Source organism: Pantherophis guttatus, chromosome 4, assembly GCF_059756535.1.
Source record: "Pantherophis guttatus breed Tessera chromosome 4, ASM5975653v1, whole genome shotgun sequence".
NCBI lineage: Eukaryota > Metazoa > Chordata > Lepidosauria > Squamata > Colubridae > Pantherophis > Pantherophis guttatus.
Genome location: NC_142066.1, coordinates 46,968,690 through 47,082,047, shown reverse-complemented (window position 1 = coordinate 47,082,047; position 113,358 = coordinate 46,968,690). Strand labels below are relative to the sequence as shown.

Below are 113,358 nucleotides of genomic sequence, written 5' to 3'. Positions count from 1 at the left end.
GTCGTTATGAGATGCCCAATAATTTGGGAACAGTTTGTCCCTGTTGGACCTAAGGAAGTGGACAGGATCATCTATTTTCTCAACGTAACTACCAGTCAACTAGACCCTTGTCCATCCTGGCTGATGAAAGCCTCCAGGAGGGTGACCAGCAGATGGGTTCATGCATTCATCATTGCAAAAAGATACATTCCTGGGACCTTTTAAGACCCTGGTTTGTCCTCCCTTTAAAAAAGTCACTCAACCCCTTTCATGCAATCTCCCATCTTCCCTTTTTGGGGGGGAAGGTGGTAGAAAAGGTGACTGCTGATAAGCTTCAGGGAGTCCTGGATGAAATAGATTTCCTGGACCCTTTTCAGTCAGAATTCAGACCCAGCTATAGGACAACCCTGGATGTACTAAAGAATGATCTCTGGTGGGAGTGGAATGATAGTGCAACCATTCCTGCTCTCCTAGACCTCTCAGCAGTCTTTGATACTATCGATCCTGGTATCCTTTTAGGCCAGCTACACAAGCTGAAGCTGGGAAGCTCTGTTTTGCGCTGGTTCAGCTCCTCCTTCCAAGGTCAGACTCAATAAGTGTTAATAGGATCCATCCCCCGACTGCTCACTTGTAGCATCCCACAGGACACCATACTCTGTCCTTTTAAAATATCTACATGAAACTATTAGGTGAGATCATCTGTCACCATCGGTTGAGATATCATACTCAGTTCTACACATAGTGACTGCACACATACACAAGTGATGATGTTTCTGCCCACTCATGATGCCTGGAGGCTGTAAAGAGCTGGATAGAGAAGAACAGTCTGACTGAACTCTGGAAAGACTGGGTGGCTTTGGCTGCATGGTTTCAGGATCCAGGTTTTTGTCATCCTTAGTTCTGGACATGGTTACACTACCTCATTTAGACCCAATTTGCAACTTAGGGGTTTTCCTGGACTCATGTCTCCTGCTTGAAGAGCAGGTGGCAGATGTGGCTAGGAGAGCTTTTGCACAACTCTTATTTGTGTACCAGCTGTGAACTTTCCTTGACCATGACTCCGTGTCCATTACTCAAGCCTTAGTCATCTCATCTGGATTAATGCAAAAGCTCTACATGGGACTATCCTTGAAATCTATTTGGAAGCTTCAGCTGGTACAAAGTATGGCAGTAAGAATAGTCTTTGGGGCCTCTAAGATGGGTAGGTGGAGAGCATGGGGACAAAATATATTACATCTCTGCTTCGTGACTTCTCTGGCTACCAGTCTGCTTCCAAGTACAGTTCGCGGTATTGGTTATGACCTTTAAAACCCTTAATGGCCTAGAGGTCCAGGCTACCTGATGAACTGTATCATCCCTTCTCGGACAAGCCAATCCTACTCATGCTGGCAAACAGGGCCTATTGCAGACCCCGTGGTCAAAGAACTCCAACTATTGGGATCCAGAAGAGCCTTCTTTGTGGCTGTGCCTGCCCTTTGGAACATCCAACCCTCTAAGGCAAGATCTGTTCCCACTTTCTACCCTTCTGCAGGAGTCTGAAGACTTAGTTCTGCCAGTTGGCCAGGGGACCAAATGGGGTTCTATGTTGGAAATGGCTGCTGGATTTATGGCACACTCCACCTCCCCGCTTGCCCTCTGCTTTCCATTCATCCATCTTTTTGTTGTTGTTTCTCTATCAGGGTGCAAAGAGAAAATATCTGCTGCAAATTCTGGGTAGGGTCAGGCAGGGCATCTGGCCAGCAAACACTCAGCTCTTCTGTCGCCAACTCCACCCCTAAACAAGTTAGAACCAGACTGATTGGTTCAAAATAGGGAAAATAGTATCACAAGGCTATATTGTCACCCTGCTTATTTAATTTATATGCACAGTATATCAAGCAAAATGTTGAGCTGGATAAATCACAAGCTGGAATTACGATTGCTGGGAGAAATATCAACAACCTCAGATATGCAGACAATATCATTCTAATGGCAGAAAATGAAGAGGAAATAAAGAGCCCTTTGATGAGGGTGAAAGAAGAGTGTGCAAAAGTTGGCTTGAAACTCAAGATTAAAAAAACCAAGATTATGGCATCCAGCCCCATCATTTCCTGACAAATCAAAGGGGAAAGAAATGGAAGCAGTGACAGATTTTATTTTCTTGGACTCCAAGATTACTGCGGATGGTGACTGCAGCCATGAAATTGAGATGCTTGCTCCTTGGGAAGAAAGCTATGGCAAACAGCATATCAAAAAGCAGAGATATCAACTTGCCAACAAAAGTCTGTATAGTCGAAGCTCTGGTTTTCCCAGGAGTAATGTATGGCTGTGAGAGTTGGACCAAAAGGAAGGCTGAGAGCTGAAGAATGGATGCTTTTGAATTGTTGTGTTGGAGAACACTTTTGAGAGTCCCTTGGACTGCAAGATCAAATCAGTCAATCCTAAAGGAAATCAACCCTGATTATTCTTTGGAAGGACAGATACTGAAGCTGAAGCTCAAATACTTGTGCTATCACATGAGAAAAGAGGATTAATTGGAAATTACCCTAATGTTGGGAAAAATTTGAAGGCAAAAGAAGAAAGGAATGGCAGAGAACAAGGTGGTTAGTATCATTGATACGGTGAGCATGGGTTTGGGCAGACTCCAGAAGACAGTGTAAGATAGAAGAGCCTGGTGTGCTGTGGCCCATGGGGTCACAAGGAGTCGGACATGACATAACAAAGGAAGAACAAGAAACCCAGCTAGTTGTCATTTAGTCAGAAAATGGGCTTAGCATGGTGGGTGATCCAACTCAATAATTAATGTCATACAACACATGATATAAAGACACAAACTTTATATCGTATCTTGAATTTTCATATTTCCTGAGAAAATATGCTATTAAAACAGAGTAAAATATTTTATTCAAGCTGCATTATCTAGGAAGGTTTTTAAATTTAAAAACTTTCTTAGCACACAATTGAGCTTGATATTGAGAATATTTCACTTAGATAATTGAAGACATTTTTGCTTATAAAGTATCCTGCAAAGAAGCATATTTTTCTACTTAAAACTTGAATTATACATGCTTAATTTAAGCTAAAACCCACTACATACAACTACTGTGAATCCACATTTCTTTAGCATTTTAATACTTATTTAATCAAATAAGAACATTTATCCTACATAAGCATATTTAAAAGGTGAAATGCAATGAATAATTTCCATTCAAAAACATTTTGTACTATAACAAAAATTATGTATCTTTTTCTATGTTCTTTCTTATATATTCAAGATGCTCATGTCAAAAAGGTTTTCTCATTTAGCAATCTATTTCAACATTAAAAAAAAATTCTAACTCTATTTTCTAATTCTAACTACACTACACAATTTAATGGAACCTAACAGTTAGTATCCCAAAAAAGATAACTAAACTCTGAAAGTGATATAAAACAACCTATTTCTCATTAGAACTATTGTAATTTCTATTCATTTATCATATTAATAGTGGACCATAAGTGGGAAAGACATCTGTCCTTTTAAGAACAGCTGGTTGTCATCACAGAATAAATTAATTTATTATTTATCCTAGGTTCTTAAAAACACTGATAAAATTATATACTGTTTAGTGCCAGAGTAAATATTTTGTTGTTATTTTACATGTTTTCAATATGATTTCATCTTGGATCTGTCTGAAATTTGTTCTTATTTTGTTGTTAATTCAGTTTTTAAAATTTGACTTACTTTGTCAAACCAATCTATTTTGATAAGTTATGATATATACAGTCTAAAATAAATACAAACATTCCTATTAAAGACTGTTTCTTGCCCAACCTAAAGCAGAAAATTATGCAAATTATTAATGTAATTTTATTCATATTTAAACAATGTACCGCACCTGAACATATTTAAATGATAACACCATGGTCCTCCACATATAGTAAAATTCTACAAATATGCAGTATCATAGAAGCACAGTCAATAAGATTCCTTGTTCATAGTCTAGTTCTGCAGCATTTTTTTCTCCATGTGGTCTGATAGCCAGAACTTTATCAATCATACTAATTAACCTCTCCCACTAACCCATGGGGATGCAACAAAGTAAACATGACAATTTTACACTGAAGAATTAAATTGCTTCCAGTTTAGCTGATGTTCCTATCTGCTTTTCCTTCAACTTTTTCATTTTCCTGTTGAACATATTGGTCCAGCAATGAACTGAGGTGAACAGAGCCACGATGCAGAAGTCTGCTAGTGTGGGATGTCATGAGTGAGAATACACCTGCAGTTTCTCCCTGGGCAGTTACTATAGATGGTAGCTTAGAATAATTTACAAAGCCTTGCTTGCTTAGGATGACATTGTCGATGCAAGCTCCTGGAAAAAAAAATGAAACAAAAACATTCAAGTTAGTATAGAAATCTATATATTACTAAAATTCTCTTTCCTGTAATCGTTAATTGGGCAAAGCAGAACACTATACCGCAAAATGTTTTGAACCAAGGTATTTTAAATGGTCTAACTTACAAAAATGTCCAAAATTCAGGATCCATGGAATTGAAATTTGGCAAATTTTATAACATATTTTTCATGTAAATTGCAACCTCCCCATGTAAATGTTCATGTAATTGTTCATAAAACAATTTATACTGATGTTTCACTGTATCATACAATGCAACATGGGCTAACTTCAAGGCAGATGCAGAATGTATCTCAACTTTTCCAGTGAAGACTGTACATTACAAGCTATGTCTGTCAATCAATCAATCAATCAATCAATCAATCAATCAGAACAGAGCTGGAAAGGACCTTCCAACTCCCTGCTCAAGCAGGAGACCCTATACCATCTCAGACAAGTGACTGTCCGGTCTCTTCTTAAAAACTTTCAGTGATGAAGCACCCACAACTTTTTATGGCAAGCTGTCATGGTTGAAGAAATTGAAAAAATCTGGTAAGGAAATATTTCTGAAAGAATGACACAAGAGATCACAAAAGACTGTTTGCTTTAAATATTGTAGAATTTAAATTTAACATTTCCCCCCCAAACAGATGGTAAGTTATAAAAAGACAGACCGAGGTGGTGACTGAATGTGATCAGAAGAAAACAGATTGCACCAAAAGTTTTATCTAAAAAATAGTCTAGTAACATATTAAATAAATAAAATTGGTCACACAATCACATTTGCCTAAAATAGGCAATTAGTTTTCCACTGCGCAGCACTATGTACATCCACATACTCAGTAGTAAAAAGGTATTCTATTACAGTTTTCAAATACTTGAAAGGTCCCATTGGAACCTCAGTTCCATAGGATTAAGAGAACAAACAACAAAACCCCTCTTCACAAGAGACCAAAGTGGGGAAAAGTCTGTAAGTAAGGAATGAATACCCTGTTTCCTCCAAAATAAGACATCCCCTGATAATAAACCCAATTGGGCTTTTGAGCACATGGCAATAAGGCCAAGTGCTTATTTCAGGGTTCAAAAAAAATATAAGACAGGGTCTTATTTTCGGGGAAACACAGTATTTTCTCCCTAATTCCTTGTGAGATTATACTACAGAGACCTAAGGAGAATTTTTCAGCTTTAGTCTCTTGCATTTAACTTTCTCTTAGAAACTAAGGGGGGGGGAGGTTTAGTCCCTCGTGGGCAGGTTATTTTCCCCCTAGTCATTAAGATGCACAAGAAAAGGTAGGGTTTCTCAACAACCTCCACTCTTCTACATCAGGAGTTCTGCAGATTTTTTTTTTAATAAGCAGCTTCCATTACCTCAATTTTTTTAAAAGAAATACCCTGTCCTATGGCTATAAAGTAAGTTGTGAACCATGTCTCTTCCAGGTACTTCAACTGTATTTAACTAATCTGCCTCTTCTACAATTTCTTTTCCAGTTAGTTATCTAACTCCATCATAGGAACTTTCTCCACTTTGGATACTTCCAGACACCTACATTGCAAACATTGGTGAGAACTCTGAGAGTTAAAATCCATAAACATGAGAAATGTCTAGATTGGAGAAGGGTGCTTATCCTACCCATCCCCCTATTGATTCCTAATCTAAACAATCTGACTTTGATTTTTTGTTAATCAAAAAATGTTTTAAGACCTCTCAGTAAAAAATGAAGCATCCAATATCGCTGCAGACCTCATCCCTTACCTAACATATTAATCTGTGGCACACGCTTCAGGACTTGAAGTGTTTCCCGAGCCTTTGTTTCCATACTGACAAGTAGAAGGTTGCGTTCCACAAAAAGAGGGAGGAGATTCTTGTATTTCGATTCCGAAAGAAAGGGAATCATGATCTGGAAAAGTGGAGAAAAGGATAATATTAGAGTTGGCCTTACATTGAAAAATATCATAATTACAGAGGTTACAACAAAACAGGGAAGGGGTCATATTTCCCACAGAGATCCCCAAATAGGTTTACCGGTTATATTAAAGTATTCTACTTTGTGGAGGAGATTGGGGGAGAGTTGAAGGAACAAAGAAAAACAAGCAAAGCCTCTCTCTGTTCCACTCTAGCAAATCAGTGCTGGATCAAACATCACCACATAAAATGGTATCACAATGCTATAACAAAACTCTACTTTTCATTCACAGAAGTAAAATATGCTGAAACTATAACCCTTCTGTCTTTACATGTGAACTTTTAAATGGCAAATAGGACCTCTTACCAATAAAATCATACTAACTTCAAGAGAAAGAAAAACTTAGTCAAGATGAGGAAGGCACCAAGAACAACAAAGTATCAAGAATTGAGATATAAAATTGTACAACCATATAATCTGACTGTGCTAGCTATTGATCAGTTAAATTATTACCTGATAAGTCATGGACAATGTATTAGGCAAAGAAGAGGATAAGTTCTCTTTGGACATTGTTTCTTTAAAAATTAGAATTCATTGGCTGATCCTTCTAGGAAGGCAAAATAAGTCTAAGCACAGATTTTATTTTAAAAAATCAAAGGAAGCAGAAGAAAAAAAAACCTTTATTACACACCACTATTAAATAACTACATTTCTGAAAGTCTATTAATACAGAAAACTGTACCTCATTGGGAAAAAATTTGACATGGATATTATACTTTCGCAGCCGATGCCTGAATAATACCATATCATTTCCAGGAATATAATTATATTGGCACACAATAATCATTTTATTCTCAAGAAATGTTTGTTTCACTTGACGCAATAACAGTCTTTCATAGCCAGTCTCCTGTAAGAGAAAAATGGATTTGCAATCTTGAAAATACAGACAATAAAAACTCTAAAAAATTATATTCCATAGCTACAAAATACCAATGGATTTCAGAAATATAAATTCTGATATTTTTTTTTTTTAATTTGATTCATATGCCGCCCTTCTCTGGAGACTCAGGGAGGCTTACAATGTGTTCAGCAATATTTATTCACCAAGGTAAAATGGTTACTCTCTCTCAGCCCAACTCATCTCACAGGGTTGTTGTTGTGGAGAAAATTAGAGGAGGAATTTGTGTTGAATGGTTTTGCTAACTTGAGTTATTTGTAAAAATAATAAAGGCAGGATATTCATAAAGATAAAATAAAATGTTCCTCTAATTATAACAACCATTCATACTTTTTCAGAAGCAAATTAAAATCTTTATTTTATACTTAATTAGCTTTTTCTCTCTGTGATATCAGTTAAATTAAACCTATCAATCTAGTTAGGTGTATGTTACTTCAAATTCTGTCCAAACTTAAGCAAGGCCCACAAGCTTGATTTAAACAAGTTCCATTAGAGTTATTGCTATTTGAAAATTAAATAAATAACATATCCAAGAACATTCTACCACTATTTTGGAGGTATGAAAATTCAAACTTTGTGTAATTACGTAAGATTAAACGAAATAAATACAAATCAAGTTGCAGAAATTCATCTGTCATTCCATCACAAAGGAAAGCAAAATTTCTATCTGGATGGTAATATGATAAGTGGATGCTTTTGTTGTTGAGCAAAAACAAATTCAGTCTTTCTTCCAAAATCAAAATACAAATAAAATTGAGATGTTCAGTTTACTGAATCCTGCTTTACAATATTACCGTGTTTTCCCGAAAACATGACATGTCCCGAAAATAAGGGCAAGGCTGATTTTTGGGCTGGGCATAAATATACGCCCTTCCCTGAATATAAGCCTTAGTGAAGGGGTGAGCATGGCCAGCACAGGAGGCAGCCCTTCCCTTCCCTGATCACCTCCTGGAGGTTCAACCCCATAATTGCTGCCTACTGATCAGCTGAGCCAGCGAGGGCTGTGCAACTCGACCCAGATCTCCAGAGCACTTCCCCAGCTGCCAGCCTCCTTCCCCTTTTCCTGCCGATCTTTTTTTCTTTGGGATCGCAGCACAGACGCCCATGACAGGATTGCAAGGCTGAAAGCTTCGGATGGAGCAGTTTGGCCATGTGTGTCTGTGCTGTGATCCCAAAGAAAGGATAGGCTGCAGGAAAATCCCTTTTTTCCTGCCGATTGTTTTTTACTTGGAATCGCAGAGAGAGGGATCCCAAGGCAGCCACATCCCTTCACTAACCTGCTTTCCAGCTCCGTTCTCCAATGTCACATGCAGGGCAAGAAAAGTAGTCTGTGGGACTATGGTAAAAACACATTCCAACTTTTTTTTTTCCTTCATGAGAAGTTGGAAGTTCTGAACCAGCGGTATTTTTTTTTTTTTTTTTTTTACCAACAGACTATTTTTCTTGTCCTGAACGCGCAGCGGAGAACAGAGCTGGAAAGCAGATTAGTGAAGGGATGTGGCTGCCCTGGGGGGAAGGGGGAGGGTTTAGCATGGGTGGCCTGGCTGAAGGGCCTTTAGGTAAGCCGATGTGGGGCCTTGGGGCAGCTCCGCAGCCCCTGCCTTGCTTTGTCCTCCACCCTCCCATCTCCTTGCTTCGTTCTTTGCAGGCTACATCGTTACTGTGAAAGGCTGCACGTTGCTTCTGGGCAGGAGAGGCTTAGTTTTCTTCCCTCCACTGTTTCTCTTTTTCTCTCTCTCTGTTGCTTACACACACACACAGAGAGAGAGAGAGAGAGAGAGAGAGAGAGAGAGAGAGAGAGAGAGAGAGAGAGAGAGAGATTTGATCTCTTGAACTGCCGCACACTTTTCACCCAGAGGGAGACGAAGCGGGTGAAAAGTGTTTGGGGGCCCAATAGGTGTTGGCCTGCATTGTCAAATGTTTGGGCTGCTGAGCGCCAGCCTGTATGCCTATTCAGTGCTGCAGGGGCTGAGCTACAGCTACAGGGAAGCTTTTCGGGCTCTACCCCTGGTGGCTGCTGCAACTCCAGCTCTGCCCACAGGTGGTCTGAGACTTGCAGCACCCACCAGACCCAGGTTTGTAGCCTGGCAGCTGCAGCACCAAGTACGCATGCAGGCTGGCGCTCAGTAGCCCAAAGGACACGCCTTCCTGCCGGAGTTCCGTGTCCAGCCAGGGAGCGGTTCCCAGGACTGCCCAATTCTCAATCAGCCAGCTGCATGGTAGGAGGGGCTTCCTGCCCACCTGAAAGAAAGGCTGGGTTGCATAAAGGGGTTTTCCCCCCCAAGACCCTCTCAAGCACTGGGCTGCGGGCTCCACCCCAGGGAGCCTCAATCGGGCCCAAGCTCTTGGTAACCGATTGAGGTAAGACTGTTCTTGAAGGAGGCATGAGACGCATGGGGCCTCCTGTTGCTTTTGCAGCCTCAAAATCGGCTGCAAAAGCAGCCGTGATTCTTGCCGTCTCTTTCCTCCCACCCCTCGCTGGGCATGTCAGGGCTTCCTGCCCCTCCCTTCTCCCCCTCCCCACCTGCCACCCCCAAATTTTGCCCCAAAATAATAAGATACCCCACCCTCCGAAAATAAGTCCAAGCCTTTATTTTGGGGTTCAAAAAATATAACACAGGTCTTATTTTCAGGGAAACATGGTAATATAATTTAGCTATTAGCCAAGGCAATTGTATAACTTTATAATTGTTCAAAAATGGGTATCTTTGATGAGTCATCAGTGCAAGTTAGCTTCAGCAAATTATCTGAATGCCAATAGTGCTCCTGGCTTTATAGGGTTTCTATCATTCATCTCTGATCCACAATTCTAAATGATAAAACCATGTATGACAAGATCCAATTTTATATACATGAAAAATTCCATAAAACAAATTGAATAAACACAGAGAAAGCCAACAGTGATCTATTCAATTAATTCTTATCTGAGTCAAGCAAATGCTTTCCTGAACATAATAAGAAAGATAGCTAAAATATAGATGATCTAGGATGAGGAAAATATTTAAATTCAGATAATTGAGTAGAATAGCCACTGATTTTAGTGGAGCATAACCAAGGATATGAAGGGAAGTTCTTTATGGCTTTACAGTTGAAGAGCAGCACAAATTAACTATCTCCCAAAGGTCAGGAGGGAGCATAGCACCAAATACTTAAGTCATTATTAGAATAATGTGGCTATCTATTAAAGAACAGAAATGATATGAATCCTTCCACAATTGGCAGAACTATGAAGGGCAAAGTATAAAAGGCATTTCAAGAATTTTAATCACAAATGAGTATTTATATCATTCCAACCATCCCAAAATAGAACAATGTTATTACTTCTTTAGGAAGAATGACACGGGGTTTCATACAGGTCTCTGAATCCAGAGGTTTTGGTGGGATATACTCAGTCACTGCCATCAGCTTTTGCCTCATAATGTGCATCGGTTTCCAGTGACGTGTGACAGATTTGGAGCCATGACGAATAAGCTGCAAGGTAGGCAGCCAGCCTAGACCTAAAGAGCAACAGGAGAATTAGACTACAGTACAAATTCCAAATATAGGCAAGTGGGCTCTTATGTGACCACTATTTTCAAGACAACAACTTCATAAGAATCAAAGGATCCTAGTATTACAGAAAACTAAAGAGTCCAGCAATGTACAGATCAATTTATATAAATAATTAAGAACATTTTTTAATCATAAAGCCATCAAGAATACTCTTGAAAATAATAACTCCTCACACTGAAGCCTTCTGTAAGATATTTAGGCTTAGTAATGAGTAAGTATCATGGGTATTAAATTTTGGACTGATTAATAGTACTGGTTAGAATTTGCCTATAAAATCCATCTAAAAGATTTGGCTTCTATTATCCTGAAGTTTCCTCAATAAAGGAAGCTTTCAGGAATTATTTATAGAAAGAATAACAAGTATCATACCACTTTTAAATAAATCCATCATGATTTTAGCTATATCATTTGTACTTCCCTTTTAAGGTATATAATCTCTTAGAAAATAAATACAGGTAATTCTCAACTTATCACAATTGTGCTCAAAATTTCTGTTGTTGAACAAGACATATGTTAAGTGAATTTTGCCCCAATTTACAATCTTTCTTGCCAGTTTTTAAATAAACATGCAAATGTTAAATTAACAACACAGTTAAGTGAATCTGGCTTCCCTGTTGACTTTGCTTGTCAGAAGGTCACAAAAAGTGGTCACATGACCCTGGGGCACTGCAAGTCATAAATATGAGTCAGTTGACAAGTATCTGAATTTTGATCACATGACCATGGGGATGCTGCAAAGATCATAAGTGTCAAAAGTGGTCGTAAGTCACATTTTTCAGTGCTGCTGTAACTTTGAACAGTCACTAAACAAAGTGTTGTACATTGAAGACTACTGGTACATAAAAGGCATAAAACATGAGAAAAACTCTCTTAAATCTAAACAGATATTTATACAATATTTATACAATTTAGATTGCTTAGCTTAGAAGGTAAATAGGAAAAGAGAATATAAGAAATATTTATAAAGTTCTATATGGGAATAAAACAAAGTTTTTTAAAAACCAACTCCCGGTTATACCAAAGAAACTGCTTTGAATGCCTTCATCCATTGAAACTCCCACAAATTTCATTTCCAGTAGGACAATTAAATAAAAACTACTTTTTTATAATAATTAAATACTTTTTTATACTAATTAAAGAAATCATTGGAGAACAATGGTTGTTTTATGTTTGGGGGAAGAGAATAGTAATCATTGTTTGTATACAGATAAAATATTAAAAGTCTGGAATCTATAAATCAATGGACAATTTATTGAAAGGACCAAAACTCATAACAATTGCTTACATTAGGTATCATAAAAGAAAATTCAAAGCACTTTTTACGATTAAAAAAAAAACTTTATTTTGGATACTTTGCCATAACTAGTGCACCGTACAGCATTATACATAATATCATCTACGTAATTGTATAAGTATTTCCCAATATTAAAACCTGCTTGGAAAACAAAAACCCGATTCCCCCACCCACCCAAAGACTCCTATCAATTACAGGAGACAGGCCAATGTCGAAAGCTCCTTGTTACCCCTGCTTTGCCGAGGTGTGAATAGTTGAATAGGCCAAAACTGCGTCAGCCCAAAATTTACAAAAAGTTCGAATTTTTGCGACGTGGGCGAAAGATCGGCAAAGAAACTCAAGCTGAATTTCAACAGTGTCTCTTGCCGCCACAGAAGAAGATGAGAATTCATCGCATACCAGATAAAGTGATTTTCAAGCCACAATAACCCATAATAATTTCTCTGGAGGCGGAAAAGCCCTCCGATTTTTCATTTTCCCTTACCGGTTTTACAGATCCTTTTACCCCAACCGCCAACGGCAGCCATTTCCTAAAAACGTGGGATGTCAGAATAGAGCATCACGGGAGTGGAGATTTAAAGGGGAAGGGAGCCCTTTTCTCTCAGCCCTGCCTACCCTTCAACAGAAAGACTCTTGTCTCCTAGCAACGAAGGAGGCTCGAGACGACGTCTCGTGATCAACCCTCCCTCAGGCTTCTCTCGCTCTCCGAGTCCTTGATGACTGGGGAAGAGATACAGAAAAACCTTTGCTTTCTGCACATATGGTAGCCCTAACGATTGCTAGTGGCACCCGTAGAAAGAGGCAGAGGTGCCACACTTCAGTTTTACAACAGTTTATTTGTTAAAAAAAAAAAAAAGATGAATAAACCCGTTTCACCCTAGATCGGTATTTTTTTTTAACCTCAGCCACGTTAAGATGTGTGGACTTCAACTCCCAGAGTACCTCAGTCACAGAATGGCTGGTTGAGGAATTCTGGGAGCTGAAGTCCATACATCTTAAAAGTGGCTGCGGTTGAGAAATACTGCCATAGATGTTGCCAAGGTCCACACCACTAAGTCCTTGGGTGGATATCCACCCCCGTAAGGTACCTTTACAAATTGTCCTTCCAAGCTGCTGCTACCATATAAGCAACTGAATCTCCCAGGCTAAGTTTGTTTTTTGTTTGTTTGTTTTTTTAGTGGGGGGACACACAAAGACTTTTGAACGTTGCCTATGGCTGTTTTCTTTGGTTGCTAAGTAAATACAAGGGATTGTTGTGGTAATTCTTGCCCCCTCCCTCCGCTAGCTGCAGACCGTTTCCATGAAGATTCTGAATCTGAAACTATAGCTGTTGCAGACAAGCTTCCCGTCTCTTTTCTAGGAGACAGATATTCATTTTTGGGCATCAGGAGGATTCATCAGTCATGCCAGGAGGTAAGTCCTCCACCTTGAAGGTATCTTCAAAATTCAAGGTAATGAAAATTTAAAGAACTGAACTATTGTATTGCCATTTTTGAAAATTCATTTAGTTATCAATCCAATTCACATGGCCACCCATCTCACAGAAAATGACTCGAGTGGCAAGAGCAATCCAATAAAAGAGTAAAATAAATAAAAGTTAACATTTCACGGCTATAGAGGAGCAAAAAGGGTCACTTTTAGGCAAGAAAGGAATGAGAAGCAAGGGAGATAAGGTGTGCCAATTAGAAAGTGGAAAATCAGGCTATGTCTTATTAAGAAAATAAAAATAGAGACTGTTAGAATTAGTCATGTGCAAACTAATTGTTTATATCTATAGTGACCGTATTTTCTTGGGGGGAAAAATAAACTTGAAAAGGGAACAAATTCTTTTCTAAATCTCAAGGATAAAAAAATTAACTGTGTATAACTTTGCTTTACAAAAGAAAATTCAAGAGCAAAACCAAGAAAATAAATAAATCTAAAGATCAGTTTTCTGAAATGAAGTACTGCCTTTATAATAACTTATGGTCACTATATTGATATCTGACTGTAAAAAGTGTGTTGCACTTCCAGCATGGGACTAAAAGCTCTTGACTTGTGCATTAAATAAACCTTTCAACACTGAATTACAATGTGTGTTGTCTTGATCTGAATAAGGAACAAATCATAGGGGATTTGTTACAAGAAGGGGAGTCCTTTGCTAATGCCTGGATTCAAGAGGGGAAAAAACAAGAAGACACGCAGAAGTCTGGGTTTTCTATAATATGTAGTATTCGTGAAAGATCCAAGATCTTGAGTAGTTGCTAGATTGCTAGCATATTGTATTGTAATGGAAATGACAATTGTTGATCTGTTTAGTATGGCAGGAGAGTGGAGAGATAAGGAATAGTTAATGTCCTTAAAAGACTACATCTGTGAACAATGCCATCTAATCACATTGTGATCTTACTACACAACAGACTTCATGAGAGGACACACAAAAATCCCATGTAGCTAAAAGCCTGAGATTCTACTGAGAGGGGTCTTGCTAAGATTCAAGAATAAAAGAGATTGTCCAATTCAGATTTTGACTGGATTTATAAGGCTGTCAAACTCAAACTGGGTGGTCTACAAGAAAAATCACCATAACCATATTACCATATTTTCATTGAACAATACATGTATGGCTGCAAACTTCATTCACCAGTCAGAAATCTGAATGGTTCACATTTGATTCAAAGTAAGAAAAGAAGGTTCAGATCTTTCAACATTTTTAAATGAATAGACTCCTGGCTTTGATTAGGAAATTATGCAAATGCAAGTCATATGAGTTCCAGGACCCTTTTCTGTACCAATTCCCACTAAGAAACAAAATCAAGGCTACACAGTGTCTCTGCTCAAATTAAATATCCACATTCATTAAATCTAAAAGCTGACCTAACTAGTTCAATGTAGAACTGAAACAATAAGCAATATCAACCTTCATAGTAATCAAAACACTATTTCCAACTAAATGAGGGATAGTTCCTATATATATTTATTTCCCTTATGGCATGGATAAAACTAAACAAATTAAACATTACTCATAAATAAATGCAAATATACATGTCCCAGGATAATGTTGCAGAATCCAATCTGAGTCAGTCACCAGGACTAGAGGTTTGTTCTTCCAAGCTTTTGAATTTGCACAGAAGCCTATCCTCAGAGACTTCTCAATCTCCAGGATGTGTGCACTGGAGTGTTCTATGTAGTAAATATGTGGTACCTGTGGCTATGTGGCTTTTAGTTGTTGATTGGACCATTGATGACTGGCTATTAAGTCATTGATTGTTGTTCCCTTGTGTTGCTGCACCCTCAGCTCCTAAGTACAATACCTGGTAAGCTGGTGGTAAATCAGCACATTACTGCCATTTTTTATTCTTTATTATTGTTTTCACTTTTCTGTATTTTTTTTTTTTTGGAAGTACATTTACATGTAGTCCTTGAGTTACAACCACAATTGAACCCAAACTTTATTGCTAAGTGAGACAGTTGTTAATTGACCTTTGCCCCATTTTACGACCTTTCTTGCCACAGTTGTTAAGTGAATCCCTGTAGTTGTTAAGATAGTAACATTCACAAAGTATATCTGGCTTCCCCAGTCGCAAGAGGCTAACACGACACTGCAACTGTCATAAATATGAGTCAGTTGCATCTGAATTTTTATCATGTGACCATTTTTTAAAGTGCAACTTCAAACAGTCACTAAATGAACTATAAGTTGAGGACTACCTAATGACTTTTGAAAATCATTTTGTTGTTGTTTGGTAGATAAATTACTCATCCATTATATACTTCCTGTAAGATTTATTCTCTTAATATGGACTGATTGAAATCAGTGGGATTTACAGATTAATTTGTGCCATTCATTTCAATGGGTTTACTTTAAGTATGATTAAATCTGATTAACTCTTATTAAAAGTAATCATGTCTCAGGTAGTTTTTTCCAGCAGTAATAATAACAAAATTTTGGCAAATAAAACTATGCAATACAATCTATAAGTAGAGATGTAGAATCTTTCTTATGAACCCTCACAATAACAAGGTTTGCTTTTATCATGACACGGTTGTGTAGCTGGTATGCTGATTTAAACCTAGATAAACCAGAACCCTTTGTTTACTTGTTTTCAGCAAATTTACAACCTTCTACTGAAGGAGTGTGCTTGACAAAATCTCTTATTGTCCAGAGGAACATGCCACTACCAGTGAAGAAAGAGGACCCAGAGAAGATGTGAGTATTCCAGCTATTGTTTAAATTGATACAGAACTTTCTTTCAGGTGTTGGTAATACTTTGGCAGGGGGGAGGATGGTGGAAAAGAGAAGAGGTATGTTTGTGGCTGACAAACATATTTCCAATTTCAGATCTGAAGCCTTGACTTCTGTACAAGTCCTACGGCTAGATAGGGAGAGAATTAGCTGCATTGCCAACCTGCCAGAATTAAAACATGTCCACAGCATCTATTTACAACAGGTAACATACTCTGCTACATTCTTTGCTACTGAATGCAATACTATCTTTGAAAGGCAATATTTTCTTTTTCTTTCTTTTTTCTTTCTTTCTTTCTTTCTTTCTTTCTTTCTTTCTTTCTTTCTTTCTTTCTTTCCTTTCCTTTCCTTTCCTTTCCTTTCCTTTCCTTTCCTTTCCTTTCCTTTCCTTTTTCTTTCTTGGCATTTGAAGCATGTGCCAATAGCTGCATCCCAACTCCCTTTGAAAAAAGTTGGGAATGATAGCAACATTCTATCATAATTGGAGTACTAGGTTAGAGAAGCCTGCTTTAAAAATATTTCAGATTTCAAGATTTCAGGGTCTGAAAGTATCACTACAAATACACACAGAAAAAAATCCTAGAAGTAGTGACAGATCACTGTTTTAATATGATTTATGTGCTCGGTGTCTTGCCTATTTTCTTTGTTGTTGGGCTACTGAAGATGTACACAAAAATAATATTTAGCAGAATTCATAAAGGAGATATCTTAACAGGGTGAATTAGAATTTGGTTTGGTGGTAATCTTATTTTTATTTTTAAAGCAAATACTAAATCCGATATTTATCTATTGCCATAAAGGGCAAAATATTTTCCTTGGATTCAGATTGGGTGTGGTCTTTCCAAAATAAAGATAATCTGCCATTCTTAATAGTATTTTTTACAATGCTTTATAAGGATACAGCAGGAAAATGCATCAGGAAAATAGGCAGCAGAGATATCCACAAATAGATATACATGTCCAACTTTCTTCAGACGTTTAGGATGACAGCCCTGTTGCTTTTATAGATAAAACAGTACTACCCAGAAGGTGTCTCAAGGACTTCAGCGACCTAATAGCTAGAAGACTCATTTTCAAAGTCCACACACACATATTTATATACAGTGAATTAATCTTTCCCAATGCCCTTCCTGCATTTAATAACATGCTGAGACTTGTGCTATTTTCATTTTTAGAATCAAATAAAGAAAATTGAAAACTTAAACTGCTTTCCAAACTTGAAGTAAGTATATTTTTAATTTACATGATTTAAATCATTAAAAAGGGAAGCTGGAAATATCTTCCTTAGTTTATATGGAAATAAAACAATTCAATGTGCATTTAGTCCAAGTGGCTGTGATAAAATAAATTATGGTAAAATATATACATCAAATGATAACAATGGATGAAATACCAGTACTTCAAACCAATCACGTTGTTTATCATTAATTTTGGATGGGGTTTCATTACCCCAGGCAGACCTGGGGCACAACTTGGGGATCTTCCTAGTCTCATGACTCCTGCTCAAAGAGCAGGCAGCAATCATAGCTAGGAAGGCCTTTGCACAATTTTGCATTGTGTACCAGTTCCCTTACCTGGATTATGAGGCCCTGTGCATAATCAGTTATTCCCTAGTCATTTCACAGCTGGATTACTGCAACATGGGGCTTAAGAAATTGCAGCAGGAGCAAAAGGTGCAGAAAGTAGTGGCGCCTGGAAACTTCTGGGCCTCACATATAATACAATTATTGTGCGAACTGCATTAATTACCAGTTTCCAGAATATTTGAGGAGCCATCTCTCCCAATGGGACTAGCCTGCCCCACTTGCACTAATGGAAGAAGCCTGCTATGGATCCCATCTGCTAAGAAATTCCAGCAGGCAGATTTAAGTAGAATAGTCTTTTCTATCATGGCCTAATTTCTATGGAAGACTCTACTATCAGAGGCGAGAACGCTCTCAGCCTTTTGGCTTTCTGGAAAGGTATTAAATTGACATTGCTGGTTGACCTGAGCCCTAAGGGGGATGCTCATTGCTGGAGATGGTTGACAGAGTAAGACCTCAACCCATCCTGTCTTTCCCTTAGTTCTGGTTTCATTATAGGTTTTTAAAATTTTAATTTGTATAATTATTTTTCTACTTGATTTATAATCTATAAGCCATCCAGAGTCACCTTGCAGGGGAAATGGGTGTCATAAAATTTTAATAATCATGTATAAATGAAGGTATAACTATGTCCACATATTATATAGTCCCACCTGCTTTTTCGGTCAATTAAATCAGGTAATCCATTTTTTGTGTAAGTTTTAGAGAAATAACCTGCAGCTTAAACACTGAGAAAGTTGTGTGTGTTGCGAGTGTGTAATAACTTAAGTAGAATAAGCTTCAGTACCCAAAAAACCACCCACTCTTCTCTAGGCTTGTTTATGTCAAGAATAAAAGGCCTATGTCTGATGTGTAATATTATATCTACAGATGGGATCATCCCTAAATTAAAAAGTATTCAGCATAGAACACTAACATGGTTATACCTTATTTTGGCTTGCTAATTTTTTACATGATTGAAATATACTTATCACTTCATTGAGAACTAGACCAATTTTAAAATCAGACGGATTCAGAAATGAGAATAAAAAACTTGTAGTTGATTTCTAGCCCTGACAGGTAATGAAACACTCACTTGGCTTTAAGAGTTGGATTATAACTCTCTCTGGTGGTGAGAAATAGATTGCATGTTTTATGACGTCATCACCCATTAGTGCATCATAGCTTCAGTATATTTCCCTTTTTCTGAAAGGCAGTGTCTTACTATTGTTTGGCTTAAGGATTTTACAACTTCAGTGTCTTGCCTTTTCACATGCTTCCAGGTTTCTGTCATTATCTGGGAATTACATCAACAAAGTAGAGAACCTCCAACCTCTCCTCAAGTTGAAATTTCTGGATCTTTCACAGAATTGCATTGATACTTTAGACATAGGTTAGTCTATGTCTATTCCTCTGTTCATCTTTGCCATCTACACCTGCCATCCTCAAACTTGTGTTTTCCTGGTATGTTGGAAATATAACTCTCAATAACCATTAATTATCAACCATCTGAATTATGAGCGATTTAACATCTACTAAAGGGGTGGGCAATTAATATTCCCAAAGGGGGTCACACGAGAAACTGAGGCTACTGTGGAGAGCTGAACCAACAGGCTGAATCTAATTCTGCTCGCTTGTGTGCATATTGCACACTTACTGACATTTGATTTCTAATTTTCAACTAATCTCACATAGGCTGGATAGGGATAGTCAAAGGGTTGAATGTTGCTCAGGGGCTGTAAAATGCCTAGGTTTGCTCTACAACTAGAAAAATTGGATTAAACGATGTGGATCAGTACTTATATTCCTCCATGGGTTGTGAAAATATTGTATGAACCTATACTATAGAACACTATATTGTTGAAATTCAGCCTTTCACTTTGTAATATTAAACCAGATATGTGAGGTATTTATTTAGCAATTTAATAAAATAATAGTTGCATTTTGAGTTTGATCATACTTCATGAAAACATGAACCAGTCCCCTGCATCTCCAAAAAATTCTGTATCAATCTGTATTCATTTGCACTCCCACCAGCTTCCTTATTTATACCTTCTGGTTTATATAGATGAGCTGCCCCTGAACCTTGCAATCCTTGACCTGACTGGAAATAAATGCATGAATCAAAAAGGCTACAGGTAAAACCAGGAAAACAATCATACTGATTCATAATAACTCATCCTGTAATTACTTTTTCTAATTTCTTGTCCTTCAAGCTGAATTTGGAACTTTCTTTATCCCAGCCAGCATCTACTATCTACTATCTGGAAGGTATTAAGTTCAGGAAGGTAGCACCCCATCACTAAGGCCACTGCAGTATCATAGAATAAGGCAAACAGGGTGTTCTGAATCCATTAAGAACATGGGAAAGGAGGTAGGATAGTTGGCTGAGTAACTCTGGGAGTTGAAATCCACACTTTGCCAATGTTCAGAAACACTGTGTAACTTATAGCATCACTTTAATTTAAATCAAAACAAAAAAATGAATAATTAAATATAAAAGATCTTGCCTCCCATTTTCATTAATTACCAAAGAACAGAGCACAGAGATGAACTTTTATTTTCAACTTCATCAGCCTTGTATTTCCATTTCTAGAGACTGTGTGTTGGCAGCTCTGCCCCATCTGATAGAACTGGACCACAAAGGCATCCCAAAGCAGAAAGACATACTCCAAAATAATGAAGAGGAGGAAAATAGCTCAGAAGAGAGTGACTATGAGGACTGTCCAGAACTCTTTCAGCCGCTGAGCACAGAAAAAGGTATTCCAATTGCAGGGGCAGATTTCAGGTGTTACATCAATGTGAAAGCAAAGATTTTCAGTTCTGCAATAAAAAAATACTTCTGAAGATAAGTGATAGTGAATATTGTTACTATTGAAGGCATCAAGAAATACAGATTCCCTTGATGTTTCCTAATCTTAGGGTCATTCATTTTCAACCTAACTTACCTCACAAGAACAATGGAAAAATAAAACAAAGGGGGAAATCATGCTGGTTAAAAGCAAAAATACACAGGGAATAAATATTATGCACAGTAAAGAAGTATAACCATTACAAATATAGTCCTTGTTATTATCAATTGTTGTGACATTTACCTTCACCAAGAACCTCTTTTATTCCCAAAGTAGAGATGAAAAAAAATAGATCTGGTAGATATTAATCTTTGTTTAAAAACTAGTAAGATTAGATGTATTTTAATTATATTTATATTACATTTAATATTTTGATTAAAACTGTTATTTTTAAGAGACAATGGAGACTTTGAACAACTTCTTGGCTGAGCTGATATTTATTCAAACTGCCGTGATTTCTTTAATAGATGCCGCAGTTATAACCCAAAACTGAACAAGTCAGCACTCAATGAAGAAACTTTCTGTACTTTTAGCTTCTTACTTTTAGCTTTTAGCTTTATCTTGAGCCTGACCCTTTGGCTTATTTGTATCCATGTTAACAAAAGTGATTTGTATTCCCAATTCTGCAACTTCTATGCAAATTTTCTGAAAACAGTTAATTTTTTTATGAATGGATTGTGGCGATTGCAACTTTATTATAATTCTCTTTTTTTGCTAGACTTTTTTGTCGATCTCCATAATGAATTCAGTAGCCGCTCAGCCCAGCGGAAAGAGACAGCAGTGAGGGAACACAAAGACCGTCTGGAAGAGTTGAGGCAACGACAGAATCTGAGGCAGCTTGTGTTCAACACCAGTGAAGATAGAACTGAACCCCTAAGTTTACCAGAATCAAGATCTCCAGTTCTAAATGATTTACCTCAAACTGCGAACCATATGGTTTTGAATCCACCACAAAGAACAGCGAATCCAGCAGTTGATGCAGGACTGAATATTCCAAAGGAAAAAAATGAAGGAACAACTCAGACCCAGCAGAAAATATCAAAAGGAAAAATATCTAGTGCAGCTAAAGCTGCAAACAAGAACATAAGAAAATGATATTTTGTTGAAATATTATTTTACTTATGTAATTATTTTATTTAATCAAACAAATATATTTCCTTTCACTTGTGAAGCATTGTTCTTTTTTTTTTTAAAAAAACAAGCTATTATGAACTGTTAAAGGAGGTGGGAATATGATTGCCAGTCAGAAAACAAGAAAAATGTGTGGTCTACATAGTAAATTGCAAGAAACACTTCTACTGATGAAAAAGGGAGGGGCAGGGAAATTAATAGCAGGTATACTCATCCCTCTGAAATTTTCTTTCTAGTGAAATATAATGACTTTTCTGTGCTTCTTAATATTTGTACAATGATGAATACTAATTTATCTTTGAGACATCAAAAGTCCCAAGAAAAATACTGAATTATAAAATTGCACCTAGAAATCTTCAGGAAATTCTAAATCTACTAGCAAAACATGATTAGGAACTAAAATTGTTTACATATATCTGAACCCAAATGTTTGTATGGGAATTTGTCTCTTTCTTTCCAAATTAGTCAAGTTTCATGTGTATACTAGAGACAAATTAGAGTGCACCTAAACCTACAGACAGCCATAAATTCTCTGCATTTAACCCTGAAATGTCTGGTATGAGATAATACTTAATTGAGAAACTAACTCTGCTCCAAAGTTTCTTTTCAGGAAAATGAGTTTGTAAGTCAAACCAGCAAAAAACTTTGCAGGTTTTTGTGAAACCTGGAAAGTTTTATAACAGTTCTAAACTATTTCACATTTATCGCTAAATTAGGATGTCTTTATAATGGTTTATTGAATACACTACCATTAATCCTATAGAAAGGCATATATAGTAGTGTACTATGCTAATAAAGCAGTTCGTGTCATTTTGGCATAAATGTTATGTGATCACTGTGGTTTAACATACTGTATATTATAATTAACATGTATGTGCAAATAAGACCAAAACATTATTTTGACATTTAATGAATAACTATTGGGGGGGGGGTGTTGATTTTTTTTTAAAGGGGATTTTAGGTTTTTTCCCTAGTCCTATTCCTTTGCAACATGATCCCATCTCCTGCCACATCAGTTGTAAGACCCACAGTGACATCACATGCACTTTGATGTCATTACACACAAGACAAATAATTCATTTAATGTACACATTTATGTTGTAATGCATACAATGCCATTCCTCTGCTTGTCTCCTAAAGATTCCAATGACCTTAACCTCCCAAAACTGATACTGTAAATGCTATTCCCGTTCTTGATATTTATAAGTCCCCAGATGTCATAGATTATTCATAGGAATTCAAAAGGGTACTCAGTTTAGTGGACAAACCCCAAGGAAGTCTTACATAACTAGAGCTAAATGCTTCTATTGGTTTATCTCCAGAGATGTTCTGTTTTTAGTTATATTATATCTCTTTTAATTTTTTCTACCCTAACCCACTTTTTAATTATGACACAAACCCAAAATGAGAATACAAAAAAACACCACTACTTTGTAAAAAATTAATAAAACATATGTTGCAATAAAAGTGTCCTTAAAATTCCCAAAGAGTTAAAACCAATAGTACCAGACAGAAATCTTGTACTCATGCCAATGGCTGTAATTTCCAGAACTTAGTATATAATTGCAATCTAAGAGCATTACCATTACAGTTTTCATTCTTTCATTCCCCAGCAACATAAAGGCAATAAGTAACTTTTTCCTTAAATCAACCACATGGCCAAAGGACTGGAAGGTAATCTAATGTGATGCTAATCTTTAAAAGGAACCCAGGGAGATCCCATAAATTATATGTTTGTCACATAACATCTGTTCCAGGCAAATTGGTAGACATGTAATTAAAGAAAAACAATTAAGCAATAAATAATTTGACATAGAGAAAAAAATCTTGCTGAAGGAAAATCTGCAGAGATTCCACAGATAAAACCTGTTTCACGAACCTTCTAAAGTTGACAGTTTCAACAACACTTATGAAAAGCTGAGTAAATTTAGCAGACGTAAAGTAAGAGGATCTGCCCTTTTATGGACTGCAAACTAAAGGCAGAAAGAAATGAGTAGGAATGAATGGGAGGTGAAGTTCTTCAAGGATTTGTGTTGGGGCTAGTGCTTTTTAATTTGTTTATAAATGAAATACCTTTGAGATGGGGTAAACATAAACAGTATATTTAAATAAATGTAAATAAATGTAAGCTTATTTGAAATGCTGAGAACAGGAACAGAAGTCAGCTAAAGCTCAAGAGCTGAGAGTCACCTGAAAACAAATATTTCTTTCAGTAAGGAAACAAATTCATAAAATAAAGAAATCCTAGCTTTTCTCCAGTTTCATCTATACAACAACTAAGAGAAGAAATAATTCAGCTCTTCACTATTACTGACATGACACCCAGAGATTATGATCTACTATTAGAGTGGCTCAGAACCCTTTATAGAAACCCTAAAAAGAAGAAAAATTCAGACAATCTGTCAGTAGCACAAGGATTAAGACTCAACCCACCTGGCCATTAAGTCTACATCACCTATACAGTTTGAGTTCTGCATCCACATAATTACAAAAGAGTCCAGCCAGTTCCTGGGGTTTCACAGTGACAGAGCCTGTTGATACATTTTTCACACTTTCCAGAACTTGCTGCTGAAATGTTTTCATAGCCTCCTGCAGTTTCTGCTGTTCAAGCTGGGAATGAAGGAGAGAAAGGATAGTATATGAACAGAGACTCATAAGATGCTGTTTTTAATTACAGCATTGCTTTGCCTGATGAAAATTGGAGCAGATGAACTCCAAAAGCAAATCCAAAAGCTGGCAAAAAATGCTAGGAGATTGCAATGTGCTACAGGGAGTGGGGCCAAATCCTCACCCATGCTAATTTAAAATCTCAAGTAAAACAGAACGGAAGGTGAACAAACTAAAAATAATAGACAATACAGGATATGGAAAAGCAATACTAAGCAAATTACAAGACTTTAATTCATCATCATCTCTACTTCTAAGTTGCTCATGTATTCTGCAGATCTAATGTCCAGAACTTTACCAAGAGGGAAAAAAAACTTACTTAGCTCTAATTCTGATCTGTTTTAACTGATGGTACTTCCTAATGGAAACATTAAGGGTTTTTTAGGGTTTTTTTTTTAAAGAGCAATTTTAGAGATGGTTCCTGTTAAGTTTCTCAGTAGTGCCTAAAGCCATTTGGGCAGCTTCAGCTGCAAATGAACAATGAGATAGAGGCAGTTCTCTAGGAATAGCTAGCACGTTATCCTAACCAGGCCAGAAGGCTTTGTGTCTATGGATTGGCTATTGCAACTAAAATATCCGACTGATTAAATTTGTAAGGCAACTACAAAGAGGCCCACACATGTTCCATCAGGACCTCCATCTCAATTCTCCAAGCTATTTGAAGCAAATTATCAAAAACATAGATGGGATTGTGAAAGATCATTTGGTCAAAGATCAATGCTAGTTCTACAAAGCATAATGCAATTAACAAAATGCTAACCCAGTCTCTGCTTAAATGCACCCAATAGAGAGGAGCATTCTGGGGCCCTCTGTTTCACAACCCATCAGCTCTTACCTTTTCTTTCTAGCTAATATTTGAATTCCTGCCAATTCCATCCACAGTGCCTTCTAGGAGAGGTAAAGCCTGACAGTTTAAAGTTGTGAGGGCTGCATGAAATAAGTGGAAGTTCACCTGATTACAATCCGTGACTTCCAAGGCTAGCTGATGTTGCTTGTAGAGATTGTGTCGACGGTCCACTTGACTTTGAAATCTCGGAGTCTCCCTAATGGGGTCTTTTTCACCAAAACTTGGTGACTTCACCTGAGGGAAGGGAGTAACATTGGGAACAAAGACAAATGGTTTGAAGATAGACCTGCCAAGAAGAGAAAAAGGAAGCCATTAGTGTGATATTAAAAAATCAGGCTCTCCTATTAATTTAATTTAAAATTTTACAATTGCTAAAGCATGAACATAGAGCAAGAGGAGGGGGGAAAGACTAACACAGCAGTACAATCCAGGCAGTCCTTGGGTTACAGTGCAGGACTAGAGGTATGTAACCGAAACTTCACATGAAAGATTGCTCTTTTTCACACATGTGTAGCATGCAATCTGAAGTACAGAAAAATGGCTTAAGGCTAGAAAAGATGAACAGCATCTGCTCCTACATTTGCCTGATTCCTTTCAACTGCAGCCAGAAGCAATGATGAACATGCTGCTCAAACGTGTTCAGATATATTTTGCATCTATTGAAACTTCAAGGGGAGCATTATGAAATGCTGAGGTTGGCAAGAAGAGGCTTAGATTCATTCTCATGTTACTGGGAAAACTGTTTTACACAGTGATAAGAAGGTTAACAAAATTTTCAAAACTATCCATGGGTGCATCAAAAGAGGCTGGCACCTCTTCACTGAGTCAAAAAGAAAATCAGAGACTAGCTGCTTTAAATTGCCTTTGGAAATATGTCTCATTTGAAAGTAAAAATACTTGCTCAAGTTCGTGTGATGTCACATTTTTTTCCTAAGAAATCTTACAAATCTGAGCTCAGAGATATTCATTTCTTCGATGCATTGTTTCCAGTCCTAATTGCTATGAGATGCCTGACATTAACAAAGTCACAAACATGTCCCAGTAACTAGTTTTATATAACATGCTGACACTGTGTCATCTTCAGCCCACCATGGAGGCAGATAAATGTTGTCCCAATTATAAAGTAGCAATCTCCTCTTCTCCTGGCATAATTTTGCACATTTCATTGACAGTGTGATTCCTGATAGGAGATTGGGATCTGCCCACCTTCTTCTGGCCACTTCAGATTATTGGGGAAATAACTCTTACCCTCTCCAGTTTTGGGGCACTGCCTTCTATGAATCACAGGATTTGCCTATGTATTTTCTGACCAGCACTTTCTAAAACAGTTTCTGGGCTTTATGTAACCTCATAATATACACAAGTTTAACACTATTAAGAACTGTTTTTAAAACATGGATTTAAAAAACGGAGGGCTAGCTCTCTTAAGAGAGAATGCAAGTCTTGTGCTGCCTAGAAGAATAATATAAACTGGGGTAAAAAAAAATACAAAAAATACAGTACAAAAACACAACCTGGGGTCTTCCAGCTGTGCATTGTTAGTTTTGTTATGCATTGTTGGTTTTGTTACCAATGAGTCCATTATAGGATTTTAGCTGCCTCTATCAATAAAGTGCTGCTTATTCCTGCCACATCTGGTGTTCATGGATGAAATCTGTCAGCCAGCTATTTTTGGACACAGGCTTAATGCTCATTCAGAAGAGTATAAGCCTAACACTACAAATAGCCAGATAAATAATAGGCACAGTAGAACCTCCATTCCTACAATTTCTAAGTTGGGCAAATCGACTGGTTGCCACACTAGCTATTCTAAGTACATGGCTATGCTCACCCATCTCCAGCTTACCCCATGTTAAACTGTTGTTTCCACTAGTTGGTGAGATGAAGTGGAAGGGAACAAAGGCTGCAGAATCCACCAATCACTTTCCTTAATTTGCACCACATTAAAACAGAAGGAAAAGCCTCACTTGTTAGCTTTCTTACCAAGACAGAAAATTAATCTGCGGTAATGGCAACAGAATTTATGGTGGCCTACTGTTTTAGATCTTGTGAATGGGAGGAAAGTCGGGCTTTGCCCTATATGTGCAGTTGAAGACTCATTAAACAAAACTGCTGCTCACCTAGAAGGGTCAGGGGTGGCAGTGAAAAAATGGACACAAGGTAGAAGGGGATCTTGAGGTAGGATGGATACCATACTTCCTGTGGTACAGAAACCTTCAGAATCAACACAGATCCCACTGGCTTTGTCACTTAAAATGGATATAATTGTCTCAGCAGTAATCTGTCCTACAATGATAAAGAATGTTACATGAAAACGAAAGGAGAAAGAACATCAAATGTCCCATCATTTTAATTTTTAAAGTATTTTTTTATATTTGTTAGAATTCATAGATACTCTGAAAAGAAGGTACCACTTGTAAAGGCACCATGATAGATTTGGAGAACAATTGCAAAATTGCAAAAAAAAAAAAAAACCCTCCTCCAACTGCAATGGACTTCAAATGATGTCCAAACAGGAAAGACTTCAACTCCCAGGATTACCATTCACAGTAGCCAATATTGAAAAGGGAAGCTGGTACAAATTAGAAAAAATGTTCTGCACTATCCCACTATTTTGCTGAACTGGGATTGAGTGAATTAAATGTTGCTGAAGCGCCTTTCCATGAATGTGGTGTCCATCAGATGTGTTGTACATCAACTCCCAGAATTGGTTATGCTGGGAATTCTTTGAATTGAAATTTCACACACATGGAGAGTACTAGAATCTGCCTTCGAACCATCTAGACCGATTCAATCAGCATTCTAGGAATTGAATTGAAGGACAAGCTTAGGAGAGGTTGCTTGAAGGAATCCTAAGCAGCATGACACAATTCCTTCAGATCCCCATTTCCATATGAGTTAGACCTCCAATGTCCTTCTCTTCATATATTTTGAAAGCCCACCTGAGTGTTGATGCAGCAGCTTCTGGCCAGCACAATACCGAGCTTTGGCTGCCTCCATGCGGACAGGCTGATGGATGAGCGAAAATACTTCTGTGAAATTGAACTCTCCTTGACCATTCCACCATCCTTGCTCTTGAGCATGTTGCCTTAGACCCATATGTTCACTGGTAATGTCAGTACCAATAGTTAGCTGGTTTGAAATGTTCCGAGCACCTTCTGTGTGGTTGGAGGAAAGGTAACACTGTTTACTAAAATGTTAGAATTTTCTCTATTGCTGGCAGACTTTTTTTATAAGATAAGTTCTGATAGTCTTTTTTAGAAAAGGCAATCTCTTTTCCCCTCATCTCACACAGAAGAAATAGAAATAGCACTTATATACCACTATAATGCTTTACAGCCCACTCTAAGCGTCTTACAGCATATTGCCCCCAACAATCTGAGTCCTCATTTTACCGACCTCGGAAGGATGGAAGGGTGAATCAACCTTGAGCCTGGTGAGATTCGAATTGCTAGCATTCAGCAGAATTAGCCTGCAAACTGCATTCTAATTACTGCGCCACTACAGCTCTCTCTCAGCTAGAAATACCTCTTCTACAGTGGGTCTCTGACATTTGAAGTTTTATAAGTATTGGGAAGAAAGAATAAATAACTCTTTAAAATATGCTTACATTACTTCATTAGTTAAGCTGGTTTTAGATGATAGCAATAGAATTTAGCATTTAGGCTTATATACTGCCCCATAATGCTTTGCAGCACTGTCTGGGTGGTGTACAATATAAGCATTATTTGTATATTGCCCCCAACAATCTGAGTTCTCATTTTATAACCATGGAAGACTGAGTCAACCTTGAGCCCTGTCAGGACCAAACTCCAGGCTGTGGGGAGAGTCAGCCTGCAATACTGATCTTTAACCACTGCACCACTATGGCTCAGTGGCATAATTGCCATTATGCATTTGTCAATAGCCTCACTTGGAATACATGTAGTCTCAATTTACAACCACGATTGGGACTGGAATTACAATTGCTAAGTGATGAAGTTCTTGAGCAAGTCATCACGTGACCGGACCTAATTTTACAACATTTGTACCATGGACATTAAACAAATTAGGTTTCCCCTAATTGATTTTGCTTGTCAGAACCCAGCATCAAGTTTTTAAAATCAAGAAAAACATGCTGAGTTTCTTCTAAGCAGTTCCCTTTTACTGTTCCTCAACTATAGACAGAAATCTTGCCAAATTAAAGCAAAGAACTAGAATCATTAAAGATGCTAGATCTCCCTGAAAATTTCTAGGGAGCTGTTTTGACCCTCCCAACTATCTAAACAAGGGGTGTCAAACTGGTGGCCCACGGGTCAGATGCGTCATGCTTAGGCCACGCCCACCCCAGCTCCGCAAATGGGGAAAATGTCGCAAAATGTCACATGACCTAGTGACCGTGGAGGATGGGATCTGACAGTCATAATTTTGAGGTCAGATTGTAACTCACTTTTTGTGAGACCATTGTAACTTCAAACTGTTTTAAACAAATGATCATAGGTCAAGGACTACCTATAAATGCCATTCGTTGATCTTCCAGATCAGCAATCTGTAAAACTAATGAGAGCTGGACTCCAATAACATTTTAGCTTAAGCCTGAAGAAATGTCTAAGCAGCTTATATGGATAGGAAGAGTTGTTTTCTCTTATATTCTACCAGAAATCCATATTGAAATCTCAAGTTCAAGTAGCAGAAAAGCGCAAAAGAGAGCAGAAAAATATTTATGAAGGATATAAATCAATCAATGCTAATTCTTGAAAGAGCATTCTTACAAAATATTGGAATCTCCCAGGGAAGATCCAACATACGGCATCTTTTATAATCAAAGCAGGAGGTAACTGACAAAAGAGACAGGGATCTTAATTTATCTTTATGGTAGCTTGCCAGGAAGCTCATACAAACATGTTTTCAACTGAGGAGGTTAACATTTTGCTGGTGGGATACAGAAGTAAACCTTGGAGGGGATCAAAGTAGAACAAGGATAAGAAATAGATAGATGACATATCATATATGGGAAAAGAAGAATTTTTTGTTTTCCTCTCTGTGTGAAGGGGTATTTGGATTTTCCCTCAAGTTTTAAATCTTAATAATTTTCCTTCTTGAAATGCAGGAAGTCACAGTACAAATTTGGCAATTATGCTGAGGAATGTTTGTAATTCTGTCAGACTGAGGCTTGGGACTGCATAAACCGGATTCTGCATAATTCTCAATTTTCAACCAGTTTGCTTAGGATTTAAAAAGAATCCTGGCCCAGGAAGAACTTTTTAACCTAGGAAATGAATGTCAAATTGCAGCTGAAAAAGCCTGTTTTGGCAAAGAGCAGGCAAAAATTTTACAACCTAAATTTATGCATGGTTACTTAGAAATAAGGCCACCGAATGAAGTGGAACTTCTCTCACATAAGCAAGAAGTTTAGAATCAAAATAGTTTTTCTTTGATATCATTATTAAATTTATATTTGTTTCATGTCAAATAAGGTGGTGGATGGGGTTTGCACATCTCTGCTTTCTAACCTTACTGGAAATGTTCTACACTTAAAACAGCTATAATTCAAGGTTAAACCAACTCAAAGTGGAGTGGTTTGGCATTCAGATCACTACTAGCAAGCTTAGAACAAAATTAGGATACATCTGATGAGATTGAAATATCGTATTTTAACCTCAAAATCCTTTGCACCCTTCTAATATGTCATAGCACATTCTTTATTTAAAAAAACAAGTAAACTAAATGCCCACCTTGGATCCTCTGGGCCACCCAAAACCGTCCCGCTGTTTCCAACACCCAGGCTTCAGTGCGGTCCGCCAGGAGGAAGGTATTATGGTAGACAAAAGGAGTTGGCACCTCCTTGCAGCTGCCCCCTTGACCATAGCTTTCCAGAAGAGCTGTTATGACTCGGACTGCTTCACTGGCACTACTGCCCCTCTCCAGACCCAGTCTGAAATATAGTGTTTAGCAACTGCTTAATTAATGTATTAATTGTTATTTCTAAAAAGCAATCTATTATTTCATTGTCGATGGTAAAGGGTCTTTTGGGGGAAGGAAGAAGATAGGATCAGGATAGAATGTCAGTGGGATATAAATTTGATCAATAAATTAAGACAGCAACAGTATTTTAATCTTTTCTTAGTTCCCATTGTTGAGGAATAGAGATTTTCCTGCATTTTGTAGCAGCCCACATCATCTTCCAAAACCCATGTGGCTTTAGTCAGACTAGAGACATTTTCAAATTGGAATTAGCTGTTGGTGACCTCATGAATACAGTCATAGGGCTTCTTGTCAAATTTACTCTGCCTTGTTTCTTGATTTTTTTTAAAAAAATATCTCAGCCTACAGCTTTCGGATTTCTTAGTGGCCTTTCATCTAAGTACAAATCAGAGCTGTTTCTACTTTGGTTCAGAAAAAGCTAAGTTTGGCTAGTGGCTAGTCTGAAATCAATTAAATTAAATTAAAATTAATTAAGGAAATGTGTATGGGTGCAAATTGATGCATTCTGAACAATTATAGTTACAATTAAAATCATAATATTTAATGGAGAGCTGGCTTAGTGTAGTTGTTAAGGTGCTGGTTTAGAAACCTGGAGACTGTAGGAAGAAATGGCAGACAGAGGACAGGTCTGCAAAAGGCTGACAGAACTGACAACTGCAGCTAAGAATAAGAAGTGATATGTAGATCGACATTTTCAACCCTCAAGGGAGGGGAGGGGAGAGGGGAGGGGAGGGGGAGAGGAAAGGACTCCATATATTTACTTCTCATGAGGAGGCTGCAAAGGACACTAATTTTTTTTTTTAATTTGATTTATATGCCGCCCTTCTCCGGAGACTCAGGGCGGCTTACAATGCGTTAAGCAATAGCCTTCATACTTTTGTATATTTATACAAAGTCAGCTTATTGCCCCCACAAACTGGGTCCTCAATTTACCTACCTTAGAAAGGATGGAAGGCTGAGTCAACCTTGAGCCTGGTGAGATTCGAATTTACAGTAATTGCAGACAGCTGGTGTTAATCACAATGCTATCAGTCTGCTGAGCCACCAGGCCCATTGCACTTCCTTTGCTAGCCATCTTTGGAAAGTGCCAATTAACTGCTTTACAGAAGCTAAGCACCATCAAACAACAAGGCTGGAAATACTGAGTGCCTTCAATCCTTAATAATCCTTTGAAATCAATTTTAAAGAATAAATGCAATATTTTCAATATTGGAAACATAATAAGATAAAACAACTTATAATGGCACATTATAATTGTTGAAGGACTTCGATCTGACTTCGACATATCAATATGTAGAATATGTATTTTATGAATACCCTGTTCCCAGAAGAAACTGTAATACTAGTAGATGCTATTACGTAAAAATATTTGGGACAGAACTTATCTGAATAATTATGGAGAGCAAAGTAAGCAAGAATCCTTCACTGGATATAGAAAAGAAATTGAATGAGGCTCTAAAAATTAAGAAGGAAATAAAAATGCTAATTCAAGAGAGTAATTTGAATGTCTTGCTTGTGAACTTCTTAAAGGGGTTTGTTAAAGTTTTGAAGGAATTCAAGATAAAGGTCAATAATCATTTGAATAAATTAAGGAACATAAGTTTTATGAAAAAGGAATGAACATAATGTTGTTTTATTTGATCAGAGTTAAAATAGGACATGGTAATTTAGGGGGTTCTTTCTGGATTTCTGACATCTAAATTGGTATAGATGTTGGGTTTTGGATTTGCTTACAATTAAGAGTATGGAATGATGAGTCTTATATTTGTTAAATAATGTGATTATTTCAGAGTTCTCTTTCAACTTTTGTTGATATCTAGTTTGGAAAAGATGTTGTTATTTGACCTGCCTATAGTTAAGAGTTGCGTTATGGGATGAAGACTTTTATATCTGTTAACTAAAATGTGGAGAGATAGTAAAATTGCCTACATTTGACTTGATGAGAATAGTAAGTCGCTTTATCGTGGTTTTCCTTTCCTTTTTTTTCTTTCTTGCACTTTTTTTTCTTTTTTCCTATTTCTTTTTAGTTTGCACTATTTTTTATTATTGTAATTAAATTTTTTAATAAAAATATTAAAATATAGAAACCAGGAGATTCTAAGTTCTAAACTTCCTTAGACATGAAAGCTGGCTAAATGACTTCGAGCAGGTCACTTTTTCTCAGCCCAATTCACCTCACAAAGTTGTTGAGGAAAACAGGAGGCAGGAGTACAGGTAGTCCTCAACTTACAACCATAATTGAGCTCAAAATTTCTGTTGCCAAGCAAGACAATTAAGTGTGTTTGCCCTATTTTATGACCCATCTTGCCAAATTGTTAAGTAAATCACTGCAATTAAGTTAGTAATACACTGCAGTAATATTTGTAGTAACACTGCAAATAAGTTAGTTGTTAAGTGAATCTGGCTTTCCCACTGACTTTGTCATAAGGCTGCAAAAGGTGAGCACATGATTCTGGGACACAACTGTCATAAATATATGCCAGTTGCCAAGCAACCAAATTTTGATCACATGACCATGGGGATGCTACAATGATTTTAAGTATGAAAAATGGTCATAACTCACTTTTTTCAGTGCTGTTGTAACTTTGAATGGTCATCGAACAAATGGTTGTAAGTTGAGGACTACCCAGTGGTGGAATTCAATTTTTTTTTACTACTGGTTGTTTGGGCGTGGCTTGGTGGGCGTGGTGTGGCTTGGTGGGCGTGGCTTGGTGGGCATGGCACAGGAAAGATACGGCAAAATCTCCATTCCCATCCCATTCCAGGGGAAGGATACTGCAAAATCTCCATTTCCACCCCACTTTGGAGCCAGCCAGGGGTGGTATTTGCCAGTTCTCCGAACTACTCAAAATTTCCACTACCGGTTCTCCAGAACCTGTCAGAACCTGCTGAATAGCATCCCTGGGACTACCTGATTAGGCATGTCACTGCCCTGAGTTTTATTTATACATGAAAAGATGGGATCAAAATATCAACATCATCATCACAACCACACGTGATGATTAGGACTTCTCAATATACACCACACCCAAGAAGACAGGATCACCTATCATCCTGGCTTTTCTAAAAGTTAACAGGTTGGGGAGATCATTTCAGAGGGCGTTTCAACCAAAAAAGAAAAGGCACACCTCCTTATCAGGTGACATTGCTTCAAGGGAAGGACCTGAAGTGTGCCTATCCTATTAAATATGTGGGATGGTGTCAGCAAAAATAATTGAAGAAAGGTAACCCTGCAAATAACCTGATTTTGTGCCATGTAAGTTTTATAGATGAAACTCCACACCTTGAATTGCACCTGGAAACTTACAAAAAAGCAGCTGACAAATAGTGATATTATATGGATATACTCAACTGCATCCACAACTATCTACACTCTGCATTCTGGGCCTAGTGCAGTTTCCAGATGATCTTCAAGGAGATGTTGCAACACCAACCAGGGGGTGACTAAAGCATGAGTGATGTCAAACAAAGCCTCTTAATCCAGGAAGACATGGAGATGCTTATATGGGGCATAAAGTTAAAGAAAATTCATATATTTTAAAATCAAATTTAGGGAAGGGAAGGAATCAGTCAAAGGTTATAGTCTGTTCCTGATGCTTTGAAAAATATCTCAATTCTTAAAGAAGCAAAAGGCATACCTTGAAGTATGCAGGAATGTACTTGACGATCATAGATTCACTGCTAGCCTATCACTCCTCCATACCTCAATCTTTTATGGGTAGTGTACACATTTCAAATTCTGAGAAAATTTCACAATATGGCTGTTAAGAGCAGCTAGTTGAAAATATTTATTCTAATGAAAGGCCAATTGGCAAGACTAGAAAATAATTTGCCTGAAGGAGAAGCAAAGATGGGACCCCAAAATACAAACTTACTCTTCTGAATTCAAAGTCTTTATTCAGATATCATGGTTAATATATGAATGTGGCCTTTGCCTGAGCCTGTCTCCCTATCAGATCTGTAATAAAGCAGTTCAAGTTCTGATGTTGACTTGATAGGAGGACAGAAGCAAAGGCAACATTACTACATAATGTTCAGGGACAATGCAGCATTGTAGCGAAGAGCCTAAATGTCAGAGTTATAGAGAGGCAGAGAATATGCAGGTGTTGGGTGTGGGTTCTACAAGTTACACAATACATCACACTGCTTCCTACCTGACAAGATCCATACCCAGCAAGGCTTCCTCCTCCCCAACTGGCTCTCGACTCCACACACCTTCATTGCCAATGCAGACACCATGTTCATTGGCACCCATTTCAGCTCCCCACAGCCAGGCAGGGCGACTTAGGATCACTGCATGTGTCTTTTCTACCTGGTCCACTTCAATATATGTGCACTGTGGAGAAAGACATCAGAACTTTAGAGGTTTAATTCTTGCTCTATCTCCAAGCCTGATTTACCACTTTGTAAATTTAGACTTTGTTTACACGCATTGCATTCATTGACGGTTCCTGAGCGTGCTTGCTTCAGTTCTACCCAGGTCTGGCCTTGGACCTTTGAAACACACTTGGAATGTGCTATATTTTACCTCATCTTGGAGATTTCATGCATCAAACTTGACAAGTATGTCAATCTATGATGAATGAAGTAATTCAGAAGATAGTAACCTGTGCTTTTATTTGGATTCCTGTACTTAAAAGCCAATGAGGCCTAAACAACCCTTCTAACCAGCCTTCTCCCCAATGACTGACTTCAACTCACCTGAACCTTTGTCCCTTTGACATGACATTCAGCTGGAAAATAGACAACCTCCTGAACTTCATATTTTGGCCGATCTGAATTCTTGCCAAAAATGACTTCTTTGGCAAAAGAGGCTGGGGGAAGTGAGACAAAGCAATCGCAGGAGGATGGTACAGGGGGGTGAAAGCTGGCCATTGTATCTGCATAAAGTTAGAGAGAAAATTGAATATTGCAATCTTCATTTAGTTTTTTTTTTAAATAAAAATCCTTTTTTCCCTACATGACAGGAGGACCAACTCTTTTTCCACAACCAGTAAAAATTTACTCAAAACTAATTAATTAATTAATTAATTAATTAAATATTTTTATATCACAGTAGGGAGAACATCAGGATGAGCCTCTGGCTAGCTTATTGCAACTCATTCTACACTTAGAACAGTTACATATCCATCCAGGGCCTTTTCAATAGTGATTCAATTCTTCTTGAACTTCTTGAAGTCATGAATTAATTGGCCACAATTGTCTTTAACCTAACATGTTCCAGACTGCATTGTGGGGAAAGTTTTCTATATGAAAGGATTTTTAAAATAGCCATTACTGGGTTGTGTTATCTGTACCAAATTGTTTTCATTACATTCCTAGAGCTTTAAACTGAAAGATATAGGCACAGAAATTATATAAATACATTAGGCAGTATTTCCTTTCAAACACTCTTCAAAACCACCTTTCTAAATAGGGTTTGGCACAATTTCTTCCTTTAGTACCAGGAATAAATTATATATTTGTCTCTAGGCTCAATCTTTCTTCTTAACCTTTCTTCATTCTCCTGCCAAGACCTCCTGTCCTGTTTCTTGGGCAGTTTAAGACTTTGTGCATTGCATCAAATAGCAATAATCGCTTTGAGGTGCTTAAACCCTTCAGCCACTGTTTGCATTGTTTCCCCTCTTTCTATTGTTTATCCTTTCCATGTGGAGAATATGACTAGATATTCCTTTGCAATGCGACGCGCCTGCTTTGTTCAGCAGATCTAAGGTCTTTCCTTAAAAGTCATCTTGCAACGATAATCTAGCCCCTCCTGTGATATTTTGCGGCTGTCAAGTTACTTTAACACCATAAACCAAGCTACTGACGAGCCAACCAGAGTTTTAGCCTACTGTCTTGCGCGAACTCAGGTCACATGGTTATTTTACGGCCAGGAGTCCCGCGAGAACAGAGTGAATTGGAATATAGGTGGTTTACCGTAATTAATCTCAGGTGTGCCTATTCTGCAAGCATACTTTTTGGACTTTCAAGTTCCCTTCCTTTTTTTGCAACTAATGAAAAATCCGTTCATTCATCTATTTTTGAAATAACTGTCCTTGTTTATTAGGAGGCACCCCCCCACACACACACACCCTCCATTCCACCCTCATATCAGTGCAAACTGCTGGGATAAAGCAAGCAAACATTACAAAAGTTGTTTCACGTCTGCGTGTCCTCACGCCCTTTCCACAGCACCCACGGCTTTTCGATTGCATTTACTCCCAGCCCCAATCCCTCTCTAGCGCTTTCAACTCACCGAAGGTCCCTTCAACTCTGGGACTCTTATACTTTCTTCGGGCTTTCTGGGTCTATCAAGGTCACGGCAACAGGTGAAGGAAATACTTGGCTACGTTGACCATCAAACTGAATTGCCCTGGGATCTGCCCGGAAGTTGCAAAAGTTTTTTTTTTTGTTTTTTTGTTTTAATGAGATAGTCGGTGAGAGCGACAGCAGGTGGCGCCGGCAGACTATATTCAGTACCGAGTCTTCCCAAACTGGTCAGGCGATACGTGCTGCTAAGTGCTCTGGTTTTTTGTTTTTTTTTTTTTTGATTAAAAGAAAAATTATTAATGAAAGAAAATTATGCTTGCAGATATCCTAAACTACAGTCACCCATCAGGCTCAGAGTCTGGCGCTGCAGCTTAAATTGTTCTTGATGTTTGAGAAGGCAAATATCTTAAGCAGCTCCGCGGCAAACGAAGTTTTCTTTGGATTTGACTCCCGTTCCGATCTATGGGCAAGAGAACTTGCGCTCCGTGTAGCAAATGGGCCACCGTGTTGTGCCCCCTCACATCCTTCTCTATCGCTTCAAGGAGATATTGCTTAGCAATTTGAAAATAGCTGGCTGCATTGCCGGCCTCTGTTTTTCCTTGGGGATGAAACAGAGTAAGGGCTCTATCTATCTTGGAAAATAGGAGGAGGAGAAAGATTCCACAGTGTGAATGTCAAGCTACGTGAACTCCTGAAAGTATAGTTACAGGGCAGTGTTTCTCAGCCATGGCCCCTTCAAGATTTGGGCTGGGGAATTCTGAGAGTTGAAGCCCACATATTCAAGCAGATCAGATTGAGGAATACTATTATAAGGACTCATAACAGAATGTTGAAAGCCTGACACAGTTTTTCTCTCTCCCTCTGATTTACTCCAAAGAGTCCCCATGGGGGTTTTTTGCACTCTGTTTTTCTGGGCTAAACTGAAAGCTGCCATATACAAGTAATCTTAGATATAAAAACCATTTGTTTAATAACCGAAGTTACGATGGCACTGAAAAAAATGGCTTATGATCAGTTTTCGCACTTAGGACCATTGCAGTTTCCCTGAGGTCATGTGATCAAAAATTTGCCCTTGGAAACTAGCTTATATTTATGACAGTTGCACTGTCCTGGAATCATATGATCACCATTTGTAATCTTCCCAGTCAGCTTCTGACAAGCGAAGTCAATGGGAGAAAGCAGATTTGCTTAGAAACCATATGATTCACTTAACAACTGTTGGGAAGGGGAAGTTATAACATGGGGCAAAACTCAGTTAATAACTGTCTTGCTTAGGAATGGAAAGTTTGGGCTCAATTGTGGTTTTAAGTCAAGGACTACCTGTAATATACAAAGATTAACTTCAAACTCTCTTATCGCGGCAGCTGAAAAGCTGCTTTCAAACCAGCTCCTCTATAGTAAAACTGCCATGACTTCATCACCGGGCTTAAATGCTGCAATGACTCAGCCACAAGTGCCTTGTATCTTGTAACCATGTCTGCAAGTCTTTTGGAAGGCTCTCAAGAGTGCCAAAGCTATGAAGGGCTGTTGTACAGCAAGGATGCTACTTTTCTGTACAATATTGCTGACCTCTGCTCTTTTGATATCAGGTTAAATTGACCCAGCAATCTTCTGGTAGATTTCTGAAGTCATGTTTAAAATACCCCTCTGGCTTTGGCGCTGCAGTCTCAAAGCTGCAAGGGGTTGTTTGTGATACATGATTACAAAGTTTCCAAGAAGAGCACCTGACAGGTGTTAAAGTGACAGGTGTTCAGTGCAGTGGTGGGTTGCTACCAGTTCGCCCCAGATCGGGCGAACCGGTAGCAGCAGGAGGCTCCACCCACCTGCTCGGACGCTTCTGCGCATGCACAGAAGCATTGCGCGCAAGAGAGAGGGAGAGAGCGCCCACGAGCGAACCAGTAGCGACGGGATTTGCAACCCACTACTAGTCCAGTAGTCTTCAAAAGAACACTGGGCATATGTTTAAATCACACAATGCCTTAACTGTGGGGTATTGCTCAGTGCATACAGAAAGAAAAGTAGAGAAAATGGTTCTTTAGTCTTTCTGTCTGTGAATTAGATCTTGGGGGAGCAGGGCAACAGGGACCCCAAAGCCCCATTCCCCTGGTCTCCCCACTTCTACCATTTAAAAGTTCATCAGAGAAATAAGAGAAAGAGTTTGGACAGAGCAAGAGAATACAGTGCAAAAGGGAAAAAGCCTGAAAATGAAGGGCCAGGCACTGTCAGAAGGCCCCAATTCTACAGGGGCCACAATTGAGAATATCTGCATCAATATCCTCCACAAAAATAGTGGCATAACTCATTTAGATAGGCTAAAAGGGAGATAGGTAGTTAGATAGGATAAAGGGGAGTTGAATAGTTTGGGATGTTTAATATTGAAGGAATGTAGCCCCTTTCTTAGCATATTGTGAGAATCAAGTTATCACAATAAATCATAACTTGGTTTATTTGGGCATTGCATGTTAACACAGAAAATATGTTTTGTTAATCTGGGCTTGGCATTTTGTGTACAACCACAGAATCTATCCATAGCAGTGACAAGTAGCAAGCAACAATTATATTAACGTGATGATGCATATGTCCTGACATCATTCCACAAATGATTGATATCATAATGTCTGATGTAAGTTCATATGTCATTTACGTAATAATATCAAGACACGCCTTTGTCATCTGCTTGCCCCCATGGATGCCCCCTGGTCTCAGTCTGGTGCTCTAACCATTACTTTGCACTAATTTGTTCAAACCACCCATGTCTCAACTAGTGAGCTTCAGATATGTTGGATGAATTATGCCAATTTTAGGAGCTGAAGCCCAATCCAACTGAAAAGCATGAAGTTAGAAAAAGTTACTTCAAGATATCCCTTCTCATTTGCCCATCAGATTCTGGGGGGTGGGGGGGGATTAGTTTCAACAACGGTAGTCATTGGATCATGGAATTTGGTAGGTGATTTTTTTCATCACTTTTCAGCCTAATTATCCAGAGTTAGTGTTGTAAGGATGAAAAGTCATATGTTCAGAAACATTGCTTTAAGTCATAGAAAAAAGTAGTACTGATAGATAGATCAATAAAATAATGATTACATTTTCCCAAGCTTTTTTCCCATTCTGTCCTATTTCTGTTTCATGGTTTTGAAGCAATAGTGGTATTCAAATCCCAGGGCTACTGGTAGCGCACGGGCGCGTGTGCTCGCTCTGCGAGCACGCAGCGCTTCTGCGCATGCGCAGAGCATTTTTGGTGACGCCTGGGCGGGTAGGTGGAGCCTCCTGCCACCACCACTACCGGTTTGCCTGAACCAGGGCGAACTAGGAGCATCCCACTACTGGTTTGAAGCAAACCTCAAAGTCACTAACATGGTGTGCAAATTCACTAACATGGTGTGCAAACTGCACAGCAGTCTTATTCAACATGGTCTTTAGAATGCTAGTTAAGAAATCTGGAAGTTGTGATTCCAACATACCACAAAGCACCGGGATAGTGACACCTGTGCCATGTCATTTTTGGTAATTTGTTTCAGTCAGGTTTACAAAGAAGGATAGCCCCATGGTTAGATCTTGGTTTTTGTCCTCTTTTTATCACAGTTTATCCTCATAACAGGATCTTGGTTTAGTGCTTCATATGTGCCATCCAGAGAGAACTCTGAAGCAAAGGTTCTGGTCCTCACTCAGCAGAGTAGGAGGATCCTGAAAGGAAATGGGGCTGCTTTGTATTTTGAAATAGGAGTTTTAAGTTGCTGTGATTGTCTAAAGTAGAACATGTAAAACATTTCTAATTCAAACTGTTTTAAGACCAAAGCATCCCGTTTTGAATAGGAAACATCTGTTTTACATTTGATATGTACTGCTTGTCATTTTGGAAGTGTTGACAGGTAAACAATGTTTTTAAGCTTGAAATCTTCAAAATGGGATTGAACCAGTTTGTTTTCCTGTCTCATACTTGAAAACAATTATTTGGATATTTTTTGTGTCTATTGTTTCAAATACCACTTTCTGCTGCTTTATTGGAAGCCTCAACATTTAGAAAGAGCTGAAAAAATCCAGGATGTTGCTAATCATCATGGGAAAAAGAAGAAGGAGACATGGTACACATTCTGCAATGGGGGTAGACACAATTCCACAAAGTCGATAGCTAGCTAACAAGCAAGCAGCTGACTCCTGTAAATATTCCTATTCCTTCAAATTCCTCTGTTGTATGTGATGCTTTAGAATAGATTTACAAGCAGAGATTGAAAATCAAGAGATTATAGATCTCTTCTTCAGTGGAAAAGAACTCCTACACACACACACACACACATTGACGCAATCTGCTCTGCAGCTGCACAGTTAATACAGGATGAGGGTGTGAATACTAACCTGATAAACTTAAAGAATGAAAATGCAACTGACTTTCTAACTAGGCAAAATCTGCTGACAGAACGAACTATTCTACCTTTGACTTGTTGCCCATAGTTAAGATCAAAGTGAGCTCCTTAAATATTGAGAACCAGCCACATGATAACTCTGCTAAAACACAGGTCTTCTATATAAAGTTTGCCACAAAAGCAGCCAGTAGGGAAACCATGGGCAACCTTACCTTTACACCTAGGAAAAGAAAGAACAACAATCCAAGGAAGCTGAACACGCTCCTGAGAAAGGATGAGAAACAAATCTCCAGTGGGCATGTAACTAAAGGAGAGAGACATTTAAATTGTAAGTACTATCTATAGTTTAAACCAATCATTTAAAAAATATTAAATAATAGAGTAAATAAGAGGCTGATGGAGAACAAAAAGAACAATCTTATCTTAAAGCCAATTGTTACACTGATGAGAAGCAGCTGATTGATTTACAGCAGGCTGCATGGCTTCCATCTAGCACTCGCTGTCAAACTAGCTGCATCATGTTGCCATCACCTGATCTTTTGCAGTGTTTTTTCCCTTCGTTGAGCTAGGGTGGACGTGGCCTGCACATGATGCATCTGGCCCGTGGGCCGCCAGTTTGATACCCCTGAATTCTAGCAGAAGCTGAGAACAAATTTTATTTACAATTCCTAGTATGTTAAATAAGGCATTTTCTGCTTCATTTCCAATCTTCTAAAACATGTGTTACAGTGGTGGGTTGCCCCTGGTTCGTACCCGTGTGCAAGAACCGGTAGTAAAACCGGCGGGAGGCTCCGCCCACTGCCCCAGATATCATCATCGGCAATCTGCACATGTGCAGAAGCAGGGCGCGTGAGCGAGCAAAGCAAGCGTGCACACAATCCTGTTGCGAACCGATAGTAAAGGTAAGTAGAACCCACCCCTGATGCGTTCTGCTCAGATACTCAGCCCATACCTAAATCAATCTGGCCAAGAGAGTACTACCACTTTAAAGAATAAATGTGAACCACTCCAAGGACAGTTCATCAATTCTGAACCTGAGAGATAACACACCCATGCTCTCTTCCCAGCAACACAGTATAGAGATGACCCTCTGGGGGAAAAAATCTGATTAACTCTTTTAGTGCCCTGCCAAATTCAGAACAAGCTAATATTAAAAGTCTGGATGATTTGAGAGAAACTCCAATGGCAATACACAAAGTAGCCAGATCTTTTGTTGATCTGGTTTTACCAACTACCCAAGACAGTTGCCATCACTATGAGAGAAGACCTGTTGGTCCCCTCCTCTGTCCTATGGAATCTAGATAGGCAGATATCGATATAGCAGGTTCAAATCCCTCCACCCTGCCCCCTATTGAAGTAGCATAACATCTAGAAACTTCAAAGAATAAAAAGCTGGATGCTGCTGACAGTTAACAGGAAGGTTTTGATTGCCTAAAACTCTGGGAACTACAACCTGAGTCAGATTGTACCAAAAACATGAGATGGGTATTTGTCAGTGGTGGATTGCCCCTGATTCGCACCAGTTTGCAAGAACCGGTAGTAAAACCGGCGGGAGGCTCCGCCCACTGACCCAGATGTCATCATAGGTGATCTGCGCGGGCGAACCGGTAATAAAGGTAAGTAGAACACACCCCAAATATTTGTAGCTTAACATACCCAGTAACTGCCACATACTCTAGTCTTCCAGGCCCCAAGAATCACATGAAATCATGACAATGGTAGCCCTGGAGGGAAGAAGAACATCACTGAGGCAGAACCAACCACTCCAATAATTCCAATGAATTATACTGACATGAAACAATAATTTGCTAATGATTACCAAGTGCAACACCACCACAAATTTATTTGACTCTATACAGCAGCATTACAATGGAAAAAGCAGCCCAAATTACAACCAATGTGTCTGAAGGAACACATATTGAAGGAATTTTGGGTTTCATTTCATCTTCAGAGTGACTGCATGAGCCGTATCATTCATTCATAGACCTCAGTACATTCCCAGTCACCCCCTATGACAGCAAGCAAGGAAGTTCTGCACCAGAAACGCTATCCTTGCTCTCTTGGAACAGTGCTGGATGGGAAGCCAGAAATAAGAGACCTAGCTTTTATAAGCTATGTATGCCAATTCAACATCTTTATGTTCCAAGAGATGTGGTTAACAAATGTTCTCTTTTTTTGAGGGATATAAATCATGATCCCTCTCAGCAGTTCCTGGCATCAGAGGAGGGAAATTCCTTGCCGGTCTAAGCATCCATATCTCAACACTTGAGCTTGTTATCTTAGACTCATTTGAGAGCCATGCACAAAAGCTAATGAGAAATTACCTCTCATTCATTTCTATATATCTCCCAACATCTCTCAACCATGAATTGTGGAAATTTGGGGAAAAGTGGAACATTACATCAATGCTCTTCAGTTATACTTCCCCACTGCCCATATGGTCATTGCAAGGGATTTCAATGTCAGACTAGATCCAAATGATAATCAGTTGTTTGCCAAATTTTCCAAAATTCCAAATTTTGCAGACTGTACCCCTGCTCCTAATTAGAATATCTAAAGACCACATTGGAAATTTCAGGAATTTACAGATGCTGCATACATTTTATAAATTGGATCTGCACATTTTTAATAGGATGCCTTTCCAATTTGAAATATTGTTGATCATGGGTTCCCAACCTTCAGGCTGTGGCCCACAGCTGGCCCTTGAGCCTTTTGGAACAGGGTCACAGAAGTGGCATGCATGTGTGTGTGCATCCCCACTCACGTGAGCAGTGGATAAACACATGCACACAGACTCCATTTGCATGAACAGAGTGCAAGCATGCCCACTGCTTGCACAAAACCATCCCCTCTCTCCCTTTCCCCACCACCTGGTCTGCAAGGCCGGAAAGGTTGGGGAACTCTACTGTAGATTGATTCTGAAATGTTTACATGCCATTTGTTTGGAGTCAAAATTACCAATCAGCATCACAGTCCACCTAATGACAGAGACAGTAATTTCAAGATAAATGAAATTGATAAAATGAAATGAAAACCACTGTGAAAATTTTAAAAAGATGGTTCACAGAAACCAAGGTTTAATAAACCACAATGCCCTGATTCATACAACAGGCCAAGCCATTTAATCAAATTGTATAATTCCATAGGCATGATATATGAACCATATCAGTAAACTGACTAGCAAGGAAAGTATGATTACTCAATAATAAACCTTATTTGGAAGTATCTTGATACAGAAGACACTCTGTATTTTACAGAAGCTCCCAAACAAAGATTTTATTGGGCAATTCTCTTCCTCATCATAGATTGACGCAGAGTCTAGATACCATCATATTCCATTTATAACCATTTATCTTTTCCAATTTCCCTTCTCTCCTGGAAACAAAATGTTTTATTAGAGAATGATGGAATAATTGTACAATATTTTTGGATTAGTAAAATTCAAATCTTCTGTATAGACAGATAAATATGGACAAGTCATTGCATATTTTAATATATTATAAAATGGATCTGATTGATCCATTAGTCATGCTAATATTCCAAAACACATTTTCCTAATTGATCACAGGTTTGGCTACCTGTATTCCCCCATAAATCTGTTCATCTCCCTGCATCAGTGGGAGATGCCTTTCTAAAGGTGCCTGCACCACCAGAAGCTCTGCCCTCCAATATATGAGATAATAGCAACACTATCTCCATTGCTAAGTCTTTTTATTTTTAATTATTTTAATGAGATTGGTTTCAATCATGATTTTAATAGTATTATTTTTATGTGTGTGCTTTTTTTAAATATTGAACACTGCTTTGAGAAATTGATTGAAACTGAAATAAATAAATAGGCAAACTAACAGGAAAGATAAGAAGGAGGGAAGGAAGGAAGGGAGAGAGGGAAGGAAGGAAGGGAGAGAGGGAGGGAGAGAGGGAGGGAGGAAGGGAAGGAAGGAAGGAAGGAAGGAAGGAAGGAAGGAAGGAAGGAAGGAAGGAAGGAAGGAAGGAAGGATTCAATTCCTAAATAATTTCAAATTATACATGAAGTTATTCCTAATGTTTATACATAAACAATCTTGGGTAATTTTCATTAATCTGCAAGGAGTGGGGATGTGTTAAAAAAATTCAAGGCAGCATAGCAACCATACAAAGTTTTTTTTTGTTTCTGGTCTGTTGTTGTGTTCAACTTAACCCTTTCCAACAACTTAATATGCAGTTTGATACTAAAATTTGGCAGTATTTTGACAATAAATGAGGAAGGGGCTGCAAAAACTAAGTTTCAAGGAGCACTGTGTGAGTTGTTCCTCCTTATGTTAAGGCAACCAGTAATTGTGCTGTTCTTTCCTCTACTGTCAGATTTCCTGCAGCTGAAAACAGGTGAAGGACAAATGGTGGGGGGGGGGGGGAAGAAACCTTGTAAGAACAATATTTGTTAACAAAATCATGCCATATAGAAAATCAGTGAGCCAAAGTTGGTCCATCCCAGAAGCAACATAACCATGGAGCAACAGGCTTCTGCCTTGCTCCTGGGCGTCTGAATTCCAAGCTCCTGGCTCATGCCCTCTGAGTGCTGCCAGGTGGCTGCGAGTGATTTTCCTGGTTGACACACACCCATTTCTCAACTGGCCTATAATTGACATTCTCTTTCAGATGTTGCTGTGATTTTGCCTTGGAGACTGGACAGAGGACTGCACCCATTTGAATCAAGTTTGAACAAGTTGTTTGGCAGCAGAGAAAGTGTCCACTTGATTATTTTTTTTAAAAAAAATACACCATGGAAGAGGGTGGAGGATGCGAGATATAGTGAGCAACACTCCCCCATTCCAGTAGCCTCCTCCCTCTGATTGTACCCAAGGCATATGGATGGTGTTACACCCTGTTGCTTCATCTACAGGTTTCCCTCCTTTGCAACCGGTTGGTTGAGGCCGGAACTCACTCCACCATTAGCTTTCTGGGCCATGCTTTGAAACCTCCACCTTTAGCTGTTATAGATGATGAAAGGCTTGCCTTTTGAGAAAATTCTGCCCATTTTTTTTTTATTCCAAGGGGAATGTTTTGGTAGACCTTGGACAGTCATTAACTGGTGCAACTTTCAAATCTTGATGATTTGGGGCATGGGCGAATCTTCTTAGTCCTCAAGCAATTGGAATAAAAATAAGTTTAAAGGCTGAGATGCAGATGGCTCAGGAATGAGTTTCAGGACAGCCAAAGCTGAATAAGTAGGGTATTTGGTTTCAGACCTTGCAGCAAACCAATGTTAGCTGGGAATGGAGTGGACAGCTTTTTAGATATGGTACCAATTTGATGGAAGAGTCTCTTCAGGCTCTTCCAGTATACCTGCTAAAACTCTATATATTATTTTCTTCTGCCTGATCTTGATAACTTGTTTTACTCGTAAATATGTTTTATTTTTATTTCACGGCTGTTCTTTTAGCCGGATGTTTTAGTTTTATTTATGTATTTGATACAACACCAGACCAACTCTGGACTTCTTTTGTGGAGTTTATTTTTACTTAACATTTTATGCCTTTTAATATTGTTTTTATCTTTTCAAAGAACAAGTTTACAGACTAGCAGAAATGAAGGCATTAAATATAAAACATTGATTTTACCATTTAAATTCCCAGTTGGCTTTCTAGTTGCTGTGTGATATTAGAGCAGAGGTCTTCAAACTTGACAGCTTTAAGACTTGTGGACTTCAACTTCCAGAATTCTCCAGTGACATTTTAAATTGGAGAGTCAGAGATGACTGCAAAAGTGGCCCAAAGAGCTACAATGGTGGCTGTGCCCATGTGGTAAAAGTTTTGCCCTCTTTCTATGTGGTTCACATGCACGAAACAAGCAAAAACAGTAGAGTTCAGTCACAAGATGGCAGCTGCCATCTTAACTTTTTATGACATCGACATCCATGTTTAAATTTTATTTATTTATTTAATGATATTTGTACACCAGCCTGTTGATTGTGAATATGCCAATGCTCTGATTAAACGCATATGGGATGGAGAGCTTTTTGGTTGAGGGCTTTTTAACCATAATTTTTGTCATTTTTCAGGGAAAGGTGATTTAATTAAAATAAGGGTGGGAGAAGTACATTTCAGTATTAGCCGGTCCTTCTTCAGGAAATTCAGGCATTGGGACATGCCAATATATTGTTAAATGAATTAAAAGAAACACACAAAGACACTTTTCTCAATCAGTCAGGCTTATTTTATGCAAGTTAAAGTTCAAGATAGTACCGGTTAGTCTGATGGAGTTGTTTGATTTTGAAATGAATGAGCTAAAGATGTGAGGAAGGATTTCAAGTCACTACTTTAATGTTTTCCCCCTCCATTAAGTCTATAAAAAAAGCCTAGGAGAAGAATGCAGGCCAACAGTGAGCATAGGCTCTAGGTCGGAAGTATTTTGGTCCTGCCCAACCGGCTGATCAAGGGAGTTACTTTGATTCCTCCCTGTATTTGTTTTGAAATAACAAGCTAGAGGGGAAAAAAGATCTTCCACACATACATTGGGCAATGGAGATTGTATCTCCAGTTACACTTCAACGGAATTATACAGAGCTTGGAAAAGGGTGTGATAATAGATGATTCTCAAGGTCAGAAGAGACTTTCCAAATGATAACTTTAAAGATGATTTGTATGGTAAATCCTGTGAATGGATTTTCTTTTGGAAAGAAATGACGTTTTTTCTTTGTGTTCTTGAACAAACATGATTTGCACATCCTCGCTTGATAGTGATCATGAGATGGAATGTAGCTTCAAGTTGCAAGCACCTATTGACTAATCCCTAGGAAATCTCTAGTGAGAAGCAGGTCATCACTTTCACTATCTTTGTTTCACTATCCCCTTTTTAAAGTAACAAATAGGGATTTTCCCTTCAAAATGATTTACGTCCCTTCAAAATGATTTATGTCAAAGTGAATACAGCTATCTTATCTTTTACCCCTTCCTTCATCAAATTAGAATTCAGGCTAGCTATGAGACATCACAGTACTATGTCTGCTAGATTCCATTGCATTCAGTAGGCTTACTTCCAAGTTAGTAAGCATACAGTGAACCAGTTCAATATTGCATGCTGGTTTGTAATAAATTTATGGTAGCCTGAAGGGACCATTCCCTTATATAATTTGAGTTCAGTACCACAATATATGATAATGAGATGATTAAAAGGTATGAAATACAGCCAATATATTAACATTTATGGTTTGGTTGAAGTACTGTTTGCAGAGCTTTGAATATACATATTAGCCTCCAGAAGTTTCTGTCTACTTGCAAAGGAGCACTAAATGCTAAAGTAAATAGTTTAATTCAGCACCCTGAACCAATCATCTCAGCCACAAGTACACACAATAATTGATTGTCAAGATCTTTGTCAATTTCATTTTTCTTTTCATGTGAAATTGACATTTTTTTAATGAAAATATGATGATTAACTGGGATAGCCAGATGCAAGAAAGGACAAGCTCTACCAAATTTAAGAGTTGCAGACAAGAAATTAAAATCACATTTAGTTGAATGACAAGCTTTACCTGCTGAAATTCCCTCTAATGATGATTCAAGGTTACAGAAACACTCAGTTCTTGCCTTTTTTTTTTTTTTTTTTTTGCAGTCTACTGATCATTCCCTCCTTAGGCTTAACTTTCCTACTGTCATCCCCCGTCACAGGGGTGCGGAACCGGTAAGATGGTTCCGCCCCAGGCGCCTGATGGAACCCGAAAGGTTCCTGATGGAGCTTGAGTCATTTCCCGCCTCCTTAGCCCACGATTCATCCAAGGCCCTTGTCGCGGCCTGGGAACAGGCTGCGGTGGGGGCCCTGGATCGAATCGCGCCTTTGCGGCCTCTGATCCAACACAGATCCCGGGCGGCTCCTTGGTTCACCGCAGAGCTCAGGGAAATGAAGCATCGGAAAAGATGCCTGGCGGGTGGTTGGAGATCCTCCCGATCCGAGTCCAACCAAACAGAACTAAGAACCCATTTAGGTCTTATCTTGTGGCGATGGAAGTGGCGAAATGTAACTATTTCGCCACTCTCATTGCATCTGCAGAAAACCGCACAGCAGCCCTGTTTAGAGTGACCCGCTCCCTCCTTAATCAGGGAGTGAGGGAGGACCCCTTGCAGGGCTGTGCTGAGGATTTTGCACAGTTTCTGCAAGATAAAATCACTCAGATTCTGACCGGGTTGGACTCCGACTGGACAGAGTCCGTTGAGGTGACGGGGGCTAGTCTTGGTGGAAACATCTGGGTTGAGTTTGAGCCTGTTTCGCTGGATGAAGTGGACAGGATTATGGGTAGGCTGGGGTCCTCCACATGTTTATTGGACCCTTGTCCCTCCTGGCTAGTTTTGGCAGCCAGAGAGGTGACTAGAGACTGGATCCAGGCTGTTGTCAACGCTTTGTTAAAGGAAGGGGTCTTCCCTGCTGCACTCAAAGAGGCGGTGGTTCGACCCCTCCTTAAGAAGCCTAACCTGAACCCTGACGTTCTTAACAACTACCGTCCAGTCTCCAACCTTCGCTTTTTAGCGAAGGTTGTTGAGTCCATGGTGGCACAGCAATTCCCTCAATTCCTGGACGAAACAGGTTTTGGGGTGAGGTATCATCAATATGCTGATGATACCCAGCTTTACATCTCCACCCCTGACCACCCTAAGGATGCCCTTTCCGTGATGTCCCACTGCCTGGAAGCGGTGCGGGTTTGGATGGGGAGGAACAGACTTAGACTCAACCCTTCCAAGACTGAGTGGCTGTGGATGCCGGCATCCTGGGATCTAGAGGTTCCATCTTTAATGATCGGGGGAGAACCTCTTGCTTCTTCTGATAGGGTCCGCAAATTGGGTGTCCTCCTGGATTCTTGGCTGTCCTTAGAAGACCATCTGATGGCCGTAACCAGGGGGGCCTTCGCACAGGTGTGTCTTGTGTGCCAGTTGCGCCCTTTTCTAGACCAGGATGCCCTCGCCGCGGTCACTCATGCCCTTGTTACCTCTAGGTTGGACTACTGTAACACCCTCTACATGGGGCTGCCCTTGGGATGCGTCCGGAGGCTCCAGCTAGTCCAGAACGCAGCCGCGCGGGTAGTTACAGGGGCGTCTAGATACTCCCGTGTAACATCTCTCCTGCGTGAGCTGCCCTGGCTGCCGGTGGCGCTCCGGATACATTTCAAGGTGCTGGTCCTTATCTATAAAGCCCTTCATGGCTTAGGCCCGGGGTACTTGCAGGACCATCTCCAGCTGCTCTCCCACCGTCCTGTGCGCTCTCACAGAGTCAGCCTCCTCAGGGTGGCATCGGCCAAACAATGTTGGCTGATGGCCCCCAGGAGGAGAGCGTTCTCTGTGGGAGCCCTGACCCTCTGGAATGGATTGCCCACTGAGCTTAGGACAGCCCCCGACCTTCTTTCCTTCCGTCGTGAGCTGAAGACGTGGCTCTTCCATCAACTCAACTGATCCGTTTGGGAGTACACTGTCATAATTTTAAACTGTTTTAATAGGGTTGCTGATTTTAATTTTATTTCATTGTGATTTGTTTTGGAATTTGTCATTTTGTAAGCCGCCTTGAGTCCCCAGGGAGGAAGGCGGCATATAAATCGCAATAATAAATAAATAAATAATACTAGTGTTAAAATCTCATGCCCACAAAGATTTTGCCTGCTATGAATATAATTGATTGGTGTGGTATCCTTATGATTATTGTATAACTATATAAGTTCACTGAGGTACAGTAACTGAACCATTATCAATTACCCTAAACCAGGGGTCAGCAATCTGTGGCTCTGGAGCAGCATGTGACTCTTTCATTCCTCTGCTGCGGCTCCCTGTCACTCAAAATATGCCGCCAATATGTGATACCTGCCAGCGCGCAATTTATTGAGCTTTCCAACCCCGATAGGCCAACCACGGATAAATCCAAGAAAAGAAAAGTTTCAGAAGAAAACAGAATGTTTAATTCAACTACATATGCTAGTTTTGTGGCCGCTCAAGAAATACTCAAGCACGAGAAGGGTTTTGTGGCTCCCGGTGTTTTCTTTTCTGTGGGAAACGGGTCCAAATGGCTCTTTGAGTGTTTAAGGTTGCAGATCCTTGCCCTAAACCTAACCTATTTGATGAGGGAGAAAGTATGAAAGATCCACAATAAATGGATGTAATGATTGAATTTTCATTATTAAGCAAGAAGATTGTTAAATTAGTCATACCCAAATTTCTGCCTTTTTTGCCACAGTTGTCAAGCAATTAGTTGCAGTTGTTAAGTGAATCTGGCTTCTCTTGTTGGCTTTGCTTATTGGAAACTGGCTGGGAAACTCATAAATGGCAATCACATAACCCTTGAAAACTGTAACCATCTTAAATACATGCTAATTGCCAAGTATCGGAATTTTGATAATGGAACTGGGGATGCTGTGACAGTCATAAGTGTGAGAACCAGTCATAAGTCACTTTTTCAGTGTCACCTAACTTTAAACTGTTGCTGATCAAGTGGTTGTAAGTCAAGGACAACCTATATATCAGTGATGGTGAACCTTTTTGGCACTGAGTGCCAAAAAGGTCGCACGGAAACATCACTCACGTGTGTGGGATTGTCGGGGCCATGCTCTGGGAAAACTGAATTTCTGGATTCTAGCACGCATGCGCACAATCAGCTGCAGGGGTGGGTTCTACTTACCTTTACTACCGGTTTGCAACAGGGCGCTTCGCTCGTGCACGCGCACACTCTTCTGCACATGCGCGGAAGCATTTTGATGATATCAGGGTTGGTGGGCGGAGCCTCCCAACAGTTTTACTACCGGTTCTATAGAACCGGTGCAAACCGGGGGCAACCCACCACTGATCAGCTGGCTGGTGTGCATGCGCAGGCCAGTTTTTGGCACTGCCACACACGCAAAGGGATCACACTCACAAGCCCTATGGCTCTATGGCTCTGGGCCAGGCTATCTTCGAGACCGCCTTCTACCACATAGCTCCCAGCGACTGGTAAGATCCCACAGAGTCGGTCTCCTCCAGGTCCCATCAGCTAAACAATGTCGGCTGGCCGGCCCGCGGGGGAGGGGCTTCTCTGTGGCTGCCCCGGCTCTCTGGAACCAATTACCTCCAATTACCGCCCCCACCCTATTGGCCTTCCACAAAGCGGTGAAGACCTGGCTCTTCCGGCAGGCCTGGGGCCGTTGATCTCATTATAATGATCTTGCAAGACCAGGCCACAAATTGGAGTACATGTGTTTTAACGTTTTTAAAGTTTTTAATGTTTTTCTTTTTAACATTTTTTATGGGATTGTTCGCATTGTTTTTTTCTTTGTTGTAAGCCGCCCAGAGTCCCTTGGGAATTAGGCGGCAAAGAAATGCGACAAAATAAATAAATAAATAAATAAACACTCTGGAAAAGCTGAGCTTCTGGGTTTTGGCGCGCATGCGCACCTAACAATCAGTTGGGCAGTGCACATGTGCACACTGGCTTTTGGCACTGCCGTGCGTGCAGACAGCTGATTGTTGCATGCACATGCAAACCAGAATCCCGGAACATAAACAGGCAAGGCCGCATGTGCCGGGTGACATGGCTCCGCGTGCCACTTTGGGCACTCGTGCCATAGGTTCGCCATTACGGCTATATATCATCCAAAGACCGTCTAAGGCTACAAGATCTGGGTATTAAAGCTCTCATAACCCATTAGTTTGCTAACACCTAAGTCATCATCTAAATGTTTGCTGTCCAGGTATAATATTCCTACCCATCCTATGCAAATTTTCAAAGTACTTTTAGGTATTTTCCCTGAGAAGCTTGAGAAAATCATTAGTAGAAAGGTTTTTTTGTCGGGGTGAAGGAAGTTGGGAAAGATGATTTGCCCATCATAGTCAATTATTTGGGTTCCATTGTAACCAAATAGTTACAGTGGAACCCATAGGTTTCTAGTATCCTTTCCTGAACTTGATCCTCACTTAATCATCTTTGAAATAGACCTAAGGATGGAGGGGTTCAAAGTGACTTGTGACTTATGCCTTTGGTGGGTTGACATTAAGTCTGGATGATATTTTATTGGCTGGATTTACTCAAGATGCTCAACTAAAATATCATTCACTAGTTCATTGCTCAATATAATTAGCAAGCCTAACCAATGTCCTCAAGTTTTTACTAATATTCCATGAGAATTCAAGCAACTGAATTAGTTTAATAAATACTGATTAGTTAACAATGGGCTACATTGTTCATACACAGCCATTGGTTGTATTTATGTATCATATCAAGTAGTTGAATGCTTAACTATTATTTGTTTGATTAACCTACAGTCATCTAGGATCCTTCAGGTTATACCATAGCCATATTGTATAATCAATAGTGACTCAGTTTACATAATATCCTAAATCTCAAACAAGTAACCACATTTTGATTTAGCATATTATGTGAACTCATACTTTCACATAGATTAATAAGGAACAATGGTGCGTTCCAAAAAGTCCTATAATCAAGAATGTCTTGTAATAGAAGGAATTTTCAAAAAGATTTGCAAATGTTTTTTAGTATTTTTCAACTAAAAAAACAAAAATTCCTTCCTTCTTTGGAAAAACGTGTTATCGAGTGTAATTTTGTGCATATACAGTGTATTTTGGAGCCATCTCCACCAATAGCCACCCATCCCACTTCTATAATTAAAAGAAAGTGCTCTTGCATGGCATAGTCTCCTATTTTAGCACCATTTATAGCTTTAGAGTGCTGCATTAAAATTGTTTTTCTGAGTATTCATTTTTCCCTATTATGAAGACCTTTTTTGGGGGGAGGGATGAATTAGCATGTTAAAGTCATCATGATCATCATATCCCATACAACAAAACTTCTATCTTTTAACACTTTGCCATAGTGGTATGACACCAGACCAGTTTGACCATTCTCCATTGGTTCAAGTTGGATGACAAGTTAAATATTCATACTGAGCTTTGAAGTTGGGCATGAAACAAAGCTTGCATCTGAGGATCCCAAAAGTATCAAGAAAATGTTGAAAACCCTTGTAATTCTAGTTCCACAGAAACTAATTCAAAAACACTGTCCCCTTGTTCCCAAATATTCTTGGAAACCATGAAAAAAATTGCTTGAGTTTATATTTTGCGAGCCATCATGAAGTTTATTTGATTTTGGCTTTGTGTAATTGTGTCCCAAAACCACAGTGCATAAATTTTGGTTCCTGGCTCAGTGTGTTGTGTGGATTAGCCCTTATACAGGTAATCCTTGAGTTACAACCACAATTGAACCCAAAATTTCTGTTGCTACATGAGATAGTTGTTAAGTGTGTTTTGCCCCATTTTATGAACTTTCTTGCCACAGTTGTTAAGTGAATCATTGCAGTTGTTAGTTGCGTGGTTGTTAAATAAATCCAGCTTCCTCATTGACTTTGTCAGATGTTCTCAAGAGATGATCACATGACCCAGGGACACTGCTACCGTCATATATATGAACCAGTTGCCAAGCATCCGAATTTGGATCACATGGCTATGGAGATGCACTATGGTCATAACTTTTTTCAGTGCCATTATAACTTTCAACAATCACAAAATGAATGGTTGTAAGGTGAAGACTACCTGTATTGCAAGGCCATTCATTGTAATTTCTTAAGTAACATTAATAATCCAGTTGTATAGGAATTGCTGGTTTGGCATATGTGAAAATCAATATAATGGTTAGTTTATGTATGAGTGAATGTAGCCACTAACATAAATTTCAATTTTGCAGAAATGGAATTCCAAGCAAATCTTCTACTATTAACTCAATTTTATGCCAATAAATTGATAATGACAGTATCAACTTTTAGCATTTGCATATATAGGTTTTCTTCATGATGAGCTAGCCCTGACTTTTTCTGTCCAGTGCACTCATCCCCACGTAACTGAGTTCATCCACCTTATTTGGTCATCCTCTTCTATTTTTTCCTTCCACCTTTCTCAGCATTAAAATCATCTCCTGGACTCAATTCTTCACATAATGTATATGAATTAGGTTAATTGGATCTATCATTTGTGGCACATGTGAGAATTCTGGGTTGATTTGTTTAATAATCCATTTCTTTGATTGCTTGGCTATCTATGGTATTCTCAGGAATCTTCTCCAAAATTTAACTGCATGAATACAGATAGTCCTTGAGTTACAATAGTTCATTTAGTGATTGTTCAAAGTTACAATGGCACTGAAAAAAGAGACTTGTGACCGTTTTTCACAGTTACCATCTTTGTAGCATCCCCATGATCATGTGATCAAAATTCAGATGCTTGCAACAGATTCATATTTATGATGGTTATGGTGTCCCAAGGTCATGTGATCCCATTTTGCAACCTTTTGACAAGCGAAGTCAATGAGGAAGACTGATTCACTTAACAACTGTGCTACTAACTTATCAATCACAGTGATTCACTTAACAACTGTGGCAAGAAAGGTCATAAAATGAGGCAAAACGCACTTAACAAATGTTTTCATTAACAATAAATTTTGGGATCATTTATAGTCGTAAGTCGAAGACTACCTGTACTCTTTCTATCCTATTTCTTTAGAGTCCAATTTTGCTTACATAAACTGTCAAGGGAAACCTTTGCTTGCACTGTTCTGATCTTTGTAGATATTGATACATCATGACAGCTGAATATCTTTTAGCAATGTGAAGTTATGTAAAAAATATAATTGTGGCTAAAAAGAATTGTTTGGCTTAGAATTGATATTATGTCTATGGGACTTCATGGATGAATGTGTATTTATTTTTAAATATTTTTTGAGGATTGTACACATATACCCACCCACCCTCATGTATATATTTATGTAATTATTTGGTGACTTTTAAATGTCATATTAGCCAGTTTATATACAATATTTACTCTATGTTTAAAATATCAGAAGTATTGTTAAAAGAAAACTATGTTTTTAAGGACATGCAAAGTAACTTTTCCTTTGTCACTGAAGCATAGGCGTCCTTTCTTAACCACAAAGATGCCCAGATGACGAAACATGTAATGTTGGAAAACAAGCTTTTCATTTTTATACTTTCAATCACAATGTTGCTTGTACGTATTTAAGTCCTGGCCTTTTGAGGTAGATCAAACTTAGGAAACCAAAATTATGAATATTAAAACTATTTTTATTACAGGGTTACAGTAACAGAATCTTATAAGTCTGAAAACTCCTCCCCACTCCCTACCTTTATCTATAAGCGAACTAGGGAGGACCATATCTGAGATGTTTTTTTCAGATTACATTTCTGCTTTGGACATGTGTAGTTTATCTGATCATTGTCCTGCTTGTGTTCCTCTTGTTCTTCAAGATTATTCTCACAACCTATTAGACTAAGGGATGGAATTGGCATTGCAGCGCCTTGGCATACATCACTTGTGGACACAGTGATGCTCTCAGGAAGCTATTCTTGTCTTTGCAATGTTGCAGCTCTGCCGAATTTGTTGTCAGTGTCCTTCCACTGGTAGGAACACTTGTCTCACCCATCTCTGGACACCTATCTAATGTACTCTACTCTCTCTGCAGAGAATTTAAGTCCTGGTAATTGCATATTGACTTTTTAATAAAATATACCTCCCCCCTCTCTGCCACCATATGTAACTATTGTTATAGCTACTGACAAAAGGGCCTGGCTGCAAAGATGCGTACATTTTACTCTTTTAATATCACAGTTTATACAGAGTGTTGAAAATTAAAAGGAAAAGATGGCTTGGCAACTCTCCTTTTATTAGCAATCACTCAGATTTTCTATAAAACAGAGAAATGCTCAAATAGGTAAATGTCTTTGGATATTCTCAGTCATCCATTCAGTCAAAACTGAAAAAGCTTCTTGGATGAGAAGCTAAATGTCTTCAAGGAAAAACAAAGAAAGTCCAGCTGCCTTTTGAAAAAGCACTTTTGGAAAGACTTGCAATAGATACATTCCTAATGTGTATAGGGAAAAGGAAGCATGCATTCATTTTTTAATGGAATACAGATGACAGGATTTTTATATTTGTAGAAGTTACAGTGACTCCAGACATGGGGTTTGACTGAATGTTGACCAATTCTCCTATTGGTCTGCTGGAGGGAATACCAAATGACTCATGGAGGTCCCTGCATGATCTTGGGAATTTTGAGATCAGCAGAAGAAGAAAAAAAGATTGAACTGGATTTCAAGACTGCTTTGAAACCTGAAGAAGGTGGTGAAATCACAGTATGAAAAGACTCTACGTTACCTTGGAGAGCTTCTTCACAGCTTAGAAAATGATTTCACTCATAGGATGTTCTCCTCTCCATCCTTTCCAGATGTACTTTTTTTAGTTTAAACTTGGAAAACAATGTGTTTAGTTTTGGTTCCTACCTATGGGTCTCTTCCCCACTTTTTAAATGCTTATTCACACATTACACATTACCACCCAACTAGACAAGTTTTAAAGCAGAACTGCATGATGTGTATTTTCAGTCACTCTCAATAAATAGTTTTCTCCATTAAGCCTGGATAATACACCTTTTACTGCATGAGATGAAGTCACCATCAAAATCAACCAGCTCAATCAAGAGAATGATCTCTTTGCTTTGGGTAGTCTTCCAAAGCTTGGTGGGAAATATTGGAGGAAAAAAATATTTAACAAAGCCTTCCCAGTATTTGCATATTATAATCAAATCCTATATTTAGAACCTTGCATGGATTTGAGACTGTAATTCTGTGATTTGACTTGAAAGTGATAAATCTAATGTATTGTACTTTAAACTTTGTGTGTGTATTATTTGGTGGAGGGGGGGAAGTGTAGTAGTCTTCGTTCAGTTTAGCCCTTTTCACCCATAAATTGCAATGGGGAAATTCCCCAACTCTTCCATCATTTTTATACCATTTCGAATGGCAAGAATATATAGTCTTACTCTGAGTCTAGGTAAAACCAATTGCCATTTTTCAAATTAATTACATGATATGTTAAGATTGTATGTATGTATACAATATACTGTATGTCTAAGTTAGCAATTTCCTTTATCTCCCTTCCCACACATTGAAAAACCTGAAATGTTTTTTTCAAATTCTTCTGTCATGCTAAATTAAAGCTTCTCTTTGTTCAGTACCATCATCCTGCTTTTTTCACAGAATTTCACATAGGGTTCAAATCTTAACCCTAATCCTATTTATTTTTCAATTTTCTATGAAATACTTAAAGATGGATAGATTTGGATGTTAAACAATGGGGGGGGGAAGCAAGAACTAGAGTCATTGATTTCCCCCTCAATGCCAAAATAATAACAATATGATTTTGATTTCTAAGTTAATAAGTAACCCTAAGTTAAGTTTCTAAGTAACCCCAGAATTCTTGAGATTAATTCAGAAGGAACATCTTTTCCAATATTCAGCTTTAGAGCATTCAGTGATTTTCAGTATAACAACAAATACAAAACAGGACTAAAACTATGTGCCAAATAGTGAGCTGTTCTGAAGTTACTAATTGAATGCTTTGTTGTTTATTGTTTACTCATTTATTAGATTTTTATCCCACATTTTGTACAAGGCTCAGAGACATACATATTGCTCTTTCCTTGCAAAATATGTTGGTGAGAGAATGACTAGCTCAAAGTCAACTACCCTGAGGATTGACAGGAATTTAACAGACCAGGGGACCCAACCATTAAAGTCAGAAGATATAAGATATCCCTCCTTTCTTTTAATAATTAGATATTTTTTCATAAAATAAAAATGGAAGGTCATCTGTGTTTGCAAATCCAGGTAGTTTGCAAATGAGACACATAGTTCTTCCAAACAAACTGTTTTTCTGCCCCTAGATTTCGAGCAGTATTGTGAAAACGAAGCAAATCTTAACTGTTCCAAGTACAGTTGTTAAAACAATGATGCTACAACTAGAACTGGTGTCTTCACTTGAACCTACAGTGCTCATGGTGACCTGATAGGGAATTGGAGCTTGTGCTTTCTGGCCAGACATGCAGGTGGACAAGTATTTCTGGCTTCACCTTTTGGTTTTTTGCTCAAGCCCTGACTCTATCTCAGAATAAGGATTTGGTGTGTTCATCAAGATACCAAATGGATAAACACTTGATCCCCTTGTAATTGTGATTCCCTTGCCCATTACTGATTTTCTATCACTTGGATATTAGCAATTGTAAGGTAAGGCATGCCAGGTATCCCCTCCAATGATAGCCTAGATGGTCCAACATTCTTCTGTAACAACACTCCTTTGCAACAAATTTTATAGCTGTAGCCACAGCATCCAAACACAAAGGAAGCCACCGCATCTGATGTCAATTATAAGATGGGAATTAATTTCATTTAATGGGGTTACTGCATCTCTCTTTGGAAGAACTTGGTAAGGTGCATCCAATCCAAAAGTGTTTATATGGCCTGAAACATTAACAGGGAAACGCCTTGTTTTTATCAGTTCCATTCTAAATGAAATGAATGGTCAAAACACAAAATTCATGCGTCTTAACATCTTTTACTATGCTTTTAATGGTAACCCTCATGGAACAAATGATGCAGCCACCATAGGAGGCAATTTCAAGGGCCCCACTTTTACCTTTCTTGCTCTATTAATACATACATCTAAAACATTATTTTATTATTTGTTTGTTAAATTTAACTCACTTGTGATAACCCTGGGTGGCTTACAAGAATAAAATCCCAAATACAAATCCAACATACACACACTACCTGGCCTCCCTCTCTGGTGGGTGTGTAGATACAATTAGGAAAAGAGTCCAAAGATGATCTTATTTATATTTATGGAATTTCAACTCTGAGGATAAATTTGGGGACATCTGTTGAGGCCACTAAGTAGTCTTTTTCCTTTCCCTTACACATGTCTATTCCTATGCCCCCTTTTCTACATATTATCATGGGATTTTGGCAAGACTTCACTTTGCAATTCGTTAATTTGGGGGAAGGTGACCATCTATAGTGAGAAAGACCATGATGTAAAATGTCAGAAAAAAAAAGAAAAACACAAAATATTTAGAAACACAGGAGGAGATTTAAACATTAAAACATGCACTTTATTCAACTTACATTTCAGTATTTTCAAGTCATGACATTTTAGAAGAAAATATTAATAGTTGTAATAAGTGAGCTAAAGGATTGCTTGTGGGAAAAAAGCTATAAGTATCCGATAGCAAATTTTTTTGAAAAGAAAACTATTTGCACACCAGAGTTTACTCTATTCTCAGACCTAATTAGCAAGAACCTTTATTCCCTTTATTTTCACTGACTTCAGATGTTTTGTAATCAATCCTTATTTGTAAAATTTTCTTATTCTATGCTTTCAAGTCAGGCTCTGCACATAGGATCTGCGTAAGGAAGGGTGGGGGGATGCTTTTAAATATTTGTTAAATAAACAAAATCGGATCAGCCGCCTAGAGTGGGACTACTTTAGGCAGTTTACAGTAATAAAAAGGAGGAAAAATGAAAAGGCACATAAACAGAATGATAGAACAATGAAGTAAACAATGAGACAGAAACACAAATGAGAATAAATACATAAAATATGATAACTAAAAAGATGGATGGTGGAGAGCAGAGAGCAAGGGGGAGGAGGGGGAGTCTGCCATCAATCTAGCAGCCACCTCCACCACAAGGATGTCCACTGTTTGCTCTACATCCTTCTGGTGTTGTTTCCAGTCTCCATTTTCATTGCTGCTGGTTGACACCTAAGAGTCTTCCATAAAATAAAACTGAAATAGATAGTGGATAATGAAAAAGGGGGCAAAACACTGTAATCAAGAAAACTAAACAGACAGTTTATGAAGTCTCCAGACGAGAACTTCGTTCCAAAGAGACTACTTTTAAAGCAATTCCTAACCTTCTTTATACAGTGTAGATGTTACTGTTTCATTCAGAAGTGTTTGGATATGACACCACCTTGCAAGAAAGCTTGAGAAAAACTCCTGCATCGAGATCTACTTCAGTCTTTTTTCAGTAAGAGCACTGGCAAACAACAACACTATTTGGCAGGAGACAAAAGAATTTCCTCTTGGCTTCAATAAGGCTTGAAGAAGCTGTGATTACTAGTTTGGTCTATGTTAACTCTATTGAACACTTCCCCAGAGAGATAAGTAAGGCTCCTCTGCCTATATTTTACTGCCTGGAAGTATTCCAAACAGAAATTACTTTTGGAAAATACGCAATACCTCTCACCTGATCCCTGTTCTTTTCAGCAACTTGGGAAGAATTCACTGAAGGCAGAGGAAAAATATCAAAAGCCTCTATTCTGTCCTGTAAATGAATAAACTATAAAGCAGGAATACACTTCTTCTTTTGGGTTCAGTGCTGCTGAGTCTTTGTCACGTTGTTCAAAATGTAATGAAATGCATTTAACACAGTTATTCTCCATGCATTCAATGTTTTTCCTCTACACCACATTAAACATTATAATTCAGGAACAGCTTCTGAAACGACCATGAGGAAAAGCATCCAAGGCTCTTACAGCTGCATGGAATTCAGGTTTGGCATTTCTGAGCTATACAGATAGTCCTCAACTTATGATCATATTTAACCCTCATAATTACAGTTAAGTTGGGATGGTTGTAAAGCAAATCATCATGTGACTGACCTGATTTTACAATCTTTATGGTGCTTGTTAAGCAAATGTGGTGGTGGTGAAGTGAATCTGTTGTTCTCTATGGGCCATGGTTTTGTCAGAAACGAAGAAAATGCTGATTTCCAGAAGAAAAGGCTTAAATCATGATTGTCTGACAGCAGGAAGTTGCCAAAGACTGTAAATGCAGTTCACTTGCTGAGCACCAAAATATGGTCACATGACCTCAGGGGGAGGCATCCTTTGGAAATAAGTCATAACTATTGGGGGAATTGTTGTAACTTCAAATGGCTCCTAGGCAATTAATTGTAAATTGAGGACTACCTGTATTTCAGGTGCCATATTTTAACTGCCAATAATCCCTGCTGCTGTTTGTTCATTCACCTTTTCCTTTCATTGTTTTTAACAATAAATGATAAGGCAAGTCTTGGAAAATTAGATCCATAAAATATCGCTCAGATCTAACAAGCAAGAAATGGGATAAAAAGAGCCAAACCAGGAGAATCTGTAATATTTTATGAATAGACTTTTACTGCACTGGAATGAGTTAATTTTTTTCCCCCCTTTTTTCCATTTTTCTTTTTTCCGGATTTCATCTGCTAGTTCTTTCCATGTTTTAAGCTACAGTTCATCCCTTCCTTGGAAGGGATTTCAAAAATATGTGTAAAACTGGCTCTGTGTATATTACAGCCCAAAAACTAGATCAAGGTAATTTTTACAGGTAATGTTTTTGAGCTCAGCTGAAAGGATTGCAGTTACTTGGTTGTGTATCTTGGAGATTCCATTCAGTTGTAAGACGCATTCATTATCTATTTGTGCCAAGGAGAATTACAGGTACATTTTTTTTTACAGAGCTTTACTCCATTAGATCAAAGCATACATAAAACCTTGGGATAAAATATGTCAAGCAGGATATTATAGTTGTCAGATATTGTTCTAGAATTGAATATCCTAGAGTTCGATACTTTTTAAAAGATAATTTCCAGATCTCATTAATAGTATTTCCTCTAATTATAATTTAAAAGAAAACATTCATCATCTATTATATACAGCATTTTTATTGACTCCTCCACTTATTGCTCCATATTTGGCCCCTGTCAAATATTTATGTACATAAAAACTGGACTGGAGAAAGTCATAAAGGAAACTATTGCTACTGTAATAATGAGTTCTTCTGAATTTGGAGACTTTGGATTTTGAAGGAAAAAGAAATCCTGTTAGCATTTAAAATCCACACTTGTTAATGTAAACGATTCTGTGCTTCAGTGCTTAGAGGGCCTAGATATTGGTGTTTGAACATAGATCTTTTTAAAATTTATATTTTACTATGTTTTACTAATCTAGGTGAAATATTAATGTATTAATATATATTGCTAGTCCATATATGATATGCCACACGATAAAGCCACACCTAAAATAAGATCCAAATCTTATTTTATCACACATTTTCACTATTATTCTAGAACTACTAATTGTGGTAACTGAAGTTGCAAAACCCTCTCCTTCAACACAGAACCCAGATACGTGTCCTTCAATGAGTTGTACTACAGCCCAGAAATTGTAGATGGGATTATTTTAAATAAAAAAGCCATTTAGGATAATTCTGGTATGGTTAGAACAATGACTAAGTATTACATGTTACAATGCCAAGGACTAAAAATGTACCTTTATGAAAAAAAATAAAGTTTGGAGTAAACAGCAGATCTTGTCAGCACCAACTCAAAGGCTTTAACTTCCACTCAGAGCAGAAGCAAGGTTTTGAAAATTTTGGTATTCTGTGATTATTTTGTATTTACTTTCTTCCTTCATCCCCCCTTTTAATTTCTTTGCAGACATACAGCTAGCATTTGAAGTATTGTTATTTACTCAAATGTTTAGTGATGTTTGGACTTGGATGGAGTGGGTTTATAATAGCAATAACATTTACTACATAATGCACCCTATTTTGTATTAAAATAGAGCTTTTAGGTGGGAAGGACTAAGAAAACAAAAAAGCAATCTTTTGGTTTGTAATTGTCACATTCTTGCAAGAAGCAATGTGTCTCATCTTCTGAAAGTGGAGGGGACAAGAAATTCAGATAAAATCCCTTAAATTAGGGAAGAAGTCTCAATATCAAATGAATATAATACTCTCAAACCATCCTTACAAGACAGTAGCTGAAGTACCTCATATCGAGCTTGCTCATGCAGCTTTATTTTTAACATAAAAGTTAAATTAAAATGTAAGGCCCGATTTGTACAGGAGACAGGTGCTGCAACACACCCTTTTTTGCCCCACACAATTGGGCCATCTCATTGGAATCCTTGCTGGGCCTGCTTCTCTGGCTTTTGGGAACTCTTCCCACCTCCCCCTCGCCTACATCAGCTCTCCCTGGGGCAAAGAGAGTGGCAGGCGAGAGAGAAGTGGGTGTGGGAAAGGAGCAGGTGTCTTAGGCATTTGGCAGGCACTCAATGGACAGCAAGTTGCACAAAATGCACCCGGCAGATTCAGCCATTGCTTGTGGAATTTCCACACAGGAATGAAGTTTCTCCTGCAGACACACAACCCTGCATATCCTAAGAGACATGTAGGCCTACTAATCTTTAGTACATAAGTGTCTGTCTTTTCCAGAAAACGAAACATCATTTTCTAGCCACTTAGAAACAAAAAATGAGGCAAGAGACACTTTTTTTTGCATTATTAGGCCTTTCTCACAGATATGCTATGTTGCATGTGTATATTCAAAATTTAAAATAAAAACAATCATGTTATTTTGCCATAATGAAGAAGCCTTTGACCAAGGGACCAATTTGTTAGTCGATATGCTTAGATGAAGGGCAGATAAATCTTTTCTGCTGTTATTTTTGTTTAACCAGATTTGAACAGGAATAATCCTTTGAATACAGGATAGGAATCTATAAAGACAGAGGCAATTTATTTCTGGAGCCAGACAAGCAATAATGTATTTTGAAGTGGAGAGTCTGGACTTGTTTTTTCTATATACACAGCAGGTGAGGATTTTTTTTTCTAACCAAGTTTGTGTCCAACAGGAAGAGAAGGAAGAGGTATTTTCAAATGTTAAGTGGCACATGAGGATTGTCTACAATTCACAGATTATGCCATAATTTGAATAAGCACACAAGCACCTTAGATGGTCACTCTAGTGTGAGTGTCGCTATATGTTTCCTTCAGAAATGCTTTTCACTAGAAATTCTTTCAGAAAAAAACTATCAGCAAAGTTTAGGTTTATAAGATCTTTGTTGTGGGATATTGTCCTGGAAGTAATCCGTCTGAGAAAGAGAAAGGCAATAATAAGGAGGGCATGTTGTCCCTCTCATCTCAGAGGATCTCTAGCTTAATTTCATGCATTTTGAGTAACAGAGGAGTATAAATTCATTGATTTCCAATATCTGAATTCTGTCACAAGCAAGGAGGAAAATTATGGAGCCTTTCAACTCATGCATAATGTCATTTCCTTGTTATAGAACTTCCACACATAGGCATATAAAATTAGGAAAAATTTCCTCATAAAAGTTTAATAGCTAATGCATTGCTTGAGTTTACAGCATTTCATCTGATATTAATTTTTGAAGTGTCGTTAAACTGAAATTCAGTATTCAAATTAATCACTTTATTTACTCTCTTCCTCCCACTACCCTCTCTGCAAACATACTCTGTTGGTGAAATCGGTTGTCACTAGTTGCCTTGGTTAATAGGAAGAAAGTTGTCTAACCCCATGCAAAGAATCTTCTTTAAGGATCACTAACCTGCTCATCTCTAGCTAGTGTGTAATGGATCTAAACTTGTAAATGTTAGAACTGCAACTGCTTGTAAATGTTATAACTGCAGCCAGAAACTTTGCTGCTAATGCTGGGAGGACTGATAGAACACATTAAAAGAGCCAATATTTCCCCCCCTTAGAAAAAAAATAGAAGGATTCTTCCTTTGGGCGGAGTTAAATTTTTAATGAGCATTTCCCAAGCAATTGTTGTTAGATATTGCCTTCCTCCCTTGTTTTCTGGCCTGGACATGTCTGGACACCTTCATGTTATGAGGCTGCATGAGATCCCACGTGATTTTGCTCTTTCCTTAAAAGTCGTCCCTTCTGCCAATAGTATGAAGTGCACAGCATACTGTGCAGGAAGGAAGGGCAGGAACAGCCAAGAACATTGCCATCAGCCAGAAAGTGCATGAGTTAAATCCCCACTAGGTAACAGGCGGTGTGGTTGAACTTCCCAGGTGGGGTCATTAATGAGGAAGGAAAATGCTAAGATTGTGGGGTGTAGGAAGTTGCTTTGAAGAACCGAAACAAATTGGGGGTGGGTTGAAGGAGATTCTTGAGTAAATTATCCTAAATCTGATTTGCCTATAAAATTTCACTATCATATAGAATATAATTAGCAGAGGATTATAATATCAGTTGGAACAGTATTGAACTGGTTAAGTTTTAGAAAGAGAAATTACAAAACTTTGGGGTAAATGTTTTGCTTTTTGTGGACAGTTAATGCAATTGTTTTAGTGAAGACAATTGTGTTCAAAGTAAACTACCAAATTTTGATCTTAAAAAATATTTTAAACATCAACCAGTGTTACTTTTTATGGTAAACTCAAGTAGTCTGCTGAGAGATTAAGAGATGGGCATAAGGACATTACTGTTTTTTGTGCAAAATATACCTCTGGTCACTGGGACCAGAGTTTTAATTTTCTGAGCTTTTGGACTAGTGCTGGAGCCCCTCTTCTCTCCCACCAGAATGTGTGCTTTGGGCTATTTATGTGATGCCTGGTTGTGTGTGTGTTTTTTTTAAATTGTCGATTGAGGTGTTGATGACCAGTTATTAAGTCATTGGCTATTATGTACTTGTGCTGCCAAGTCCTTGGCTCCTAAGTACTTGATAAGATGGTGGTAAATCAGCACTCCTGTTGACAACAGAGGCCTGTTTTCCAGGCTCAACCATTTCCCTGGCTACCTTTGGACCTGCTTAGCCAACAAACTTTGTAGCTGTGAAATTGAATTATGTCCTGGTTCATTGCATTGTAAGGCTACCAATGAGTTTGGCTCTCCTCGTCTTATAGTTCCCTTGTGTTCTTGCAATCTGATGCTTAGCTTCCTCCTCATCTAGAAGCAATCCATGCAGGTCACAAGGGCAATCATAGTCACAGAGGCAATTCATACAATGCCTCCATGACTATATAGGACAGACAGGGAGAAAGCTAACCACCAGATTGCAAGAACACAAGGAAGCAGTCAGACGAGGAAACCCCAACTCATTGGTAGCCTTACATTGCAATGAACAAGGGCGTACATTCAATTTCACAGCTACTAAGACTGTTGGCCAAGCAAATACAAAAATAGTCAGGGAAATGACTGAAGCCTGGAAAAAACATCCCCTTGTCAGTCTACAGAAGTGTTTATTTACTACCAACTTATCAGGTATTCAGGAGCTAAGGATTTAGCAATACAAGTAAACAACAGCCAATCCGGCCATCAACACCCCAATCAACAACTAAAAAGCTACACACAATCTGGCATCACATAAATACTATGCATAGAATAGCCCAAAGCACACATGGTGAGAGAGAAGTTCTCTGAGGATGGGCTCCAGCATAAAGTCTGAAAACTTGGAAGACTAAACCTCTGGTGCCAGTGACCGACCCAGATTGAATCCTGCAACATTATCCTGGGACATGTATATTTGCCTTCATTCGTGAAAATATACCTCAAACACTTACCTGGCTCAAAAAGAATTACTAGCAATCCAGAGTATACAGTATGGTGCAGCCCTTCCACATTCAGTTTCTGAGCAGAAATCTGCATATTTCTATCCAAATTAAAAAAACAAGTACAAATAAGATTTTTTTAAATGCTTATATTATTTTCCTTGCACAACATGTACTGTAATTGCAATTTGCAAACAATTGCACATGATGTCTGACAGACAGGTCACATCTGAAACAAAAATTGTTCTAGGATCAGATCTTAAATCAAATCTGATTTAATGTAGAACCTGGTTAAATTTGTGAGTCAGTACTGTGAGCAAAAGTTAAATCACTTTTTACACAGCTGGAAATCAAGACTGGTATTAACATAAGTGAAAGATAACCTCAATTTACCAATCATGTGCTTGAACTAGTTTGCCATCTGCTGTGGTAAGAATACAAAAAACAAAACAAAACACATCCTTAATTGCTGAATTTGCCCTGGGGCAATCAGAAACTAAGTCCTACAACTTTAGTACATACATCCCTTGCAATGAAACTTTAAGGGCATAGTGAAGTAGGGAAAAAGGTTTGGAGGACTGAGAGAACATACATTTTTTAAAGTGTGTGTACAGAAAAAGTACTAGCCATTTCTACTCAATCAACACAAAACGGATTTTCTCCCTTGTACTAAGGAAATCCTCTCATTTCTGTAGAATTAAAGAAACATCCAACAATAAGAAAGTGTTCTAGATATTAACAGAACAGCATACTAATTATGAGAAAATATGGTATTTCCATCCTGCCCTACACCTAAAAATATTCAGTTGTCTTTTTTCAGCGGCAGGAAAAAAATTTTCCCAGTTCCTTCAATTTTCTCTATCTTCTTATTTTTTTTTCTCCTAAGAAAAGGAAATGGTCATACCTCCTGGAGAGACCAGTTGCTTTGTGTTTGGTTGAAAATATAAACAATTTTAGAAAACCTATTTTTAATAGATAATCTAAGCAAAACACTAGCACCAAAGGTATATAGAAATTTATGTTTCAGTTGGGACTTCAGGAAACTTTAAAACTTGAATTATGTTATTCCATATTATAGTAATCTACAAGTGCCACCAACTGCCATAAAAAAAAGCTAAACTACTTTTAGAGCCACCTGTATCCATAATTAAGGATATGGTCTAAGATCTCTGCTTTGGGAATAGAGTGAGGTAGCTGTCTGAAATCCAAGCCAAGAATTCTACTCATGATCCTCCCAAAAAATCTCCCATGGAAACTGAAGTGTGGTTGGCATTTTGCATTAAACTGGATTTTCCATGTTACCTACTAAACTGGAACCAAACGTGGGATGGTTAATATCCAAACCCCAAAATCTCTAAGAGCTTAAACTAAAAAATGAGGTTCCACTATAATCCTTTGTATGTTTCTGTGATTTTTGTATATAGCAAAAATATGAAACCTAACATTCAAATGGAAGGAGGCAAAGACTACATCCCTCCATTTGTAACTGTCTCAAGATGCCACTGAACCAACCCATCTCCTTAACCATTCTTATAACAGTATCTTCCTATATTCCCTAAACGAAAGTACAATATGAAGTCCCACCCCAAAGCTGCTAAAGGCCTGGACTTTCCAAATTGTCCCAACAATATTGCCCTTTCCTCCTAACAAAATAAATAACATTGCATTTAAGGACAGACTGATGTTCATGCCAGAGGATGGATTGATCCTATAACCATGAGTAAGAAGTTACAGACCCAGGATTGACCATTATAGAGAGATGGGAAGGGCTGGACATCCTTGGGAAAAGATGAAAAGAAAAAGGCTCAATTAGACTGAGAAGTAGCACTTGAAGTGCTTCCCTCAGGTTCCCGTTTGATTTTAGCAGGAAGCTCTGTTCCAGTTTTAGCTTCTCCTTCTGCTTCTTCCTTGGCACCATCGTGTGTCTTCATATGCTTGCTTAGATGGTCACTTCTCATGAAGACTCGGTTGCAAACAGGGCAGGTGAATTTTTTGGTTCCTGTATGGGTCTGAAGGTGCCTCTGCAATTCATCAGAGCGGGTGAAGCGCTTTCCACAGAACAACCAATTGCAGACAAAGGGACGGTCACCACTATGCCATCTCAAGTGAGCCTTCAAATGAGATGTCTTGGCATATGCCTTGCCACAACCAGGAATATGACAGTTGTGGAGATGCTTCTTTTTGGAATTGTCAGGGCACTGGCCCACCCTTTCAGCTTCTTGACAGTTAGGACATCGACAAGCAGCTTGGCCAGAGCTCCGGGTCACTGAACGCCTTGAGCTTTTTGGCCTTACACTACTATCCCCTGCTTGCTCCATTGGGTGGGGCTCTTGAGTCGAATCCAGGGATTTAATAACTTCTTGGTTCATGAGGTGTGATGCTGAAGGCAGCAGATGATGAGGTGGACCACAGAGTTGATGTTCTGCAGAACCATAGCCACCCAATGCTGGCTGAAGCCCACTTGTGTGGCCTGGTGGTTGGAGACCACTTTGAAGATCCATCCAGCTAGATCCAGCATGGAGATCCCACCATGGATTGACATTATTGTCATCAGTGGCATTGCCTGAATGTGTAGGTCTAAACCAAGGTTCATAATGCTGAGACATATCCGGTGTTGCTTGTAAAAGCTTAGAATATGACCCAGGTGGCAGCTGGCTTTCGCTGTCCAGATCTACCCTTGAAGACCCATGCAGATCGTAGCCACTGTTACCCGAGTATTCCGTGTTAGGTGCAGTCAGAGGCAAGTGCTGGAGTTCTGTGTGTTGCAGAGGGGATTGGAAATCTCCCCCACTTTCTGGGCTGGTATGAGGTTGATATGTCTGCAACGGCTGCAGCTCCAAGTGGCTTGGAGAAGAACAAGGTGTCTCTGAGCACTGGTTGCCAAGAGAACCACAGACGGCTGTGAGCATTGCAGAACTCCCGTAGTGAGTAGGTTCTCAGACACACCTAAACATAAAAGAGGAAAGAGGGAAGAAAGAGAAGTAAGACATCACTACTCACAGTACCCATGCATTAAAATTAACTCTCATTTAGTTAGCACAACCCCAACTTTCTGATTTGGGCTCCAACCCAAGTGTTTTTGACAAAACGGAAAAAAATATGCCTAAAATGTGATGGAAACTCCTTGTCCTAATGAATTTCAAGTTCATGGGAGTAATTTTGTGACCAAATTGTTTTAGCTAATAATTATTTTCCTAAGGAAAAGCTCTGAATTCAAAACACATTGGGAGTTTGAGGGGTTTCTAATAAAAACTGGTTTGTATTATTGGGTTTAAAAGCTTGACCTATGTTCATTGTTCTGATGCATCTTTGAAAGTAGACCTCTTATGCTGTCTGACAATTACTAAATAATAGTTTGAGGTTTTCATCTGCAATGTTTGGAGAATTTGTACAAAGAAATAAATAACAGTTGAGCCAAGAATTTTTTTATTTAAATCTCCTCCAGTATTAACTCGCTAGACAAATAGATGCAATGTTTAAAAACTTTCCTCTTACATAAAAAAACAAATACATTGGTGAACAAGATAAGTCTTTAAACAAAGTCCACTGACATTATAAAAGAACTTGCTGTTTACAATTACTGCTGAAAACTAGAGACATTAAGCAAGAAGAAAGCCAGTTTTTAAATATACAATTTAAATATGTCATTCGAAGAACATATGGAAGAAATTCCAAATCCAAAGATCAATATCCTATAATGTTGAAATCTGTTGAGTACATATACTGTAAAGAATATGTAGGCTGTCCACTGAGAAATATGTCCGTCTTTCCCAATATTTGCTGCACTCACATAGATTAAGTTACCTGGTTTTCTCACTCCAGTCGTTCAAAGCCAGCAATGCCAAACTAGTAATTTCCTTCAAATAACTCTGATATGAACACCTGCCGTAATATCCAAGATCCCTTGAAAGAACAATGGTTCGTAAGAGGTACTTCATACCATGATACTTCTAATCAAGTTAGATATATATTTTCATGGTAGTTATCTTATATTTATCTTTAAAGGGGAAAAAACAAGCACTGTGGTAGAGGTTGTTGCAGTGGGAGTATGGGGTGGAGAAAAGACTTAAACATAGTTTACTCCCTTTTCCTTCTTTAAAAGCCTCTCTTAGAGACAGACCCTCTAATCGTCAGCTGCTGAGAACAGATAACAGTAATTATATCATCTATATACAGTTGAGCTGCACAACTCTCACTTCAGCCCAGAGGAAGGAGAAGGCTTGCCAAATACCTAGAATACAAAATACTCAGCCTGTATTTCTCGGGAGGGAGGGAGGGAGGGAGGGAGGGAGGAGGAAGGACCAATATGGATCTGAATTGCTGAATTATCTTTGTCTTTCAAATGTGTTTCAAATGTAAATATAGAAGATGGACTTAAAAAGAATGCAATCTCGCAATCTCTCTCTCTCTCTCTCTCTCTCTCTCTCTCTCTCTCTCACACACACACACACACACACACACTGACTGTTCCATATAGAAAGTTTACTATCAGGTTTCAACCAATTACTCTGGATAGTCCAGAAGACAGATAAAATCAGAGTTGATGGAACATCCCAAAGAATGCCTATCCCTTTCTCCAGAATACCATGCTCTGACTCACTGTATGTCTGTGTGAGAGAATTATGCTTCCTGTATTTGCACACACCTCAGAAATCTCTTACTTCTATCTATGCCAGATCAGCTTTTCCCAACTTGGTGCCCTCCAGATGTATTGGTTTACAACTTTTATGGAGAATGATGGGATTAGTAGTTAGGACTTCCCTCAGGTTGGGAAGGTCTAATCAGAGGAGAAATTGTTCCGATTCAACACTCTTCCACGCCTTCCTTTTTAGAGCAAATGAAGTTGTTACCATAACTGGCTAATCTTCCTCCTGAATTATTCCTTGTGCAAACAACTTGCTTGTGCAAGCAATGAACAATCACATCCTTTTTGATGCTCAGAAATATCAATGCTGTACCTTTCTTCTTGTCTCAATCAAGGAGACAATACAGACAACAACAGAAGGGAAAGTAAAATGTTTCAATAGTTTATTCCAGAGTCCTAATATTACATGGCTATTGGAAACACTAATTTGATTTGCTTTTATTGTAAATCTTAACACTTTTGCATTTTAAAATCAATATAGAAATATTCAAAATTTGTATTCCTGCAAATTTTATTTCTAATATGAATATCTGTAAAAATAATTATTACAGTATTGACAAAAGCATGTATACTCAGCAAAGCACATATGAATATAAATGTATCAGGAGAAATGTGCACATATTAATTTTTGTAGGAATTTTTAAAAGTTCATAAGATTTAATTTAATAGGAGAAATAGAATTTAATAGGAGAAACAATTTAAAAATGGATAGAAAAAATAATCAATTCCTCTATGTCAGCTTCAAATTTTAAACAGAACCAGAATATGTTGTTTATGAGAAACATTACCTTTTATTTACTTGGAAGGAGAAACTATCACTTTTCTTTCTTATTTTACCTTTTAAGATCCTATTCTGAAAATACAATTACAGCAGAAGAAACTGGGACTACTATTAAGTTTGATAGTTTGTCAGTAAACTGTTGAAGATTGTTTTTTCCCTAGTTACTAATCATGACTGGGATTGCAAGATTGCATTAATGATTAGTATCTCATTTGCATTATTCTTTTCCCATTTATTTTTATTTATTAAATTCATATGCTACCCGTTTCAATATCTAACTCTGAGCAGTGACTCAGGTCAACTTACAATACAATATTTTCTTTGTTTATTCAGAAATTGCCCCTTTCCTCCAGTTATTCATGGGTGCATATTCCAAAGCTACTGTAGCAACTGATAATAATTTTATTTTATTTTTATTTTATTTTCCGCATGAAATTCTGGAAATGTACTTGATGTAATGATTCTATTAAAAATTATCATCATGACAAATAGAAAACTTAAAATATAAAAGAGTTGATTTGCTGAAGAAGGCAAACAATCAGTCTTCCTTTTGCTTTTCAGAAATGCCTTATAAATATTTGATTAGTGTAAGCTGACATTCTCCAGTGGACTTCTAAGATAATTTAGAGCTGGGAAGAAACCAGACCAATAACAGGACTACTCTGGTTTTTTAAAGCTCATATCTGCTTAAAATTTGCATGCTCTTATTTTACATATGTACATGCACCTAGGAAGCTATTTAATAGACATCTCTTTAACGTTGTGACTTGTGCATCTTTTTAGTCTGCTACTAAAGTCTTATCGTGTTGACACACAATTTAAAGTTTCTTCTTTTCCTTTTTATAATTAGTTTTTAAACTGATCTGACACTGGGAAATCCTTCTAAAAAGGATATATGGTCACCCCACACTATTAATGCATCACCATCAAACGAGAGTAGTCATACATGTCACACTCTGCAATTGCTCTAATATAACTGGAAATGTAGGGTGAGATATGACATAACACCATAGGTTTGAAACCATTATGCAGTAAGAGAAGTGGAGGCTTCTGCAATGTGAGACTGAAAACTGAAAAATAATCATCCTTTGTTGGAAAAATTCAGAATACAGAAGAATAAATTCTTTATCAATTAAATACTAAGGATATTGTATTCTGTTTGACGTAAATATGGCACTATCATACATAAGTATAACTTGAACTATAAGACTATCCTGTAAAGATTAATTTAGATATGTGAGTCCTTTCAACCAATCATCTGGAGAAGCCTTACAATGACAAATTCTAACTTCCTGAAAAGTGGGTGAAATCATCCTAGATTTATATCACTGATAGAAAGATCAGCTTTGTGCAATACAGCTTTTCCCAGCTTCAGCAGCTTTATGATGCGTGAACTTGAACTCCCAGAATTCCCCATCCAATATGCTGGTTGGGAAGTTTGGGTGGAATGGGACAACTTGCTGCAGCCAACTCACCACAGCCATTTTGCTACGGTCAATTCATTGCTGCCAACTCACCAAGGCCAACTCACTGATTTGATTTTGAGCATCTTTTATGCCACTAAGAGAAATATCCATTTAATGGAAAGAGAACAGAGCTTATCCATACAAGCATTTTATCCTGATTATATAGTATTGCTTCTCTTGGGTGTCACCCAAAATAGTCCTTCATCTAATCTTTTCATTTTTCCTTTCAATACTTTTTTTCTTCTGATTTTTTTTTCTTTCTCCAAACCACTTTTATGATAGTCTTGTTTTGTTGCCCACTCAATCAAACTTTCTTGGTGTTACTGACTAATGTGCATTACAATGTTGCACCGTTATTGAACAACTAGTTGGAGGGCTGCTAGCATTAGCAATGAAAAGATATTGTACAATTACTGTATTTTCCTCTTTTGGCAGATTTAATCAGAAAAAAAAGAGGAAGTTATACAGAATTGGGAAAAGATGGGTGAATTACAAAGGGAGAGTAATATGATATTGGAAATTTTTCTGAATATTAGGTCATTTTTTAAAAAAAATTGCTTTGAAGCATCTTTGACTTTTAATGGGGACACTGTGGCTTAGTGGCTAAGATGCTGAGCTTGTCAATCAGAAAGGTCGGCAGTTCGGCGGTTCGAATCCCTAGTGCCGCATAACCGGGTGAGCTCCAGTTATTTGCCCCAGCTTCTGCCAACCTAGCAGTTCAAAAGCATGTAAAAATGCAAGTAGAAAAATAGGGACCACCCTGGGGGAAGGTAACAGCATTCCGTGCACCTTCGGCATTTAGTCAAGCCGGCCACATGACCACAGAGACGTCTTCGGACAGCACTGGTTCTTCAGCTTAGAAACTGAGATGAGCACTGCCCCCTTGAGTTGGGAAAAACTAGCATGTATGTGCGAGGGGAACCTTTACCTTTACCTTATGACTCTTAATGGTGAAATTCATTTTGAAGCAATCAAAACCTGTTTCACAGTATTTTCCCTACTTTCTGTTTGACCTCCTGCAAATGGGAGAAAATAGAAAATTAATGGCTATATTCTTTTTTTTTTTTTTTTGCCAAGCCCACAAAACTGCACAATTTTGAATAACTGGACAATATTTTGTACTGCTCTAGATATAGATATACTGTACATTCAACAGAATTTAAAGAAGCTATCTGAAACAATGAGGGAGTAGAAGTATGAATAAAATTGAACTTTACTAAAAAGTGAACTGCTCAGGAATCCAATCTGCATTCCCGCAAAGCTGCCAAAGGACAGCTGCCATTTAAGGACAAATTATTTTGTATGATTTTAAGCAAAAAACATTTTTAAAAAGTTTAATATTTCTAGAATATTATTGAAGTAGACCCTTGCAAATTCAATTATCATGTGAAAGATAATTCATAGAATTAATATGTTCTTATTAGCAATGATTTTTTTAGTCTAGAAGAGTTGCCTGTTCTATCACAAACTGGAAGATGCAGCTGCAGATTACTAGAAGTATTTCTGATTGAAGGTAGTCTGATTCTTTTTTTTCTTCGATTGATTGTGTTGAGGATTACTTTTCTGATTTAATAGTTATGCTTTTGTTTTGTTTTTTTATTTTGAAGTCTCTAATTTTGTTTATGACTATGGTCTCCCCTATGGACAGAAAATGTTCCAATGACTAATTTACTGCAATCAAAGTACCTTTCACAGTGAATAGAAAATGCATTAAATTTTAAGCATTAATATAAATCATCAACAAAACATCAGCATATTTTCTCAGATGGTATTACTAAGATGTTATTTCATCAATATAACAGTTCTTTGAAAAAAACATATTTATTTGAGATGTATATGATAGTATGCTATCATCATTGCTAAGTTCTTCGTGTTGATCACTTTATTTCAAAAACATTACCCACCATACCCAAAAGTTCAATTTGGGTTATATAATTTATTCTTGTTATGTTTGTTTATAATCAAGAAAAGCATATAAAATATAACTATTAGGGATTTGCTTTTTATGAGTTTTTACTGCAGTGTTTCAAGTGGTTCTGTTTACGAAGTTTATGTTTTCTTTTAATTATGTTGCAACCTGCCCACAGCCTTCAAGCTAGGGTGTGATAAAATTCTCTAAAATCTCTTCTATGTCCTGTTGTAAATTAAGGTTAGTCTGCTTAGAAAAGATAACCTCTATGAAGATTGGCTTGATGGCTATTCTATGCTTGTGCTCCTTCCATTAGCTCCAAATCCCCAAATTATGAATACTTTCTATACTGGGTGGCCAACAGCATTTGGAACAAAACAAATCTACTAAGAAACAAGTCTTATTTTGCTCTCTGGGCTTACTGCCAGGTTCATTTGCATCAGATTACAGTCTGAACAAGACTATGGTCTTAATTTATTATTTTTATTAATTTTAATCAACTAAAACCAATTAAACAAGCAATATATGAATTCTCCTAATTTTTCACATAGGTGGGAAAACTTCTTCAAAAGCAATGCCTTTTATAAAACATAAATTCATCTTGAAAATGTTTATTTTCCATTCTAGGTAAGTGAGTTTAGTTTTAGTTGATCATCTGAAGTTAGATCTAATACCTAATATTCAATTATTTCAGTGATCCTGGATATAATACCTAAATTTTATTTGTGTTGTATCTTTTGTTCCAGTATTCATTTTGAAAGCAAGGGAAGACTAGTATGCATACAATCAGTGGCCATTTTACTGCAAAAAATGCTAGTTAAAGTTCAAAATAAATAAAAAAATTATGACAACAGTTTATTTATTTATTTATTGTTTGTTTGTTTATTTATTATCCCAATATGTTAAGTCTGGTTAAGAAAGTACATATAAAATATTGTTTTACTGTCATGCATATTAACTGGTGTGTACTTTATATTTACTTAAACTCATTGTAAGCACAACAAAAACTCATATTTAGCCACTTATGCACCATTAATTTTTACATTGCAAAACAGACATTTACTATGATATCTTTAATTAGCTTGAAGGAAAATAATAAACAGGTTTTATGATCTCTAAATCTGAATTCCACCTGACATCCTCTGTTGGATCAAAAGTCCCATTATCAAAAATGTGCAGTAACAGTAACCCCATATATATGTAGGATGCCTAGCTCAGTACAACTGCTTTAAAAGAAGGTGTATGTTACGGTAAATAACATTTTTAAATTGGTTTAAGATAGTGTTATTTCACCTCAAAAAACCCCAAGATAATCTCTTCTGAGAAATATCTGAATTAAAATTTTAGCATTCTCTAATTAACAAGCAAATGAAATTAATTTAATTAAAAAATTAGCATTATTTTCTTTAATTATCAAAACATATCCAATCTGAAATACCTTCTTCAGAATTATTTCCTGAACTTTATGTTCTATTAAAGACCAATGCAAAACTTGTATATTAGATGAGTACATTTAATTCCACTCCCAACAAATATTAAGGCAAAACCAAATAAAATTTAACGTGGGAAGGCACCTCAAATGGGAATTAGCAATTCTGTACTACAAAAATCAAAGCACCTTCACTTAGTTACAAATTTCTGGGATTCTTTGGAGGAACGGCGATTCTTTTAGTGAATATATTTCTTTACCTGGCTTTATTTAGTTTTAACTTACTTATTTTTATTGAATGAAGGCAAGTTTATGAGAATGAGATCTTGAATTATTAACAGTTCAAGGCATCTGTTGTAGTCCAATATAATTAAATTGCAAGAAGGAATCTGTGATGCATTTGAGGGAGATATTTTTAGCCTCCCTGACAAAATGTTCCCTCTCTCCCTTCTCTCTCTCTCTTTCTTTTCTTCCTTCTCCTTCCTTTTTCTTTCTTTCCTTTTCTTTCTTTCTCTTTTCTTTTCATTCATTCATTCATTCATTCATTCATTCATTCATTCATTCATTCATTCAATTTACGGCTTGAGCAATTTCAACCAAAAGTGCTACACAGATGACTTACCCTCTGGAAACAAATACTGTAGGGGTTAGATACCCCTGGTGTGTGTGTGTGTGTGTGTGTGTGTGTGTGTGTGTGTGTGTGTGTTCCAGCATAACTCTGGAACGCCTCTAGCAATTTTAACCAAACTTGCTACATAGGTGACTTACTCTTTGGAAAAAAATAGTGTGGGGGTAACATACCCCTAATACCCCTCGGAATGTGGATATGGGTATGTGTCCCAGCATAACTCTGGAATGGCTTGAGCAATTTCAACCAATGGTACACAGATGACTTACCCTCTGGAAACAAATACTGTGGGGGTAAGACACCCCTGGTGTGTGTGTGTATGCGTGTGTGTGTGTGTGTGTGTGTTCCAGCATAACTCTGGAATGCCTCAAGCAATTTTAACCAAATATGTTACACAGACGACTTATCCTCTGTAAACTAATACTGTGGGGGTAAGACACCCCTGGTGTGTGTGTGTCTGTGTGTTCCAGCATAACTGGAACGCTCGAGAAATTTTTACCAAGCTTGGTATACAGATGACTTATTCATTGGAAAAAATACTGTGGGGATAAGACACCCCTAACACTCCATGGGTTGTATGTGTCTGTGTGTCTCTCTGTGTGTGTATGTGTGTTCCAGCATATCTCTGGAATGCCTGGGCTGCTAAAATGAAAAGGAATGAATTGTATCTATAGTGTCTAATCCAGTACTTTTGACAGCGATAGTGTGCATTTTGTATTCAAGTTCTGTTAAAATACAGCCTGTTATGCCTTAAAATGACTTCTAATGTACATCACAATGGAGTTGACATGGTAACGGCTTCACAGTACTCCACAAGGGGGCTCCCTCTGGTAAGGGGGATTGGTTCTTAAACCAACAAAAAACAAACAAAAAATAAGCCCCCTAGGCCCTCAGCCTAGGGCAAGTTGTCGGGAAGGTGCCTGCTAATGCAGATAATCACCTCAAAGGCTGTTCCCTGTATAATTTTTCCCAGCCTGTTGGCCAGGGCAATTGGGTCTCTAATTCTCACCACAGTGGACAATGGCTTTTGCTGTGTAATACAGGATTGGGATAAATAAATATCTGGGCAACCCCGGGTTATCAGCTAGTAACTTTATAAATAACTCAAAGCAATGAAGCACCTAATACTATTTCCTCCTATTTCCCCCACATCAACACTATGAGGTAAATTGGATTGAGAGACAGTGACTGGCCCAATATCATCCAGCTGGTTTTCATGCCCAGAACTCATAGTTTCTATGACAGCACCATAACAACTACATCAAACTGCCTCTTTTTCTTAGCTATGTAAATAAATTAAATTTATTTACAAAACCATTATTATTATTATTATTATATTAACAATCATACACTTCAATGGTTAGATGGCTTATACATTGGTATTTGAACATAGATCTTATTAACATTTATATTTTATTGTGTTCTACTAATCTAGATGCTATTGCTTAACGCATTGTAAGCCGCCCTGATGGCAAATTTAGCCAAGGAAGTTTCATTTTCATTTAAGTAATATTTCTAGGGAAAAACTGGTAGGGACAGGATTACTTTCCCTTTGGGCACCTCAGTTGCAAATTTAATTCACATAAAACTACATACTTTCATCCTCTATTTAACCCCTATATCATCTGCCTCTCTGATATCTTGTTCTTGATATTTTATCATAACCCTAAGGCTCAATTTCAGTATGATATTTACAGATAAAGTACTTACTTGGTTAAATTGTTCATGCTGCTCCCTTTCCATTCAGAGGCATGCATCAATTGTGCACACAGTATTCATATTCCAGATATTTGGGTGGATATGTTGTCTGGTGTCGGAGATGGGTTTCAGCAGGTTCTGGAGAACCGGTAGCGGAAATTTTGAGTTGTTCAGAGAACCGGTAATAAAAATTCTGACTGGCCTTGCCCCCATCTATTTTCTGCCTCCTAAGTCCCAGCTGATTGGGAGGAAATGGGAATTTTGCAGGAACTTTCCGCTGGATTGGGGAGGGAATGAAGATTTTACAGTATCCTTCCCCTGGAGTGGGCTGGGAATGGAGATTTTATAGTATCCTTTCCCTGCCATGCCCACCAAGCTATGCCTACCAAGCCATGCCATGCCCACCAAGCCACACCCACAGAACCGGTGGTAAAATTTTTTGAAACCCACCACTCTCTGGTGTGCCAAAATTGTATACCGGAATAGCAAGTGTAATAAACACATTTAAAGCAAGAGTTGCATGAAACAGTTTATAAATCAGTGCTTTATTTTTATTTAACATATTTATATGGCTGCCGATTTCATGAAATATGATAGTACTTGAACAGTATACAACCAAATATTAAAATAAAGTCAAAACTGTTGTGATATTTTCTTAAATGCCACTATGTTATACTTCCAATTCAGTAAATAGTTTATTTATCTTCCAGGAACTTCCTTTCCACATTGTATGTGCTGTTTAACCATATCACCATATAATCTTCCCCTATATCACTTCAGTATTTAAGTTTTTTCTCCATCATCTTGGCTAGATTTCTGTTGTTTGTCTTGAATATTAAAATGATTTTATTCTTGTTGGTCTTTCCTTGACAGACTTTACTCTTTCTTAGATTTCATTACCAAAATCATTTAGCTTGCTGCCATTTAATCTATATCAGAGATCAATAGTACAGTCCTCTATAGATTTTCTTTAACTGGATAGGTCAAATGTCAAAAGTTCAAGCCTTAGTTAGCCATTTTTGAACTACATTATAGTTTCTTCAATTTCCTCTTACATTGTCTTCTTGCTCTTTTATTTTCTCTTTTTAAAATTCTACTGCTCTCAAGCCATCCATTAAGCAGTGTTATATGTTCTTACTACTGGTCATTAGGATTACCTGTGGATGTTTTACTGACTTGAAGGACAAGATGGTGCTTGTTTCTCATTCTTTGAAGAAAGGATAACAATACTGAATTGGTGAATTTTATAATACCAGCGATGGGGAAAACAAGGCTCAGAAAATTTAGAGAATAAAAAGGAAGTTAGGACAACACTCTGAAATCTCTTCCAAAACCCCTCTTACCTGACCAATAAAATAGATTCCTACTGTATATCTTTTGTGCTTCAGAATTTGTTTTGTTGGCAATTCAGTTTTAATGTGACTGCTTATTAGATTCAAGATACTGAATCTGTTTGTGTGTGTCTGTATCCCGCATGGTGTCCTGTCTCACAGATTTAGCAGAAGTGTAAAAGCCAAGGAGGCTGCATTTAGTTGGAGAGATATTTGTATTTAAGATATGCTGTTTTTGAATGGAAGTCAAATATTCAATTTTCTAAGGTGTTAAAAGTTGAATTGAAAATATCAGTTATACATCTCATCCATAGAAGGAAGAACTGAGTTATCCAGTTTTGGAAACTCAATGGATCTAAGCATTAAAAATATGAAATCTAACTTCTTTGATTTAAGATTCTAATTCATTCACCAAAAACTATTTTATTTGACCCTTTAAATAAAATTTTAAAAAGGATGGACATTAGAGTTCTTTAAAGTCCTTTTAATTATAATCAACAGCTTTCAGTCTTTTTAGTGAGAGGCAATACATGCTAAACTGCAACTTTATGGCTTTTCATGGCTAATTATCACTTTGATGGGCTACGGATATGAACTTAGCTAGCTGATCTCAAACAGTGAGTTATTGGTTTAGATTTGCAAAAAGACTTTCTAATTCTACCAAGAGACACTTTCTTGAGCCATTCAGCAACCTTCTCCAATCAGTCATGTACCTTAGCTGCATAATGATCCCAAAACTCAGAAGGGCTTTATCTTTAACTGGATTCAATGCCATCCCAAAGGCCCTTATTGAAGGGAGATACTTCCCATTGAACAGAGACCGTGTACATGCAGTGAAGGAATCACTGAAACTATGGAAAATACTATTCTATACTACCTGCTTTTCACAGATGTTTACCAGGAATATCAACTAAACATCTTGGGTGTTCTGATTTGTTTCATCTTGAGTTATTATTGCATTAATCTGATTTTATTTTCATGACCACAGTTAAGTACTGTTCTATAGATGGTGTTGTATGCTGTAGTGTTTTTAGATATTTTAGAACAATTATATTTTTCCTTCTTTATCCCAATTGTGATTATTGGGTTTAATTTACTGGTCTAATCTGGTTTATTTAATTTAAAACTTATATAAAGTTGCCCAACCTCTATCCAATTCTGAGTGACTTCCAGTCAAATGACCTAATAAAGATTGATTAGCAATTTAAGAAATTTGAAGGTTGTTTATTTACATGATTTGATCTTGTTCTGTTGCATTTGTTTGCTGCATTTATATAGTTGCCAATCTCACTTGATATGACTCTGGGCAGTCTACAGAATTAAATCAAAAGCTAAAGAACCAGTATAATTTATCAATTAAAACAGTTAAAAATAATTATAGGGGTTTCAAATCAGTACAATTTAATATAGAAAGAACATTTATTTTACCGTTTTAATATGTTGTTGAATTATATTCCTAAAACATACAATTTGTCATCTCTGAAGAGCTTTGACTGACGATTTGGAAGTATAACAAAGAAGATAATTCTATGTCATTGAAAATTAAATCACTCTCATTTTAAGAAATGGATTCGGGATATGTGTTCGTTAACAATTTCTGAAAACTTTTATGTTCTAAAAATAAGAAGATAACACAGTACACTGCTACATGGCCTAGATGTAATATAAATAATTGAATTAATTCCATATAGGTATTTATACTTATTATATAGATTTTCCTTTGTTAATTAAAGTTTTTTATTATATTTAGTTCATTTAATTATTGCAATATATTTATTAAATTTATATGCCATCCATTTCACTATCAGGGGACTCTAGGCAGGCTTACAATATTATAAAACAATAATATAAAATAATTAGAACATAGGACACTAAAACATAAAGCATTATTTAGTTTTTTCCTTCACTGAATAATCACTAATTAATATATATTGGAGGGAAGGTTGTATTTCACAATTTTAACAAATAAAATTAATGATTAAAATTGGAGATATTAATTGTACATTCATGTCTTGTGCTACACTATAAGCAAAGTTTCACATATTAATCCAACAACACAAAAAAATTGGAAGAATGAAAGAACATTCTTTTTATCAAATTGAATGAGACTACTTTAAAATATGTAAAGAAAAAATTGCTTTAAAAAAGACAATCATTAGTAGGCTTCAGGAGAGCTTAAATTTTTTTTTAATGCATGCCTCTGTATTTTAGACAGTGCTTAAATGATAAATATTGTTCCCTTCCTTTCCTGACCCTTCCCAACTGTCACTTGGTTTGCATCAAATATACGTTTGTACTGTTAGCACCTGTCTCCATCAATGTGCTGAAATAAAATTGTAACAGCATAAAATAAATGGAAAGCTTTACTTTCAAGTAAACATATCTGTCAATCTTGTCTTTCTATGTCACTTCCACAACCCAGGAAGAAAATGTCTTGAATTTTCTCATTAGATTCTAACCTGAAGCTGTTTTCCTTTCAGTTTTAATATCAATTTGAAAAACTGCACCGGTGTATTAAATCCATTTTATGATATCATTGTATCAGTTTCATTCATTTATCTCATTTTTAAAAAAGCTTCTTTTGCAAACTTCATCTCATTTGGAAACCTAAATGTTAGGGTACTATATTTTGTATGTATGTATGTCATTATTTCATTCAGCAGAAACCCTTAGTCAACCGTTTACTTGTATCTGTTCTAACACCCAATTTCATCATCAGGAAAATAATATGAAGCCTGTAAATAATCCTCTGTAGGTTGACTAAAATCACTTTTGAAGGGGGGCGGGGGAGGATGTTTGTCCACAGACTCCTTTTATTGAGTTAGATGACTCTTTAAAATCTTAAATAAACATGTAAACAAACCAAATTTTTATGGGGTGACACTGCATTTGGTTCTTTAGCAACATTATGAAGGCTGAACTATGAATTAATAAATTTGTTTGCCGCCCATCTTGCCACAAGGCACACAGGATGTATACAGATAATCCTTGATTTACTATCACAATTGAGCCCAAACTTTCTGTTGCTAAGAAACACAGTTAAGAGAGATTTGTCCCATTTTATGACGTATTTTGCCACAGTTGTTAAGTGAATTGGAGTTGTTAAGCTAGTAACACAATTGTTAAGTGAATCTGGCTTCCCCATTGATTTTGCTTGTTAGAAGGTGATGATATGACTGCAGGACACTTCAACTCTCATAGATATGAGCCAGTTGCCAAGTGTCTGGATTTTGAACATGTGGTCATGGGGACACTGCAAGGATTGTAAGTGTGAAAAATGATCATAGGTCACTTTTTTCAGTGCTGTAACTTCGAACAGTCACTAAATGAATGGTTACGAGTTGAGGTCTACTTGTATATGCAGAATAAAAATTATATCTGACTTCATTAAGATAAATGTAAATGCTGGAATTCTTAAACAGGCATTTAAAGACTGTTTTGATCTGAATGAGTGAAAATAGGCTGAAAATAGATTATTTGGAAACTGCAACTGGTATAAAATGCAGTAGCTTGTAAGAGCTGTGGTGGTACAGTGGTTAGAATGCAGTATCGCAGCCAAACTCTGCCCACTACCAGAAATTCAATCCTGATGGGGCTCAAGGTTGGCTCAGCCCTCCATTCTTTTGAGGTCGGTAAAAGAAGGACTCAGATTGCTAGGGCCAATATGCTGACATTGTAAACTGCTCAGAAACTGCTATAAAGCACTATGCAGGGGTATATAAGTAAGTGCTTACTATTTTTCACTATTAAATCCAGGTTGCTATAATCAAAGAAAATCTGTTTTACATACACTTAGTGTACTGGTTTCAAGCCAATTCAAAATCCTATTATTAGTCTACGGCAGTTAGTTGGTAGTTGCTATGGGTTTATTTATAGTTTTTAATATCTTGGATTATAATCTATTGGTTTTATGGATGGATTTTACTATTTCATGAATGTTTTATTTCATTTTCCATAAGCTGTCTAGAGTCAGAAGACTAAGCAGCATATAAATATGGGTGAATAATTAATGACAGAGCTAGTCTAAATAGACTTTGCAGAACAAAGGGTCATTATGTATACTGTACAATGGTAGAGTTTCATTTTTATTCTCATTTGAGGTTTTTACTATGCTTCCTGCTTTTATGATATGACCTACTGAGGCACAATTTTGAAACCATATGATTTTTTTTTCTTTAACATTAAAAGTAACAATTTGATAACTTTTGGAGGTCCTCTGAAGTCACATTCAAGACTTTAAGATCACATTCAACCTTGCAACCTCTTTCTTAAACCCAGTTTAACTTCTTCTCTTGCCCATATGAAAAGCAATGCCCAAGCATTTATAACTGCATTTACTTATATCCATCACAGTTACCTTATCTATTATAGCTGTCAAATTTTAGACTAATATTTCCTAAATTGATTTGATTGGTCATGATGTTTTGGGAGAAAGATGTTTGATAATGAATACAAGTAATAACCTCATATATTTTGTTCTCTCACCCTCCCACACATACATTTAAATAAGGGCTGCAGTGCATTGATCTGTGCCGCTGACTAAAGTTTTAATTGCAGATTAACTTTTGCTTCTCATATAATTTGTATGGCTGCCAGTATGTAAACAGTAGTGGCTTTCCCATTAAGTAGTTATGGCCACACACTTCAAAGAAAAAGTATCCCAGCCCATCAGGAATCTCAAAAACAGCATCTGAAGTTTGTAGCATATAGATTTCATCAATTAATTAAGCTTATTAAAAACTATGATGTTAATTTTTTAAAACAAATCCCATATACCTTTGTTCATAACTCTAGTTGAAAAAGCACTTGAGTAAAAACTGAACCACAGTACTTATTCAATGCTAAACTGCCTCCAGATATTTGTTGAAATCAACATAAAATTCTATTCTATGATAGTAATCACACAAAAAAGTATTTTCTTTGTTAACTAAAACTCTTGGAATTATGTTCAAACTTTTCAAATCTACTTGTAATCCCATTTATACTTCCTAATCTGCAGAACATAAAGATCATTTTGTTGCAGGTATTTTTGTAGCAAAAGTATTTAGATATTTAGCCAAATATTTGCCCTTATAACACAAAATCAAAATGTTTGAAATTTCTATCAAAATAATCCACAGCATTTAATTCTTGGAAATCAAATGAAATAATAGATCCATCTGACAACTGTAGCCTTTGGAGGTAAGAAATTGTATGTGTCTAGATCAATCTCCGCTTCAGAACAGATATGAGGTGGTATAGAACAAAGTGGGCAAAAAGCCAAAATCTGCTGGCAAATGCTTATACAGTAATTTATTACAAATTTCCAATTTCTGTTAACATATTTTAAAAAATTGAGTAGTGTTTTAAAGGCGTCCAAGCATCTTCATCTTCCCTTTGTGACCTCCTAGATATCCATCCTCCCCAGAAATCCACCAAAAAGAAATGTGCAACTTGAAATTAAAATTTATCTGCTACTTTCGCCTCTTCATTGCCATAATGGAGAATAGTTGGTATAAACTAAAAGACTCATTGTGCACAAGCACTATAACCTTTATTCATGGATTCAGAAAAATTCCTGCGCTCAAATTCTTCAATTCTAGATGTGTGTTTCCTACTCATATTTTGAGGTTCAAATAAAAAAACATACTAGATTAAAATCTACTTGGCCCTGATTAAAATAGAGAAAATATGACTTTGCCACAAAATAAGATTAGAACTCTGTTCGGAGGATAAATCCGAAGTGATACTAACAGAGAAAAATTGAAAAATGTTGGCCAGATCTATTCAAATAAACAGGATTGGAACCCTATCCACATCTATTTAAAAAAGGAGTATTTTTTAAACTTCTAGATTCAAATGGATCATTTATATAAACATAGATACAGCTTCTTGTTTCCTGTTTTATAAGTACTTGGGTGGTTCGTTGTTGTTGGTTCAGAGTTTCTCTGTTTTCATTTCACTGCAATTACCTTGCACCAAGTTACCTGCTTTGAAGACAGCAATTTGTCTCTTTCTTAAAGCATCCACACTTATAGAGTTATAAAAATAACTGTAAAAGCATCCAAAGCACTATCCATATGACCAAACTGATACATACAAAAGTCTATATAGCCAAAGACTTGTGTATGTAGCAATTGGCATTGCAATCTCCATTTAAAATGTTCAGTTCAGTTTTAGAATCGTGCCAAAGCAATACATTTAGAGTACATAGTAACATGTCACTGTAATGGGCCAAACTCTACATAATCTAGACTCTATATGGAATGCTTTTTCAACATTGTTTGATGAGTGAATCAACCTGAAACTTTTGTCCATCATACACGTATCTTGACTTTGCTAAATTTCACCCAATTTTTATTACATAGTTTCAAAATAAAACTTTGGACAATTCATTTTAAATGGGCATTATTGAATAAAAACATATGAAGCATACGAAAGATGGAAGCTATATAGCAACGGCAACTATGATTCTTAAGGCTTAGAAAGTAATGATAAGGTTTTATCATTAATGGAAATGAATAATGGAAATGAATGAGCCTCGGTGGCACAATGGTTAGAGTGCAGTACTGCAGGCTACTTCTGCTGACTTCCGTCTGACTACAATTTGGCAATTCAAATCTCACCAGGCTCAAGGTTGACTCATCCTTCCAAGGTGGGTAAAATGAGGACCCAAATTTTGGGGGGCAATATACTGACTATGTAAACTGCTTAGAGAGAACTGTAAAGCTATGTGAAGCGGTATATAAGTCTAAGTGCTATTGCTAATAGATCATTGCTTTCGAATGGGAAAAAAAATACTTTTTAAAAAGTGGGTCATTTCTGAATTATTAAATATGCATAAAAATAATAGAAATATTTCTTGACTTCAACATTATGCATTAAATTGTTCTTTATGCAGGTTTAAAATGTTTGGAAATATATTACAAAAATTTCAAAAAAAAAAAAACAAAAAAAAAATATTGTAGGCCATAGCATTGTGAGCCTTAAACTGGTCTGTCAAAGAGAAAAACTCCTTTCCTTTTATATCCTTTTGAATTTTATACTGGAATAGGTAATAGAAGGCACCCACATATACATGCTTCGTTTTCACTCAAGGTTTATCCAGAAGTGCATAATATTATATGTGGAATTATAACATATGTGAAAATGCCTAATGTGGGTTGTACATGTAGCAGAGTCTTATTTTGGCTGTAAAAATGGCCCAATGATGAAAATGTTTTTCCTTCCAAATATCTGAATAAATTTGCTTCTATGGCTAAATATATATTCTCTGTGTGTGTGTATGTGTGCGTGCGTGCATGAAAGAGGCTAATCAGAATTTTCTTGTATCATAGACAGCTTTGCTTTACAAATCAATTACTTCTGAATGCAATAATGCAATGTTACACTTAAGGAAATTTCACTAATTAAACAACTCACCTTTCAATTTTAGTTTCGCTTCTCCAACACAATGATAATGCCACTGGACTGTGAATCTGCAACTTGTTGTGCTAATACCATATTGTAATTCTGATTAGAGCACAATACCAACTGGAGAAGTACAAAATTTATGTGATAGCAATATGTTTCAATATACTAAACTAATTTTTCTATTTTTGAAGTTCAACTATTCTTAGAGATTGCTCAGAAAATGTGACTTGCTAAAGATTAGAAAGTAAATCCCTAGAGGATCTATACATAAAATCCAACAGCCTATTTCATATCTTAGCTCTAATCGCTGGGACTCTCATACAATTCAGCTGTAAACTTTTTCTCAGAAGTTAAGATCAATAGGATTATTTCCTATTCTTAAAAGTTTAAGAAAGGGGGACATTATTCATTACCAAGGTGAACATTGTTCCACACCAACAGAGTTATTGCTGGTTTAATGTTAGCATGAAGAAAAATATGCATTTGGTAGAACTTCTTACCAAGTTTGCTAAAGAATCATCAGGATTTGAGAAATCCAAGTTTTTTCCTTAGTTAGTTCAATGTTAGTATGGGGGCTGGTTTGTTACTCTAATACAATTAATAGATAAAGTTCAAGAAAAACTTTTATTCAAAGGAAATTGGCGTACTTTGCTATTTAAAAAGTGAACAGTGAGTCAGGAAATATCTAGTTCACCTTCTTTGCCAAAAGTAACAGTAACAGAGTTGGAAGGGACCTTGGAGGTTATCTAGTCCAACCCCCTGCTCACACAGGACATCTGTATTAGGGATTCAAACCACCGAACTGCCAACCTTTCTGATTGACAAGCTCAGAGAATGCTCTGATAGATAAATACTGCTGGTCTGATTAAACATTAGAATATGCTTGATTTAATTAATAAATAACAAATACTGTATACAAAGCATCCTTGATGGGGTCATATATGATTTCTGAGAAGTAACAAATGTTTTTTTTTTTTAAAGGGGGATATAAAATTAAAAATAGAAGACGATAGGCCTTCACTCATGGCATGACTATCTGAAGGTTTGCTTCACTCACTACACAGAAGCATGTCTGCCATTTAGATATACAATAATTACTTAGACGTAGCCAATGGCTTCTCCCCCACAAACCATTTCATAGGTAGTCCACAATTCTACACTGATCAGTCGTAATGTAAGTAAATATTTTATAGGTAGCCATTGAGAATTGAACATGCACAATGATTCTCAATTTTCTTTATTTCTCTTGTTCACTCCAGCAGCGGTACCACAATGCAAAGAAAGCAAAGAGGACACTCGAGGCAGCCTTATACTGAGCTCCATGAAGGAAACGTCAGGACAACAAACAGGATAAATGCATGGGCATATCTGCTAGGACGTTTTTAGCCAAAGATAGATGGGAAACAATGGAAATTTTGCATCGAAGCATTACAGCAATGGAGGTTTTACAAACCACCACAAAAACATGCAAATTTCTGAGACTGCTTCATGACCCAAGATAGTGAAATGATTACAAAAAGAAAATGGAAAAGAAACTTTCTCCTTTTTTAATGAATTGTTAATAATTCATTTAAAAATGTATGATAAGGAATCTTGGGGAAACTGGAAATCTACATACTTAGTAGCATGTTAGCTTTCAGTTGATCTAATATATTGCCTGAATGTATAGATTCCCCCTCCCCTTTCATTGCCCATTGCTTTTGCCTGAGGTAAATGGAAGTTGCATAACAGTACAAACTGTATTATCCATGAGTACTCAATATTAACTGTATCTAGGATTTTTTTTTTTATTGTTCTGATATATCTTTGACCTAACTATGTGGTGCGGTGGTGCAAATCACTCAAGATGGATTTCCATAATTCAAAGGGAAAAAAACCGTCCATATTTCTCATCATTCTGTCCTTATGAAAAAAATTGCACCTTTTTGGTATCTCTCCCTCACACCTGAATGGTAATTGTTTATGGAGATTCTCAATCATCCAGGTCATTGTTGTTCCATTGTTCCAAAAGGCAACTGGACTTTCTTAGTTTTTTTTCCTTGAAAACATTTTGCTAAACATTTTCAAAGGAAAAAAGTCCAGCACCTTTGAATGATAATTGCTTATCAATCACTCAGTCATAATTAGCTTAGCCCCAATGCAGAGAATTAATAAAAGGCTTTCCGCAGTGCATTTATTATGTAAAGAAGTGCCTCACGATTATTTTATACAATACAAAATATTAACCTTTTGTTGTTCATTGCGTGCACATTGAATTGAGAACCATAATGAATCCTCATTCCATAATGACAATATAATATACATATTTTCAAATATCAGTTGGGGGTATATCACCAAGTATTTTTAAAGGGTGCTCCGTTTAATATAATTTGTGATATTGTAAGATTATTAGGATATAAATCTTGGTAATGCGAACACAATCCTAATGCTAGATGTTAGGCATTCTCCCAATTCCAAAGCCAGACACTATGTCAGAAACCAGCTCCTAAGATCAGAATGCTTTAAATAATACAATGAAAATCACCAATAATATCAGCATAAAAACCACCTGCAGCCTAGTTCCATTCTTATAATGAAAGACTGCATGTACTAGACAACAGCTGCCAACTTCTCCAGTTTGAGATTATGTTTTATCATTGGCCTTGAGCTAGGGACAGTAATTAAATCAAGCCATAGATCAAATCTAATTCCCTCTCCTTTTAAATGTAATTTTTAACATGGATTTATTTTAAAGGAACAGCCCAAACTAATTCATAAGATCTACAATACATCATTCTGAATCAAGTTCCATCTATATCTATAGATAATAATATCAATATTTCTATATCAGTATCAATATAATTCTGAAATATGATTATTTTTCAAAGTAAGGATTTTGTTGCATCTGCCTGCTAGACTGGTACTTGCACTAATCCACTTTTATCACTTTAGTGATGCTTTAAAGGTTATTAACTTTGAAACATATTCACACCTAGTCAAGTCCTACCCAGATCTTTTCTGAGTTTGAAATGCAAGGTTTAAAACAAGATTAATCATCTCCTTACATTATAGTAGTATGTTATTGGTCCTTGTCTTTTTTCAGCAATATTTAATATTTTAAATCTGACCTATATTCTTAGATCATACACATATAGAGCCACAATTCTTAAATTACTTTTATGCAACAAAATGTATAATAAGAGTGCAATTCCATATGTATTTACTTAGAGAATATTAAATTCAAATAGATAAAAATTATACTTTCATACTCAAATATAAAGAAAAGTGATTGTATTAATTTCCTAATAGAGCTGATTCTAATTATACAAAGCCTGCTTTCTCTATAATCATTATTCCTTTCAGTTATTTTAATTGGAAAAGGTATCTATGCTTTCTCTGCGCGTAAATTTAATTTGCTCCGTTGTTCTGAGTATCTCACGAAGTAGGAAAAAAAAATTTTTGAAGTCTTTTTTTTAATAAAAGGAATAAAGGACACGACAAGGAACTCCAAACTGAAGTATCTGCCAAAAGTTTGAGCAGTTTATAACGAAAGAGTAGAGGCCAAAATGAAAGTTTCTCATCGTTTTATCCACCTGTAATCTTCGTTGTGTACGTCCCTGTCTTTTACTTATAAGAAAGCTTTACTCTTCCGTAAATTCAGCATCTTTGAACGCGGACTTGTTTTCTAGCACGAAAGAAAAGGCAAGGGAAAGAAACCGAGAAGAAAAGAAATTGAGTTACATACTGGTTTAAACTTGCTGGTGAAAGCAGCGGTCCTCCAGCAGGTTTTTCCACATTGGTTTGTCAGGAAAACGTGTTGCGGTCTCCAAAGCAAAATCCAGAATCCGAAGAAGTGAGGCAGTCTTCGGAGAACCCAGAGCAAGGGAAGCTAGACAGGTATATGCAAGTTAAGAGCTACTCTAGGAGTGACTGGTTCAAGCTTTCACAGCTGGGAAGGATGGAGTAAATTGAAGTCACGCCCCTCAGCCCCACCCCGTACCTGATGGCTTTAACCCTTTCACGTATGGACAAGTGCTTTGGCAGCGGGCCCCACCTAGAGAAACAAAACGCGCGCACTCCTCTCTCGGAAGGCTAGCCTAACTACACAACGTGTTAGTGTACAGACTCTCGGCTGGGAAGCCAGAAAAACCCCTTAAAAGACCCGCATCTTTAACTCAACTCGGCTCACCTGGCCCCTGATCCCGGGAAATAACTCTTGGCTGTAAATACTGTATCCTACCCCACCCCGTTTTGCTTTTGGGAGCCCGATCGTTGCGCGCGTACAATTTTCATACTCACCTAACGCGCGCTTGGTTTTTCCGTTGCAGTTACGCGTTCGTATTCACTAGGTTGTAGTCCAGTTGTCGTTTGCCTAAACCCTACATAATTGAGAACTAAGTTAGATTCGTGTTTTAACTCTCCTGTCCCCAAACGGACATATTTGCCAAAAAAGTAAAGCTTAACTTTTGTCCCAGGAGAATATAATCTTACCCGAACAGCAACTGGTAAAATGTTCCCATTGAAGTGTTTGCACAACCCTCACAAAAAGGAAAATTAAATGTATGCTCCCATCACACACATACCTTAACGTAACACCATCTATAATGTGTGCTTTAAGATTTTAACTAAAGAGTCAAGTGTAAAGAATAAGTCAGTTAACTATATGATTGCACTGTATATTATACTAACACAGTACTAAACTAGAGCTGAAATCCAAGATCTCTCAACCAAGATATTATCTGCTGATTTGTAGTTTAGCATGAACCTAACCAATTATAGTTTATTCAATAAACCATAGTTAAGCAAAACCTGCCTCAGAAGATTTGTGTGAATGTAGAAAGAGTATCACTAGCCAGATCCATATATCATATGACAAGTCAGTGCAAAAGTATAAATGAAGATAAATGCACAACAAGAAAATTACTTAAACATATATAGGGTGGTTAAATTAAGTGAATTCACTCCCAACTGCAAAAATGCATCTTTCCTACCTGTGAGTGTGATATTTTGATTCCTTTCCTTGACAAAGTAGACATCTGTTTATTTTTTCATTTTAGTCTGGGCATGTACATAAAAATACACGAACACATAACTCAAAAGCTCCCATAAGTTTTTTAAACTGAATATGAGAGCTTGTCAGAAAAGAAAGAACTACATCAGACTTAGAAAAAAAATAAGGTATTGTACAATATGGATTGTGAAATGTATATATATTTATTTGTAGTGTTGGGACAAGAAATAAGACAAGTGCATCAGCTAACACAACTACATTAATATATAGATTAGATTTGGTTATAATTTGCTAATCATTATGAGATAAATGCCAGTTTTATGTAGTGGTTATTGTAGACACTGGGCTAGAAACTAAAAAACTAGTTCTGTCTTAGGCACAAAGCCAGTTGAGTGACATTGGGTCAGTCAGGCGCTCCCTCTCCCTCAGTCAGCCCTAAGAAGAAAAGAGTGGTGAACTACCTTGAAAACTCTTGCCAAGAAAATTGCAGCAACTTGTCCTCACAGCTGCCAAGAGTCAAGAATGTTCAATTTTTTTAAAAAAATCTTTATGGTAGAGTTATCAGCATTGTTCTATATCCTCTTCCTAAAATTAAACAATATGCTCTGTTGCTTAAGATACGTGCCAAAGTCAATTTGTATTATTTAACTTTGTATATTGCGCAGAGTTATGTAGATGAAATGGGTAGCTATATAAATTTACCAAATAATTAGATAAATTGATAGCATAATTCTAATTCTTCTCAAATTCTGATTTTGAAGTCAACAAAACAGGAATTGGGTAGCGCCTTTTCTGACTATCAAATGTTATTAAAAGGCATAAGATTTCATGAGCCGCCATTCTTTTCATCAGATGCATAGAGTAGCTAGACTGATAATGGGATTTAAATGGGATGAGAGGGATTAAAAAGTGTCATATGACTTTTAAGAATAATATGTAAAAATTTGTTATTGAATAATAAACTGAGGCTAATATTAAAGTAAGAAAAAGGAAAAATTGGTTAATTTGAATAATTTCCTTAGAGACAAAATGTAGCTACTTTTGGTTAAAAACCATTGAGAGCAATCAACATTCCAAAGGGAAAAAAAACATCAGGCAAAATAAGCAGATTTTGAAAACTGACCAACTGACTGGCTGTGGAAGATCATGGAAAAGTAATGTAAAAAGTCTATTCTAATTCTATTCTATTCTATCCTTCAACTCTGGTTTAATTAAACTCAATTCATACACTATCCATTTATCTTTATAGAACATGAAACAGAGGCATCCATGAGTACTAAAACCCATTACATCGTTCCAGAAACTTGGAAGTACAAGCTTTTGGCATTTGCGGAGGCTGAGTTTATTCATTCAAATGTGAAATAGTTTTATTTTCCAGCTATAAAATATAGATTATGTCTCTCTGAATCAAATGATTTTTTTTTTGCAAAGATCTCCATTTTCTTCATTAGTGTCATTAAGAGTGGTAGATGCATAAGCATTTTATGTTCACAACTGATACACGAAGGTTTAAAGCAGAATGTGAATTTTACTTTCCTGAATACAGGTAGTGCTCAAGGTATGACCAGGTATTAATGGCCATTCAAAGTTAAGACAGACCTCTCTCCCCAATAGTTACATATGACCCCATTTCAAAGTTATGGTGGCTGAAGTGCCCACAGTCATTCGCCTTTATGACCAACCATAAAGACCCCTCGCTTCTGTCCCCCTTATTCTGCCCCACCAAAACTCTGCAGTCCTTGAAGGGAGGCTGGGGAGGTGGTCCTGGGCCTGTATTACACCTCTCCCATCCCTGAGGCAGCCTATACTTTGTTTAATGACCTGCACATTTGTTTAATAACTGCATTAGAAAGAGTAGGGATGGGGGTTGTGAAGGGAAGCCATATTGCTTAATGGCTCTCACGACATGTGCTCTAATGAGCAGGCTACATTAGAGTCGTATCTCAAGGACTGCCTGTACATCCCAGTGATGTTATAAAATGATGTGAGCTTTAGTTATGGGGTAGATCTTTGGACATTCTGTACATATATATACACAATATTGTATATACACAATATACAATATGTATAATCTGTACATATATAAACACCTGCTATCTATACCTGAAATAAATAATGTAAATTAATAATGTCTCTTATGCCTGTTTATTGTTCTGCTTCAGCTAATTATGAGAAGCATGGAACTATACAAATCCTTTTGTGCTAGAAGCCAAATATCTTGGAATACTAATTCCAACTAATACTCTTGGTAGTAAATTTCTTATTTATGAAATATGATTTTTGAATACACAGATATTTGGCCTTGCAGGTCATTTGGAAACTGCTCTTAGTCCTATTGACAATAGCACCACCTACTGACACCCCAGTATCACTTGCCAAAAGGACTGTGGGAGATTCCAGTTCTAGTTGGCTTTGCATATGAAAAGCTGTGGATTTTTTCATGTATGATCCTATCTACCAAATATTAGGAATCCCATCCTCCCTTGCAGATTGCATCAGTCTCATCATGGCAACTCCAGTATTTCCCTTTGGACATATGACATTGACTTTTTAATGGTTTCTCCAATAAATATACAAAACATTTTGGTTTCTGAAACCAGTTGTTTTTTCCTGCTAGAAATGTCAGAAATGTATGAAAAAACAAAGTGCTTATTACATTTTTTGGAGAAATTAAGAACATGAATCTTGCAATGTGTGGCCAGAAATATATCTTGGGAAGGAAGAAGCTGTGGCCAAATCTTCTCTCTTAAATTACTGGTTGACAAAAGTATTGGTCTTGCCATTGATTAGATATCGACCAATCAATTATCTGAAAACACTGGTACAGTGCTACTTATGAGGACAAAAGGTTTCATTAAAAAGGTACTATGAATACAAGTTGAACGCTCATAGAGGGGTTTCCACATATCTTGTATCTCTTTTCACCTATTCATCAAGATACAAGTGTCACGTTAAAATTCTAATTAGAGAAAGGCCAGGCACAGTTTTCATTTCTATAAACACAATGAAAAAGTACATCATAGAAAAATAGCCACAAGTAATACCATATCTGGCAAAAAGTATGCCAATGCAACAAATCTAAAACTGTTCTCAAAGTAAACAGGCTTTCACATTGTGGACTAACCTGGACTGTCATATCAGAGAATATATGCATACATGTTATTGATTTTACATTTCTGATGGGCCACGTTACATTGATTAATCACAACCTGAGGATACTGCTTTATATACAATGTGATTGATCCCTAATAAACTTCACTTCTTCCAACATCGAAATGCAAAGAACAATGCTATGATAGATAGAGAAAGGAAAGAGCTGAACAGAAGGATGAAATAGGAATTTGGGAAGAATAGACTGTCCATAGTTGGTTGCTCCAAAGTTGCAACACCCACACTATGAACAGTCTATTCTCTATTAATACAAAAGGCCAGTTGCACTGTTATTTTACATACTCAACACAAGACAACAATAAATTGACTTGTGTTCTAGATACAGCCAATCTCATTTTGCCATGATTGTTAAGTGGATATGGCTTCCCCAAATAACTTTGCTTGTCAAAAGCCACCTGAAATGGTGATTACATGACCTTTGAATGCCACATATCAGTTACCAAGTGCTCAAATCACATTGTGACCATGGGAATGGGGCATCAGTCGTAAGTGTGAGGCTCCACTTTTCAGTGCCATTGTAATAGTGAATAATGGCAAAATATCTATATTTTGATAATAAGCGATGTTTGCTCATCAACAGACTTGAATAGTTAGCAATTTGTCCAAGTACAGTCACAATAGAATATTTTGCAGTGATTATGTATTATTTAATATATATGTTAAGCCTCAGAGTTGCTAAACAGCCACAACTTCTATCTAAAGCACCTTTATTTAGAATTATTGAGAAAAGAAAGGAAGAACTCACTATACATCTATCAATAAATGTAGTTTTTCATCCTAAGGACCAGTGTAAAACATGAATGGTTTTTTTTAGGCAGAAGCAATTTTTTTTTCAAGGCCATGGTTCCCTGGGGACAGGTAGGGGCTTGCCCCCAGCTTAGGATCATCTTCAGGAAGAGAGCCGGCATCATCTCTTTACTCAGGCCTCACTAGCACAGAGACCACACAGGTGGAGTAAATAAAGTTAATGCTGTAGAATTACCGTCGGGGCATTTCCTTGCTGAGGAGCGTTTGAAGCACTGTGCCATGCCTTGAAATTACAGCTAATTATAGAGGCCATTTGCATAAATTACAAGGAGCGAGGCAGTTGTCGCCAATCCTTTCCATGCACTTAGGAAGAAAGTTCCGCTTGCTGGATGGCAATAAACTGAAGAGGGGGGGCTGGGCTGGAAAAGAGACCCACCTCTGAAGATGATGGAGATGGATTTGGAAGGCAGAGGATGGTGGGGGAATCCGTTTACAGAAATGCAAGCTCCTAAAGATACACTGGAGCCAAAATTGCTTTTGGATGGAGGCCTAAATGTGCAAAATGAATTGGGGAAACTTCACTTCGCAAATTGGAAATTTAGAAGTTGGTTTGTCATCATTCAAAATATGATTCTTTAGTGAAAATTATTTTTGGTGTGCAAGAGTAGTCACATTTCTACTGCAGTGAGTGGGTTTTTCCTATAAATTTATGAATGATAGCAATCTACCTTACAAAATTTGTTGTTAGCAGTGCTAACATAACATATGTGGAGTGATGGACCACTGCTATAATTAGTCTTTTATAGTTTCACAATCCTCTACTATACTCTTCTTGTGGAAAACATATTATATTAGGTAAGATAAAGATGTCTCCATGGGTTTTTAGTGGATGGTGCTTATCTTCATTTCTTAAGCCAAAGAGCCAGTGTTGTCCGGAAAGATTTCTGTAGTCATGTAACCAGCATGACATCACACCAAAACACAGAGCATACAGGGAACATGGAACATCAGGACAAAGTCTTGGTAGTACAGTGGTCTAAGGCACCCTGTTATTAAGCTGGTTATTAAGACCAGATGCCTGCAATTACTGCAGGTTCGAATCTCGCCAAGGCTCCAGGTGACTCAGCCTTCCATCCTTTCTAAGGTAGGTAAATTGAGGACCCAGTTGTGGGGGCAATAAGCTGACTTTGTATAAATATACAAAAGGATGAAGGCTATTGCTGAGCACATTGTAAGCTGCCCTGAGTCTCCGGAGAAGGGCGGCATATAAATCAAATTTTAAAAAAAAAAGTAAAAAAATATGGATATTTAAACAAATTGTAGCTCAAATTCCAGATTTTCACTATTCCCAAGAGATTTGTCCCCTGCTCATAAACCAATATGCCACAAATCTTCATAGTGATTCAGTCTGATAACATATCTCCATTGTTCTTCATCATCAGCTGTATTTGGATACGAGATGTGCTTTTCTATGTTAATTAGAACATTGGGAATTCTCCAGGTTCAATCTCTCAGCATAGATTCTAAATACAGGAACAATTATGGGATGTATTATGAGACAGATACTTTTTATTGTATTGTACATTATGTGCTTTGCTTTCTTCGAATCACACAAGCTGTTTTGTTTCATCAATGACCTTTTTGGTGCTAATTCTGGAAGTAAAAGTCCTCACATCTGGAAGATCTTAGAACATAGAACAAAAGAGTTGGAAGGGAGCTTGGAGATCCCCTCAGGGGCGGGTTTCAAAACCCATCGCTACCAGTTTGCTTGTGGGCGCTCATGTGTTCATCCGCATGATGCTTTTGCACATGCACAGAAGCATTCAGGTGGGTGGGCGGAGCCTTCCACCGCCGCTGCTACCGGGATGCCCAATCCAGGGCGAACTGGTAGCAACTCACCACTGAATCCCCTACTCAAGCAGGAGACCCTACTATTTCAGACAAATGGTTATCCAGTCTCTTTTTGAATGCTTGCAGTGATGGAGCACCACAACTTCTGAAGGCAAGCTATTCCATTGGTTGATTGTTCTAACTATTAGGAATTTTCTCCTTAGTTTTAGTTTGCTTCTCCCCTTGGTTAGTTTCCATCTTTTGTTTCTTGTCTTATCTTTTGGTGTTTTTGACACCAAAGGTCTTTGACCACCTCGTCTTTGTAGGAGCTCCTCAAATATTGGTACACTGCTATCATGTCTCCCCTAGTCCTTTTTTTTCATTAGACCAGACATACCCAATTCCTGTAACTGTTCTTCACATGTTTTAGTAAAGGTAAAGGTTCCCCTCACACATACGTGCTAGTCGTTCCCAACTCTAGGGGGCAGTGCTCATCTTTGTTTCAAAGCCGAAGAGCCAGTGCTGTCTGAAGATGTCTCCGTGGTCATGTGGCTGGCATGACTAAATGCCAAAGATGCGTGGAACTTCCAAAGGTGGACCCTATTTTTTCTACTTGCATTTTCTATGTGCTTTCAAACTGCTAGGTTGGCAAAAGTTGGGATAAGTAACAGGAGCTCACCCTGTTACACAGCACTAGGGATTCGAACCGCTGAACTGCCGACCTTTCAATCAACAAGCTCAGTGTCTTAGCCATTGAGCCACTGTGTCCCTTTCATATGTTTTAGCTTCCCCTTAATCATTCTTGTTGCTCTTCTCTGTATTTTATCCAGAGTGTCAACATCTTTTTTATACTGTGATGACCTGAACTGAATGCAGTATTCCAAGTATGGTCTTACTAAGGCTTTGTAAAGTGGTACTAGAGTACCTTCAAGTTGAGAAGTACCATTGACAAGAATGAGAAGGATGTGAAGCTCAATATATCTAGTGCTATCTTCCCAAAGCTTTCATTTGACTGTGTCCTTTTCCTGTGTCAACTCTTTACCTGCCCCCACTCCCTCAGTCTTTAATGGAGAAATATCAGGCCAAGCACTGACATTCTTGATATGAATGGCGGTAACTACAATGAACAGAGCTCTTTTATGATGACATTGAAAAAAAATCAATGCTTTTAATTATTCAAGGACACTAAAAGTTGGTATAAATAACTGGAAATACATCAGCAGTGTGTTGTTCCAGGGCCCTGCAAAAAAAGATCTTTCCTATAAGTGGTGTATCTTGTCTTAGAAATAACTTGCACAGGTCTTTTCAGTTGGGGTATCCCAAAGTGGCCAGACTTGATGAGTATCAACTCTAGCTTTGGGAAGACTCTAGGAAAGCAGCTTTCAAGCAAATTGTTTTCTACACTAATAGATTTATCTGGTCAACTAAAGTTCTTCCTTTCCAGATGGTACAACCCTGGAAAAAGCTTCCTGCAGTACCAAAACTTTAAAACAGTTTCTACTGACAATGAGGAAGGATATTTTATAACTTTGTGGGAACTGGGGGAAATAATTTATCCAGTCATCTGTGGATTGAAAATAGGAACTTTTCCCTTGGAATAGAAGGAGCTAGCCATGAAAAAGGACAGTTCATTAGAGAGACAATAGGCTTGAAAAGGAGCATGCAGAGAAGATCAAGATACTCTATAAATAAGCATGCCATAGATTTTCAATGCTTGTATTCCTATATCCTCCAAAACCCATAAATAAAATATCCGTTGCATTGAATGTCTATGCATATCCTTGCAGCTTCTTTTTTCTGCATTGTCCTCATGATACTGCCTTCACCTGATCTCTAGCCCATACCTGAGGAAGCCAAAAGGTGCTCCTAGCTGCTAAATCCACATTCTCTTTCATATATCAGAACAGGTTTTACCATGGAAACAATCTCATGTGCTTCAGAAACCATTCTGTTGGAGGCACACTCATGTGACTGCCTAGAGAGTGGAATCAGACTGGCACCTATTAACCACTTTAGGCTGATGCAGATATGCTCAGTCTTTTGCTCCCTGGGCACTATCTTCAAAGCCACTCTGTTTGGGACAATGGAAGAACCTGCTTCTTTTACACCAGGCTGTCTCTGCATATCTAAGCCAATCCACAGCTCCAAGAACTGGATCTGACTGAAGACTGGAACTGGGAGTGAAGTAGGAAAGGGGCTGCACAGTGGAGCAGGAGATAGTGAGAAAGAGGTCTCTGCTCTTTCAGGCTCCATTTCCACCTGTCAGCTGTTGTCTGGGCTGCTTTCATATATAGGTTTAGGATTATTCTAAAAGAGCATTATATTTCTGCTTGAAAGGAGTGAAATTTTCACCTGGTATCAACTGATTGTCAGGGTCCCTTTGAACACACCCATACAAAGCACAGCCAGACAGAGTTTTGACAGATGACTAAACCCACTAGTCAAGCCATCTGTCAATACTACTGTCCTGCCCCAGCCCATATTAAGGAGGATGATTGGTGAATGTTTTCCTGGTGATGTTTAATGAGACAGGGAAAGAAATAAAGCCTGAGCAACTCATCAATCTCTATCCTTAACATGTTCTGTACATCTTCAAATGAACCCTATTGTATGTCAACAACCTATAGCTACAGTGCAGGCAGCAAACATTTTGGTAGTGTAATTTTCTGCTACCTCAAGGAATGAATAGCACTTTTTATATATTTTTATTTATGTTTCATGTTTCTAAACTGGCCAGATTCCTCAAAAAGGAGGTCTTTAACCTAGTTTAATTTTAACTTAGCTATGAGCAAGAATTCTGCATCAGAGACGTTGTCATAATGATGACTTGCAAACTCAGACAAGTGCACAAGTTTTAACACAGATATACCCTACATTACAGGGGTGTCCAGCTCACGTCGTCACGTTGTCATCATGTGACGTAGCACAACTTTTTCCTCCTTTGCTAAAATGGGTGGGCATGGCCAGTATGTGATGCATCTGGGCTATGGGTCCCAAGTTTGACACCCCTGCTATATGAGACACCAGCAGCCAAATAATAGGATTTTTATTACTATAGATATGCATCTTCTGTGTAGATCATTATTTATATTCTGCCTTATAATACTATTTAAACTTTCTCTTTATTTTTTCCCTTTAATTAAACAGAACTGAAAAAAGAAACAAGGAAAGGAAATAAGAAACAAAACATCAAAAATATACATAAAATAACTTATGTAAAGTTTTACATAGCAGTTTCAGTAAAAGAGTACTGTATCTCATTCTAATTTTCTATACAAAATCCATCTCTGTTAATTTTCACCCTTGCTGCTACTTTGGTCTAGTGGTTAAGGCAGCTGGCTAGAGAGTAGGAGACCATGAATTCAAGTCCCACCGTGAAAGCCAGCTGGCTGACTTTGGGGCAATTGCTTTCTCTCAGCCCAACTTACCTCACAGGGTTGTTTTTGTAGAGAAAATAGGAGAAAGGGGGGTTGCATATGTTCACAAGGTTGAGGTATTGGTGCAAATAATAATAAAGGTGAGATACAGATAAATAATAATAATTTTATGTAGCTATTAATTACTTTTACTGTTTTACCCCCTTTTAAGACCTAAAAGTCCAACATTAATTTATGTATGATCTGTGAATATTATAATGTTAGTAGAGTGCAGTGAATATAAAGTTTTGCAGGGCTCTTCTTTGAAATTTTTGCCTAATTTAACAGATTTTCCAGATTCACTATTTGCAGTTTCAAACTTCTTTTCCTTTTAGTAATACCTCTTTGCAGTCCTTTTTGTCAGGAATTTCCTCATCATTTGGAAAAAAAATCTTGCATCCTCAATTCTTAATCATTTAAAGAATAACAGGGAAGTTTGGGCTTTTCTAGGTCACTCTCCCTTTTATTTTTCTTTAGTCACCCCCTTCTACTAGGTTGTGTGCTTTCATTTTTCTTTTCTTTTTTTACCTGATAACAGGAAAGACCTGCACTCAGCGCACAGCAAGGGCTTTTTGTCCTGGAGACGGCGCGTCCGTCGGTGGGTTTTTGATGTCTGCAGTTCAGAAGCTGCCCTTCCAGGTGGCTCAAAAGCATCTCTGTGGCTCAGACACATAGACTCGTGTCTGCATCTCCCACCCCTACCTCAAATCCCTTCTTCCTCCTCCTCTGCCGCTGCCTTAAGACTTTGCTTCCTTCCTCTCAGGGATCTGTAATTTGTTCTCCCTCCCCCCCCTGCCCCACCTTGCTCTTCTTTTGTTTTATCCTTTTTCTCCACCAAGTAACAGTGGTGTAAAAACCATAGCTGCCAGATTCTTAAGAATAAATCACGGGTACAATACCAGGTCTACCTTTCTATCTCTTCTGGTTCTTATTTTACATAAATACTTATTATCTAGTCCAATTGTTTTCATATGAATTCGTTTTCATATGAATTTTCCTAAATACTTTTATTGACAATTATATTATGAGGTAAAGGTATCCAATCTTTTGGAGATGATGCATTCCTGGAGTTTTGTGGACTTTGGAAAGCTAATGCAAGGTTTATGCATTCATTAAAAAAATTCTTACAATAGTCAATCAAAGCAGACATTTACTATGAATTTGACCTTCTTTTCCTTTAGCTCCTTCTTTGACAGAACTTTTACATATGCTACTCCTTGTCTTGGTCCTTTTTTCCCAGTAGGTTGACATGCTTCCAAACAACACTTTTTGGATGGGGGGCGGGGGGTGGGGTTAGAAAAAGATTTGGAAATAAAGATAAAGCTGAAGACTTCTATTTTGACTTACAGCATGCGAAGACTGCACTTATTACAAAATGTAGGGTATACAGTATATTGTATTAAATGTAAAGCATCAAATGGGAAAAGAAAACTAATGGGAAATAACTACAGGGACATTAGTATCCCAAGTACCACATTGATGTTTCTGCTTTGCCATCCAAATCTGGCAGCTCTAAGAGTAGCACTGCCAGATTTGGATGGCAAAAATCCAGATAATTGCTGTACGATGTGAAAGAGATAGAAGGCAAATAACCCCTCTTTGATGCTCTTAAATGGTCTTCTAGATTTTTGTAAACTAGACATGGAAGCCGTAGATAAAGAGTTAATGTTTTTACAATATTATATCACCTTTTTAAAATTAGTACATGGGAACTGAACTGCTGGGTTGTTATTAATATATGTTTGGCAATATTCAAATTACTATTAATGGTATTAAAAATTATTAGCTCATGAATGATGCCAAGAATTGCTAGAGTTTCCCAAATGAATTTTCTGCTTTTATTTTCATATAATGAAAGACACAATATGATTTAATGAATCATAGGAATTTTGTTCTCAAAGAAGCAGCGCAGATGGGAAATCTAAACTTTTAATAATGTCGAAGAGGCATATGATTTTATTCCTTTTACTCTTTGACTCTGTTTCTCCACCAGTGTCCAACTTAGGCAATTTTCTCCTGAACCAAGTAACATCTGTGCTTCAGGACAATTGATTCCCTATCTGTCACTTTCTAACCCAAGGACATTTTATTTAGCACCAGCACCATTGCTGGTTAAGCCACTCCCATTTTATTGGTCAGCCACCATCATTGTTACTGTAATCTACCATCATCATGTTATGGCCACTACCTAGGAGACTCGCTGATTATTTTATTCCACTGAGAAAAAATTTTTGAAAAACTATTTTCACCATAATGTAACAATGGCAGTCATAACCCAACCAGCAGCTATCAATTCTTGAGTTCATTTTCAGAAAGCAAAGCATTAAGAAGAAAATGGTAACCTCCTACTTGGTTCCCTATTTTGTTGCTATGGTGGATTTCCCTACACATACACACCAACTCCTACTTCATGAAGTAGTAGCAACAGGGCTCCTACAGTTGACTACTATTGTCTCAAATCATATTCCACCAATGTTTCAAGAAAAACATTTGCATTCTTCCCAGAGCAAGGCACTGTGAGAGAAATGTGATTTTTTGACTCAATATTGTGCAGCAGGAGAACAGCACTTCTACTTGGACAGGAAGAGCAATGAGTGAGAGATTAGCTCTGCTGCAGACTGGAGGAATGAGAAGACTTTTAAAAACTCAGGGGCAGAAGTAATACATGGAAACTCTTCTTCGTAAGTCAGCTGGCCCTACACTTGACCCAGGCACAAATAAGGATATATAATGCTAAGCCTTGGTTTACTGATTAATCCACAATTTGCTGGATTTGTATAGATAATAAGCCATAGATTACTGTTTTTTTTTTTCAATTAATAAAATTAGAATCAAACACTGTCTCAATTCTGGCAAATATGCCCCATCTTCAAAAACAAAGGCTTAGGATTTCCCTCCATTTTACAGATGGACCGGAGGGCAAAATAATATTTTTCATGTTTTCTCTCCTACCAGGTTATACTAGCATTGCATTATCCCATTTTGTGACTCAACACAAGCTAAAACAGACATGACATCATTGAAAGAATTAGTAATTATTTTGTGTTTTTCAAAGAAATAGCAGACACGCACTATCACTGATTAAAACCAACCATTACAGAAATACTTTATCCTTTAGCTTTTGTCAAAATCCTGATTTAGATTAGAGGTCAGCACCCCAGAGCTTCTTTGTAAGAAAAAGGGATCCTGCTACACCAATGTGGATTTTCCTTTAAAGGCAAATAGAAGCCACAAGAGTTTTCAAGTCCAAATCTCTTCTCCACATCCTAGTATTGTTTTTCCCCCTAAAAATAAAACATATAAAAACTTGAATAAAATCATGACTGCTTTGATGTAGGTATATTTTGAAGAGGCAGGACCACTTTAGGGGGATTGCAGCCTACATGGACTAGGTGGACTGTAAATGGGCATGGATGTGAAATGAGCTATGGCTGCTTAAGAATGTATGGTGTGTTTGCTTTGCTTCAATAGGCCTTTCAGGTGGGCAAGTCATCCACATTCTAGCCTAGCCATGTATAACCCAATGGAAATTTAATCAGCAGGATTTAGGACATATAGTTTTAGTTTGTTACATAGCAAAAATCCATAATCAGTGTTAATCTAGGACTGTATGTAAATTTCCAAGTTCCTATAATATCCCTCCCCCCCACTCCCCCGAAAAAAAACATTATACCAGCCTGGAAAAATAAATAAAACACTTTTCCAAATTCAGGAGGACCTTATAAACAATAACAACTTCTCATTATTATAACCATCCACAGAAAGGTCAAAAAAGTTGAGATGGCATTCTTGGCCATGTAATCAGAGACGTGATCCTTTTTATGTGGACATGAAGCAAACAGTTTCACTGAACAGTCATGGCCACCATATTAATTTTTTTGATGATCCCACATGCAGCTACAGGCACACACATTGTTTTTAAAATGCTTTAGAGTCTGTGTATGCCCAGCCCCTCTGTGTAATTTATGATGGCAGCCTATTATTTATGTGAGCCTGGAAAAAGTTGGTGCTACTTTGAGAGTCCCACAACTCTCTTAAAGTAGCATTATTTTCTTTCAGATCTGTGCATAAAAGGCACCAGTTATATAAGGAGTTCCAGGTATGCATGGGACTTTTCTGAACTTCACTTTGCCTTCTTATGGTTTTGATTCATTGCAAGTGGGTGTTGCCAAATTTGAGGAGAAGAAGATATAAGTTTTATGGCAGACTCTGCAGATGCTTTGAACTTATGTTATTTCTCTCCCCTTCCGCCTTTTTTAACATTGCTAGCTTCTGTAAAATAAGTAATTGTTGTGCTTTGTGAGCACAAATATGTGGTTTGATATTTTGGTATCCAGACACTAAATCTTAATATTTGCCAAATAAACAGGAACAAAAAGTACAAAATGCAATTTACATAGCCTTAGATAGAATCAAAGTGTTCTTTGACCAATTTCATTTTGCATTTCCATTGACTATGCACTATGTCAACAAGAGACACCAAAAAGTCAAACTAAATTTCCAGATTTTGACATAATTACAAGCCATGGTTAAACAAGCCAAGAAACATAACCAGTCTTAAACTTTGGTTTCAAATTCTGGCTTTTTAACTCCAAATAAATGTTTTCTTTTGAATAGGTTCAGATAAGCAGATGAATCATAGATAAAACAAATCCTGGGTTAAAGTTGCATGTCTGTCTTTGTTGTAAAAAAACCAATACACCCTGCTTCTATTCGTTAGAATGTCTTAGCTCATTGTTCTGTAGAAAGTTAGCACCCACCCCTCTTAGAAGAATGAAATATTTTAGGAAATATTAAAAAGGCAGAATATTATATTTTCCGTAAAGGAGAAACATGTTTCTAAACACAGAAACTCAGAGCTTCAGCTCCCTATCCCCAGCAGATATTTGGTGCCCATTGAGAAGGACTGGGTCAGCCTACCTACAAACAAAAAACCTTCAGCTCCAGGATGATGGGATTATCCTTCAGAGCAAAGCCATTCAGCCACAACAGAAACTGCACAACAAAGCCCCTTCATTGCATCAACCCAAGCGTCAACCAAGCTTGACTCAGATAACCTACAAAATCAACTATGACCCCTGCATAGCCCCATGGGAGTCTGACAGCAACCAATAGAATACATGCTCTTGCCACAGGAACAGAAAGCTCAAGGGCAAGGCCCAAGAGAGGATATAAATAACCCTCACTCTCCACTCCATATTGTCAGCTACTCAGAATCACATGTGCTTGATAGTTCTGCTTCACCATTAAACCATCTTTCCAGTCAGCCTTCATATTTCCAGTATCTTTCTCCCCACTTGGAACTGAGCTAGATGGATATTTCTTCCAACAGTACTAACCATTTCAAAATAGACCTCTGGAAGCAGTATGAGACATTAGCCATTCTCAGTGGTGTCTCCACATGCAGCCTTTCAGGAACAGGTCTGTTTAACAAGGGGAGATGGCAGTGGATGGTTCGGTATCACAGAAAAACTGAAGTTTTTTGTTTGTTTACTTGCTTTGTTGCAATGATACAGATTTGCAAATTTTGTGGTTACTTCATTTCCCCATTGGTGGGAATGCTTGCCTCACCTTGTTGTTTGGCTCCTGTGCTTTGTACATTTTCAATTATTTCATAGCATATTTATATGGGATACAGGATTTATAGCTTTGCAGTCAGAACTATGTTTTTCAGAAAAAATACTGCAGGTTTAACATTAGCAATAGAAAATTGTTTAGTGGAGTCTGCTTAATTAACAAATTAAAAGCTTAGCATTGAAAAATTATGATTGACACTTTCAGACGCATGAGACACACTTTTTAAAAAAATGTCATAGAATGCTATAGGGGTGTTGCACCAATGCCGGGCATACTATACCTCTTTGATCTTCACCATGATCGAAAAATTTGAATAATTTATACAGAATTGTCAAAATTGTTGAGGAAATTATGCAAAGTCACCTGTATACATTTACATACAAAGCAATGATGGGGAACCATAAGATCTTGCTTTAAGCATTCTTCACTATTGTCCATGGCAGCTGGGAATGATAAGAATTACGATATATTTTAGAGAGCTAACAAGTGCCTGTCTTGTCAGGCTGCTTTTCTTAACAAGTCAGGATAATCCAAACTTGGACTATATGAATTGCAGAAATTAATTACCGTGGAGTGCAAGAATCTTGCTTCTTATCACATTCCAGACCACCTACCCCAAGAGATATTCAGCAGTGAAGCTCCTAACAAGATGGTATCAGTCTAAACGTTAGAGTACATATAGAGCTTTATTAATTATTTTTCATGTGTATGTGCGTATGTGTGGCATATGCGAGTTAAGCCAAACCCAACTATAAATCACTCATTTACTGAATTCCACACCCACAGAACAGGGTGGGGTAATGTAAAAGAGATGGTAGCAGGGAAGGAAAACTTTTGTTGTGCCTTAAGTTCCCTTTGGAGCAGGGCATATTTATGACAGAAAGAAAAAAGGTAAAAAGTTCAGGTGAAGGTCAAAAGGATTCCTGATATGGATAAATCTATAAAAGGGGTTGTAATCATAGGGTGATTTGCTTTTCTTTTATTTTCCAGCATAGCCCATCAAGGAAGAAAGTCTTGCCGAGTCCCATATGGTAATTTCAAGGTAAATTTGGCTTTCCAAAATTGCCATACATTATGCAAAACTGGAGCACCCTCACAGCCCAAACTCTTGACATAAATCAGTACAGCTGTAGATTTTAATCATATCAGTTACCATAAAAATCAATCAAAATGATTGATCATTATATGTATCTGTTGCAATATTTTCAGGATCAGACTCAATAAAGATAATAGGAGTTAGAGCTTTAAATATATTTCTTTTTAATTATGATAGACATTCTATATTCACTGAATATTCAAGGTAGAAGCGACGAGAATGGTGAGGGTGGCTCCTTATATATACAAGGGGTGGAGCTAGGAATGGGAGTGGTAAGTTATGAATACATTAAAGTCCAAAGAATAAGTTAACCTCTGATGTTCCATATATACATTATTTACACATTGGAGAATAAGGCATTTACATCTGACAAATCCCCCTCTAAATGCCGGTTCGTTACACAACACCAATTACATTCTGATTCAGGACAATATAATACATATAATTTAGAAGTTAAATATTTGTGTTGTTTAGAAGGTAAGGGTTTTGTTAATATGTCAGCTAATTGTTCAGAAGTATCGCAATGTATTGCTTTAATGAATCCGTCTTGAGACAGTTGTCTCACATGCTTAAACTTTATATCAATATGCCTGGACCTTTGTCCAATTGCATCGGATCTGGATATTTCAATGGCCGCTTTATTGTCTTCATGCATAATAAATGGTAAGGTGGGTTTCTTCCAAACATCAGTGATCAGATCATTGAACCATACAAGGTTATTTGCAGCCTTGGACAAACAAACATATTCCGCTTCTGTAGTAGAAGTGGCTACTAGTTCTTGTTTACCAGTATACCAGTAAACTGGACAATCATTCAATAGAAAAACATAACCAGAAGTACTCTTTCTGCATGATGTATCACCAGCCCAATCTGCATCAGCATAACAAGTAATTTTTGGTTCTCTGTCATTATTGGGTTCCAACATTAAACAAAAATCTAATGTACCCTTCAGATATCTTAGAATTCTTTTGACAGCTTCCCAATGATGCAAGGTTGGTTTACTAACATATCTTGACAATAGATTGAGAGGTAATGCAATATCTGGCCTAGTCCAATTAGATATATAAAGGAGTGAACCTATAACTGATCTGTAAAATGTGTTGTCTTTAAACTCAGGGGAAGATTCATCAGTGTTTCTAAGGAAATCAGTTTGCATAGGGGTGTCACAGGTTTTAGCATTATTTAAGTTACATTTGTTTAGGAGTTCGATGATTTTATCTTTCTGTGTAAGTTTGAATCCCCTTTTAGTTTTGTTAATTTGCACACCAAGGTATTTATTCACTTTACCCAGAGATTTCAGTGAGAAGTGTTCATTTAACTTATTTACAAAGATTTCCCTGCTCTCTTTATGCTTTCCAATGTATAAAATATCGTCCACGTAAATTAATACAAATTCAATATGATCATTACTCTTTTTTACAAAGAAACAGTTATCAGCAGTGGTGGCGTTGAAATCCATGGTCTTAAGTACTTTTACCAAGCAATCGTACCATCTTTTGCCGGATTGCTTTAATCCGTACAGACTCTTATTTAATAACCAAATTTCGTTCTTATTAGTGTATTGACTGTGTGGTGCTCTTACATATATTTCCTTATCTAATTTTGCATGTAAGTATGCGGTCTGTATGTCATATTGGAATACGTCCAGATTGAGTGCAGATGCTACTACAAGGGCTGTTTTGACACTCTCTGTTCTCACTGTGGGTGAATATGTATCAGTATAGTCTTCTGGATATTTTTGTGCATAGCCTTGTGCAACTAGTCTAGCCTTGTATAAGGTATTGCCTCCTTCTAAGTTCTTAATTTTATAAATCCACCTGGTACCTATAATTGTTTTATCCTTAGGTGCGATCGCAGGTGTGAATACATTTAATCCTTGTAAACTTTCCATCTCTTTTTCCATAGCTAGTTCCCATTTTTCTCTTTCTTCATGTGGAAGTTTCAATACTTCTTCATATGTATTAGGTGTTATTTGTTCTCCATTCATATGCATTATGTAATCTTTGTATTTATTTGGTATTTGGTTTCTATTGTTTCTAATAGTTCTTTCAGGCTTGCTATGGTTATCATGCAAATATCTAGCTTCCTTTTTTGTTAATGTGTCTGTCTTTATTTTATGCTGACTATTAGTCCAAGTTTTGGTTTTGTTCTTACTTTTGTTAATATTTTGATTTTCTGTTGTTCCTTCCTCGCAAGATATCGTATCTTTACATTTATTAGGAAATATTTCATTAAGGTGCAATTTTGACCAATTGGCCTGTTCATGGAACACAGCTGTTCTGGATACTATAAATTTGTTATTACTATCAATAAATCTGTACCCTTTGGTTCCAGTTTCGTATCCCATGAATCTTAATCTCCTGGATACGTTTTCTCCCTTTCTCCTCAATTGTTTAGGTATGTGTACGTCTGCAGTGACTCCAAATATGTGCATGTGTGATAATTTGGGTTTTCTATTGTACATCACCTCATATGGTGTCTTATTCACAATACTGGACCAGGTTCTATTTTGAGTGTAATTCGAATAATGTAATGCCTCTGACCAAAATTGTTTGCCTAAACCAGCATCCTCTAATGTGCACCTAATCATGGTTTGTAGTGTGGAATTTTTCCTCTCTGCAACTCCATTTTGAAATGCAGAAAAAGGATTGGACGTGAAATGTAACATTCCTCTATCCTTTAACCATTGGGAGAATTCTTTAGACATGAACTCACATCCCCTATCTGTCATAATTTGCTTTATTCTGATATTATGTTGTGTTTCTATACGTTTGTAGAATTCCTTAAATTTCTGAAATGTTTCATCCTTGTGCTTTAATGTGTAAACAAAACCATATCGGCTGTAGTCATCCACTATTGTTAGGAAGTAACGTTTTCTATAGGTAATTGAGGGACTTAATGGACCAACTAAGTCCATGTGTACCAAATCAAAAATACTGTTAGTTGATCTGTTAGATTTTTTTGGTCTGGGACTGGTTTTTAGTTTGGTGGACTTACATACTGAGCATTCCAAATAATTTTCACAATTTTTTATTTTGACACCTTCTGCGTGTTCAGTCATTTTTTGTACTACAGGAAAGCTTGCATGTCCTAACTTCCTGTGTAAGATGTGAGCACACTCATCATGAATTGGTTTACCTATTTTTGGTTTCTTTTCT

The 113,358-nt window shown here is 37.4% G+C and overlaps 4 protein-coding genes and 1 long non-coding RNA gene across 16 annotated transcripts; 2 read left to right on the top strand and 3 right to left on the bottom strand.

Annotated features, from left to right (window-relative positions):
• Positions 1–2,845: 2,845 nt before the first annotated feature.
• On the bottom strand, positions 2,846–12,999 carry MRPL10 (mitochondrial ribosomal protein L10). Of its 3 annotated transcripts, none has more exons than XM_034415598.3 (5): positions 12,528–12,999; positions 10,519–10,694; positions 6,982–7,146; positions 6,089–6,233; positions 2,846–4,313 (listed from the first exon to the last, which is right to left on the bottom strand). In XM_034415598.3, exons 1-5 carry the CDS (start codon positions 12,568–12,570, stop codon positions 4,084–4,086), a joined length of 759 nt encoding a protein of 252 aa, XP_034271489.1. In that variant the 5' UTR covers positions 12,571–12,999; the 3' UTR covers positions 2,846–4,083. The 3 variants fall into 3 exon arrangements, with proteins under 3 accessions (XP_034271489.1, XP_034271490.1, XP_034271491.2); XM_034415599.2 differs by having other exon boundaries at positions 10,519–10,688; positions 12,528–12,603; XM_034415600.2 differs by having other exon boundaries at positions 12,443–12,528.
• LRRC46 (leucine rich repeat containing 46) lies at positions 12,702–21,853 on the top strand. Of its 5 annotated transcripts, none has more exons than XM_034415595.3 (9): positions 12,702–12,850; positions 13,329–13,456; positions 16,133–16,232; positions 16,365–16,473; positions 17,444–17,490; positions 19,114–19,223; positions 19,899–19,968; positions 20,427–20,590; positions 21,401–21,853. In XM_034415595.3, exons 2-9 carry the CDS (start codon positions 13,447–13,449, stop codon positions 21,775–21,777), a joined length of 987 nt encoding a protein of 328 aa, XP_034271486.1. In that variant the 5' UTR covers positions 12,702–12,850; positions 13,329–13,446; the 3' UTR covers positions 21,778–21,853. The 5 variants fall into 5 exon arrangements, with proteins under 5 accessions (XP_034271486.1, XP_087748206.1, XP_034271485.1 ...); XM_087892080.1 differs by having other exon boundaries at positions 12,703–12,806; XM_034415594.3 differs by lacking the exon at positions 12,702–12,850 and adding an exon at positions 13,031–13,127.
• SCRN2 (secernin 2) lies at positions 20,372–93,237 on the bottom strand. Of its 4 annotated transcripts, none has more exons than XM_034415591.3 (9): positions 93,098–93,237; positions 35,993–36,171; positions 35,446–35,627; positions 31,042–31,241; positions 28,270–28,485; positions 27,448–27,613; positions 25,433–25,613; positions 24,247–24,423; positions 20,372–20,653 (listed from the first exon to the last, which is right to left on the bottom strand). In XM_034415591.3, the coding sequence occupies exons 2-8, from the start codon at positions 36,164–36,166 to the stop codon at positions 24,265–24,267; spliced, it is 1,278 nt and encodes a 425-aa protein (XP_034271482.2). In that variant the 5' UTR covers positions 36,167–36,171; positions 93,098–93,237; the 3' UTR covers positions 20,372–20,653; positions 24,247–24,264. The 4 variants fall into 4 exon arrangements, with proteins under 4 accessions (XP_034271482.2, XP_087748204.1, XP_034271481.2 ...); XM_087892078.1 differs by lacking the exon at positions 93,098–93,237 and adding an exon at positions 42,117–42,202; XM_034415590.3 differs by lacking the exon at positions 93,098–93,237 and adding an exon at positions 37,530–37,700.
• On the bottom strand, positions 60,833–93,237 carry SP6 (Sp6 transcription factor). 2 transcript variants are annotated; one of them, XR_015733798.1, is made up of 4 exons: positions 93,098–93,237; positions 69,831–71,040; positions 68,107–68,195; positions 60,833–61,533 (listed from the first exon to the last, which is right to left on the bottom strand). XR_015733798.1 is itself a non-coding variant. In XM_087892079.1 (2 exons), the coding sequence occupies exon 2, from the start codon at positions 71,001–71,003 to the stop codon at positions 69,900–69,902; it is 1,104 nt and encodes a 367-aa protein (XP_087748205.1). In that variant the 5' UTR covers positions 71,004–71,040; positions 93,098–93,237; the 3' UTR covers positions 68,354–69,899. The 2 variants fall into 2 exon arrangements, 1 of the variants encoding a protein (XP_087748205.1); XM_087892079.1 differs by lacking the exons at positions 60,833–61,533; positions 68,107–68,195 and having other exon boundaries at positions 68,354–71,040.
• Positions 93,238–94,443: 1,206 nt separating this feature from the next.
• Positions 94,444–95,763, top strand: LOC117664574 (uncharacterized). Of its 2 annotated transcripts, none has more exons than XR_004591106.3 (2): positions 94,444–94,530; positions 95,613–95,763. It is a non-coding gene; the product is annotated as an uncharacterized LOC117664574 (long non-coding RNA). The 2 variants fall into 2 exon arrangements; XR_004591105.2 differs by lacking the exon at positions 94,444–94,530 and adding an exon at positions 95,431–95,517.
• Positions 95,764–113,358: the final 17,595 nt, after the last annotated feature.

Coding starts and splice junctions, on each gene's coding strand:
- MRPL10 (XM_034415598.3), bottom strand. CDS start 12,570: ATGGCTGCCGTTGGCGGTTGGGGTAAAAGGATCTGTAAAACCG. Junction 6,234..6,981: donor TCAAATTTTTTCCCAATGAG/GTACAGTTTTCT, acceptor CCACTTTTCCAG/ATCATGATTCCCTTTCTTTC. Junction 4,314..6,088: donor GCCACAGATTAATATGTTAG/GTAAGGGATGAG, acceptor TTTTTTTTCCAG/GAGCTTGCATCGACAATGTC.
- SP6 (XM_087892079.1), bottom strand. CDS start 71,003: ATGCTCACAGCCGTCTGTGGTTCTCTTGGCAACCAGTGCTCAGAGACA.
- LRRC46 (XM_034415595.3), top strand. Junction 16,233..16,364: donor AAAGAGGACCCAGAGAAGAT/GTGAGTATTCCA, acceptor TTCCAATTTCAG/ATCTGAAGCCTTGACTTCTG. Junction 19,969..20,426: donor ATGAATCAAAAAGGCTACAG/GTAAAACCAGGA, acceptor TTCCATTTCTAG/AGACTGTGTGTTGGCAGCTC.
- SCRN2 (XM_034415591.3), bottom strand. CDS start 36,166: ATGGCCAGCTTTCACCCCCCTGTACCATCCTCCTGCGATTGCTTTGTC. Junction 35,628..35,992: donor TCAAAGGGACAAAGGTTCAG/GTGAGTTGAAGT, acceptor CTTTCTCCACAG/TGCACATATATTGAAGTGGA. Junction 24,424..25,432: donor AAGTCACGGATTGTAATCAG/GTGAACTTCCAC, acceptor CTTCATTCCCAG/CTTGAACAGCAGAAACTGCA.